This window comes from Athene noctua, chromosome 1 (assembly GCF_965140245.1).
Source record: "Athene noctua chromosome 1, bAthNoc1.hap1.1, whole genome shotgun sequence".
Lineage (NCBI taxonomy): Eukaryota > Metazoa > Chordata > Aves > Strigiformes > Strigidae > Athene > Athene noctua.
Window position 1 is genome coordinate 37485971 of NC_134037.1, and position 144179 is coordinate 37630149.

At 38.0% G+C, this 144179-nt stretch overlaps 1 protein-coding gene across 1 annotated transcript; it reads left to right on the top strand.

Annotated features, from left to right (window-relative positions):
• Positions 1-28359: 28359 nt before the first annotated feature.
• Positions 28360-113433, top strand: MEI4 (meiotic double-stranded break formation protein 4). Its single transcript, XM_074922597.1, has 5 exons — positions 28360-28390; positions 38003-38251; positions 51247-51806; positions 65649-65780; positions 113182-113433. The coding sequence occupies exons 1-5, from the start codon at positions 28360-28362 to the stop codon at positions 113431-113433; spliced, it is 1224 nt and encodes a 407-aa protein (XP_074778698.1).
• Positions 113434-144179: the final 30746 nt, after the last annotated feature.

The following is a 144179-nucleotide window of genomic DNA, read 5'->3' on the forward strand; positions in this document are numbered from 1 at the left end:
GTCATCTTGTAAAGGTGTTTTCATCTTGGGAATGGTCATGTCAGCTGTCTGCTCCCTTAACAATAATAATGTACATCAGTTTTCACAGTTTTCACAAAATGGAGGGTGGTATAAATCACTGCAGATTATATCATTATTATACAGTAAAAATACTGGGTTTATAGATGGTTTTATATAATTTTCTATGTGTTTTAACACCTGTATCTTTCAGGTGCTACAAATGTGGCTGTGCTTTCTCAAGATTTAATAATCATCAGGAATCCTTAGCATGTTCTTCATAATTTCTCTCCATTTTCTTGTTTCATAAGAATACACATTCTGTTACACAGGAACTGAAAATATGCACATGAAAGCCAAGGTCTGAAAAATGGTTATACTAAAACCAGTTGAATTTTCCAGCCCTCTTGGCTTTTCTAGACCCTGACAAAAATCTCTGGGCTTCTCAGGCTCCTTCTCAATCTCAGCAAACTTGTTTACAAATATCTACAAGGCCCATGTTTTCTTATAATTGAGACTGAGTGGCCAGAGATTCAGTAGTCTCTGCTATTCGGTGGTGAGTGGAATTTTCTATTCCTTTATCTAGAGACACAGTGGATCCTTTGTCTCTCAGCACATAAATTAAGGTTTTTTTCTTACGAAAAATTCCTTAGTGATTGCTGTTTTCTGTGCTACAAAGGAGGTTACAGGAGATCACTGCAGCCTGATCTATCTGCAAGAGCCAGTGAAAAGTTTACAACTGTTTTCAGTGATTATCCTGTCCATGGGATTGCTCCTCCCGCCCCCTTCTGAGAAGAAATTGAATGTGAAGTTATTTGTCCCCCTCTGGCAGACTCCCAAAGCCCTGTGTCCCGCATGCCTCAGCCTGTGGAGCCCTGAATAGCCTGGGTGACCGGTCCCTGTTGCACTTCTCCACGGGGATGGGTCTGATCTGAAGCAGCGGTAGGCACAAACAGGGTACTCCTTCTTTAGGGAGCAGCTGTCCAAAAGACACTTGGGGAGCTTCTACATCAGCGGTGTTAGTAGCTTTTTTTGCTTAAATCTTGTTTTAGTAGAGGAATAAATGAGAATGGATATGTGAAAGCTCGCCTGTTAAGCAGAATATTTTAGACTCTGTGTTTGAGCTGTGTTTTAGTCAAGGGTATCAAGAACACAGAGTTTGTCATACAGACTGAACATCAGAGAAAGAGTTGGGGTTGTAGGGGCCTTCCAGTACTTAAAGGGGACCTACCGGAAGATGGGGAGGGACTCTATCAGGAAGTGTAGTGATAGGATGATGAGTAACAGTTTTAAACTGAAAGAGGGTAGATTTAGATTAGATATAAGGAAGAAATTATTCCTTATTGGGTGGTGATGCACTGGAATAGGTTGCCCAGAGAAGCTGTGGCTGCCCCCTCCCTGGCAGTGTTCAAGGCCAGGCTGGACGGGGCTTTGAGCAACCTGGTCTAGAGGAAGGTGTCCCTGCCCATGGCAGGGGGTTGGAACTAGATGATCTTTAAGATCCCATCCAACCCAAACCATTCTATAATATTTTACCAGGCAGAAGGAAGGATCTGAGTGATAGTGCAAACTAATACAGGCCTGTAAAATAAGATTTGATGACGTTTTCATCACTGTCTTTCTCAGTATGTAGATAAATAATTCTCAGTATGTAGATAAAATAATTTATTTTCTCAGTGCTTCAATTTATTTCCATACACTATTTGAAATAAGAAAAGAAATATTAAATACTGGTAGTTTACAGGTTTCGATCAAAGGATCACATTAGTTATTTACTTTTTCCAATTAAATGCTATGTGTAGATACAGAATTTCAAAGTAAAATAGGTCATGAAATCCTGACATGGTAAGGCACTCTGCTCAGACTCTGGCTAGAGAGTACCAGAGGACCTCTGGTATTTTATGAGACAACTGTACCATGAGCTAAAAAAACAACTGGACATTAAAGAACCTTTGACAATCTTCAGAGGAAAAGATGAGTTACCACCTTTAAATCTGAAATTATAGATAATTACATTTTCCTCCCCTAATCTCCCTGAAGTTCCAATTAAGGATGCTATTTCTCACTTCCTCTCCCAAAGTGTGGTGTAATGCCACTATGCATTACTGAACAGCTGCCTTATTTGACCCCAGAGGTGCCTGCTTCTTGGCAGTAGCTGAAACGAGCCACACAGATTCCTTGACTACATCACAGAGATATTGTGACCAGATTAATTAGATAATGCTCAAGAAGTGTTGTGAGATACTTGGATTAAAAGCATTACGTAAGGCCAAATTAATTAAGAGCATTAATACAATCTTGATCTAAAGAATAATTTGAATAAGGGATAAAATAATAACAAGATCTTTGTGAGTCACGTACAGAGTGTTTTACTTCTCCATATAAAATATCTCCTACATCACTTAAAACGTTTCCGTGAAGCAGAGCAGAGCAGCGCCATTCAGAAATGACAGAAATATGTGCTGCCAGATGTGAGTCATCGCTGAACTCCAGCACTCATTTCTTTGTTCACATTTCAAGCACAAGAAATCCTGTTCCCTATGACAGAGTTGCCTACAGATGCCTTGATGGAGTGTGAATGATGAACCCGCCAGACAAGGGGGTTTGTTTTGTTTTGTTTTGAAGTTTGGGGGATTATCTTTATTCCTTGTGCAGATATGTGGTGCCATGGCACAACCATCCTTGTCCCTGGGTGAAATCCTGGAATTTCTGAAATCAAAGAAGCATTCCCTTTGACTTCAGTGGAACCTGTATTTCCATGATGTACATCTTTCAGTGCCATGTTCTTTCAGATAAGGAAACATGGAAATGCTGGAAATGCTATGAATTTGTGTAGCCATGTGGTTAATTTCCCTAGAAAAATAGAAAAATCAGTCTGAACCAAACTGATTGATCTCCAAATCTGTCTTGACAGTTGCGTGGCCAGCATGGGTTTCCACTGCAGCTTTTTGCTTGGCAAGCTTTATACATTTTGTGGATACCTAGAAAGTGTGGTAACAGATTTATTTTAATGAAATCTGAAATGCATGGAGATCAGATTTCTAAGTCTAAACTTTTTATATTGCTAGGGTAGATTCTTTTGATTAAATACTCTTATCTACAGTATATTTAAGACATCTGCTCTAGGATGAACTGAGTTGCTCCCTAGATCTGCACTGACTTTAAGAGAAGTCTACAGTAACTAACTACATTTAGTCACATGAATTTTATAATTTTATACTTACTTTTTTGTAAGTACTTTAGGTGGAATATTAAATTATTTAATGTTACTGAGCTAGTTAACACAGAAATGTGAGCTCAGAATTGTATTTTAACTTTAGAATCAGTGTGTTTCTGCAAACTTCTCGCTTTGATTACTACCTATTGAAATATTTGAACTGAATAACCTTTTTCTTTTCAGGTATTGGACAAATATCTCTAATGACTACTCATCACACAAAGTCCACTTATAAGGCCAGATTTCCATATTCAGACTTCCTCGTTACGTAAAACTTGAGCTGACTTACTAAAGCTGATCATATAAATGACGTTCTGAACATTTAATTCTAGTCCTTTTGTTTACTTCTGTGCATCATTATAAAGAGTGATACACATTTTTGTGTATTGGAGATTATAATTACTCATGTCCATAGAGCAGCTCACCAGAGAGTATAATTATTGCTCACATGCTGGCTCAAGGCAAGAATTAGACTAGAAGGTTTGACATGGTCATGATTCTTACATTTTAATTTGTCCACTTCCTGGTAGCACCTAACAGATCACCTGTGCCTCTCCTAATTTTTCAATACAAAAAGATTAAACTCCTGCCTCCATATGCTTTTTTGTGAGGAAGATACTTATTCCTGAGAATGAAGTTCACCTTACTCTCAAAGACACATTGCTGTCTGAATTGCTGCCTGGTGCAGGGACAGCGATGGCACACAGGGCAGGTGCATGTGCAGCACAGAAACGTCCAAGGCCACAGAGACATGACATACAGTGCTGGCTGCAAAGGGATGGAGGGTGTTCTCTTTTTTTGGACAATTCAAGCAACATCTTGGGGCAAGCTAAGTATCTACCACAGATGAGAGATTTATTCAGGATAGAGGTGACACATACATAACTCATGAGCCACATGTTGATCAAGAATCATTTTGATGTGGCCTCTCAGTTCTCCTTGAAGGCAGGGGATACAGTGGGGATGGCCAGAGGGCCTGTACAGCATGCTCTCTGTAGGCTGCCATGCATGCCCATCTATTTCCAGGTGGAACCTGGTCCAGAATTCAAAAGCACTTTTCATGCAGGAAAACACTGCACTGCCCCTTACTCACCCGAAGAGCAGGCACAGGGAGGGAGGGAGGGTGCTGCCCGGCAGAGGTACCCGCTCCTTTGCTATTACACTGGCCTGAGCACCACTGATGTTTCTAGTTTCTTCTATTTTCTGCCTGGTGCACACTAATTTCCTGGAAATTCTCATACTTCAGTACAACAAGTCTCCAAGCTTTAACATAGCATATCTCATAAGACATTATGGTTCATGCTATGTGTTGGGCTAAACCAAACAAGTTAAGTTCTGTCAAGCTATAAAAACTGGCAACATCCCTTCTTTGCCTATTACCAGTGACACCTGGTCGTCTAAATCACTGAAAAAATATTGGTTCTCAGACTGGGCTGCATTACTCTCGAGTTTGTGTGAAGATGTTCCTCCTCAGCAGGGAGTCCTGGCCATCTCCTCAGAGCTATACTGACAGCATGTATACATGAGCTTATTTTGGGAACTTCATCCCTAGCTATAATGCTGGCCATGATTTCTCCATGAGGCCTTGGTAAGGTATGTGAGCCCATGTAGAGATGGCCGTCCTGCTCTCCATGATACAGCCAAGTGTACCGAGCAGCCACTTTCCCCTCTATACACTTGGTTAAGATCTTCCCTTTCACTGCATCACCATTTACAGCTTTCTGCACTGACTCCATAAAAACTGCCTGAAAGGGCTGAAACCAATGAATTTCTGATTAAGACTAAACGGTGATGCATGAAAGTTTTGCTTGTATTTGTTTCCCAAGAACTCCTCACTGTTTTCACCAGGCCTCTTTGTCTAGACAAAAGTAAAACACTCCCTATATAACTCACTGATAGCAGACTCAAAGCCTTCAGTGGGCACTTGGGCAAACTAAGATAAGGGGAACTTGAAGAAAAGGACACAGAGATACAATCTAGGGAGGATGATCTCGATTTAGGAAGAAGATACCTGGACTTTACTTCACAGGGCATGCTCTGGAAAAAGCGTACACTATGAAAAAGACCACCTACTTCTTCCCTTGACCACCAAAGACCCTCAATCTTTTTACTACGCATGCTCAGACTATGTAAATGAGAAACTCATGATCATAAGATACCCCTTTCCAGGAAATCTAAGGAATATGTATGATCTGTGTGTATGTAAACTGATGTCCCTTGCTACTTCTTGGGAGCCCTTATGGTGGAGAATCCCCAGGGCGACCCCCACACTGCTAACAAAGAATACCTGCGTAACAGTTATATTGGATTCTGATCATTGAGTCAATTTCTTCATTTCAGGCCTGTCTTGAAGACAGGCTAAGGAAGAGCAGGATTTCTTACATGCCATTCTTCTTCCTGAGCATGATTTATATTTTATCACAACTGTTTTAGTATTAGAAGCCAGGTGCCACGCATGGCCATTAGGAGCTCTGCTGAATGTGACACCTCACTTCTTTATTGAAGTGAAACAGGGATTATAATTTTTTAATTCCACCAAGGACTGGAACCCTCATGAGAATTATACATGCTTGTAATTTTAGTGACTTAAAAGTGCCACTTCTCTCATGTCTGAATTTAGCCCAAATTGACTCATTATAAACCAATAATAATTTTTTTTTTAAATCTGTCTCCATTATAGAAATTCTGGAAGTAGTAAAGGAGAGGGAGTGAACTGTTTATAAATATTACTCCTGTTTTAACATCTCTTAGTAGTAAATATTCACAAACAAGCATAAATTAAGAAGTTCATTCTGCATATTTTAAATTCATTCTACCTGTTTCTTTTTCAAGATTTATGTCTCACTATGATTTTAAGTGGTTTTTCAAAACTGCTTCAAAAGAGATGATTCTGTAGAGCTTGCATACACTTGATATATATCTCTGGAACTATTTGTTCGTATGCATTCTTTTAGTTACAAAATAAAGACTGCTTAAATTTTTCTTGAGACTGCTCAAGTAATTTCCTTACAACAAATTGAATTAAAACCACAGCATTAAAAGAAGATTTAAACAGAAGAAAAAAGCCTTTTCATGAGAGCACAAGTCTTAAACAGTAACTTCAGCTCCAACAGTGAATTCTTAGTTATTTAATGAAATCCTAGTGAGCAGTACTTTATACCATATGTATCAGGATTTTTCAGTGTGAGAAAATGAACTTTGGTCCTAATGTGTGCTCTGGGAGCAAGACACTGGGAAAATATTATAGCACGGCATTTCAAACTTAATTTGCTGAGTTGTCTTTGAAGGTAGCTTGGGTGCTGATATCAGCGATTTGTGGTTCTCCGTCAGGCAGGGCATGTGTGCAGAAAAAAAAGCGTCACTGTCCTTTCCTTCCCCACCCAGCGGTTATGCTCATTCATACTGATACATAATCAGTCTCTGCAGCTCTCTCCCCAGCTGTGACTCAGCTGCATCTATTCACTCACCTGCTGTGTTCACCCCAAGCCCTTTTTTTGACATCACAGCAGCCCCATGCTCAGCCAGCAAGCTGGAGTCTGGACACACACTGCCAGCGGTGCATGCCAGCAGTACATGTCCTCCCACGCTCGAAAACCTTGACACAGGGGCTGGTGTCAGGACAGTCTGGGGCACCCATGGCTGCCGCAGTGCATGACAGTGAGCCACCCTCTCACTGAGCAGCACCTGCCCCCTCCATCCTAACACTCAAGTCAGTGCCTTTGGAGCTGCTGCTCCAAGATACCACCACACTGTTGGCCATACCCGTACCCGAGTGGGGCAAGATCTGCAGTAATGTGTTAAGCCGCTCAGGCTGCAATTCCTCTCACCTAACTCCAGATTTCTAAAGGTTAGAGATCTAGATACTGGTCTGTTCCCTTCCCAGCTAATAGAAGGAGACAGGAACAAATGTTCTCAGAGCCAAAGCTCCAGGTGGACCTTACTGCTCTCCAAAGGTGTCTGTCCTCCACCCACAGGGACATCAACTGGCTAACAGTAACTGCATGTGGCACTGCTGCCTCGAGAGTTCGCAGAGACAGAGCTTGACCTTAATGTGCACCAAATTCATTTCAGCATTAACAGAACCTTTCCTGGCAAGTAAGTTCCTCTACGTAAGGAAAGATCTGCATATGGTTCTCCCAGCATCTGGTCCTAATATTTCAGATTTCTTTTGCAGATTATAAGATGCAACAGCAATACAAACAAAAGGTGTTCTCAGTGATGAAGAAATATTGTCATTAGAAGCTAATGAAGTAACTTTCTAAACCATTTTACACCACTTTGCCAATAGCCCAAGCCCAGACTGAGCTAATTCAAAAGGACTATAAATACTGATTTTTGAAAAGTAATAAAATAAATAAAACCACACTAACATTATCTGAGCAAAATGAAAGGTAGAACCAAGAAAAGTAGAGTCAGATTATTTGCATTTCTCAAAGATTATTGCTGGAAGTATATTTATGTCTATAAGTACAAAGGGGAAATTTAAACTGATATTCATCAACAGCGCATTTAAAGTAATATTACATAAGCAATTTCACTGAGTATTGATTCACTTAAAAGCTATATAGCATAGAAGAACAGTGCTCTCATTACATGAAATGCTTCATAATAAATAAGTGAATGACTGAGAAAATCCATCTCATTCATAACCTGCACAGAAGAAGATAATCAGTGGGACAGAAAACATCAGCTAAATCTGTCAGTGTCCAATATGAAGTTCTTGTCTAGTGTCACATTAACCTTTCTCAAACTTTTTTTCTCATGTCACAACTCTTTGATTCTTTATGTTAAAGATGTATCTGAATAGGAAGCCAAAGTCGTATCTTTCATTTATAAATAAGAAATAATTTGAAATTTGATTAAATATAGTTCATTAAATGGCATGCCTGGTACAAGAATGTGATTTTGAAGCCCTTCCAGTATAGTGAATTACTTTTAAGCTCCTTTTTTTAAAGAAAAAAGTTACTCGCTTGCTTTCTAGCCCTAGCATTTACTTTTCACAAACACTTTTTTCTTTACCTTTTTTTTTTTTTTTTTTTTTTTGTGATGGAGCTGTTTTGACTGATCTCACTTTTAAAAGTCAATGACAAACGTCTGTTTCACTGAAGTGGAAGCCTTGATCAGGCATTGATTTTTCTTAAAGATGAAATAAATATAGAAGCATGTCTTTTAGCACGTTTAGATCAACCTTATCTTCTGGTCATGAACAAAGAACTCAGGAGTGGAGAGAGAAGATGAGGGCTTTCTCTGGGACAGGAGGGAAAGGCTGAGGAAAAAAATAATATAACCCCCCATAGTTTCTCCTTAAAATCCTCAGAAGACAAACTCTGACTCCCCCTTTGTATTTCGTGGTTGGAGGGTTTTGAGCTGATTGGTGACAGAGGTGGGTTAGCATAAGGACTATTTATTGAAATAAGGAAAAATACATCTTGAGGTCAAATACTTCCATATCTCTTGCCTTTTCCAGTAGTTAATTAATATTATCTTCTGAGGCAACATGACTATGTTGATTCCTGTTGCAAGAAGATTATTACTGTAAAAATGTTCAACTGACAAAGATTTCAGAGTATATATTATGAATTTGTATAATAGTCAAATCTTTGTGGCAAAATCCCACTGGGAGTTGCTTGATCCTGCAAAATGCCGTTTCCAGCTCCAGCTCAGCAAACTCGTACCTAACATACACAACTCTAAGCAGATCACCAGTCTCATGTACCAGAGTAAAGGTTTTCAGCATGATGCAGAACTCATCCCTAGTTGTTTCTGTTCCAGTAATTTTTCTGGTTATTTTATTGTAGAAAGTTTTTGTTAGTTGCTACAAAATTCCTTTCTTACACTGCATTTATCCCAGAAGATGCAAAAGTTGTCAGAAGAAGCAAAACAAATTGTCTGAGTGTGAATGCGTATCCACACACACACATACATATCCATACATGTGCTCTTATATGTACACAGTCAGACTCCTAATACCTACACCCAAAATTAAAGAGGCACTGTTTGGCACAAGAACATGTAAATGCCCATACTGAACCAAAAAGATGAGGATACATTTTTTTAAATCTTCCTCTTACTGCTACTACTGACATAAATGATAGCTCTCCTATCTATCATCAATTACTTTTTTTATTGCTGTAGGTGAAAACTAGATTTAAACCAAAGTCTTGAAGGCATAAAGTTCCATAGTTATGTACCACTTCAGCAAACAGACAGCTTCCTCAGTTCAGATTTCATTTACTCATAAGGAAAATATCAAAGAATGTGAACATTTTCTTTGATCTGCTTGTAAATATTTTAAGATCAGTGGCAAGAATCAAGGTACAGTAATATTACTGATTCATACAAACTAATTAGGCATCAGTGAAGAAAGTCATTGAAATGTCTGAAACAAAATTCTTAGAAGACTGGATTTCTAACAGAAGACTTTCTTCTCAATTAACTAACTTGGCAATGCTCAATAAAACTAAAAAGCTATTAAGCAAAGTTAATAATAAGCTAAGTGGATAAAGTTAATAACTATCAGAAACTATCTGCTTTTTTGTTAGTCAGCTTCTTGACAACCAGTTGTAACAAACAGCCCTGGTGTCTGACTGGGAAAACTGTCAGCTCTGGATAGATTTTTAAAGAAGATATTTTGACATCAGCATAACAGATGTAGCCTTAAATTTTCATTTTGTTTCCTTAAATTATATAAGGAGATGGAAATTTTTGTGGTTTAAGCCCAGAGGGCAATTGAACATCGAGCAGCCACTCACTCACTCCTTCCCCCTCAGGGATGGGGAGGACAAAATAAACAAAAGGCTTGAGGATCGAGACAAAAACAGGGAGGGATGACTCACCCATTATGGTCATGGACAAAAGACAGGCTTGATTTTGTAAGAAAAAGAACACCAATTTTATTTGACCACCACCACCTAACACTAATTTACCATCAAAGAGCGTTAAGACAGTGAGAAATACAACCACCACATCTTAAAAACACCTTCCTGCCACCCCTCCCTCCTTCTTCCCATGCTCAGCTTTGCTCCTGATTTCTCTGCCTCCTTCCCCCAGCACTGCAGGGGGCAGGGGATGGGTGTTGCAGTCAGTTCATCACATGTTGTCTCTGCTGCTCCTTCCTCCTCAGCGGGAAGGCTCCTCACACTCTTTCCCTCCTCTAATATGGGGTGCCTCTCACAGGAAACAGTCCTCCATGAAACTGAGTCCTTCCCACGGGCTGTGCCTCTCTCCAAACTGCTCCAGTGTGGGTCCCTGCCATGGGCTGCAGTTGTCCCAGCAAAAGACTGCTCCAGCGTGGGCTCCCCTCAGAGTCCCGGCCTTCTGCGGGCACAGCCACCTGCTCCAGCGTGGGGTTCTCCACGGGCTGCAGGTGGGCATCTGCTCCACCATGGACCTCCATGGGCTGCAGGGGCACAGCTGCCTCACCATGGGCTGCAGGGGAAACTCCGCTCCAGCACACCTCCCCTCCTCCTCCTCCTCTTTTTTTCCACCGACCTCGGTGTTTGCATAGGTATTTCCCTTAACCCCTCCTCCTCTCAGGTTCCCCTTCTGAAATATGTTATCACAGAGATGCACCCACCATTGCTAATTGGCTCGGTCTTGGCCAGAGACAGGTCCAACTTGGAGCCAGGGGAGCTTCAAGAAGCTTCTCACATGAGCCACCTCTGTAGTCCCCTCCTCCACTACCAAAAAACCTGCCGCACACAAACCCGACACAAATTTTATTCTCTCATATACCAACCAGGAGCAAGGAAAATTTAGCAGCAACAGCCTGAATAGAGGTTACATATAACATATTGAGTATTGCAATAGGGTGTGACATGCCACGTATTGCAAATGACATAAATCATTAAATACTTTAATGTTAAAGGCCCTTAAGTAATTTACGCAATTTACTGGCTAGTCCACAAGTCAGTGTTTCAAGATTAATATTACACTGTTATGGGCTGTTGAACAATGTCAGTGGTCAGCTCCCTTCTTTTTCCACTACCTTATTTTGTGGGTGTCATTAGCAATATCACTTAATGCTCTATTGAACCTCCATTTGCCTGTTTTCTTATATGTTGATGTATTTCTGTTCCCTGTAGCCAACTACCCACAGAATAATACGAATGCTATTCACTTTAAAATGTAGTGTCATTATGAATACTTGCTTAAGCACACAAAAATCGCTTGTTTTCAGAGGCCAGTAAACATAGAGCCAAGACAATCTCAGGTGTTATTGTCAAAGTCTTCTCATTTTTCTACTTATGTTTGTACATTCATTGAATTATACGATTGCATCGTTCGTAAGGAACACTGGGATCACATTCTGACTTCGTAATTTCTGCTGGTTTTGTAACAGTCTACACTCCATCACCTTAGAAAAATAAGAAGGGAAAAGAAAGAGAAATGTATTTTCTATTAAACATTGTTCAACATACAAACTGCTTCTCTGAGCTATTTGAAGCTCTACCTGAAAATTTTAGCACTAAACAGTTATTGAAATACACACAGAACACAAAGGAGAATTCTATTAACTCAATTAAAATGGAAAGACATATGTCAAGCACAAAAAAAATCCCACAAATTATTAAATATTCCTTTAACATCATCCTGTCCTATAAGGTAGCTGTGAAAATAGATTATGTCTTTGGTGGAGGAAATACCAAGCCAAATGCTATTACTGCACCCTCTCATTTTAGAAGAAGTTGCACAATGTCAAAATGTTTTATTCCTGTAACTTATCTGACATTGTATTTTTTAGTATGCCTCTTTGTATGTGTTACGAGATTTGTTTTCATGAAATGAATGGAAAGAAAGAGGACAGTAGGAATAAAAAATGGAAGTCAAGGCAAAAATAAACTATCTATAGTCATGTATGTCTCTGTAAAAATGCCAAATATCCTTGACACTGGAACAATTGGCTGCTTTGTGTGGCAAAGGGTATAGAGGAGGCATTAGCTCACTCAGAAACTGTACTGGCTTTCAGTGGTGATACCTAGGCATATGGGGCCCTTGTGGCAAGAAGCCCACCTGGAGATGAGCTACAGTTCTATCCACATCTCTGTGTCCCCTGACCTGGTCATTCTTGTCACATGAAATGTCTGAGGTTGTGACCAGCATGATGTGACTTGTCCTACGTAGGGCTGGTGCAAGCAGTGTTTGTCTCCTCTTTTATATCACAATTCCCTTGCATCACTCACTGATTCAAATAATGTAGCCAGACTCACCCTAAATGAGAAATCACTTTATATTACATCCGTAAGCAATATTACTGTAGTGCAGCTTACCGCCAGTGAACTGAGGATGTATAAACAGAGACATTTTTCTGGTGTGCATTCCCTTCATTAATAATACCAATCAGCAAAATCACTTGCCTTCTAAGGCAGGCTGGGGAACACAAGCAACTGTGGCTGTTCATTAGCTCATTTACACAAGCACGTTTTGCTAAATAGACACATATTCTTATATCCTCACCACAAGAACAAGACAAGACTGTTGAAGCTCAGAGGAAACAAAGACAAGCCCAGGGGGACAGCAAATATTTATTTAATCACAGGACCATTTACTTGATTTTTTAAGCTGTTTGCTCACTTGAATTCAAACTTATCCGTAACAAGAAATAAGCAATTCACCAGACTTGGAGACTTAGACATCAGAACAAGCCCGTTTTACCTGATTAAGTAAATTTAAAGAAAAATTTCTCAGTCTCTGGAACATTATCAGATAAAAAACCTCTCCTCCCTTGCCCCTCCCGCCCCTTATACCTTGTCTCCAGGTCACATGAGAAGGAAACTTGTTGATTATCAAAACATTTAACACTAAAACTGGGATTAGACAGAACACAGAAATGTTTCAAAATTAATGCAGTAAAGAAATACGACAGTAATAAAGGCAGCCTTATGCTTCATTTTAGTATTTCCTCATTTGGGTTATTGGTTTGCAATATCGGCATCTCATTAGAGTCTAAGCTACAAAGAAGGCTTCAGGATAATAGATCTTGCTTGAGGCACCAGCATTTGAAGGGAAAGGGACAATTTAATATTTTAAAGTCAGTGGAACTGTGTGTGGGCAGTAAGGAAGAGGGGCTTATCTGTAGATTTACTGTGAAACAATTACGCTCCTGCAGGCTCTAAATCCCTCTCCCACTCACAATTAAAGGCATAGATAACTTCTTAATGTACAGCAGCTGACAGTTCAGATGATGGAAAGCCAATATCTATCAGTCTCTGTTTACTTCTAACTCTGTATGGGGAAAATCAGCCATATGCAGAATCCATCTGGGACAAAAAGAGCTTGACTAGCAGTGTAGAGATCATTTCCAGTATGAAAGTGTTTCATCCATCAACTCTCTCCAGCAAGACACGACTGGATGTTTCATTTGCAGGGCAGAGGAGAAGATACCAGAGGAGAAAGCAAACAGTTCACTGAGAAAGGGAAAACTCCTTTCAGGCAGAATTTCAAGCTCAAATTGACTTCCTGAAAGACGCTGCATGGCTCGTTGATGGTTCTTTTGTTTGCTTGTGTTCTCAGAAAGGTAATTGCCAGAAAACTTGACTTCAACTTAGTTTTTTTCATAGGGAGAGCAGTCCAAGAGGAAAGGGTGTGGGATATTAAAAGGTACAATGAATCAAATCTTGAAGACCTTCTTCAGTTTGTGTTTACAGCTTATGCAAAACTCTAACTAAACCTGGCAGAAGCTTTAGCACTTCTGGAATCCCAGAATTTGTCCTGCTGTGTTTAGCTGTGAAGCTCTTACCTCCACCTATTAAACAGAGGTACAGTATTTATTTGTACATCTAAATTCAGTTTATTCCACTAGTACATCTTATCCAATCTGCCAACAAAGGTTGCCCTTAATCCACATTACTGCTCTCTCCTATCAGAGAAAGCTATGAAACAGATCTTGCTGGATCCAAAGCATCCTATGGCTCTCCTCAGGCTCTTTGGAGGCAGAGGCTTGCCCACTGCAGAAGCAAGGAGTTACTGCCTGGGGGACTCAACCGTATGACACTTGTACTGTTATCTTAAGCACTTTCATAACTGTTCTGTGTCCTTGTTTTTCCTATTAATATCTTATCTTACAGGATGTAAAAGGAAGACTGACAAACTCAACTGTGTAAATAGGAATACGAATGAGAAGTTTGGCTTGCCTCCAAAATATCAGTAAAAACATCCCACTTTTCACATTGCTTTTCAGATTTCTGTATCTTTCCTCCTCCCCTTCTCTGTTAATTTCACAGGAGATTCCTGGCTGATCTTTACTTACCATAAAGATTTTGCAAGGAATTTGTTTAAGGGGAGTTTAGTGACGATGGCTAGTAATATCTCACTCATGTTAACTATAGAGTGAGTAACTGAGGAGACCAGCAACTTGTCCTCCATCTGCCAGCATTTGTGGATCCAAACCCAGATTCCTGATGCTTGAGACTTGCTGTACATGCAAAACTGCACGAATCAGTTTGCACATGCAGTGTCCATTTGCCTAGGATGTCTGCTTGCCTGGCCCAGCAACTACATGGAAGCCTGGTAGATTGCTTCTAAAAGCTGAAAACCAGCAGGTCCATCTGTGGACTTCAGAAGGAAATGTACCAGATTCCTGGGCCCTGACTCAAAGGCTCACCACTCTAAGGGGTAAGTGGAGGGAGCTGAATGAAATCTATGAGCAATCTTTCTTGAAAAAAGAGCCTATTCTGCCCATCTACTGATACTACAAGAAACATCTTGACCTCCAAAACATATACCTGGAGAGAGACATAATCTATAATCTTCAGAAAATCAGGGTACCTTATACAGTGTTATATCTCAATGACAGAAATTAAGTCAAAACCACTGTGTCACTTGTGCTCCTTCAGGATTACATTTCAGTCTCGCAGAGACTGGCAGCAGACTAGGGGAAACAAGAAAAGATGGCAGGTACTGATCAACAGTGAAATTACTTACTTCCTTTTTATTCATTGACCCATGACTGAAGTGATTGAAGATCACTCTCCTAGAAAAGACTATCAAAAAAGCAGGTTCAGCTTTTTTTCACCTCACTGGTTACTTAGGTGTATGTCTCTGCAGCAGTACTTTATTTTTGGAAAGAAGAGACCCTTGCTGTGATCTTAAAAATTTATATAAATTTTTTTTATCAGTATAATCATACCTGAGTAGCATATTATCAATAAAAGGAACTGCAAAAATTCTTGATTCTTGTTTCCAGTTTCTATGCAGAAAGCTTCTACAGTTCATTCTATCCATTTTCTGAGTCTTTGTGTTAATTTCTGTTGTTATTAGTGACTATTTAAAAAAGAAGACACTTTGTTATGAGGCTTTGGGGCTTTTTTTCATGTTAGATATCAGAAGATGATGGCCTGTTTGAAAGATTTAAAAACATCCTTTAAAATGAGATGCTACCATATTGGGTCTGGGTAGGATGGAGTTAATTTTCCCCATAACAGCCCTCATAGTGCTGTGCTTTATATTGGTATCTAGAAAGCTATTGATAACACACCAGGTTTTGGCTACTGTTGACCAGTGCTGACACAGCATTAGGGATGTCTCTCAAACATTCACCACCACCACCACCAGTAGGCTGGGGGTGGGCAAGATCTTGTGAGGGGACATAGACAGGACAGCTGACCCCAAATGACCAAAGGGATATTCCATACTATATGTCTGCTCAGCAATAAAATCTAGGAGAAAGAAGGAGGTGGAGGGGGAATTTGTTATTACACTAGTCTTCCAGAACAACCACTAAATGCACTGAAGCCCTACTTCCCAGGAAGTGGCTGGACATTGCCTGGTGATAGGAATTAGAAAATAAATCTTTTGATTTTCCTTTGCTTCCACACATTGACTTTGCTTTTGCTTTGTTAAATTTCTTTTATCTTGACCCTTCGTCTTATTTTCTCCCCCCACCATCCTGCTGAAAAAGGGAGTGTTAGAGCGGCTTGATGGGCACCTGGTGTCCAGTCAAGGTCGACCCATCACAGCTACCAAATATTTTTATCATCTTTCAGAATCAAAGGTGTATTTACTGTTATAATTTTTGTAATAACGTAGTTTTTGTAGTATTTACAACTGGGGTATGGGAGAGTTGGCTACTTAAGTGGAAGACTGCTTATGTTTTTTCTCTCTCTGAAACTGTTAGGGATTTTTCAATGTACTCTCACCAAACAGCAACATCTAATCACTATGCAAGACATTTTAGCTTCTAAGTGATCCTAGAAATTAAAAATCGACACTGCCTTTATCATACAGGGAAAAATAATGAAGAAGATGGAAAAACTCACAATTCACAGATTTTCCCTGTGAGTTTTGTGGAGGCTCAAAACTATTTTCAGATCTTCTTATTTCATTGTTTTGCATTGAAAATACAAAACCACATTTTAATCATTTTTTCTTTATATCTTGAATTGGCTTAGTCACCTAACACGACATCATTGACAATTTTCTGATATTAATTACATTTCCTTTCAAGGATTTGCTTTGAAAACTCACCATCTAAGCCCTTGTAAAAGTCTGATTTGAGTTGCATTTATGATTTTGTAGTGAAGGACCTGACAGATTCTCAAGTTTTATTTTCAAGGCCATTTACATCCTCTTTGACTTATTTCAGGGACATTTGAATGATCCTTTTAGGGTTTCCCATATTGGACAGGATTTTGTAAGGTTTCTGTGGGCTACTCTAGATATTTCACATGGGCTTTCTTAGCCCTGTGATGCAAACTTATTGCAATATAACTCATGAAACTGTAAATTAAGCATAGAAAATCAGTATGGGATGATATTTGACACATACTCAATGGCAATTTTTTCATTTACAAACGGTGTAATATCTTTATTTGGGAGGTCTCTTAGAAAAATGTAAATACTGTGTCCTGCAAATGTGCAGAGAATTTAGGATTGTGGAACAGTGGTTTGGACACATGAGAAAACCTACTCTATTTGACTTATAATCAATTTATCTAAGCATGCAGTTTTTGAAAACTGAATTAACTTCTCTGTTGCATCAGTGTATTTGGAAAACATTAAATAGTGATGTTGTATATGGCCACAGCCTGACTTAAAGTTGTCATTTCACCAAAGAAGGAGTAAAAACCGCTGTAATTTCAACCCATTGAAATAAGTCCTCTAGGAAAAGAGTAAAGTACGGCTCTGTAAAATTTAGACTAGAGCTAAAGAGCTTTGAGGACAATATAAATGGAAAGCAGCCACTTTTGAGAGAGAAAGGAAAGTTAGTGGAAACCAACTTCCCGTTGATGCCTCCAAATTCTTTGTTGCTTCAAGTTCTCAGTTTTGCTAAACTCCTCCCTTAAGCTTTACTGAAGACAGTGTCTTCATCTTGCTATCTAAATTTAAAGGAGCTTGCTATCTTCTTCTATTGACCTATTTATTTCAACTGCTAATTGAGTGTCTAATGACTAACAGGTGACATATCTCCTATGGAAGATTAGCTAAGTCATCTTGAATATGGTCACGAACACTTGAAACAAGCTCCGGTTAAAAAACATTACCTAGAATAGTAAACACTATCTGTATAATTTGTATTTTTGCTTTGAACATAACAGATGAGAAAACCTCATGGATGATCTTGGAAACAAATACACACTGAAGAAGGCTAAACAAATGAGCATCTATGAGAGCAGCTAGGTTAAACAGAGTTGACAAGACTTCTGTCCAAGTTAGTTGCATATTTATATCTTTGTTAATCGCTTGGGCCAAATAGGATAACTGACCTCATTAGATACAATACTAGTAAAGAAGCTGGAGATGAAAGTTTAATTTCTCACCCTGTGTTTGATTCCCTGTGTCACTTGGTTCAATAAAATTTAAGCAATAGAACTTTCTTACCATGAAGATGCCAAGAAAAATAGAAGGATGCTCAGCTATGGCAGTGATGAAGGGTTCAACAATGTCAACAAGCTGAAACAACACACAATGAAGAAACAGATGCCAGCAAGAAATCTCTAAATAATACTCCTAACAGCATTTTCCACTGCCACTGTAGGAGAGAGAAAACAGCTATATGGACCCATGGTCCCACCCACTGCAGCATTTCTGATGTTTTCAACTGATGTGTATTACTTGCTACTGGATTTACCAGATAGGGAGACTCAGGTGAAATCATATTGATTGACAGTCTAAGGAATGATCTGTGGGACACTGGGATTATCTCTTTGGCTTGGTATCAACTTTAAAATTAACTAAACTCCCAGAGCATTCAGACAGTCTATCTGATCTGTTTTCCACAAATAAAATAAAAGCACTGAGGACAAGCTGGTCTTCATGAATATTGGCAGAACAATTTCTAGCCCCAAAGTATAGGAGTAATTACTTCTGAGGAAGAGAGGGTTGTTAGCATATGAAGAAATGACAGTGGCACCGTAGGTTTCTTTGAACTTTGACACTACTTCAAAAACTCTGAGCAGTCTGGAGCATTTAAAGTCTTATTCCATGAAGACATTTAATAGCAAGGAATAATGTTCTAAGGACTACCTAAATAAACATTTCAGATGAAGAAACAAGGAGAAAAACATATTTTACTTTTTATAGCATCTCACTTGCAATGGCCATAATTATGATTGAGAAGGTATTTCTATTATGACATTTAGAGGCTTAAGAACATGATCTGCTGTACTAATATTGTTCATGTTTGTTCACTACTCAAATATGAATTATTATCAAAGTGTAGTAAAAACCCAGTCTGGTTCTGAGTTATGGAATATGAGGAAACAGACCTGCATAATTTGAAAAATGTTTAGGTTGCCCTTTTACACTCCAATTCATGTAACTTTTAGATTGACATATACCTGCCTTTGGCATGTTTGAAGAAATTTGGTTTTGAAATAATCAAGTTATGCATCTTAAAACTGCCTACCTCAATCACAACTGTGTCACATTGCATATTTATTAAAAGCCATGTTTTCCCTTGAGAGAAATACATGCATATGTGCATGACTCTCAAAGCAGTTATGCACATATCTGTGTGCAGAATGTGGCGATAAAGCATAAATACAATAGTAGAGTCGAAAAAAGAATGAAAATTATAAAAGCTATTGGAAACTAACTCGCCTCCAAATGCAAGGTGCATGGGAATACAAGAGGATTATCTCTATAAATACATTTCCTTGTCTGACTTCACCTTAGGTTCTCACAGATCAGCACAGAGCAAAACTTCTGATTAAACTTCAGTTTAACTTTTTTACAGACCTTAAGGAAATTATATATATAGCACATACATCAAGTATCACATGTACTCTACAGAACTCAGATGTTTTTATTCTCAGATATGAATTATCCAAGTAACCTACATAAGAATTTCACTCTGATGACTTACTGCTTTTTCTTTCATTGTTCCTCAAATCCTCAAGACCTTGAGTTATAGAACCAGTTGAACTTATACTAAAGAACAACCAAATGTTACGTACGTGAAATGGAAACCTGTGCACTGATTTTACATATCATAACTGAAAAATCAAATAGTGAATTATTTCAACAAAAGTCTAGAATTTAGTTAGAACTGAACTGAGTTCATTTTATAAACTGTACTTATACAATAGTTTTCATGGATTTAAATGAAGCGTGATGTTTTAAGTCATAACAACTTGGTCTAATTCCAAAATTATACATATCATAAAATTTAGGTTCACCTTCATTGCAGCCAATTCCTTCTAATAATTTGTTTTCATAATAATAATTACACAGTTGGAAATCTTGTTTTGTTTTGTTTTTTAATTTCTTCTGATGTTTTCTAGTCATTCAGCAAAAACATGATTACAGATAGCACACACATTTTGGCAGATGCATGATTGCCTCTTAAATCCTCCTATGGAATGGATATTTGTGGAGACTTATGGGTACATGCAATTTTCTCCCCTTAAAATATGCACAGCCCAGCCTTTGTGGTTCTAATCTGTGGCCTGAGGCCCACATACGGACCTTCAGATTTCTGGACAGCTGCATCAGGACATAACTTGTACAGATTTTATTTGAATTTGAAATTGTGTCATTGAGTCATGTCATGCAAGTTTTAAATGCTATCTTCGTTTGTATCTCACTGACACAAATGCTGATGCTCACATTCGTATATCACCACCATTTTATTTCAGGCATGAAACATTGGTAATGTGACCCTCTCATGTTCTTCTTCTCTGCAGCAACAGACCAGTTGCTGGAAGAAAGGATTTATGTCAGGTCCACTGCCCTTTCCTGACGGGCTCCAGGAGCCCCAGGAAGCACAGGTTAAGAGTTTCAAAGCAGATACAGTATTGACTGCAGCACCCTTGATGTGTTAAAATTATGTTTAACCCTTCAGCTGTAAAGCTCAGTAGCAACTGAACTAGGACATGTGATGGGGTTTTTCTGAGGGAAAGAAAGTTGCATGTGGAGGAGACAAAGTGTTTTATCTTTGGAAGCCAGTTGTTATAGTTGAAACACATTAATCAGATAACAAAAAAATTACTTTCTCTATTTGTTTACCAGAGGTAAAGCCTGTTTCTTTAGCCTGTTTCACTTCATCATCTGTATTGTGCTATGTGTCTATCTATCTATCTATCTATCTATCTATCTATCCATCCATCCATCCATCCATCTAACTGTGTACATATACATTTGTGTGTGTATACCTCTATATATGACCTATTCTATTTATACTACATATTGCATTAGAAATTACTTTTACTAGTCTAAAATATTTAAGCTTTTATGAGGAGTGTTTCTTCTTTCTCCAATCTCTTTTCCGTAGTTCCTACATACAAGGAATTCTGGGCTCCAAGAATCTACCTTTTTAAAAATTTAACCTGAAGACTACATTTCACACCAAGAAAAATGAATGAATTAATGGTTTAAGCTTGCTAAACTCAGTGGGACACATTTACAATTAGAGCAATCTGATAAAAATTCCTTTTAAGTGAATGAAATGGTGACAATTTACAGGACTGAGCGCATGGCCCTCCCTCTCCTCACCTATGAGAGTAGTACAGTACAGTCATTTTGAGGGAAGAAGTTAACCTAATTTTGAAGACTAAACTGGACTGCTTAGTGTGTAAGAATAAATAGGTCTGTTAATCACCAGTTACTTGTGTGCTTGTGTGCTAGTGAGTGTGTGTAAACAATGTAAGCTTCCACAAAATGAGGAAATGTCTACATTGTTCTTTGTGAACAGAAGGAAGAAGAGTACTTTGGTGCCTAGTCAGGGCTTCCCTGTGCTTGACAGCAGCTGTGTGGTGCAGCCAGGCTGATACTGCACAGTGCATGACCTGGATCATGCCACAGTATAGCACAAATACGCTGTTAGGTCCAGAAAATGACTTCTGTGTTGCTACACAGTGCAAAGACTGTGGATATTTTTTAGTAGGAGACTTCTCAGCACTCCTATCAAGGATCGTAGTAAGAATGAGACTGACAAAGGTAGGTGCCGAGCGAGGAGCTTTTTGAAGGAGTCAAAATTCTAACCCATGTTAGACTGCCAGACCATATGCAATTTCCTCCAGTGTAGATCAGAGCATGTATGTTCACATACAGGTCACAGCCTCCAAAACCTCTCCTGATTTTAGGTCTGGAATAGTCAAATTTTTACAAAATACAGATAGCTACTTTAACCAGTTTCTGTCCAATAACTCAGTGGCCAGAGGGCTCATGCACAATATGGCACGTGCATACTCCACTCACTTCTGAGTCAGTGTTCAACCCCACCTCTCTCACCTTGCAGCCCAATTCACCAGATTACAGGCTATCTTCAGGTGGTTGTTATGGAGGCTCTCAAATGAACAACCAACCACCAAAATTAAAAAATTTATTATTAACACAATTATCTAGCTCTCTGTAAATCACAGGTTCAAATGTCTGTGAGAAGAGAACAGAACAACTTTCTAGGGTTTAACGTCAACCCAAAACGCAGAACAAAGCCCCACTCCCTAGGGTTTAACAGCAACACAAAACGCTTTATCACTCACCTAATAAGTGAGGACTCTCACCCTCGAGGACCTGCTCAGGGCAGCGTCCCGACCCAAAGCCCCTCGAGGAGTTTCCTTGGGCAGCGTCCTGATCCAAGGGGAGAGTTCTCAACCGCTGCTCCAGGGGACGAGCTCAAAATGGCTCCCCAGGGGACTCCATTGATACCCAGGCTGAATCTGACCTGGAGTCAATAGCGGGTCCCATTGGCCAAAGGCCCCAACTGCCGCGAGGCCCTGAGAGCAAAGGCAGCCAGGAGCTGCTACACTGCAGCAGCCAAGCAGCTCTGCTTTCATGGGTGGGTGCACCTGCCACAGTGGTCAGGGAGAAGGTAGGTGCAGAGGACTGTTTTGCATTTGGTTTGTTTTGCTTTGATTAGCTTTAGTTTGGTTTGGTTTGAAGGGAATTCTGGAGGTTGTCTAATCAGTCCCTTGTCCCACTTAAAGTAGGTCTATCACCAAGACCAACACTGCTATTATAGCTCTTTCATCAATGGAATGAATCCTTGACCAAGATGGCACAGTACATGGTATCATATATGACCCCTCACATAAAGGTAATTTGGTTTCTTACCTGAAAGTAGGGCAAATTCCAGTTCACTGCAGAAAAATACACATTCTCTGGAGTGGGGATAAAAACTAGAGCCAGTTCATCTTCCTGCCAGGTAATTGCTCTTTCACCATATTAAAGTTCCTGTAGCCTAAAGAGTATTTAATTCTATCCAAAGTGGAGCATTTTTGGCAAAAATAATTGAGACAAACCTCTTCCAGAACAACACTGTGATTGCTGGGTGTAATGTTCCTGCGGGAAACAAGGTGCAAATTCTCCACAGAAAAAGGAATTGACTATCCTTTGAGCTCTGAACAATAACCTACTGGTTAAACAGGTGAGATACTACCAGCACTAGCACAACCATTGTGTCTTAAGTGGGCTAGCATCTGGCAATTTTTTTAATGTAAGGTGTGATTAAGCGAATGTGTTCCAAGAGGTGAAACTTATTTCATCAAAACTTATGCCAGACTCAGTCAAGCCAATAGAAAGAAATGGATATTATAACTCATGATTCAGCTGACCTCCCAATAATTGACAGAGGAACATAAACCAAAATGTCTCAGGATTAAATCACAATAATGTGGATATTTTAATGCACTCAATTTTTTATATTATGAGGCACTTACGGAAAACTGGTCTTTGATTCTAGCCCTGTGTATAGAAGTGTAATTTGAATTTTATATATACTAGGATAGCAATCTGATAGCAATTACCTCTGTCTCTATCTGCTTTTTTATAAACTTCATAAGGAAAACCTTAAGCAATTACAATAAAAAGTACTAATTACGTGAAAACTTTTTATATATCCTTACTTCAATACAGGGATAATGGAAAAAAAAGCTCTCACAAAAGGGTTTTGCTAGTCTTAGATCAATGAAGAAATGCAAATGCAGAAAATTCATAGAATCATAGAATCGTTTGAGTTGGAAGGGACCTTTAAGGTCATCTATCTCCAAACCCCTGCCATAGGCAGGGACGCCTTCCATTAGACCAGGTTGCTCAAAGCCTCATTCAACCTGGCCTAGAACACTTCCAAGGAGGAGGTATCCACCACTTCTCTGGGCAACCTGTTCCAGAGCCTCACCACTCTCCCAGTAAAGAACTTCCTCCTTACATCCAATCTGAAACTACTCTCTTCCAGTTTAAAGCCATTGCCCCTTGTCCTATCACTATATCCCCTTATAAAAAGTCCCTCTCCAGCTTTCTTATAGGTACTGGAATACCGCTATAAGGTCTCCCCAGAGCTGTCTCTTCTCCAGGCTGAACAACCCCAGCTCTCTCAGCCTGACCTCATAGAGGAGGTGCTCCAGCCCCCTGATCATCTTCGTGGCCCTCTTCTGGACCCACTTCAACATGTCTATGTTCTTCTTCTGTTGGAGGCCCCAGAGATCAATGCATTACTGCGGGTGGGATCTCATGAGAGCAGAGGGGGAGAATCCCCTCCCTTGACCTGTTGGCCACACTTCTCTTGATGCAGCCCAGGATACAGTTGGCTTTCAGGGCTGTGAGCGTACATTGCCAGGTCATGCTGAGCTTCTCATTAACCAACACCACCAAGTCCTTCTCCTCAGGGCTGTTCTCAATCCGCTCATCACCCAGCCTGTGTTTGGGTTTGGGATTGCCTCAATTCATGTGTAGGACCTTGCACTTGGCCTTGTTGAACTTCATGAGGTTTGCACAGACCCACCTCTCAAGTCTGTCCAGGTCCCTGTGGTTGACATCCCTTCCCTCCAACATGTCAACTGCTCCACACAGCTTGGTGTTGTCGGTGAACTTGCTGAGGGTGTACTCAATCCCACTGTCCGTGTCACCAACCGATGTTAAACAGTGCTGGTCCCAATACCAAGCCCTGAGGAACAGCACTTGTCACTGCTCTCCACTCAAGACATCGAGCTGTTGCCTGTATCTCTTTGAGTGTGACCATACAGCCAGTTCCTTATCCACAGAGTGGTCCATCCATCACATTCATGCCTTTCCAATTTAGAGACAAGGATGTCATGTGGGACAGTAACAAACTGACTTGTTTTGCACAAGTCCAGATAAATTGTCTGCTACATTGTCACATTCATCTTTAAACACCTCTATGTTAAAGTATGACCATCATTCTGATTACTTACTAACACGCTTTTACACTTTTTCTTACCTGGTGGAGTGGGAATCTTTTAGTATTGATTTCCAGATAGTGAAATTCTTTGTGGGAAAGGTTTTATCTTTCTTTAGTAGACACTGTATAGAAAATAATGGAATCAGTTTTCATCATCTTGTGTGTACATCTAATTGTACAGTGTTATATAATGATAACATTTAAATAAAGCAAAGTATCTATTCAGAACAGAGCATACTGACATAAATATTGGTATGTTGCCTCTTAATGGTAGCAAGTTTTGTTTGTTTCCCCGTTCTTCTCACATTATGTCGAGCTTTTTATAGTGCTTTTGTAGAAGGTTTTCATTGCATAAGATCCTGAAGTGTTCTCTTTTTTCCCTGATGGTAATGCTTTATTGCTGAACAGTAACAAAGAAGTCATTGCATAACTCCTTGAATATCCTAAATCAGATGATTTATTTAGAATTGCAGATTATAATCGAAGAGACTACTTGAACCATATTTCTGGCATCAGAATTGCATACAGAATGGAGCCATCACAAACACAAACACAAACGAGCATGATTCTGAGTAATGAAGAAACATGATGCCAAGATTTTTATTTTTAATTAAATATAGTTCTGTAACACCAAGGAATAAAAGCTCAATGGAGAGGACACTGATGTTTCTGCCCATGATTTTCACACACTCTTCTCAAGATGATATATCTCTTGCCACCCTACATCACTTAAACAAAATAGCAAACTCCAACAGTTGAGACAGCATACTTCATACATATTTTCAGACACTTCCAGCACTTGGGTAAATTGAGATGCATTAAAATATAAAGGTATATTATGAATTCTGACAGATTGTAGTTCTTCAAACAAAAAGTTATTCTTTCATGCTTGCTCAAATTGCTATTGATACTGTAGGCATCCAGTAAGAGCAGGGCCTGCATGTTTGACAGTAATGTAATCCATTTACTTTAAGAATTGATTGAAAACTGTGGTTTTGGAGTTGTGAGTTGACCACTGACTTGTCTGTAATTATTCAGCATGTGGATTGTTTAAATACTGAGAATTCATGACCTCCAGTGTCACTAAACACCTGCACTGCTTTTATGTTTAATTATTAATAAAAGCAGCTAATTATTTTGTATGACCTTTTGCCATGATTATATCCTTTGACTGTTCTTGAGATCAAAAGGCATCTTCAGAAACAGAGATCAAAAGAATTTATCTGCAGCTAGTAGAAACAGCTTCCTTCATGATCTACGAACTGCTTATTTCAAATCAAAGCTTGATTTTACTGTTGGTTCACTTGAGATTACACACAATGCTAATCATCCCACATTTGGATATCAAAATGGGAATTGTATTTTTTTTTGTTTATTGGCTATAACATTAATTTGCATATGTGCACAAATCATGTGTGCACACTCATATTGTTCATTTATGAAAAAGTAATGTTAGGGTATGTAATCACTGGGAATATTCAGTGAATAAAGTTAACACAAGTTCTGTACATTATTTTTGAAAAGTGTTCTTCAATAGAACAGGATCACACATCTCAGTGAATCTGCGGTTGATTATGCCCAGATTTTGCTGCTTTCATATGAATAAAAAAGTCCTTAGACATGCTTTTTTAATGGGGGGAGGGCGAAATCAGCTCTTTTTCCCACCTTGAAAATACTGGGACGCTTCAATTTATTTTAAGGGCAAACCTAAAAACTGTAAAAAGGTGTACCTTGGTTGGTATTCGGAAAGTTGCATACAATAAGTTTATAAATTTAAGACACATTCCTTTTAACTACTACTAGTTCCAAATCCAAAAAGGGGGAGGCTCTGCATCTAAAACTAAATTTATACAGCTTTTAGATGTTTAAATACAAAATAATCAAGTGAAAAACATCCCCCCCCAGGCAGCTGTTTAATTGTAAAATGTCTCAGGATTGTTAGTTGCTTCTCAGTAAGTCTACAACTGAGAGTAGGACTGGCATTCTCAGAAAAAGCAGAGCCATTTTCTTTTTAGAACAGTAATAATGTTGCCTCTTCCTAATTCTGCTTTTTAGATTCGGCTCTCTGTATATAAACACCAGATTTGCAGGTAAAAGCACTGATATCTCCGAATCTTTTGTTTGAGTCACAGTTCAAAAGATTCTGTGAAAATGTGGACATTCTGATCTACATAATGACTGTCCACTTTGCAAAGCATCTGCATCACTGCCATGCACAAATATGCACAGAAAATGATAAACAAAGTGTAGCTGCTGATATGTCACTGTAATAAAAGGCTGGAGAATGTTTTGTTATTTTTTCCCCTGGGCTTCACTGAGAAATAAGTAGTGCTGTCAGAATGAAAATAGTCTTTACATTATTCTGTCTAATTTATTTTTATCATTTGAAGTCTAAAAGTTCCAATGTATTAACAGTTTTCTGTAGTTGGGATGGTACATTTACTTTTCAAATTAAAAAAAAAAAAGGTACATTAGCTCAGAAGTCTACCACTATGTGTCTTAATAAAAAAGTTAGTTTTTTGAATAATTTATCATGTTAAAAATAAAAGCTGTTTGAATTATCCTAGAACAAAAAATGGGAACGAGAATTTTAAAAGTATACAGTGTTTGTCACATCTTAATACTTGTGTATTTAGAAAGATCTATCCTCCTCTACTTAAGAACTTGCTATATTGTGATAAACCTAACTGCACCTAATGCATCAGACTTCATTACTAATTTCTGATTTCTACTTCTGTCCTCCCTCCTCACACTCTTCAACTCAAGAGACTCAATTTCTGGCCGAGAAGGTCTTAACACAACCTTTTCAGCACAGTTTGTGTAAAGAGTTTAATTTTACATAAAAAGTAATTTAACTGCTGAGCTTTGATCACAGTGTTTCAGCTAAAAGGCAGCTTCTATTTCCAAGGGGCTGGTAAAGAAATACTGTTCTCAAGTTTTATGATCTCATTTGCTCTTAGGATTTCCAAACATATGAAATGTTTATAGAGACCTAAATTAATCAACAAAATAGTTCAAGTGAACTTCCTGCAATTTACAGCAGTAAAAATGCCATGGATTTGAGCCCATATACAGATCAGAGGAAAAGCGTGGGGGGTCCTTTCAGGTGACCGATGTGAGCAGGAGCTCTTGTCACCTCGACCCTCGGGCAGCAGGCCGAGTGTGAAAACCAAGCGTTCCGCTGGGCGCCCAGGGTACCCTCCGTAGGGCCACGCTTGCCCAGCGCCTGCCCTCAGCTACGCTCCCCTCCCTCTCTGGGGAAGCACAAGGGGCCTTCAGACAGCTCCTACGGGGCTCCCCTGCTTCGCCCTTCCTTCACCTTACCGTCTAAGGCCGTCTTTGCCTTTGCACCAAGGTGGCCTCCATCCTTGCCTCACATCCCTCAACTCGTCCTGGCCCACGGCGTGAGCCAGCGGGCCCCGGCAGCACCCGTCGGAGACAGCCGTGTTCGCCCGAGATGAACACGAGTGGGAGGAGGGCGGCCTGTACCGAAGGGCTCCCACCGAAGTCCCTCGGGGCCGGGGCAAGGCCTACGTGCGGTGAAGGCGGCTGCCGGGCGCGGCCCCTCGCCATGGAGCCGGGGAGCCGCCCCGCCGCGGCAGGTGGGTTGGGGCCCGGGGCCGTTAAGGCTTCCCGGGGGGACCTCGGTAAGGGCGGCTGGGCAAGGGCTCACGGCGGCAGGTAGCGGCCTGAGGAGGTGCCGCCGCCGCGCCGCCGTCACGGGGTGTCGGCCGGCTGCCTCCTCCGGCCGCGGCTGTCGGTGCGTTTGGGGACATCCCTCGTGGTTGTAAAGGCCGTGCCCTTGCGTGGAGGGCCGGGGGCTGCCGGGGACAGCCCAGGGGGGTGCGGTGGGAGCAGCGGGCGCCTCGCCCGGGGGGGTCAGGCCTCCGGGGCGGGAGGTCCGGGCGGGCAGCGAGCGGAGGCCTCGCCTGGGCCGCCTCGGGCGTTTCAGGAGTGGTTTCCTGAAGGATCAGTTTACTTGGAAGGAAAGGGCAGCTTTTGCATGGAAGTTGCACCATTTTTTTCATTATTAACGAGGAAAAGAAGCTATGAATGACTTCTCTCTATTCAGATTCTTAGTTTTCTTTTCTCATACGTTACAAATGAAGTTTTTCCCCTGCTTATTTCACCCAAGTCACAAGCAAGAACGCCGTATTGTTGCTAGGTTGTGTTGGGTAGGTGCTGGAATTCCATTTATGTTGTTAGTGCTCTGCTTGTTAAAATAAAGTTGCATTAGATATACAGATACAATAGACAACAGTTGTCAAAGAGTTATTGGTATTTTTATCCAAAACTGGTTACTCCTAATGTCAGTGAATTGAAATGATTGTTTCTGATCACCCTGTCCTTAGGAATTTATAAATCATAGTGCTCAGTCTCCTACATTTTTCTCGATGATTGGTGGAAGAAAGTAATGATTAATTTTGTCTTATTTCCCAGGGTTGTTTTTTTTTTGGGGGGGGGGGGGGTTGTTGTTGTTTTGGTTTGGTTTTTTATAAACTAGTAGTTTTGCTGAATTAAAGTGTAAAAAATACTAGTCTACGGACTTGGCTGCAAATGCTTAGCAAGTCACTTCCATGGTTCACTGTCTTTTAAAACTTCCAGTTCTTCATAAACTAATATTCAGGGACTAGATATTTAAATGCAGTTATGTTAGTATTAAAGTACATATAAGACTTTTGTTCTTTACTGAATAATGTATGGTTTTTAGAGTATTGGATTCATAGCTTTCCTACTATTCTATTTTTTCCTTGTCTTGTATTACAAAGACAAGCTTTCTTTTGAACAATCTCACATTTCATTCGGCCAATATAAAATTGGTGTAAGAAAGCTAAGAACAAGGTTTTAAAAATATAATGGGTGCTTTCTGGTAACTAACCTGAAGGAAACTTGCAGATCTAAAAATTTATGGAAATGAACTATTCAAGTAAAGGCTGAAAGTGTGAAATTGGAAATTATGGTGATATGGTCAATATATTTTAACATGGGAAGAGGAAAGATGCAAAATAATGCCTGTATAATCCTCCAGACACTTCATGATTGCCTTTTTTTTCAACCTTGCTTTGAAATTCTGTGTTCAAGAGCTAATGCAGTCGTTGCAATAGGTAAAACTTAGGAGATGCGTCTGCTTTCTTGTTGTAACTTGACAATATATAAAGACTGGGAATGTTTTCCACAGTCCAAAATGCCAACTGTAAATTTACACTTTATGTAATTATTACTAGCACATATGAAACTTTGTGAATGAGAAAGACCATGAAATTCAGACCTTATCTCGTAAAACTGTAAATGAAAAGCATATCAATTGTTTTGGTAGGGGAAGAAGTCAACCTAAGAATAGATAAATTTACGTCATTGAGTTATACTTTAATTTCTGAACAGCAGGCTTTATAGCATAAATACCCCTTTGTGCAAATATATGCATGTCTTTAGTAGTGAAAATAGTAAAGGGAGACATAGTAGTGGTAATGGTACTGTGTGCCAGACTCAGTAGATATCATTGTAAGTGACACAGCAAAAAAAAAAAAACCAAAGCTGTTGGAGGAGAGAAAAGAGTGCAAAAGGAAAACTGTCATCTTATAGGGAGAACATATGCATAATTTAAACCAGCCAGAGATCTGAGGCTTACATTAGTGTTTTGTTACTTGGCCTGTTCTAATGGGAATAGAGCAGAAGTGAATCCTTTTATCTCTTTAAGGCTCTTGTGGTGCGTAAGCTGTCCTTGCTGTCAGTACTTTGTAATGTTTAAGAAGATTGACAGAGTTGAACTCTTGAGTGACTTGGGATTTTTGTATTTTAAATCTGATACAGTATTTCTCTTCTAGATATGTCACTACAACAACATGTTAGAAAAAGACAGTTAAAAAACATGTCACATGATTCTGTTCAGAAAGCAAAATGTCAGAGCAGTCCAAACCTGAAAAGGACTAATCTAAGCATATAGTTAATAGGAGTATCAGTGTACTTGTGGTTTCTTAAATTGACAGTTTAAACATTTTAAAATGGGAGGAAATAATTTCGTCACATAATCTCACAGAAGAATGGCACATGGAAGGTTAATGAGGGGCCAAACTGATTGTTTTATGGTCATTTAATTCTGGGCATGCTTCCCATGTGTTTTACTTTGTACCTGTATGCTATTTTTTTTTTTTTTTTTGTGCAGCAGCAATGTTTAAATGTTCACAAGGTTATTCTCACAAGATTTTTCCATGATTTCAGGGTTTTCTTCTAGAAAGCTTACTTTTTTTACAGAGAGATTCAAAAGATCTAGAATTACAAACTTCTTTTAAAAGGTGCTGATTTTAGCCTTGCAAAAATGTCTTTTGTTAGTTAGACACTTAGTTTTTGTAAGTCTCAGCTCTAGCTGCGTGTGGTGTAACATGTCACCGAAGTTAGCTGTCTACAATGTATGTACCTGCATCTGATCTAGTCATCTTGAATGTCTGTAAAGACATAGGGAGGGAAACAAATGTTTCTGCATCATGTCCTAACTTCATCACAAAGTAGGTGTACAAATCACTTCAATTATTTTTAACATTAGCAATCTCTGTTTCTGCCCATTGATCATAAAGGAAGCCTAGACAACTAGCTTGGGTGTAGCCTTCTAAGATGGAGACTTCTGTAGTTAAGAGGAGATAAATCCTACCTCTAAAATGTTACTGAAATCCTGAGGGATTATGCTTGTCTATGTTAAGTGCTATGAAATGGTTATAATTGGGGAATGTTAAAAAGCTCTAAAATAGTTTTTCAATTCATTCATGTTATCTGGTTTTGGAGAATTTATATGACTTGATTTTAGAAGCTAAAATTATTTAAAAGTTAAATTGTTTGAAGAAATAAATCATACTACATTTGTTTCCTTGTGCTTTTAACATAACATATTTTAAACATTATTTTTTATATAATTTTAGCATCTTAAGTCCATTTTAAAAAATGTGCTAGAGGTAATGTTTAGCCTTGTGGTAGTAAACCCAAGTTTTTTGCCTCAGTAAATGTGTCCACCTTACATATCCTTGTGTATTATGAGTGTAGACTGTTTTAAAAATGACACTGTAGCTTTGTTTTAATATACATTTTTACAATAGAAGCCGCTTAATTGGAACACAAGGCATACTTTAGTTCATCTTGATTACGCAGCTGTCCCATTAGCATTATTTATTATATACACAAAGGACAGTATTATGTTAGGCATACCAATTAAATCAAGTTTTATTTTATTGTTGCTTAATGTTATGGCTTTACGTGTCTGCAGCTCAGCCCAGTTCCACTAGAGCACTAGTATAATTTTGTGACCCATTTTGTGCTCCATTATAACAGGTTGATGTCTTGGTTGCTATTGTATGATGCAGAAATGAGGTTACAAAGATGGGGGTAATTTTTTCACCTTTATCTGCTGTAATTGACAGACTAGTTAAGGTAAAAATCAGGGCAACAAAACAGTTTTTCCTATTATGTTTGTGCCAGTAAAGACAGACCGTACAATGAAATTTAGAAGGAATACCATTTTTTTGTTACATACTATTATTTAGGACTGTCTGAAGATTTTTAGCTGTATCGCAGTGGTGAATGGCAATTTGTTTCTGTCCTGACAAATCCCTTTGTATGTCCCATCTATTTCAAATGTGAAGGAAACCGAGCCCTTGAATGGCCTGCAAGTTAAATGAGTTACAGTCTGTGTCTTACTCTATTAATTTTTAAAACGTTCAATCTTAGATGATAATGATCTGAATAACAAATGTCCTGTTGTAAGCAATAAGGTTTTCTCTGTGACATTTGAAGAAGTTTCTTTCATTGTTAGCCATAAATTTCATGGGTAAACTTAGAGAACATGCCTAAAGTATGCAATCCTGTGACATAAGTGAGTATTACTCAAATGCTGAATTACTTCAAACAAATTTAGGTTTTGGTTTTATTTTGAGGTGCCTTATAATTTTGAATCACAGTAGAACTTAAGCCCTCTTCCACCCATCACCCTGTGACTTTCCTGTTTTCCAGGTCAGTCAGAAAATTGTATGCAGTGTTCAGAAAGGTAAATTAACTAAAATTATTCACCTCCGTTATCCCAAAAACACCCAGAAGATTTCTTAAAACTTTAGAGCTGAGGATTCACCTGTGCAAACTGAATAGCTCGTACCTTGATGGCTGGGTGCAGCACTCGCTGCAGTTCCTCTGGGTAGAGGAACCCAGAGCTGGCAGAGAAATCAGTGGACCTGGGCCCAGGAACTGGGGGAGGCTTATCCCAAGATCACTGGATTTTTCCTGAGGGAGCAGTTCATTTTGATCTGACTGAAGACTTAACTGTACCCTTTTCTAGGTGAATGCTGTTTGGGAGGCTGACTCCTATAGTTCCCATGTATTAATGCAAACAATAATGGAGAGATCATCCCTGCACTTCTGTTAAAGACAGAAAATTATTGTTATCCCTGTCAGCCTGTTGACTCTAGTGCAATTCTGGCATGAGGTAGAAAAACCCAAATAGCATCTACAAGTATTTTTTTTTTCCCTTGAGACTTAATTTGGTGTTGCTTGCAACAGTGAAGGCAACTGCTGTGCATTCAGAGACCAGGCTGTTCAGTTGTCTGTTGTTAACAGTGAGAAGAGAAACAATGAAAAGCATCTTCTGACAGCTAAGAGAGTGCTAGGGGAGAAAGGGATGCTTTTTGTGCCAGTAATGGATTCAGGGAATTGTCTGGTTTTTGGAGATGTCACATGTTCAACCTCAATTTACAGACTTTGACCACATGTTATCAGTATGAAAGTAGGGACCACTACTAGCAAGGTGCATAAATACCCCTTCAGTGGGATTACAGGTTTTTGGAAATAGGAGATTTTGTAACTTGTTAAATTTATTTTAATAAATGGTTTAAGCTTAGATGCAAGTGTAATGGCTTTAATGGATGTCTTCAGTTTTTTAACAACAGTTAATGATTTGAACAGTTTGGGATTTTTAACCAATAATGTGAAATCTTTGGCATTTGTGATAGAGTTAAATATATGAAGTTTCTGACTGAGAAGAAAATGAACTAAAAAGATGATAATCTGAAAATAATGGAGTTTTTTTCTAATTAGTGGGAATTATTTCATCTTCACATGTTGCAGACAGTGTCAAAAACAAGGTGAGACTTAACCAGAAAGGTCTCTTGCTGTAGCTAATGGTGTAATATGAGCTGCTGCTTCAAATGAAAAAACATGCAAAACAGCAGGACTTGCAGGTTGGTGGAGTTAGGATAGTGTTTATGAATCGTATTTATCCTGGTTCTTTCTGTTATCCTGTTTCCTGTTTATATCTAAGGTCCTCAAAGGATCTTACACCACCTCTTAGTTCCCCTTGGTTATCGTAACACAGAGCTGTACATGGCAGTTCATTAATTTTTCTATAATTATTTCAGCAGCTGAATGATTACTCATCAGCCTTCCACGGCTAGGACCTCAGTGGGGCTGTGGGTCCTCAGTACCCTCTCCCTACATAAGAGTTAGAAGGCTGGTGAGAGGCAGGGGTGTGTCTGTTTCTGTGTCAGAAATCTAGAGACCCAATCCTGTTTAGGCAATCCTGTCCTCTGACTGCACTTCCAGTATCTGACTGTGGATTGAGAGGCTTGTGTAGGAAACTTCAGTGGCCAGTATCTGTTGTTAAGGTGCCGTGCCCAGCTTCTAGCAGGGCTCACAAGGGGTTACTGGTTCCCTTAACACTGAGTAAATGCAGAAATGGAGTTTTTTTAGTAAGTAGTTATTCTCACTGAGTGACTTGGTTACCAGATGTGTTTTGGTGGATAATTCTTGATCCTTCCACTTCCTGTCTGACATTGTTGTGACATTAGCAGCTAGGGTTAGACTGGTGACTTCTTTCTGCTTTTGTTCTGGTACTATTCCCAGTCATGGAAAATTTCTGGTTTGGTTCTAAACCCTTTTTCCTACCTAACCACTGGTGTAATTTCTGTGCTGCTATGAGCAAAATTATTATTGATAAAACTCTGTAGCTGCCAGTATGCTTTTAGTGGAGTGCATTCTCATTTGGTGGTCTCGGGTGCAGCACTTTCTGAGAGCAACAGATTGCTGTGCAGTTTTTGCTAATGCACAGTTGGCTAGCATTCCCATATTTCTAACTACATCATCAGGTATGTTATTTTCTAGGAGATTTTTTACAGTGGTTTCTGTGAGAGCAGTTGTCCTTTTAGGTAACTGTGAAAAACTTGAATCAGCTCTTACAACTCCCGGTTTTTGTTCCACAAACTTCTCTTTTCATGATCATAAAAGAAGAAATGAGAAGAGATGGTGATAGTGTCAGTAATAGAAAAGAGGTGAAAGAGCTGTATATTGTCTAGAAAATCTTTATGAAATCAAGTGTTTCTGGAAATACATGCGGGTATATCACCATTTGTCCTTAATTACCTTAATTAATTAAACACGAGATTTTGAGATTTCAACAGAATTCCTTCTCCAGAAACTGCTTTGATTGTGTCTTGTTCCTAAGGAGAACCAACTTTGTGATCTGTGATGCCTTTTTTTTTTCTTTAAAAAAAACACATCTCTACAAGTAATTATTCCAGAAAAGGAGTGATTCTTTTTCTCCAGAGTGAGAGTACCTCATTAAACTCATTCAGTGTAAAGCACTACTGCTGTAGAAGTGAGTCTGTACAAGATGTTAGAAAAGGACCTCCCTCGAAGTCCAAATTTTGTTACTTAACTGCATGTCCTAGGTGTTAAGGTGGAACGCTATTTAACATTTTGATGATTGTGATTTAAAGCAAAATTAGGTAAAATCCCATGATTTACATGATTTATTAGAGATACATCCCCTTTAGGAACTAGCGTTTCGGCATGTTGAGGGTGAAAGGACCTTTTGCTTGTCTGTGTTGTATTATTAGCATGTGCATTAAGGTTTTTTTCTTAAAATACAGTAGTCCCCTTCAACACAAAGTAGAAGAGTCACTCTTTTTAATTTGGTAATAAGTCATGTGAGTAGAAATAAGCAGAGCATGATAGAAAAGAAGGTATTGATGGTGACTAGTGATAAAAGGCACCTGAACGTTCACAGAATGCTGAAATTAAATGCTGTGCAGGTGTGTTGATCCTTCTGCAACTTCCCCAAATGTAATTTAAAGAAAAATGCTAATACTGACCAAGCATGTTATAAAGCACACAAAGCGAATCTTTATTTGTCCTTTTTGAAAAGGAGGTGAATCAGAAAGCTTTTTCAGAGTAGTCTCCGGAGATATCACAATTATAAACCAGCAGTGAAAGCCAGTTGTAAGATGCCTGCCTTAATTTGTGGCTCTGCTCTGCAAAGGAACTTTGTAAGAATGAACCTTGACAGACCCTGAGTGATAGCTGGGTGAAACTTCTATTAAGAAGACAATATAATCTGGGGAGCACCTTTCAGGTTCAAAGCCGAAGATTTTGGATACCTTACTACTTACTCTTCTTTCAGTGTGCCTCCATGTATTTCATTTTATTCACAGCTTTGAAGGCAGTTCAATTACTTGCATGGTTCTGTATTTGTAAAACATTTCTTCTGATATATAAGGGAAACGAGTTTTCCATCAGTTTGTTTTCCCACAGAACTGCTGGTCCTTTGGGGCTAAAAGAACTAACTTATGCTTTTTCACTGGAATTCTTAGATATGAATGGAAAAGTCATGTGGAATAGATTTTTTAAAAGTTAGCAATTTTGCAAAGAGTACCATTTATTTAATGTGTGGTTCAGTTTCTAAAAGCTTATTCTTTCATTAGCTTTAAGAGTGCACTGGTGGCTGAGACGAGGTGTTTTTGCCCTGACACAGGGCAGGAATGTAGTGTTTGAAGTGGAGAACAGGAGCTTAAGACATAGCTGTAGGTAGATAGATCCCAAGGAATTTTTGCCGTTTTATCCCTTGTGCTCTGTACATTTCAAAGTGTAACTGACTGGTGTGTCTGAATGGCAGTGTGCAAGGAATGTACAGGAATTATTTGTGCATTTCAGAAGTACTTGAAAGATGGAAAAAAATATTTAAAAGGCAGCTCTTTTTCCAAGTGCACCTGATGAATAAATAAGTAGGTGATGATTTGTGACTTACTGTCTGAAGTTGAGGAGAACCAAAGGAAGAAATCATCTTGGTGATAGCAGGTGATCTGGTAAAAGGATGACATAAAATGCCTTATTCAAACCTGTGCTGTGATGATTTCAGAGATACTCAATTTATTACAGCATTTAGCCTGCAGTGTTCTTGGATAACAAGACAAAATAATAATATGAATAATTTTTGGATGTCAAGGCCAGGACAAAAGCATAGGAAGTGATTTTTTTATTATTATTATGAAAATAATATTTTTTTCATGTAAAAAAATACAGTGAATTACTGAATGAAAATGGTGTGGAATTAAAAAAAAAAAAACAAAAAACAACATCTTTGCTAATTAGATATCCTGGATATTACTAGTGGGTTGGTTTTTTTTTTCATTTCTTCCTTTTCTGTTCCTAGATCCTGTGCTGTTGCCCGTGACATAATAATCTAGATAAATATTTTCTTTTTCTGACTCTTCTAATGCCTTTTGCCTCATCCTCACTGTTTGTAACAGAGTTGATAAAACTGTCGTCTTCACTTATTTTACTAGCCACTTGCATCACTTTGAAGCTGTCTGCTGTAGACCTTTCTTCAGGCTTGAGGCTTAATGTAGATTTAGAACTGCAAGTGCAGCAATACCAGGTGTCTGAAACCAGAAACTAACAACCACCTCCAGAATTTTTATCTTTTGAGTACTGTAACTTTTTTGTATACTTTCAAGAAGTTGGATGTATTGTGTTGAAGCTAAGTATAAATAACCCAATATCCATTCTTCAATCATGGGATTAGGATTTTTTTTTTTTTGGAGGGTGGTGTCAGGGTTTTTTTGAGGTTAGTATTTTTAGTGCTATCAGCATTATTTTAGGGAGATAACATTTGCATTTAAAATTTTGCTAGGATAAGCCTGTTTGAAGGCTTGCTATTTCCACAATTACTCTCAAACACTGCCTGAATTTTATTGTTATAGCTGGACTGCAGCTCATGTATGTTTTATTCTCACATTGTGCACAGTTGCTTATATTTCTATTCTTTGATGATTTAAGAAAGCACTCAAAATAAAATAATTGGTCTCACTGTTGAACAGTTTTCAAAGCCAAGAAAATACTGTGCATAATTTCCTTAATAAAGTCATAGTGAGGTTACTTTTTTGTTTTCTGTTTTTCTAATATAATAGAAATCAAAGGCAGAAGAGAAAATCAAGTTTGGTATTTGAAAATATCAAAACTAGCATTGGCTTTTGCAATTATCCGCTCAAAGCCACCAGGGAAGAGTTGCAAAGAATATACTGAACACCTTGCCAAAACTGTATCCGAGCAAGATTTTGGAAGGATATTGAAAGTTGAAGTACTGGAAGCTGAAGTTCTTCGCTTACGTCAGGAACTTCTTTTGAGCAAGATCTGTCCAAGATTCTGCTTGGAAAATGGTAAGTTTCTGCAATAATTTCTGACCCTGTTGTAGCAAGGAAGCAAACAGCTCTCATGTTGCCTGCACCATTTCTTGTACTTTGTTACAAGAGTCTTCAGTGTACAGCTTTCTATTTTTCCCAGAACTTCTAAGTAGCAGAACACTTAAGTAATTTGTAATGGGATTGATCTTGTGAATTTGGTGCTTATTCAGAACTTACATTTTTAGCCTTCAGAATCATATGGAATCATTTCAGACAAAATATTACTCTATAACCTTGGAGATTCTGTTTCGTAAGAATACTGATATACCCAGTTTACATTTGGAACATGTCTTAAAGACATAGTGCATATTTTTTTATCACTTTAAAGATGCTTAAAATCAGAATTTAAGGCTAATATGTTGAGAGCATGAATCCAGCATATGTATAATGGTAAGGTTGAGTGGACAAAAGACTGTCTGATGTTTCTGTTAATGTATTTAGACTGTGGATACTGTGGCTATGTGTTTATTATGACATATGATAAAATATTGTGAGTCTGATATTGCAGGATTCAGGAAAGCTGTTAGTTAAAGTAAATTTAAAAAAAAAAAAAAGAAAAAAAGAGAGCTTAAACAGCACTGTTTCTCTGACTTGTGCATGTGGAGTGAGTCATCCTCACACTGAGAGATCAGTTGCACAGGATGGACTTATAAATCAGGCAGTGGAGGATGTTTCCAGGCTCTGGGGAAATATTTTCTGAGGAGACGGAGGTCAAAACATTCTGGGCTGAAGGAGAGAGACAGCTGTTGAGAGGATCTCTAAAATCAAAATGTATAGCTAGTTGTTGAGATTTTTAGAAGGTTTCCTTATAGAGAACTGATGAGACTATACTGGAATGCTTTTGTACCGAAACAGTAGCTTCTTCATTCCCTTGTGAGAAGGTTTCTAGATTCTTTGACTGAGAGGGGGCATGTATTAGACTTTAGCTAGAAGCTCTAATGGTTTGTTGTTCATTTGGAATTTTTTTTGTAATAGACCTTTCTCTCAAGAAGTGATTTAATGACTATGCATACTTAGTTATTGTTTGTGTGTCTGTTCTCTGCAACCTGTTCCAAAGATGAAGTTTGTTTAAGAGTAAAAGTAACTTTCAAGCCACTGTTTGCCACAAGTGTCTTAATCTGTGATGAACTGATTGCATATGATGCATATGATCAGGAGAGATTTATTAACATCTAATGTCTGGAGAAGATTAAGCAGAACGTATCAAACACTAGAATTGAAATCAATTAATCTACAACTTCTGTGTTCCAAGTCTAACTTTTTAAAGATTCTGTACCCCAGGCTGTTGAACTGAGCAACACTGATACCTCATTTGCCAAAGTAAGCTCTTTTAGTTGCAAGATAGGCAGGGAAAAGCAACTGTCCCTGGATAATAACACCTTTTCCAAAGGATGTTAATTTTTGTTGCCTTAGTCACAATGACATTTGCTCACAGACCAAAGATGTGATGAAACTTACCTTATTTCAGATTTCTACAGCTGCACTAAATTTTCTGTGCTTTCTTCATTACCTGTACGGGGAAATAGCATGTTTACTCTAGAGTTTATGGTTCATTTGACCCATCACCATATTCACTAATATGGGTATGGTGAATTGTCCACAGAAGATATCGCACTCCATTCTGCTAACAGTAGGCTAACTGGCTTAGAAAAAGTTCCATGATTCCCAAATCACTTCAGTTAGCTGCTTTTCATAGGTAGCTCTCTTTATTTTTTTTTTATGGTCTCAGCAGCCTGTTCAAATATACCTTGGTTAGCTGACCAAGTCTCATTTTTCCATGAAGTCAAACTTTAATTTCAGTCTACCTTTAGCTAATGGAATCCTAAATAGTAGAGATGAGTATGTGGTGTCTATGATCCTTCTATATTCCTTCAGTTTCTCCAGGGTAGAAAACCACCAACCTACTAATTTGAAGGATTAGTGTGTAGTTGCTTTTCCTTTCAAATGTTTATTTGTATTTCTGATTACACTGTTGAAAACCTGTTAGACAGAAGACCTCTGGACATTTGAAATATCTATGGGAGTTCACTTTAGCCCCTCCCACATCACATGCTGTCCAAGAGGAGTAGGGCATAGTCTTCTCCTTCCGTTTCTTAACCACTTCGGTGTAAGAGAGCAAAAATATGTGGAAAATCTGAACTGTATCATAATTTCTATTTCTTCACACAGGTTTTTCTTAACATTGAAAGGACAGTTTGGAGCTCTTGGGGTCTAACTTTGAGGCAGCCATTTTTTGTGACATTTCTTTCTTTTGAATGAGTTTTTTTGTTGTGCTTTTTTTTTTTCCTTCTTACATCTTGGTATGACACGTGAAGTCTTCTGATAATGGATTTGAGCCATATGTTATTTTGGAAAAAAGATGTTCTTCATCAGACAGATGGAACTGCTGAGTGAGCATCCATGGTTACAGTTACATTGGAGACAAATGCTCAGTCTTCTGCTTTTGAGTAAAGAAAGATCCTTACTGATACCTGACAGGATATCTGTTGATGAGATTTATCCACTGTTCTGGTGATCAACAATGTATATTAATAACAGAATACCCATGGTTGACATATAAAGGAAGATGGTCATAGAAGCAAAGCCTACCCGAAATTGGGGCCACTCTGCCACTAACGACACCTACTCTGGGAAAAAAAGAATTTGTCTTGTGTGTTGTGCCAGTTTTGAGATTTTTCAAGCCCATGGAGATTAGAAGCTAAAGAGTGGCTACTGCTGAGATAAGGAGGCACAAGGAACTTGACTCTTAAGTTCAGAGGAAAAGTGGTATAAATGGTGTTCCATCCTGTTCACCTGAAGGCTCTTAGAGATCCATCAAGCCTTTGTAATGGTTTGCTGATGGTATATTGCCCAGGTTTGCTACCTAATAGCACACCAGAGAAATTCTCTTTAGGGCTGAGGGTAACTGGGCTTGTTCTCAGGGCCAGGTAATCTACAGATATCATGGATCCTTTTCCTCCTCCACTCGTTTCTCCAGCCTCATTTTTGGAGTTGGAGTTCTGCTTAAAACAATGAAATCTTTTAAAAGTATTAAAAGCCTCAGCTTTTATTTGGCTTTCTTGTATTCTGTTTAACAAGTCTATAGATGCAAAAATCCACCACCAGAAAAATCTCTTGCATTAAGGATCAGATACTGCATTTGGGTCTACTGCTGCCTATTGATAGCTGAGGAGTTTGAGTCCTTCAGCCAAGGTTTGCTTTGCAACTGTCTTTCCTGTTCTGTATTCTGAACGTGAGAGCTTTTCTCTCCCACCTGCTGTTGGTAATAATAATAGTAGGTCTTTCGGAGGATTCAGGAATGATTAGAGGCTGCTCATGGAGTTTTATTTCCCTGATGTGAGAAATTTGTAAGCCCTTTGAAGCTGTGATGCCTGTTTTCCTTATTCATATGAAGTTGCACACAGTGCAACAGGCTTGGGGAGGAGTGGCTGGAGAGCTGCCAGTCAGAGAGGGGCCTGGGGGTGTTGATTGGCAGCCAACTGAACAGGAGCCAGCAGTGTGCCCAGGGGGACAAGAAAAGGCCAATGGCATCCTGCCTTTTGTCAGCAATAGCGTGGCCAGCAGGGACAGGGAAGGGATCTGACCCCTGTACTCGGCACTGGTGAGGCCGCACCTCGATTGCTGTGTTCAGTTTTGGGCCCCTCACTACAAAAAGGACATTGAATGACTCGAGCGTGTCCAGAGAAGGGCAACGAAGCTGGTGCAGGGTCTGGAGCACAGGTCGTACGAGGAGCGGCTGAGGGAACTGGGGGTGTTGAGTCTGGAGAAGAGGAGGCTGAGGGGAGACCTCATCGCCCTCTACAGCTCCCTGAAAGGAGGTTGCAGAGAGCTGGGGGTGAGTCTTTTTAATAAGCAATAGGTCAAGAGGGAATGGCCTCCAGTTGCACCAGGGAAGGTTTAGACTAGATGTCAGGAAGTATTTCTTTCCAGAATGGGTTGTTAGGTGTTGGAATGGACTGCCCAGGGCAGTGGTGGAGTCCCCATCCCTGGAGGTGTTTTAAGAGTAGGGTTGACATAGCGCTGAAGGATATGGTGTAGTTGGGAACTGTCAGTGCTAGGTTAACGGTTGGACTGGATGATCTTCGAGGTCCTTTCCAACTTAGATGATTCTGTGATTCTGTGGATGCACAGGCACATGAAAGAGAAAGAACAAAGTATCCATTTTTAAAGATATGTTGTCTAAATTATTTTTGTCCCTCCTGGCTAGTTCTTTGTCCTCAGAGACCCTAAGAAAGTTTGGGGTTCCTTGCTGAAGGGGAAGAGCATGCACTGCTACAGGTAGTATGGGTTATTACAGTTTAATGTGTTATTTATAAAATTGCCATGGTATATATTCACTGACTGCTGTGTCTGGAAGTTCTTTATTTGACTTAATGAGCAGCTGTCTTTCTGAATACAAAGACACTGGTATTCCTTTCACATGGTGGTGCTTTTGGTTGTATGTCAGCCATCCAAGGAGAAGCAAATCTTTCTGTAATTGCCTGTTTGTTGTTTTTCACGTTGACGGTATTGTCCTGAGAACTATGCTCATGGGTAGAAAAAAGTCAGATTTCATATTAATCAAAGTTTCTTGCCCTTCTTTGATTCAGATTGAAATTTCACAGAAAGGAGAAGAAAAACTCCTTGGTGTTATTCCAAGAATAAGAATATAAAATATTTGAGCATTCTGTTGTCCCTTTGCTTTGGAGCTACATGTAAAGACAAAGCGTATTACAAAGCATTGATGAATTGATAAATTCATGGATTGAAGCACCTGTCCTCCAAAATAAATTCCTTAGCTGTTACCAGCTTGTCAAATCAACAATTATATTGTTGCTTGGCAGCCTCTGTTAAAGAGATCTGAAAAGCCTGCAGCTGTTACCCCAAGCTAAAAAGGCATAAATGTGATATTCTACACTTTTTTGCAAACATGTATTTTAGGAATGACGATTTAGAGGATAGATGTTTATTGCCTTGGTTGCTTTAGGCTGATACTCTTGAAGGGTTCCAAATCAGTTATCCAGATTATTTTTACAAAACTTGTATCGAGTATGTATTCTGTCTTCCTTAGCTTCACCTTCAATCTTGGTTCACTTTCTTCCCTTCTTATGCAGTGGATAAGAATTTACTGAACTGCTTGTCTTTCTAAGTAAAAAAAACCAAACAAACACCAGATTCTCTTCCCCTCCTCCCCTTTTTCAGAATTAGTTTATTCTTCCTTTTATAGATCATTTACAGTAGAACTTCATCTGCCATGCCCTGAAGTCCCCTCCTGCGTTCTTAGCCTCCATAGTAGCATATGGCTGCCAGCCCACCCTACCACAGTGTGTCAGTGTGTTTAGGGAGATGCTGAACTCTGAGTCAAAATGTAATTAATGTGAATGTCTGATTTTTTTAAACTGTCCTGAGGCTGTGTTTGACTTTTCAGGATACTGTCCCCTAAATTCTGCTTCCTATGTCAAGACATTTCAAGCAACCCGTATCTCTGTAGGGACTAAGAGCCAGAGACAAAAAGGTTATTCTATCTCTTGCATCACTCCTTAACTTGGTGTGTTTCTTGACACATATAGTTGTACATGTGGAAAAAGGGAGCAGTTTCCTTTGTAGATTAGCGTGAATGAAGACATTCAGTCTCCTTTCTTCTTGCTGGAAGCTCAGATTTGCTGCAAAAGCAGAAGCATATAGAATTGGAATCAATCAGCTCATCAGCTGAAGTGAAACTGATTCTAAATGATACACAACTCCAGTTTACCATCGGCCTTGTTTTGGGCTGCAGAATTCAGCCACCTCTTCCCTTTCCACTTCCCTGTAAGTCATGGCTTGGGTGTTTCTTCCTCAGCAGTGAGAGGCAGAAACTCTGGGTGCTCAGCTTAAAGCCCCAGCAATTCCTTGGTAGGCAGAGAAGGGATAAGTCCTGCTTTGATGAGAGCAGGAAGAGTGATAACCAGTCAAAACCCTTTCTGAATAATTTGATTTCAAACCTCTGAAAGGGCAAAACTCTCCACTGTGACTTAAATGATGTTTCCTCTGTTTGCTTACATTAAAAGTAGTGGTGGGAGAACGTAATTGATAATAGGGTTTTTTTAAGCTCATTTTCAAAGAGAAACCAGTCAGATGAATTCAGAAACATACACAGATTCCCTAGTGAATATGTTATCTGCAGCCTCATAAAGGAATCTTCCTTGTTAGTGGAGGGAGCAGCAGTCCAGATCAGACTGAATAATAATGATAAAAATGTATTAGTCTATTAGGAGAAATTACTTCCCTCCCCAGAAAGAAGACACAATGGTCTGAAATGTTTACAGCTGCCCTGAATAGTACTTAGCAAAGATTTTAGTTCCTATGGCATGGTAGTAAGATAGAGGAATATAGACTAGAATTTCCAAGTTACCACGAGGTAAAGGCTGTTTCCTCAGGTCAGTATATTTGAATAAGCTGCTGTTACAGATTACTATATCCTGTCACTGCTTTTTCCCCCCTGGTATTTGGCAGGATGCAAGGAATTAAAAGAACAACAGTTGGAGAGGAATTGTCAGCCTCTGAGGAGTATTTCTAGTGGCTTTCTTTTTCTAGCTTCCTTTTTCCAAGGTGAGAGGGTTCTCCACTGGGCAGCAGTCAATGCTTAGTTTGATATCGCCATGGAAAACAGATCTTAGTTATTTTGTCTGGTGCTTAGGGATGTGATGTTTCTGTGTAAAGAGATTCTTCCTCCCTCTCTCTGTGTCCTGTGTTGTGCCCTACCCAAAAAGGTGTCCTTCTCGCCATACATCCATAAGGGCAGCCCAGTCTATCTGTGTCATCTTGGCATTTTCTCTAAGGCATGATGGTGTCAGACAGACAGTACTCCAAAAATGAACTATCATTTGACATCTTAAGTGTGTTAGTGTACTCCCATGTTTCTACTGGTGGTCCTAATGCAAGTAGGCAGTGTTACAAGTGATGTCTTACAACCTAAAAGTTAGTTTGTTTTCTAGGAGGGGAGCAGGAAGTTGAAGACAGATACGTGAGATGACAAAAATTAAGTTGAAATGTGTTTAGCACAGATTTATGGGAATATGACTCTTGGAATAATATGATGAGATAAATCTATTCCCCATAATTGTAGTGACACAACGGGGAACTTTATGAAAGCTGAGCCCTTTCAGGATAATTAAATAAGTTAATTTGCAATCTGGAAGAAGCACCAGCTGGAGTGTAATGATTCATTGAAATCTCAGAGTACTTCTCCTCACATGGATAACAGGTCTGTTTTGGTTGTGGAAACTTTCTCCCTTTGAAAGCAGATGCTGTCTATCTTATCAGATGGCACTGCTACAGCTGTTCTAAGCACATACTTGGGTCAAAGAAACCCAAGAAACATCCTTTTCTTTCCAGATTTCTGTATAAGGAACCCATTCAGAGGCAAGAACAACCCAATTGTCCCACCAAGAGAAAGGGTTTGTTGTTATTTTATAAATTCCCTTTATAGATCAAGTTCCTGATAAGATGCATAGTGATCATAAAAGCAAATGAAATTCATAGTTTAGTGTAGATTCATTTCCTTTCTTCCGGGTAACAGAATGATAGTTTTGGGGAAAACTGAATGTATATGGTAACAGGATGTGTGGTCATGGCAATAAGGATTCGCTTGCTGGTACGTCTCCTGTGGGAAGCTAAGGATCAGTCATTTTTTTTCTCTCGAAACAAAGAATCACAGAATGGCAGGTTGGAAGGGATCACTGGAGGTCATCTTGCCTAACTCCCTTATCAAGCGGAGCCACCATGGACCATGTCCAGACAGCCTTTGAGTATCTCTGAGAATGGAGACTGCACTACCTCTTTGGGCAGCCTTAACCTAGATCTTTGTGGGTTTCTGGATATATAATCAAAAAAGCAATATTTATACCATGTTGTAATCAAAAAAAAGAGATGTTTTTAGGAATGCACACTCTAGCTGATTTCTTAGGGAATCCACCTCATTTTAGCCTTCAGCTCATTACAGTTGCACCCAGATCGTTGCTGTCTGCACTGGCTGGTATGTCTTGTCTCTTAGTGAAGCTCAGTTTGTTTACTGATGCAAAGCTTTTTCAATAAGACATAGTACTTCCAGTTCAGTACTACCAGTGCACACAGGTAGTCTTCATAGGTAATGTTAATTCATTTAATATCTTCAAATGTCCCCTATCTAGCTTAGAACTCAAATGTCAGTCATCTCATTGAGACGGCAAATATTGCAAAGCATGTGTTAGATTTTTTTTGTCTTGCTTGATGAGCATTAACTGACCCAAATCTGTATGTTCATCACTTGATTATTGATCTTTCCGTATCTTTACTGCAAGTATTTATTTGACTTGAACTAAAAAAGATTTGTGCTGTCTTCTGCAGAAGTCTCCTAAGAATGAATGTTTATATCCTCAAAATCTTTCTTGGTTCTTACTGAATTCCAAACGTTTATATACTTTATGTAAGCAAAATCCCTATCAAATTGAAGTATATGCTTCTAAACCTTTCAAGAAGCATTTAAATCCTGGCATTGAACAAAATTTGAGAGTTTTAGGTACTCAGTCCTATATTCATTTCTGTGAAATTACTGCTAAATGAGACAAAGCATGTCAGCATGAAACACCTTATCTTTAAATAGAAGATATTTCTTTTCCAAGCTGGTTATAAAAGAAGAATGGAAATGCAGAAGCAAAGTGTGGGTTACATGGCTTCTAAAATGTCTTCATTTGAAGAATCCTGGAAGCTTTTCATTGTTTTTTCATTATTATTTCAAAATGTTCAAATATGTGAGACAATATTTCTTTGCTTTGATATATACAGAAGTTTGGCTTACTTCCAGATCAGGACAGAACGGTGTGCTAAAGACATAGCAGTTCATGAGGGAGAAGAGTGAGTTGATTTTTTTTCAAGCAACCAGCTTGGTTATTAATGAAAACAGCAGAATAGAGAGAGGCTTACACGTGAAGAAAAGGTTAAAAAAAGCAGTTAATATGTGTGAGGAAATTTATTTTTTTTAAGAAGAGAATAAACTTGATTAATCGTTCATGGGAAGTGAACGTCTGACAAACAAATCAATAAAGATTAAATGAAGAATAACAGAGTCCTGAAAAATGCATAAGTGGAGAAGTGAACACAGTAGGAAAAATTATGAATAATTTCACATATGTTTTCATTTCCTTTTAGTAGTTATTGACTGAACACCTACTTGGAAAGCAGAATGCAGCATCTTCTAAGATTGCCTCATTTTTAATTTTCTTTTTTTCTTTTGGAAGTGGAACTGAACCTATCAATTGTAACTGAGTTTTAAGAGAGCTTTACATGTCTGACATCACTGGTTTTGATTTTCAGGTGATAATCCGTGCGTGTACTCGCAAAGTGAGAGAATCTAAACAATGCCTTATGCTTGAAAATGAAGTAAATTTTTCCTTGCAGAATTCAAATAATCTCTTCACATTGTTTCTTACATCTGCCACTTTCAAGCCCATTTTCTGTTCTACAATCCCTGTTGGTGGTGTAGCTGCAAGTATATCAAGTTTTTCAGAAGACTTGAAGGTCATTTTATGATTCCACAACAATTTCATCAGTTGGGGACCCTTGTTGGGGACCCTTTTTAAATTTTGAACTACATATAGCATGTGGCCTTCTCCATTCAAACACTGTCTGGTCTGTGGCAGCTAGTAGTGCAGGTGTCTGAGAAAGCATCTTCCACTACCCCTGCTCCCACTACATGGATATTACAGATGCTGCCTCTCTTAGGCTGTGTTGGGTAGGACCAGGAGCTGGGTCATTCCCGTGTCTCTTCACAGCTCTGAGAATCCTTATGACCATACTGCTTGCAACAGGCACTTGGGAGACAAAAGGTTTTTTCCTGTCCTGATGAAGAAACTGGATCTTCCTCCTCCCTTTCTTGTCCCTGAACTGAGTCTGTATTAAGGTAGCTATTCAGAAGTGACAGAATTCATCTGGGAGATGGGGTGTTTTGAGACTGGTGTTTGCCAGAGCTCTGCTTCCTCAGGACTAGCTGAAGACTCCACACTCTCTAATCATAAGACTGATTGGCATCTCACTCCCCTGATAAAAGCCTCTGTGTTCTGTGGTCCCACAGCAGTATCTGCATTTGAGTTCTGCTTCACCGAAGTGCCTACAAACCTTGCTTCCATACTATACACAGTATGCAAGTCTCTCCCTTATGCCGTGAATGACTGCTGCTTTTCAGGTCAGACACTTTCCACGGTGATGGGTGTGTGCAGAGGGATGCAGATTCTTCAGCCTTTGCACCACAAGGCTGTTCTTGTGACTATCTTGCTTTGTTTGGGGAGCACACAATTCTGATTTTCAGCTCAGGATCTTAATGTAGTACGGAACTAAAGTCCTAAATAGGAATTAAGAGTTTAAATATTTCCTGAATCTGATGTGACATATTTAGGAAGGCTGTAAAATTGCTGATGACCAGATATTTCATTACCTATATAAAGGCATTGTAAAATTTTGTGGTTAGTTTATCATGCACACTAAATTTTCGTATTTCTAGTTCCAGAATATTTACAGTCAAATGTTCCTGAAATTACTGTTTAAAGACTACTGTTAGTGTGAGATAGGCTTAATGCTGTTCCTTTTTTTTTTTTTTTTTGTACTTGATAACCACATGGTGTGAGCATCAAGATTGCTTTCTCACTTAAATAGGTAAGTACAAAGTGATTAGTTTACCTTCTTTCAAGAAATAAATGTTAAGTTGTTTCTAGACATTTTGAGGGAAATAATGACGATTTCCTGATAGGCAATTTATTTATTTTTTTAAAAGATAAATTCCACTTTCTCCCCACATACATAGAACATACAAATGACTGAACATTTTTAAAGCATTTTGTATTATTTGCTGAACTGGAAATACGCTGATATTGGGGACTTAGTATTACAGGGTTTTCGGGAAGCTCATCATGGGACAGGAGATTGATATCCTCGTAAGTAGGAACCTAAGCATAAATGCAACATTTTCTCCTACTGGTAGGAGATTTTCATTAAATATGCTACCTCTTTTATTTGGGGGCAGTCTTAAGTTTGGTTCCTATTGTTATTTGTGTATTATTTCTCCATTTTTCTTCTCTTTCCTTCTCCTTTCTTTCACCTCTGATATTTTTTTTTCTTTCAACAAGAGAATCAGTGAAGATACATATGTTTTATTGCATGTAGTTCTTGCTTTGCTTCTTTTGACTCCTGGCAATACATACTCATGAGCAATTTTCATGTTGCCCCATGGGATTAAGAACAGGAACAAAATATCCACATAGTGAAACTCACAGTAGATGAATTCCCTTAGAAGGGCTTATTTTCCAAACAGCACCAAAACCAGCTTTCAATTTTTTTCTTCTGGAATCTCTTTTGCTCAGAACCCGAGGGAGAGAAGACATGAAAGATTCATGCCTACTTTTGTTAGTCAGACCATGGGAAGTGTGCTTTGCTTCTTTGCTTGCTTTCCAAGTTTGGGTATGCAGGGCATTTGGGAACAGTGTTAATATATAAAATGCTAGGCTGGTCTTGCAAGCCCTGCTTCTCAAATGTTGGTTGATTTCCCTACAGTTCGCCCTTTCATTGTGAGTCAGTTAGTACCAATCTTGTTCAATTCTGAGTATGTCTGAATGTTAAAGGCATGAAACTCAACAATTAATAAATTTATTTGTTTATTACTACCAGTTTAGATCTTGGTAGTAGTACACTCATTGGATAATCTGGTATCTTTTCAGAGACTGAAGTAATGGTCAGAATTCAATTTGAAATTGTGTATTTAATGAAGTCTATATAGACTTTTTTGACTAGTGTTTTGTTAGTGTACAGAATAATGTAGATTGCTGCCTAGTGATGTTTTCTGTGTTAAAAATGCTTTTTTTTAACTTGCTATGAAGTACAACATTTATGTCCCATCAGACCAAACCATCTATAAAATCTTCTTATTCATTTAAGAATACAAACACAGAGGAGTGTTTTGGATCCTTGTGGAAAATATGAACAGTATATGCATGTTTTTTAAGAGTGAGAAGCAGTTTGTGGCTGTGCCCCAGGAAGCAGGGTACCACTAGGAGTTGATCAGATGGGGTTCTAGCCTTACTTCAAGGCACTGCAATACTTACCTGTGTTCATCTTGCACTTCACTGCAATAATTTCTTGCTTGTTTTGACTGTAAACTTTTGGCATAGGTAGAGTGTAGCACAGAAGGAGTCTGCTGTCACCTAGTACTGAGTTTATACCCAGAGGCGCTGACTTAAATGTATCTAATGTGTGAAATAGGATGAAGGGATTCTATAGTGGTGTCCAAAAATAATTTAATACAGAAGGCATACATTGCATTCACATTAATGTAGTTTGCGTGTCTTTGAAGCAGATGGTATGAGATAGATGGTCACTGGAGAAATTTTTGATTCAGAATGTTTTTCTTTCTTAAATAATAAAAAACTCATGTGTAATGTTCTGTTCAACTTTGACTCTGTTAGAATTCCTTACCAGACCTGGGCAGAAAGAGTACACGTAAAGGAGATGATCTTATTTGATGCAGTTATAGTAACAGACCTTCACTGTCTTTAAAAAGCACTCTTGAGTTATTGAGAAGCAAAGTAGTGAAAATTTTGGGGGAGGAAAAAATTTACATGCATTTCCTTTCCTAGGAATTAATGGGTGTATAGATGTACACTTAATTTTTCAAGTGATGTCCACTTAGATTATATATGTGAAAATTTAAGACTATCAGGAATTTTAAACTCAAAATTACTGTTCATGCTCCCATGAGCATAAAACATCTTGTTCACAAATTGACACTACCTTCTGAAAGTTTTTACTTCAATTAAAAATGTCATCTTCTCCCACAGCTGAATTCTAATCATGGGAAGTTCTTGGAGAGCAAACATACATGTGTATTATGTGATTTTTGTGTGGAAGCAGAAGGACAAAGGATATATGACACGCTCCATAAGCATGTATTTAAGTATTACACAAATATAACTTTCACATTTGTGTTTCAGGAAAACCAGATGCCTCTGCTGAAACTCTTCTGGATCAGGAGTGTATAAACCCTGTGAGTTACTCAAGCCAGCTAGAAGACTCTGGATGTGATGTCTCTAATGACTGTGCATTCAGTTCTTTAGGCATAGACTCCGATTTTCACCAATCTGAGCATAATATTGACCCTTCTAAACATTGGTTGGAAACAATTTCCCCATTGAATCTTTGCTGTACTAGCAAGGAGGAATCCCTGACTGCTCCAGTGCAGTTTTTGCAACATCTGCTTGAAATAAGAAAACTATCAGAAGGAGGAATTCTTCAAGCAGACTTCACAGAGCTTGAGAACGATCCTTTCACCATATGTAATTCAGTGTCTCAGTTGCTTGATGGACTGACTGTTTTTTACAAGAGTCCTAAATTTCCAGTTTCAAATGTTCTTACTGAAGCAGTTTGTGTTTTGATCAGTTTAATAACTGATACTAAATTATCTAATCATGTTTTGAAGAAGTGTTTCAAGAAGCTGGAAGAATTTAAGAAAAATCTAATTCAGATTATTTTAAGAAACAGCAGTGTCAACAGGGTAAGTTTAAAACATATTCCATCTTCCCTATATCATTTCAGTATACTGTAATGCTCTTGTGATTCTATGTTTTTATTGTTAGTTTGTCTTGTTATATTTTTAAGAATACTTTCAGAGATACTTGTGCTTGTTCTTTTTTTGTGATATGGACAATAAATGTTCTAAAACATTTGAAAAAGTTCTTTCTCATGAATGCAAGTTCTTCTAGTCTATTCCTGATTATAGGACTTTTTAAAGCTATAAAAATGTAGATTGAAACAACTCTATAGAAAATATGAGAGAAAATCATATTGTTTCTCTTGCTATATGAAGATATACTGTACATATTCACAAAGTAATGACTATAAATTTTTTTATTCTTTCTTGTGCACCTAGATTAAATAGGTTGATTTGCTTCAGAAGATCTCTGTCACTCTAGACATTTACAAATTTTGTGTTGAAAGTAAATTGGCAAATGAGTGAAAAATTCAGAAATAGCATGTCCCCAGCACAAACAGCAAATAGGACTGAATTGCGTTTTGTTTGTATTCATCATTCTTCATTGTTCCATGCATCATCTTGTTAGTTTCCTCATTCAGCTGAAATATCTAGTCTGTCTTTACAAGACTTCCTGTAAGTAATAAATTCCATTGTCTGTCTTAGGATTTTTCGTTTTCCTTCTGTCTTTTAGAGTAACTTGGAACGGACATGATGGTGGAATTGTTTGATGCTTAGATGTACCAATTTAGTGTCCACATGTATGTAGTTACACTGTCATGATAGTAAATGAAGATTGTATCGCTATAATCCAGGGAACCTAAAGAATGCTGACCAGGTACTAGGTCCCTATTTTAGAATGCGCTCTAAAGCTGCCTTTAGGAAAATGAGAGCATAGACATCTGCTACGCCTGTGGACAGATGTATCCATTTGTCTTAATTTAAAATTAATCCCAGTGTGTATTAAATATTTACCTCAGAATGTAAATCTCAAATAAATATATTACCAAACTGGGGGGTGGGAAGCGGATGTGCCTGTATTTTGGTTAGAAAGCATTCAGAATGAAATCGCATATGGAAGCTTTCTCCCAGGACTAGGGCTTTGTGTCTCTCATACCAGGGTGCTTTCTATTTCAGTGTTGCCATGGTGTGATACTTAGTTTTTAATTAGAGGTGCCACTGAGCAGTGTTTTGAAAGGGTGTGGACATACATATAATTTGTGTAGTATCAGGGATAGTCATGCAGGTGTAACTCCGTTTATTTTTTTGAGTGATTATAGGATACAGAACAAAGAAAACTTGAGCAGGCATTCATTAAGGACTTCTTCATAGCTGCTGATGTCCAGTGTTTCCACCTGTTCCCCTCCTCTACCCAAATAGAAAGTTAATAAGTAATTAAAACAATTGTAATTGTAGGAGAGCAACCAAGAGGTTATCCAGAGAAGGATTACTTGCTGATTGTAGGAACCTGGTGAAACATAAGTGAGAGGTGTGGCATCTTAAATGGGAGAAAATATCCTGATAGAACAGGGGCATTTCAAGTCTGCAAAGGGCTTTTTTAAATCATTCAGGAAGGGTGGAGTATGTCCACATAATTTGCAAGTGGCATGTTTTCTCTGAATAGCTTCACTGAAACAGATGACTTTTTATGAGAGGTTTTATATCTGCTGCCACCAAAATATTGATTTAACAGTTGTTCCTCTTGGCAGCCATTACTTCAATCAAACAGATTCAAATAGTTTAAAAATTGTATAAATCAATTATTAAGGGATATTCGTGATAGTTTCCAGATTCTAGGGGAAAAGGGAAAAATGCTGTGTGTACTAATAGCAATGTTTATAAAGACTTATTGAAGAACCCTTTTTAGAGATTTGGTTTTCTTTAAACTGAACTGAATATGGAAATAAATATGTAGCATTCCGAATTAGTAGTGGAAATTGTATAACTAATTCTTCATGTGCTGTGTACCAGATATCTCCCAGGGACTTTATGCTTCAGTTTTAATCATCACTGTTTACTCAAGTGGTGATTGAAATATCAAGATTATAGGTTTAAAATAAAATTACCATTAATTACAAGGCTGTCATCTGGAAAGAGTGGCAAACTACGAATTTTGGTTCCAGGAGGATGCTTAAATCCCTCCAGTATAAAAACATTAGGAATTTTGTTGTATCTAACCTTACTAACTGTCAGAAAGCATTTGTACAGACAGTCACCAGTGCAGCTATAGTATTTGACACAACTTTCCCTCTGCCATCCTCACCTATAAAACTGTCAGGAGTTGTCAAGGAGGACAAAGGGCTGTGAGAAACACCTTCAAAAAGTGAACAAAGAGAGAAATGACTGTGGATTGCACTTAACGCCTCATCTTCAAAAGCAATCTTAGCGCTTTGCTGCAGAGCAAATTAAATAACTTAAAAAACCATTGAGAATTGGAAAAGAGATAATTATCTCTACCTTAGATGTAAAGGAAGAAAAACAGCAGCAGAATTACTTGCTGTAACTGTTGAGTCCTATTGTTTGAGATGTTTCTAATTATAAAGCACTGAAAGCTGTAGGAACCAGCGAAGACATGTACTCAGAGCTTTTCCGCCTGGATTCAGTTGCTTAAAGCTGTGCACTTTTGATAGAATTTTTGACCTGAAACTCCAAATTGACACGAGTATCAAAAAGAAAAAAAAAATCTATAAGATACTAAAGATAAAAGGAAATATTACTATAAAACCGTTTAAATCAAAGAACTACAAATAAAAGTAGCCTCTTGAATTTCCCTTTTAAAATTTTCTCTTCTTCCTTCATGCTTGGAGAGCAGCTCAGAACTCTGCACACAGCTGTCAGAAACATAGTCTTTTGGAAGAAGCCTTCTGGAAATATCTAGAAGGAGTCTCAAGTCATGGCTGCTAAAGGTGAAGCATGAATGCTCTGAGGTTGAATCATCTACTTAATGGCCTGCCTCCGCACCTTCTACTGGCACGGTCTTGCATCCCTGTATGGCTGCTACAGAAAAGCTTATGAGGATTCTGTGTCTAATTCTGGTACAGATGAGTTGTTGCTCTCATGTTGCAAAATCTATGGTTAGTTGCTGCTGATCTATGGAGCAAGCACGTTGCTTGTCACCAGTTTTTGAGTCCTCAGCACCGAGACTCTTGGACTTCTGTATGGATATGTTGCTGTCGGTGCATTGCCTTTTGATGTGCAAATTGTTATTCATGTTGAGTAACTGCTGTCAGCAGAACCACTTGTCCTATTTATGCAGGTTCTTTGCAAGTCCTGCTTTCAAGCAAACAGAAGCTATTACAAGAAAACTCGGCGAGAATGTATTCAGTTTGAGGAGCCACTGGCTCTACTTTTCAAATGGACTATTCTACAAAACATGGGAAAACATTTCCCATGGAAAACTTCCAGAGGAGCTATGGTATATAATTACAGCGCCGGTGGAGTAGAAGCTTTGTCCCTTCTTCAGAAAGGAAGCACAGGAACATTTTCTTTTTCCTTAATCTACCCGTTTGGGATTTTGTAACGGCTAGCTCCATCCACCTCCATAGGGACATAGCAAACGTGCATCTCTCCTGCTCCTAGATGCATCGCTTACTGGACTGAGATGTGCCTTTTCTGTTGAGATTTATCTCTTGTTGTCCAGCATGTATTGGAACAACGGATCATTTCTCCTCTATTAGAAAAATGCAACAGTCAGAGGCACTAGGGATTCCCAACTCCCTGTGCTGTTCAGAATATCATGTGTGGTTTATGTTTCTGGTGAAGGTTTTGCACAGCTCATTGCATTAGGGCAATTCAGAGAGGACACTAAAATCCTTTTACTTGGACAGCATCCTGGAGCCTTCCTGGAAGCCTGGCGTGGTGAACCTGAGCTGGCTGTATTTTCACAGTATATGGAATTAGCTTCAGAAGTCAAATCCCTAGAACAGAAATTTAGATAATTCATACTTGTCTTATTTACATCTCTCATATATACAGCTGTGTAAAACCTCAAGACAGTTATTATTAAGGAATTCAGAGTCTTGTTTCCTACTTTGGAGACAGAAGAAAAATACTTTTATATCTGGCTTCTTTCAGTGCAGTTTAACTGTATTCAAATGTTTCATGGCAAAATAGAGTTACAGGGTGCTGCGTTACATAGGATTTATGTGATGTGATCCCTAGTGGTGTCGCACTAGTTTAGCAGCATTGTTAACAGAAGTTCAGCTCACTGGTTGTACTTCTTCTGGGTGCAGCTGATACTGTAATTTGGAGCATGGCTAATGCATCAGTTATGTGCCAGAAGATCCTGACCTTCACCCTGGGTTCTGTGCAGAGATCTGTGTCTGTTTCTTGGACCTCTTCTTTTAATCAAAACACTAAAATAGAAGACAGTGGTACATTGCCTTCAATATTGTAGAGTAGAATTGTGCTGTGTAGGGCTCTTAGAAGAGACTGCTTTCTGGTGCCTTGTTCCTGTTCAACAAATACCTCATCCTTCTGTCCCACCTCACTCATAAATCTTTTTAAAAGAAGACCCAGAAGGAAAAGAGATGTGTTTCAGTGACCTGTGGCTGTTTGCTGCTTCTCATGCTATATTTAAAACATCAGTATTGACTTTGAAGATGCTGTCAAGAGTCATGAATTACCTGCACTGTTCAAACTAAGCAAAAAAAAAAAAAAAAAAAAAAAAAAAAAAGTTAAGGGCTATTTCCTTCGGTTCTTTTAACCCTTGTCCACTTTGGAAATTACTTTACAATCACAATTACTCTACTTTAGGGTAATTGTTTAGAAGTTGTTTTGTGTTAACAGTATCCAAATGGATGCTGAGACATAAGCATCTTCTCTAGGAACTTTTTGTATCCTGTTTGGGACTTTACTGTCTGGTTTTTTTCTCTCTCTTACGTTCCATCTAAAAGTCTTTATGTAGAATTTTGCAAATGCTCAGCTATTACTGTTGATATGTTTAGCAGAAAAGCAAACGCAAGAGTTCTGACTACTAGTTAAATGCCTTTACCCGATGTTTGGGAGAGAAAGGATTCGCAATTCCTCATGAAAATGACAAGTTGAAATGTAGTACAGTGAAAAGCAGAAAGAGAGAAATGTTTGAATCTAATTGGCAATTATATAAAGAAATGTATGGAAGTGTGCTTATGCAATTGAAAAACTACACATTAATCAAAACCATGGTTTTGAATCTTTTCTTATCTAGGATACAGTTTGTATGTTTCATTAGTGACTGAAATTGCCTGGAAGAGAGTAATCATAAACTGATGGTTTTAATACATGTGACAGTATGTATTTAATAGATGCGCCAACTAATTGTGGGTGACGATAAATTCCCCTGGCCGTGTATAGTTTGCAGTATCTTTTGTTGGCAACTGCCAGAACAGTACTTAACTCAGCAGTTTTTACAAGAGTCTTTCCTGCTCAGGGACAATTAAGATTTAAAAATAGTTCTTCATGTCAACGGTGGTTCCCAAATATAAAACTAGTAGGCTTCAGTTTTCCTAAATTAACTGAGTCCCAAGGGGAATATCATTGCTCTTGAGACTTGGTGCGTTTTCATTGACCAAAGAAACAATTTTGTTTATGTAGTGGCAGAGCAGTTCATTTGTATGAATGTTAAAATGTGTTGCCGGGATTTTATGGTCTAGTAAGAGTCAATGTTTGAATCTCTTGATTGTTGAATTAAATTTTCCAGCAATCTGTTGTTCTATGTAGAGCTATTTAAGTGAAATGGTAATCAAAATCCATTGTTTTGTAAATCACTATGGTCTAAAGCAATCACCAAACTGACTGACTCTCATTTGCTTCAGTAAAGTGGATCATAGGAGTAACTAGACAGGAATGAATGAAAGAAAATCTTGTCTGCCTCTTAGACTTTTGTCCAGCTTCCCTCCTCAGCCAGCCTCAGCTGATATGTATCATGCACAAAAGCTACAATTATTGAAGCGTTACAGGATGAAATTAGCAGGATTTTTTTTACCATTAAGGCAAAAAAGTTTTATTCATGGTTTCCAGCCTGCCTGTAATGCCGTTTTGTCAGGACCATCTCTTTTCCTAATAACGTCATTACCTGTTTTTATCCAAGTAATTAGCCTAGTATTCAGGGTATTACAGATTATTTCCGCTAGGAGGAGAAAAAAAGAATGGAATAGGCCTTTACTGTTCTTTTGATTTACAAATTAAGTATGGGGGGCCCTTGCCAGAATACAGGAAGTTCTTGATTTTGTTGAATTTTTGTTGAATGTGGCAGGAAATATATATCAAAAGTTGTTTGTTTCTTTCCTCTGCCCTCAGTCTCTCTCCAGTGAATGCTTTCTGTCAAAGATCTCTTAACTTTCTGTAGTATTGCATTAGCACTGTCATTTTGCTGCTTTGTCATCTCAGCAATATTTGCAGCAGAGACCATGTTGAACAGCAACATCAAAGCCCATCCTTCAGTCCTTCACTTATCATGCCTGTGTAAAAGCATTTGGATTCTATCTAGGCCTTGTTTTCTGTTACGCTAGCCATGCTGTTGAACAAAAGGACCTAAAATTGTTCTATTTTTTGATCTCAGGTACCATAGTAGGTGGTTATTCAAAGGGAGGATATGACCATCTTAGCTCTTTCGTTCCATTCTGGTTACTTCCAGATGGAGATCCAGGGCTGTTCCTGCTGTCAGCATTGTCTTTCTCTTCACAGAAACAATCAGTTTGTTGCTTTTAACAGAGGTCGTGCCTTTTTTTAGTATTGTGGGAAAATAACCTCTTATATCCTCTAGTTTTTGAAGATGGCTTTTTGGTAGTAGTCCTCAACCTTTGCTTAAAATGTGTGCATACTTTAATAATGAAAATCTTAGGGTTTCCCTGTTCTATTTTCTGTTTACTAATGAACCTTTTCTCAGCTTAATTTTATCATGCTTCTCTAGGAAATATTTTTGTGTGCCCAAATAGGGTGTGTGGTTGTGTTATGGTGATAGGAGAGAAATTAAAAGTAAGCCTGTAGAGCCTGTTACCTGCAGCCAGTTGCAAAGACAGTTGAGTATTCCTTGCCTGCTTTTTAATGCTCAGCTCCTCCAGTGAAATCTGTAACCCTAAGCAAGGTACCCCTATTCTTCCTAGGTATGCAAGCCAGATACTTAGCATCTTTAAGTGGTATTTAAAGTAGCTCACACATTGTGGGCAGAGGGAAGAAGAGTAAAGAACTGGGAAATAAAGATCTGAAATCCATTTTCATTTGCAAGGACTGTCTGTAAATCTTAGATACATTGATTTACATCCCTGAATTTCTTTAAAGATGACCAGCTCACTCTCAAGTTTAAAAAACTAAAATATACCTGTTTTCTGTAATTTATCCAGTGACTTTTCCTAAGTAGTCCTCAGATTAAAAATCTGAATCCATAACTCTTCTGCTGTGAGTGAGCTCATGTTTGTTGCTTAGTGTCTTCTGCATCCATTAGCATGGCTTGGCAACTCAGCATCACCAGGCAGACACTGACTAGGACTAGTTAAGGACGAATCAAGAATAATACAAATGTTAATCTTTCAGGCTGGGAAGGCATTGTATCTAGAGCTGTTTCTTCATAATCAACGGAATATTTACACTAGATATTAAAAAATCGGGCAGCAGTAACATCAGAGTTGTCTGAGTGGCAGCTGTTGTGAATGCTCTTTGTTTAACTGGGATTGATACTGGATCCAGCCTCTTGGATGGATTAGATATTTAGATGCCTAATTCATGAATCCCAAGAAGATGCAACATTCTTGATCTCTGACAAGTTAGCATTGCTTAAAGTAAATTTATTGGTGAAAACTCTGATGCCAGCAGGATCCCAGTTGTCTTCAGTAGTTAGCTGGATTTCTCTATAGATCAGTTTCTTGTACTTAGTCTTCAGATGAACTGATGACTGTGTGTTTGGGTGCCTCAAGGAAAGTGTTGCCTTTTCTGTAAAGGTGATTGGGGTGAGGCAATGTAAGCAAGGCACTTGGTTTTAGTGTATGGAAATAGATACTATCATTTTGAGGTAAACACTAAATTAAGCATAATGGTGATTTGCAGCCCTGAATTCCTCTAAGGACATCCAGGTTGTGCTTTAGTTTTGGGTTAGGGTTTTTTGTTTGATTGGGTTGCTTTTTTTGGTGTTTCTTAAAAAAATCAAACTCGCAACAGGGTCTGTTATGTGTATTTTATCCCATGAACTAAGTGTCATTGTTTTATGTATATTATCCAGCTCAAGAGAATGTAAAGTGCTCAAAATGGGAAAGACAAGTAAACTATGAAACTGAAAAAAAAAAAAGTTAAATAAGTTTAGAATGAAAGATTTAGAGACGGTATTATTATAACTGTAGAATTTCTAATATAGCATGTTTTACGCTTGAAAGTGAAGATTAAGAGGAAGCTACCAGTGTAGCAGTTTATCTCAATAACATACAAAGCTTTGTAACAAAGTTTAAAGAATAATTAAAGATCTAGTGATAAATGATAGAAAATACAACATGAGTTTACCAGAGATAAATGGTGGAAGAACAACCTAAGAGCATTCTTTGTAAAATAAACCATGTTTACTGATGAAAGATTGGGGAGCTTTTATCTGGTTTTCAGTAAAGCATTTATTACGGAACCCATACTAGCAAATGTTAATGAAACTGAAAAATATGTTCTTTAATGCTTTCATATTTTGTAATTGGATAAGAAAGCAGCTAGAGAAGTAGCAACAAGTTGTGCTGTGCACTGAGTACTTGACAGGACAAGGAGGGGAGGGGAAAGGTTTGTGTATGTCAGTCAAATAGAGAACAGGCTACTTAAGGGTAGTCCAGTCAGTTGGTGTGCTGGGCCTGGTCTGAATCTGTCCTCATTACTTCAGCAGTAACAGCTTTCCCTAATGCAGGAAAGGAGAGGGTAAACACCTAGGAAGTAGCCTGGGAAATTTATTTCTGCCAGAGAGCTTGGTAGTGTGAAGAAGCAGTAAGGGTCACAGGAAGGTGACTGCAAGTGCATCTCCTTCATAGCAGTTTCTATGGTCTCTCATCTCTCCTTCTCACTGATGTGGCAGCAGCAGTCGATTTAGCTTAGTTTAGCCTGTGGACAGGAGTAAGCAGATGCACTAGTTACTGCTTGTTTTGCTAGGGAACTGGTATTGGGTATAAGCATATATGGAGCCAGGAGGACCCTGCTGATCAGTGCATCAGAGTGACTTTTAGGCAGCCATAAAGAAATAAACCTAAGAAAGAGACTTTCAATCTGTGAACAGAAGAAATTGCAGTTTCACACTCCCAGTCTGACATACAAGCTTCATGGTCAGGAGCAGTGACCGGGAGGAGTTAATACACTTCTTGGAGATCTTTCCTCCTCACTCCACAAATTCAACAAAGCTTTACTTAAGCCAGTAGGTTTCACATTTCTTTCAGTGAATACCATGATATCTCTTGCTTTTATTTCTGGCTTTTCCAGCACCATTCACCAAAGTGTTCTGGGTTTTAGAATATTTAGCAGGCTGGCTGCAGGTTGTTTGTTTCCCCATGTCCATCCTCTGTACCTCATGCCAGTGCTGTATTACAATAATTCTTTTCCAGATACTGAAATATTTTGGTTTAATTTTCTTTTTTTTTGCCTTTTCTGAATTTTTTTATTAAAAAATTGTTCATGCCATTTGCATTTTAGCTTGTTTTTTTGTAAACATTTTTGGTGCATGCTGTCAAGCATGCTGCAAACAGACCTGCCTCTGTTGTACATGACACTGTCATAACATTTTTCAGCTAAAGCTCTGGAAAAAAAGTACCAGAATACTGTGATATAAAACGCAACTTGCAGCAGTGAGGCGAACTGGTGGTCCTAGCAGAGAACATCAGGTTTAGAAGAGTGGAGAGAAGTGTGAACAAGATTATGAAGGGGAAAGGGCAGAGCAAAGCTTGAGAGGAGGCTTACAGAGCAAAAAACTGGAATAATATGTATCAGATCCCAAGACTTGAAGATAGGAGAAATAGTGCAGCATAAACAGGAGGAGAGATAAATCACAACCATCAAATTACAAAGGAAGCAACGTGACAGTAAGATATGAAAAGGGGTATTAATGCCCTCTGTATAAAAGTAAAACTTTTCAATTGGTATTGATGAGTTAGGAGTGGAAGTCAGTCTGGACTAAATGGGCAGAGGGGCAGGGGTGATAAGAATTTAAAGGCAAAAATGCTGTTTTGGTTTTAACACCTCACAGTTTGAGGATACTTGTAATAAGCATTTGCCTAAGTCCTGTGTTGCCAAATATGTCAAGTCACTTGGGGAAAAGAGGTGTTACTTGGAGTGAAACAGAAACTAAGGTACAGTTTTCATAGTTGCAGGGTCTAGTGAATTGTGCAATTTGTGAAGGAATTACAAGTTTTCGATAACCATTATTAAAGAAAAGTCTAACACATTCTGATAAATTAATTCTAAACAGATAATTCCTAAGTGGCTATTTTTATGCTGGTTTCCTGGGGAAACAAGGCTCGTAGGTGTGTGCTGTTTTGCTTGTCAGTCTTTTCCTCTACTAGTAACTTTTGAACCTGATAGCCAGTTTTAAGTCACTTGGAAAGAAGTGGAAGGTCAAACATACCTTCCAATAGGCTTTAAAATCAGTGGCAGGGTGGAGGAGCAACCAAATTAGCATGTTTGAGGCAAGCAGGACATTGACATTATATTGACAATCCACACATCCTTCCCAACTACTGGCATAGCATTGCTCTCTCTTGCTCTGCATCCTGAGGAACATGGGAAGAGAGCAGAGACCAGCGTGTGGGAGGAGGGTTAGGGACAGAAGATGCAGCTCCTGAACAGTGAACGAGGCTCCATTATTTTCTTGTTTCTGATTGTATGTTTTTTACAATTTAATTTTCTAACTGCTTTTACCTGGGAGTCCCTGAAGAGCATAGGTTTTATTTCATCTATACCATTAAGCAAGCTCAAGGGATTAAAATGTTTCTGCTGCTTCTTAAATGTTTGATAGATTTGAGGTCGGAAGATAGTTTTATCTTTAATGAAACGGCATACTATTTGAACTATTATCAGTTTGAATGCTGCCAGAGTTTAATTATCAATCCATGAGCATTGCTGTGAAACAGTCTTACTTCTGTTCCCTAATTACAGATTAATTGCTTGTATGCTATGTTTGTTCCATATGCATATAATGTATATAGTCTGTGAGAGTTACTTTAACCTTCTTTGCTGTTTCCTTATTTTCTTAAAATATATTAAGAGATTCACCAAAATACAATATTAAATCCATACTCTTTAATAAATCAGTTAGCAGGTGGGATTTTTCAATGGCATCGGTAGCCATATCTCAAGTACCCTAAAATCCCTATTTATTTCCCTTAGTAGAGGCTCAGGCTTTAAATTTGAAAATCCCCTGTTACCTAGTCCTACAGAATTCCAACCAGAAAAATGTTACTCTTGCCAAACCAGAAAAGATATTTGGAATTCTGTGAAAGATCCTATTTTAGTTAAATCTCAGCTGCTAGCATTGATATCTACCAAAAAAAAAAAAAAAAGTTTCACTATAAGTCCAAAAATCTTGTAGGCAAATAGAAGAGAGCTTAAAAGAGAACAATCATGATCATGTTTGTGTGTAAATATATACATTTAGTGTGTTCTTTGGGAGAGGTAGCGTTGAAAAACTACTCTGGATTGTCTATTTCACTTGCCAAAGGCAAATTAGTAAGTATACTCAACGTTACACTGAAAATACGTAACTACAATATGTATCCATCCATAATTTATAAAAAGATGTAAAAATGAGTGGGAACTTCAATGAAAAATATGCTATTTTTTGCTTTATTTAAACCTCTAGTAATGATTTGAAGCAGTTGTACCCTTTTGGAATGTGAGTGCTCCAAGGCAGAACTATCCAGGTTATGCAAACTTTGTTTCTGTCATACAATTTTAATAGATAGTATGGAAGATCTTTCAAAACAGTAAATATCTAGATTATTTTTAGGAGGAGGAGTCATTGTTTTTCTTGGAAGGGTATATGGAAGTCTGATTTTAATTCATATATCCTCAAAATTACATGTAGGCACATACATTATGTTATCCTTTCATATTGTTTTATTCAGAAACCTATTTTAGCTCGCCTTCATTCACATTTTGTCTTTATAGAATCCTTCGTGTATACATCTATGAATGATTTTAATATCACAGATTTTCAAAGCTATATACGTACAATTAATGAATTCTCTTTAATATGAGTTTACTTTGTTTCCCTGCATGTTTAATTCTGAACATGAGACTTGTCTGTCTTTTATAGTTTTCTTTTTATATTTGTTTTAGGATTATGTGCTAAAGTGAGGTGATTAACAGCAAAGATTTATTAAAATTTGATTGTTATGACTGTGAATAGGAGGTTGTCTCATTTTGGGCAGATGATAACCAAGCTGATCAAACTCCTCAGCTCTCAGAGGCTGGTAAATAGGTGTTGCATCAACTGACAGGGCAGTTCGGCCATCTGATCAGGCAGACAAGCAGTAACTGTGAATGTGAAGCTGCTGATTAACCTGTTTTTACAGCAGAAGTTTTCAGTCCACCTCACTGTCTGCTTACCTAGCCCGAAATTTTCTCAGTAACAATTTTATGGGAGACAGTGTTGAAAACCACGGTAAAGTCAAGGTAAATGTTACTGCTTTTCCCTAATCCACTCAGCTGGTCATCTCACTGTAGAAAGCTATCAGGTTGGTTAAGTACAGTTTCCCCTTAATAAATCCATGCTGGATTGCATTCTTGCCTTTAGTGTGTTTGGAAGTGATTTCCAGGAGGATTCATCCTATGCAAACTTGTAAATGGTGGGCAAGTATTTTTATTCTCATATATATATATATATATGCATGTGTCTGCATGTGTTTATACATACGTGAGCTGGCTAGTGGAATAAACTAGATTGTTAAAAGGATGCGGTGGTCTGCTTTTGAGTGTTTAAGACATGGTAGTTATTCTTAGACATACGAATTTGGGTCAGAGTATCCTTTTGTCAGTCAAAAATACTCATTTACAAAGAGATACTAAGTATTGATATTTTAGGGGTATATGTTTATCTAAAAATGTTATAGTCATATTTAATGTGTATTACTTTTTTCTTTGAAAGAACTCCAGTACATTTATATATAGAAATTATAATTTCTTCTATTAGTGTTTTACAAAATAATGTCGTGTTTACTTTGTAGAGCAGTATGTTTCGTTACATAATAGCTATATGTTTCCACGTCAGGGAACAAGAAAACAGCTTTTATTGTTTTTAATAGAAAAATCTGTGGCCAAAAAAACCCCACTACTAATATAATTCTCATGTAAGTTCACATTACTCCTCATGTGGTTCAGGAGAAATGCCTTGGTTACAGCTTGTTAAACAACAATATGGAAGTGAATTGTTTGAATTTGAAAATACAGTGTATCTTCTATCTCTTAGCATTTAATAAACTTTATTTGTGATAACTCTATTGACAGAAAACTCTACTATAGCTCTTAGCTTGCCCATGTGTTTGAATTTCAAAGAATTTGTTTGTTCATTTGTCTATCTGTGACAAACAGAATTACTGTATGTGCAGGGTAGTCACCCATCTTCTATGACAGCAGATGGGCATGATGACAGCTAATGCTGAAAAGCTGCCTCCTAGGGAATTCACAGGTTTGGAGAAGTTTGTTCATATGACAGTTTCCTGTGGTGCTAATCTTTTGAGAAACAAAAGTTTCTAGGTAGTGGGTATGGGTTTCTCATAGTTACCATATGTATTTAATTAGTAAACTGTCTAAAAAGTTGATTTTTTACCTGTTTTCTTAAAAATTTTAGTATGTAAATCCCATTTCTATTTAAGAAAACCTGGAGTATAAAAGCTGGAGACGTCTTTTTGAAAATTTAAATTTACTGTTCTCTCTTTTTAGTTTCAGGCACTGCATGCTGTATCACACACACTGGCTTTGCTAGGAAGAAACAACATACTAAGAAATTCTTTAATATCTCTTCTACTATCAGAAGTACGTCAGTTTGCTGAGCACCTATTGCAAGCTCACCAGGTACTGTCATGTTTTCTTTTGGAGAAGGGCCAGAGTGTGGTGTTGGGTAGTGTTTTGTCTGTATCTGTTTCATAAAATGTAGTAAGTGGATCATTCTATAGAATATGCAGGTTTAAGAATCCACAAAATGCTAACACCTAACTTTAACAGCAGATTTAAAAAAAAGAAATATAAAGTAAAAGAAAATTTCCTTATGGACAAAAGTAAAATTATCAGAGTTAATAACTAGACTGTATTTATTTTTTTGTTTTAAGATCACGCTATATAGTTTGGAAAATATTTGAAATATTTAGTTAAAACAATTACTGCAACATGTAAACTGTTGGCTATGCAGGCAATACAATTTAGTGATCCAGGTGGACCTCCAAAGAATTATGTCTATCTAGCTCATGTAAAACTGGAAAGAAAGTTGCAATATTTTATTTCAGAATTCGATTTCATTTTTCACATTATAATACTGATTTTCATGATGCAAAAGTTATCCAACAATTAAATTTGTGTTTAGTTTTTTGCAGTGAGAAGCAGAATCAGAAAAGCAGAATAAAATGGAAATAATCTTTTTGGTAAAATTTATTCTTAGGTTAAATTTTTGCAGTAAACCATAGAGTTTAAAAAAGAGTAAATGGATGTTCCTTTAACATTTGGAGAAGAGATGTATGAAATAAATTGGATTTTCATGGATTTTTTTGTGTATTTGTGTGTGGTGGTATGTATTTAATGCAGACTGTTCAGTTTCGCTTGGGATTATGACTTTGATTGTACACCGTCCTAGGAGGGTCAGTAAAAAGCGTGCAGCATTTTGGTGACAGATAAAGTTATTGATAGATATAGAAAACATTCATCATAGGTGTATCTAGTGGTGGTACAGTTAAAACAATGTTTTAAGTGTTGCTCAAGCAGTCTTAACTTTATTCTTTTTCTCTCTAGGGTATTGGAGTAAATTCTGACTGCTGGAGAGGGGACATGTAATTTCCAACCCAAATTTCTAGTATGTTTGAATTACATCTGAAAAGGCTCCAGAAAGGCCAGTTTTGAAAGAACTGGACAATGAGCTGTGTCTCATTAAATCACCAGTAGCATACCAGAGTTATTGATGGCAGCCAAAAGCAAACAGACTTTAAACAAATGTAAGGATAAGGAAGTGTGCAATTAGGAAAAAGTTTTGGTTTTTAAGTTTAAACAAGTTGCTCATTTTTAACATTATTAAATCTCACCTGTTTAACAGAATTAGTCACCTTTCCTTTCAGCAGAGTTTTTGCCAGAACTCTTCAGTACTCCACACTGATGGAAAGTTTACATTGTGCATTGCACATTGCTGAGTTAGGTACTATGGTACTACTTAACTTTGCCATACAGAAATTGTTTTAAGTATTGGTATCCTATTTGGTACATAACATTTATTTCTAAAACGTTCTAAAAGCAGTTTGACTCCTCTTTGGCTTCGCTTTATGTTGGAAAGAACCATATATTTGGTTTTAAGATCATAATAAGAGAGATTACAAAACTGTGTAATTTGCAGTTAAGAAAATGGAAGTGGATTGGTATCATATGGTTTTAACTGTAAAAGATTCTCTTTAGCAACACAAGTGATTTTGATTTTTCTAATGGCAAACTATTTTATTATTGGCAGTGCAATTTCTTTATCTCTGGGAAGGTAGTTGAAGATCTGATTCCTATATAATTGTGCAGAAGTTGGTAATTTAATCCCTGAACAATTCTTATAACACAACTGGTATAATAAATTGCTTAATTTAGTCTCACTAGAGTGGTTTGATACCCCTAGTTGATGGTACAGCATGTTTGGTGTTTTTTTTATAGCTTGGAAAGCTATCACTCTGCTTGATTTGTATTTTAATCCCCCCCCACCCTGCCCTGTCAAAAACCAGAAACCTTCAACTGTACTTTCTGGAGCAACTGAAGAAAGTTTTATCTAGCACTGAAGGGAAAGTGTCTGTAGAGTGGGAGGCAATTTCCAGGGAGGCAGACAGAAACTTGTACTCACGTACTGAAAAGAAAAAAAAAAGATCTTTCTGATCTTGTTAATTTATTCTGTTTCTTCATATTTAGTATATGTTGACTGAAATTTGGGATGGTAAAATGCATTTGTTAAACGACCTTTGCAGCTTCAGGACCCACCAAATGCTTTTCCAGGTTAAGTCTTTGCTACCTGTTACCTGCAGATATCATGTTGAATTACAAACCTTTATACATTCTCTATGTGATAATTATTTCTGGAAATACTCTTTAACAAAAACCTTTCTATTTAACGGAATAGGACACTAAACTCTAGTATTTCTGACATCCTGATTTACAGACCTGCTTCAGAGTGTTTCAGACTTTGTGTATCGCTTGTTTTGGTAAGCATGATTCTAGATAGGATTAAAATATTTCTTGTTTTATAATCAAAACTACCAATACGGTATCAGTTTTAAATATACTAAATGACAGCTTTAAAAAGATTCTTCATAAATACTTAAATTAGAATTTCCAAAAGGATAATACTTCAAATAATCAAACTATATTAGACAACAGGTATTCTAATCATGTATTGTTACTTAAGCAAAACTGCTGTTAATTGCAAAGGCGTTTCATGTCTTTCACTTAAAACAATCAAATTAGGGAGTCTGAACTTTAGTTATGATTAAAGATGTGCAAATACCTGTTTTCTTTTTGGTTTGTTTTGTTGTTTGATTTTTTTGGTTATTGTTGGCAGATAGGAGAAATAAAGAAATCATCTGAGGCAGGGTTAGACTGCAGTTGCCGTTTTTAACATTTGGTGAAAAACAGAACTCAAAAACATACCTTATTTATCCAAGCAAATTTCTGTGTTTTATTTCTGTATAATTTTTATAAAAATCTGAATATATTTTCCAACACTAACTTGGATTGGAAAAAAAATTCCTTTTACTTTTTCTAAATGAATCATCTAGATATGAGTCATTTAGGATCACCTTCTCCAAATTTGGAAGGGATGCCTCCTGACAAAGATAGGACAAGACAGGTAAGACCACCAGGAGGGCTGCATGGATAAACAAGGAGCTCCTGGACAAGCTCAAACACAAAAAGGAAGCCTAGAGAGGGTGAAAGCAAGGACAGGTAGCATGGGAGGAATATAGAGAAATTGTCCAAGCAGCCAGGGATCAGGTTAGGAAGGCCAGAGTCCTGATAGAATTAAATCTCTCCAGGAATGTCAAGGACAACAAGAAAAACTTCTGTAGTACATCAGTGAGAAAAGTAAGACTAGGGAAAATGTGAGCCTTCTCTGGAAGGAAATGGAAGACCTGGTTACCCACGATATGGAGAAGGCCAAGATACTCAGTGACTTTGTTGCCTCATCAGAAAGTGCTCTAGCCATACCACCCAAGACGCAGAAAGCAAAGACAGATTCTGGGAGAATGGAAAACCACCTACTGTAGGAGAAGATAAGGTTCAAGACCATCTAAGGAACCTGAAGGTGCACAAGTCCATGGGACCTGATGAGATGCATCCACAGGTCCTGATGGAACTGGTGTTTGAATTGACTAAGCCACTATCCATCATACCTGAGAAGTCATGGCACTCAGGTGAAGTTCCTGCTGACTGGACAAGGGGAAACATTACCCCATTTAAAAAAGGGTTAAAAGAAGACCTGGAGAATTACAGGCCAGTCAGTCTCATCTCTGTGCCTGGCAAGATCCTGGAGCAGATGCCTCTGGAAATTATCCTAGGGCACGTGGAGAATAAGGAGGTGATTGGTGACAGCCACCAAGGCAAATGATGCCTGACAAATTTGGTGGCCTTCTACAGTGGGGTTACAGCGTTGGTGGATAAGGGAACAGCAACTGACATCATCTACCTGGGACTTGTGCAAAGCGTTTGACACTGTCCTGCACGACATCCTTGTCTCTAAATTGGAGAGACATGGATCTGATGGGTGGACCACTTGGTGGATAAGCTATTAGCTGGATGGTCACACTCAGAAAGTCGTGGTCAAGAGCTCAATGTCCAAGTGGACAGCAGTGACAAGTGCCATTCCTTGGGGACCGGTGCTATTTAACATCTTTTTTGGAGACATGGACAGTGGGATTGAGTGCACCCTCAGCAAGTTTGCTGATGACACCAAGCTGTGTGGTACGGTCAACACGCTGGAGGGAAGGGATGTCGTCCAGAGGGACCTGGACAGGCTGGAGAGGTGGGTCTGTGCAAACCTCATGAAGTTCACCAAGGCCAAGTGAAAGGTCCTTCACATGGGTCGGGGCAGTCCCAAAATAAATACAGGCTGGGTGATGAGTAGATTGAAAGCAGATCTGCAGGGAAGGACTTGGGGGTATTAGTGGATGGAATATCTTAATGGCTCAGGGGCAGGCTGTCCCCAGGTGCTGTAAGAGAAGCCAGGTGCCAGAGAAGACCACCTTGGCTAAATAGGGAGCTTCAGCTGCAGTTCAGCGAGAAAAGGTGAATTTATGGCCTTCGGAAGAAGGGGCTAGCCACACACAGTGATTACAAAGATGCTGTGAAGCTATGCAGGACAGAAATCAGGAGGTTTAAAGCCCAGCTAGAAATTAGTCTGGCTTCAGCAATCAAGAATAACAAGAAATGTTTCTATGTCAACAGTAAACGAAAGGCCAGGGAGAGCCTCCATCCCCTGCTAGAAGCAGGAGGAAACATGGTAACAAGTGATGAGGAAAAAGCTGAGGTCCTTAACGCCTTTTTTGCCTCAGTCTGTAATAACAAGACCAGTTGTATTGAGGGAATCCAGCCTCCTCAGCCAGAAGACAGAGACTGGGAGAATGACTCCCCCGCAATCCAGGAGGAGACAGTCAGTGACCTGCTGCATCACACAGACACACACAAGTCTATGGGACCGGATGGGATACACCCGAGGGTGCTGAAGGAGCTGGCTGGGGTGCTCGCCAGGCCACTTTCCATCATTTACCAGCAGTCCTGGCTGATTGGGGAGGTCCTGACAGATTGGAAGTTGGCCAGTGTAATGCCCATATATAAGAAGGGTCAGAAGGATGATGCGGGAAATTACAGGCCTGTCAGCTTGACTTCAGTGCCCAGGAAGCTGATGGAGCAGCTTATCCTGAGTACCATCACGCAACACATGTGGGACAACCAGAAGATCAGGCCCAATCAGCATGGGTTTATGAAAGGCAGGTCCTGCTTGACAAACCTGATCTCCTTCTATGACAGGGCGACTTCCTTATAAGATGAGGGAAAAGCTGTAGATGTTGTTTACCTTGACTTTAGGAAGGCCTTTGACACCGTTTCCCACAGCATTCTCCTGACAAAACTGGCTGCTCATGGCTTGGATGGGCACACGCTTTGCTGGGTAAAAAACTGGCTGGATGGCCAGGCCCAAAGAGTTGTGGTGAACGGAGTTAAATCCGGTTGGTGGCCGGTCACGAGTGGTGTCCCCCAGGGCTCGGTGTTGGGGCCACTCCTGTTTAACATCTTTACTGATGATCGAGACGAGGGGATCGAGTGCACCCTCAGTCAGTTTGCAGATGACACCAAGTTGGGTGGGAGTGTTGATCTGCTCGAGGGTAGGGAGGCTCTGCAGAGAGACCTGGACAGGCTGGAGCCATGGGCTGAGGCCAACTGGAGGAGTTTCCATAAGGCCAAATGCCGGGGGCTGCCCTTGGGCCACAACAACCCCCAGCAGTGCTACAGGCTTGGGGAGGAGTGGCTGGAGAGCTGCCAGTCAGAGAGGGACCTGGGGGTGTTGATTGACAGCCAGCTGAACAGGAGCCAGCAGTGTGCCCAGGTGGCCAAGAAGGCCAATGGCATCCTGGCTTGTGTCAGCAATAGCGTGGCCAGCAGGGACAGGGAAGGGATCTGACCCCTGTACTCAGCACTGGTGAGGCCGCACCTCGATTCCTGTGTTCGGTTTTGGGCCCCTCACTCCAAAAAGGACATTGAATGACTCGAGCGTGTCCAGAGAAGGGCAACGAAGCTGGTGCAGGGTCTGGAGCACAGGTCGTACGGGGAGCGGCTGAGGGAACTGGGGGTGTTTAGTCTGGAGAAGAGGAGGCTGAGGGGAGACCTCATCGCCCTCTACAGCTCCCTGAAAGGAGGTTGCAGAGAGCTGGGGATGAGTCTCTTTAACCAAGTAACAAGCAATAGGACAAGAGGGAATGGTTTCAAGTTTCACTTGGGACAACTTGGACATTAGACTGGAATTAGGATGTATTTCTTTACAGAATGGGTTGTTGGGCATTGGAATGGACTGGCCAGGGCAGTGGTGGAGCCCCCATCCCCGGAGATGTTTAAAAGTCGCGTTGACATAGTTCTTAAGGATATGGTGTAGTTGGGAACTGTCAGTGTTAGGTTAATGGTTGGACTGGATGATCTTCAAGGTCTTTTCCAACCTAGAAGATTCTTTGATTCTGTGAATGTGCACTTACAGCCCAGAAAGCCAACTGTATCCTGGGCTGTGTCAAGAGAAGTGTGACTGGCAGGTTTAGGGAGGTGATTCTTCCCCTCTATTCCGCCCTCATGAGATCCCACCTGGAGTAATGCATTGATCTGCGGGGCTCCCAACACAAAAAGGACATAGACCTGTTGGACTGAGTCCAGAGGAGGCCATGAAGATGATCAGGGGGCTGGAGCACCTCCCCTATGAGGACAGGCTGAGAGAGTTGGGGTTGTTCAGCCTGGAGAAGAGAAGGCTCCAGGAAGACCTTAGAGTTGCCTTCCAGTATGTAAAGTGGGCCTACAGGAAAGCTTGGGAGGGACTCTTTATCAGGGACTGATAGGACGAGGCATAATGGTTTTAAACTGAAAGAGGATAGATTTAGGTTAGATGTAAGGATGAAATTCTTTACTGTGAGGGTGGTGAGACAGTGGAACACATTTTCCAGAGAAGCTGTGGCTGCCCCCTCCCTGGCAGTGTGCAAGGCCAGGTTGGACGGGGCTTTGAGCAACCTGGGCTAGCAAAGGTCTTCCTGCCCATGGCAGGGGGGTTGGAACTAGATGATCTGTAAGATTCCTTGAACCCAAACCATTCTATGATTCTATGATATCTCACTATTTTTAACTTCCTCATTAAGACTTGAGCTAAGCTACAAATAGTTTGTAAAGTGTTTGCATTCCAGAGTATGGAAGAAATGCTCTGGTTGTGTAGGTTTGTGGATATGTCCTTTGATAAATACTGAAAATTTTTTACTTCAAAATTCTGACTGATTTTAGTGAGTTTCTATCTGTGTCATCTTGGAACAGGCTTATCTGTCTATGACTCAGTTTTAAAGAGCTATCTATGTATGCCCCTAGCTTTACAAATTTAAAAAAAAAAAGGTGGACTCTAGGAGAATGTATCTAATGAACTACACCAGAAAAATACAGATTACACTGCATATTTTTATATTCCCTAATTGGCTAAGTTAATTAATCTTGGAATATGACAAATTAATGTGAAATAGATTAATAGTAGAATTTTGTTCAATATTTTCGACCAATATTCCCACATGTTAATATAGAAAATAAAATTAAGGAGCAGTGTGGTTATCCTTTTCACCCAGTTAAGATTAATTTTATGGTAGTAAACTTTCAAGCAAGTTAGTAGGTTGCTTTAATTCTTTTAAGTACTTCATCATGTACTTAAGTGAAGCTTACACTTCAGCATTTCACTGACACCAGGACACTGTCTTCTAGGGAAGAGCATATTAACATAAACTCAGTTGTATCCCTTAGTTTTTACTGATGTTGGATATGTACTTTTAATTTTTATCCATAATAGGAATGTTTCATGCTTCATAAATATGGTTTATAAGAATACAGTATCTGAAACTTACCTTACTATGGAATAGAAATCTTATGATCCCCAACTGGATTTCTACTGCAGAGCAGACACAATTTTAAGATACTGAGATTTCAGAATGGTATTGTGGAATATGGATTATTTTTTCAAATGTTGAACTCACCATGATAGCAGATCTTTCTTTATGATAACTGTTTCAAAAATGGAGGAACAGAAATGGAAAGCGCTTGTTGGTTCAGTGCCCATTTCTAACCCCCCAGGTGCTAATTCCAAGAACTCTGAAAAAAACAGAAAATAGATTTGAAAATAGACAAAGGGAGACATACTGTGAGGTTTTGGAAAGCCCTGTTACTCAGTAGTTGCTGATACATAGCTTATTTAGCATTGCATTTTTATATCACATTACTTTCTCTACACTATTTTTTCATTTTTAAAACTTATAAAATTATGTTTCTATCACAAAAACTGTACATTGTATAGTTTGGGTTTATTTAAATCAAAACACCAAATTATATATAATTTTTAATGTTATATGTAAGCATTAAGTCCAAATCCAAATGTGGGATGCTAGCTTTTCTCTTGAAATGAATGGCACAGTTAGACTGACACAGGATACATGATGGGATTCGTCCTATTTAGTTTAGAGGTATGGAGTAGACACCGCTGTCTACTTTTCATAGAAGTCAACCAAGCAGCTAAGGTTAACTAAAAAATTACCCAACGTGAAGATAGATAGTTGTGCAAGGCTTTGTTGAATATTACATAAATTCTTGAGAATCAGGCTCATTATGACAGAATAGCTTTGACTCAAATGAGCTAAAGGAGTTAGACACATGGTGGGGTTTGTCTCACTTAACTTCAGATTTCTATGATGTTTTCATCTAATTTGCTTACTTCAGTTTTCTCTTATAACCAGTGGAGGGAAAGAGGCATTTCTTGTCCAACCTATTTTGAATGTAAATAATATGATAAATGGCCCTCAAGTTGTCTGCTTCTCTCTTCTGGATATGAGGAAGAAAACTTAAACTGATCAGCTGAAATGTAGATATTTCTAGACATCTAAAGTTAAGGGAGGAAAATCCTGTCATATCTCTCTGAAGATCTCTTCTGGATGATCTAGGCTAGAGCTGTTACGCCAGTAAGGGCATGATCCTACAGAACAGTTGTAATAGGTAGTCATGCAAAGTGTACTTCTGTCTGAATACTGAAAAATTAATGTAAGTAATCTCACTAGGTGTTTGTAACAAGTTATATTTCAGTTAGGATAACTAATGAGTTAACTTAGTTCCTAGATATTAAAATTCTTTTTGTACACATTGTTGGGAGAGATTGATGATGACCCAGGGTGCGGGATACATGTATTAGAGCTTCTTGTAATGTTCATTCAGCTATGGTGTATCTGATGCTTATGGCTCTAAATAGGAAGCTCTGGCAAAGTAACAGTCTGTGCAGGCAATGTATTTAGGAAGAAAAAGAACAAGGAGGAGCATGGATGCAGAATGGTTTTTAGCATTTTCCAAGATTTTTGTTGCCATTCAGCACTGCATAGCAAACAGTTGGGTCACTTAAATGAAGAACTACATGGGCAGCAGCTCTCTGTGGAAGCAGATGACGGGCTGAAATATTCCTGTGGCTGGAGAGCCCTTTTTTTTTTAGCAGTCCTGCAAATTAGAGACATTGCAAATGTCAAGATGAACTAGCTCAGTTGGTAATCAATCTATTGGGGAAAATTGAGTTTGCCTGGAGCCGTGTTCAGCTGGATAACAGAAAGGTTTGAAGTGCTAAGAGCTGAGCTATTAATGTCAGGGCTTGTCTTCATAGACCTTTCTCCATGCAGCTGTTCTGTATCTAGTGAATGCTGTAGGCAGGTATGGTGCCCACCACATGCTTTATGCCAAATGCAAATGTGTCTGATGTGATGTAGAGAATTCTTCAGATAAGCTTTCCTTCCCAAGAAGTCTTCTTCATTTATGCAATATATCTAATCTCTTCAGCCATAAATTTATATATGTTGTAATAGAGCTTTTTTATGGGTTAGGAAAAAAGCAATACTATTTTTCCCAAATATGGTATAAAATAGCTAAAATCATTAATTAGAATAAAATATCTGAGAATATTATGCAACTAGAAAAGTTAAATGCATTTTGCAGTCCACTGTTGTTCAAGGTACTAAAATGTCTGTCTGACATATTTGGCTTTTTCTAGTTTCTGTTGTTGACTTTTACTAACACGTCAGATTACTAATACTTCACTCGGGTAAAAGAAAGATTGATGCCATCTAGACCTCATGAAGAGAATTAAACTTGCATCTCAACATCTGTTCATCCTTTTTAAGATGTCATTTCTTTCCTTATTATGCTTGTAGGCACAAATTGTAACATTTTTGAAGTTGTGAATGGTTAAATACACTGCAAAATGTGCTCTGGGTAAATGTAGGATTATTTTTTATTTCATGTGACTGCTGATGCTACGCAGAACAAAGGAAGTAATGGCTGTGTAGAATAATCAGTGGATCTGCATTTTGTCTCAAAGATGTATACCTAGTTTGGAGATACGGACTTGTGAACACATAAATCTCTCCCTTGGAAGACAGGAGTGAAAGAATCAGTTGAGACTCGGTGTATGTCAGAAGAGTGCCATACACCTTTGAGGTGTATACCCGCTTTTGCTGCATATGTCATCCCCTATTACAGATTAGATTTTAAGATGCGTGTTTATCAGACAGATCTGGAAAATGACAAATGGTTCATGCGGTTTATCTTCTCTCATACTATCATAAAATGATAGCACTAAGGAGAAAGGAGTTTAGAAGTATCCTGACAGAGCTAAAAGGTAGTAGGACTTTTACTGCACTTAGGTGCTTGGCAAAATTGAGGATGACATGTAATCAGAAAACCTTAGGTGTGTTTGGGAATAGAAGCAGCAAATATCGATTACATGAGGAGAACTCTGTGTTATTGTCAACTAAAGAATTATTACTCTTGGTATTGTTGAATCATCTCATTCATGAAAACATATACTGGAAATGGAAAAATGCTTAATTACAGAAATCGGAATATATCATACCTCAACCAGTAAACAAGTAATGTTCCTGGAAGTCGTTTCAAATTATGCACAAAATCCAGGCTTAAAAAAAAACAACCAAAAATAAGATGGTTATATATTAAAATGACCTATTAGAGTTCTTGATACAGTAAAAAAAGTTCAATGAAAGCTTATCTGGGTTGATGCTGCTTTTACTTCCTTATTCTCAGTGCTAATTACTGTCCTCTTCCTATTGCTTTCTTTACATCCTAGTTAATCCTTTTGCATGCTTGAAATGAGAATGTGAATAAAAAAGAAGCATCTTATTTTTGTGGCATATATGGTATACCTCTTAGTCTGGAAGACCATTTGATTATTACTTAACCTGTGTCTCCAAATAGGTAGTTTTAATGCTCCTTTTAACCTTTCCTCACAGTGTATTCTTGCTTACTGACAGTGATTTTTAAAACAGAATGATGCTACAGAAAATTAATCACCACTTCCTTAATGCTTTTGGATATTGGAGGTGTCTGTGTGAATTAGCATATATACCATATGTACTCTTAAAAATTCAAATAACATTTTGTTACAGATCTACCCTCTGATTTTCTTTTTTGTTTTGGAGAATCATTTGAAGTCTTCATTACAATGTACTGTTAACACAGCTTTACTAAATGCCTTTCAGGATACAGTATAAATGCACAGTTCCTGTGTCAATGGCTTTGAAGTTTATTTGCTGCTTTAGTATTTCATAACGTCATAAAACAGAAAAGGAAAGAATTGTAGCACTAGAATTTCTAACTAGAAGTTACTGTTATAATGGATTTTTGCTTGGAAGGATAATTACAGTTTATAATTAAAACTATCTTTAAATAAGAGCCTAGCTAAATATAGTAAAATGTAAATGGAAACCATAGAAAAGATAGGGGACACTAGTGAAGTCATCACTTCATCTTTTCTTTCAAACCATTGTTTTCATTTTACAAGACACATCAATATTTTTGGATTTTTTAGCTTCACACACACTTGTTTCTAGACATGTGGGACAGTGCTGTACATCATGACTTCGAACATCAGCTTGCCCTGCTGGGACCTCATTCATTGGTTTGGATTTTTTGCTAAAAATACCTTTGAAGCTGTGTTTATCTACCTGTAGATCTTATGCATAACCATCACTAGTTTAAATCACAATACTAGGAAGATTAGCTGATGTTTGTTCAGTGCTTTCTAAAATGTTAAAGTGCTTTTAAAAACTCATTATGTAGCTCACTGTGAGACATTATAACCATTAAGCACGTGCACAGTGGCATATCTATATACCTACAGCAGTATGCTGTGGTATGCCATCAAGCATAGAAAAACTGCCTCTGTTCTTTGACATTTTTCTTTGATAAGCAACGTTTATGTTTTAAGTTTTGTTTGTGCTTCGATTGAAATCCAGATTTTCAAGGGACCATACGGTTTAGCTTATATTGTTAGTTGAGAAGAATGGCTGTACTGCATTTAGAATTAGGTTTAGGGTTGGAAAGGGATTTAGATTTAGCGTGGCAAAATAAGATACTCACCACAGAGGTAAATGCTTGAAAGACTGTGCTTAGGAATGTTTGTCACAACCAACCAGACTACACTTGTTCTGCTAGTTTGTTGTTAATCAGGTTAGAGTTAGAACAAACTGCCTGGTTAAGTCCCCATTTGAAACTATCATAGGCTACAGTTGTGATGGTGGTGTGGATTTGAGTGCATATGCTTATGAGCTGCATTGAATGCTACCACATCTAGAAAGAACTGCTGTCCCGAGTTGCTCCAAAACAAGCAGAGTTTGTCTTGCTAGGATTTAACTGATGTACAAGTCATTAATAGAGTATGTTTATGTCTGGGATGAAAGAGATTGGCTACCTGGAATTTGTTTTGTAGCTAAGGCTGGAATTATGGTTTGCATGGCTGAGGTGTGTAGAAGGTTAAATCTGGCTCTGTAGCTTATCTTAAACTTAGTCTAGATTTTGGGTGACAGCACTCTACCTGGCTGGTTAAGGCTTGTTCTGGCAGGGCAGAAAACTAGTATTAATGCTGTGCCCAAATGGGGAAGTAAATTTTAGGACTGGTGTCAGCAGCAGCTCCTGTTCATTGTTAGATTTACAGGATTTCTGGTATAGATTTAATTTAGGGAGATAGGATGTGATGAGCTAAAGCTGAACGTATTTACAGAAGGTATCACAGAGATAGATTGAGGGTTTAGGAGTCTGGGGTTTCAGTTTTAAGTATGCACTGATGATGTAACCTTCTCAATCCACAAGGAATTCAATGAAGGTAATGTATTGGTGAGTTTGGGTAAGTGTAAGAATGACAAGTGATCTTATTAATACCTTTGAGATTCATAGGGGCTTTGGAGATACAGGAGTAGGATGCTGGGCTGAGTTTGTGGTGAAGGAGAAAGGGAGCAGCAGCTGAGTATGTTTAGATGTGGGTGTTAGTGACATGAGTTGCTGGATTGGTATTAAGGTAGAGAACAATGCTTGGATGTCCAGGATTTGTGCGGCAGAGAATCGTTTGATAAACTTGGAGGTGTTCCAGAAAGAGAAGCTGAAGTATGCTTGGACAGTATATGATTTATATGGCTTGATTAGATTTAGGATTAAGACATTGTTGATTGCAGTCTTAGACTTGGATGGAATACAAGTAGCCTTTGCTGACCTGAACCACAATTGTAAATACACACATGTGCACATACACAGTCACAGAATAATTTCTGGCGTCACAATCTGTATTACCTATAATCTAGAATGATTTCTTTCCTGCTGAAGTATACATTTGAAATGCATGTAGCACTAACATTACAGAATTTAAACTAGTTTTAGGAAATAGTGTTCTTGAATCCACTCCAGTTTAACTTCCTGTTATATAAGAATGGATTGTTTTCACTTGATTCCAGTAACAATTCAGGAGAAATAAATCAAGACAAATGCATAGAGCAAGAAAATGAAGAAAATAGAAGAAAAAATATGGGTGTTTATATTTCTCCTTTTTTGTAAATGGTGGCATCCCAGGTTGCATAGTTACAGTGCAGCCTTTGAAGATTTAGCTTGCATGTTTTGAATTTCCTGGCATCTGTCAATCCCTGAATTGAGTTGGCAAAGCACAGTTAAACCTCTAGGTGTATTGTCTTGAAACAGGATAGTTTTGGCTCTATTTCATCATTATAATTAATTCTTTCATTAAAAGTTACTCCTAGTTTCTCTGAGTTTTCAGACTACTAAACTTCTAGCTGAAGTTGCTGTTTTAAAGTTTAAGTTCCCTTGTTTCATATAGCCTTATCATTTAATCAAAGCTCTTTTACTAAGCCTAGCTACTACATTTAATGCAGAATATGATAAGGAATTGTGTATGATAAATATGAGAGAGAATGGTAACAGACAGAGATAAAAATCTGAGTAGCAGTTCTGCCTATGGGAATAAATTATAAGCAGAGCTTAGTTTAGGTTAAGTTATTCAGTTATTAATTTTTACTTCTTCCTACACAGTTTGATTATGTGAACTATAATTAAATCCTGTTGCTTAACTTAAACAGTGAACTTATTGAATGATCATAGAATTACAGAATGGATAAGGTTGAAAATGACCTCTGGAGATGATCTAGTACAACCACCCAGCTCAAAACAGGCTCTGCTAGGGCAGGTTGCTCAGAGCTGTGTCTAACCCAGTTCTGAATGTTTCCAAGGATGGAGACTACACAGACTCTCTGGACAGCCTGTTCCAGTGTTGATCACCTTTATCAAAGAAAAAACTATTTCCTGTATTTCAGTTTTTGCCTGTTGACTGGCTTTTGTCCTGTCACTGGAGACCACTGAGTAGAGTGGCTCTGTCTTCATTATCCCCCACCCCACCAGTATTTATACACATTGATGAGATCCCCCCTGAGCTGCCTTTTCTCCAAGTGGAACAGTTCTAGTTCTCTCAGCCTGTCCTTGTATGTTCTTGTCCCTTCATCATTTTTGTGACTTTTCACTGGTCCCACCCCAGTATATCCAGGTCTCCTTTGTGCTGAGGAGCCCAGAACTGGACACAGCACTCCAGGTACGTCTCACCAGTGCTGAGCAGGTGGGAGGAATCACCTCCCTCAACTTTCAACACTCCCCCTCATGCAGCCCAGGACGCATTTGGCCACCTTTGCCACAAGGACTCAGTGTCGGTTCATGTTCAACTTGTTGTCTTCCAGGGCCTCCAAGTCCTTCTCTGCCAAGCTGCTCTACAGCAGTCAGTCACCAGTCTGTACTGTGCATGGGGCTATTCCTCCCCAGGGTTAAGATTTTGCACTTCCCTTTGTAGCAACTCGAGATCCCTTTTGGCCATTTTCTTCAGCCTGTCAAGTTCCCTCTGAATGGAAGCACAACCCTCTGTGTCCATCACAGCTCCTGCTTTCGCATAATCTTCAAACTCGGCAAGTTTGGAGGTGATACAGAAGTCCTATTGTCCACATTGCTCATCAGGATGTTAAACGGTACTGATGCTAGTGTCAGACCCTGGAGTACACCACTAGTGAGTGGCCTCCTGCTGGAATTTATGCCTCTGATCACAACCCTCTGAGAATGGCAGTTCAGGCAGATTTCAGTTTATCTCACTGTCCACTTACCAAGCCTGTAAATCTCTGCTGACTACTCTCAGTCACCATTTTGTCCATAATATGCCTGCCTGGAAGTGGTTTCAAGGATTAGTTGCTCTATCAGCTGCCCAGGAATCAAGGTGAGACTGACTGGCCTGTATTTCCCTATATGCTCCTTCTTGGAGACAGAAGTGACATTTGCTTTCTTCTAGTCCTCAGATACCTTCCCTGATTGCTGTGACTGTCCGAAGATAATTAATTGGCCCATCTGTGACATTGACCAATTCCCTCAGCCATCACAGGTGCATGCTGCCAGGTCCCATGGGCTTAGGTATATCCAGTTTCTTTAAAAGTTATCTAGCCTGATTCTTCTCCACTGCAGGCAAGTGTTCCTTGCTCCAGACGTGCCCACTGGTCTCAGGGATGTGGGATTTCTCAAGACTGGTTTTACCAGTCAAAGACAGCACTGTGCCCTTTGTCACCACTTCCCTTGCCACATTTTTCCTTGTCTTCATTTTGCTGCTGGTGTACCTGTAGAAATCTTTCATGATGCACTTCAACTTCTTTTCCAGATTCAATATGATATAGCTTTGGTTTTCCTAGCCATCTCCCTGCACATTCAGACAGTCTTTGTATTCCTCCCAATTTGCCTGACTCTTTTGTATGTTGCTTCTTTATTTTTGTGAGGAGATTCTTGTTCATCCATGCAGCCTTCTGTCACCACTGTTTTCCTGTACATCAGGTAAAGCCATACTTGAGCTTGAGGGAAGTGATCCTTGAAAATCAACTAGCTCTCCCAGATCCCTCTTCTCTTGAGTATTGGATTTTCCCAGATTCCTGAAGAGGTCAAAGTCTGCTCTCCTGATGCCCAGGGTGATGATCCAGCTTTTTGTTTTTAATAAAATGTCAAGCAATAAGTGAGATTGTAGTTGGAAATTAGTTGAGTTTCTAAGAGAACTCTTTGAGTCATACAGAGGCAGGTCACTTTTCTACCTATCAAGAAGTAATCCTCTTCAGGAAAGTTTATAGGAGCTTAAGTAACACTCTCAGAGTTACGAACTAGTGAAGATAATAATTATTATATGAAGGTAATAATTCATAATGAAGCTCACTGAGTTTGTGGGAACATAAGGTGAGTACTGAGACATGTTCTGAAACTCCTTCTTCTTGAACACCTTTCAGAAACTCTTTTCATATACCTAAGAAGGTGAAACAGAGGCTGGGAACTGTTCTGGAGGATAGTACATTACCCACTAAGTTAGCCTCTGGTCTTTCAGGGCTAAAAGATATTTCAGAGGGACCTTGAAGAAGAACTAGAACAAAGTATATTCAAGCATCTTCCATGTCTTTGCTGTTGTTCTGGGATTTTTAAAATTACTTTAATGAAGGAAACAGAGAAGCTAATATGTTGCTTTCCCAAAAGCTATTTGTTATAACTTAGAATTTGTCTGATTTTTGAGAAGGATCTTGACGAACTTGAGCAGCAAGAAAGCAAAATAATTTCTCTGGAAACCTTAGTGCTTTGGTCTTTTAGGAGCTGTTTTGTTTTTTATCAGGATGTGTAGATTAGTTTGGATACCTAGAGCTTAAATTGTAAGCTTGACAAACCTTTGTGTCCACTCATATCAGACAGCATACATTCTTTCTGGGGAGATATAGTACTGCTGTTTTAGCACTGCACACAGAATGGGGAAACCACCAAGAATTACTGGGAACTCATATTACATGTAGGAGTGCACGTCGCTAGCAAGTGTGTCATCAATGTGGTGGTTCCTTCACTGTGATTAGATGTGATTCTTTGTCTACCCGGATATCTTGACTTCTCATTGTCTAGTCATTTCTGCTTGGTGCCATTGTATTACTGCTAGATCATTGATGTTATCACACCTTCCTTCCAGTCATTTAGACCACATCACAATTATCTTCCTTCTACATCTGTCAGCCCTGATTGCCTATCAATCCTTGTCTGTCTTCTATAGACTCTTATGTAACCAGGAGGAGGTAGCACCAGAACTCTAGGGTAAAGAGGGCAAGGAGCTTTTAAGCTTGAAAGCTCTTTCTCATTAAAAATAAGAAATAATTCTAGATATTCAGTAAGTTTTTTCTCAGAAGTAAATGGCATATGATTCCATGTGATATTTCAAAAATGGGTAGCAGAATTAGAGTAGTGAGTTGTGCTTGTCACATAAATGCTATATGGGTGAAAGATGTTATTGTACCATCTGCTGAAAACAGAATAAATTTTCAGGTATAATATGAAAAAAATACTTTTCTCTCTCAGTAACAAGACAAAAGAAACAACTCACACAACAAAATTCACCCACTCTGTAGATCGGGTAAATGATAGTGTTTTCTATCATAAGGGCTTATTTTCATTTTGTAAATTTTGGCAAATATTAACCATTCAGGCTGAAACTTTCTTCTATAGATGTCTACCTCAGGCCATTTTTTTAATGTGCTTTTTACTTTAGTGAGTGTGTGAGTATGAGTTTATAGAGGAATGCAGAAGTGTCCATAGCTTTCACAGAAGCTAGTAGGAGCTTTGCTTTGAATTCATGCAGTTCTGTGTAACAGCAGGCATTGTAACATCATGTCCTAGTCATCCAAGATTGGAATTAGTGGCTACTTTGGGTATTTAAAAGATTGTTTTGTAAAAGGACAAAAGCATTACCTCTCTAAAAGCAGTTGTGAAGTTAAAGTAAAATTTGTGGTATGCATGGAATTATAGCAATGATTGTCATTTAAAACAAAAAATTCTGTATTCAGAGCAGAGACTGAACGCTACGCATTTTATGCCCATGAGTATAACAAGGACAGAAAAAGTACTGAATAGTATTTCTTCTAATTGAGCATCATCCATCCTCTATAGTAACAGAAGCAAGTATGCTTTCAAAAAAGTGAAAAAACCCCAGAACCAAAGAGTAAATGATCACATAATTAAAACTAGGCATAAGAGTGTCAAATTAGGCTTGTAGTGCCATTGTATTGATTTAAAATTGCCATTCCTAATAAAAAGCAGGTAGCTAGTAGTACTGTAAGAAACTATATAAAATAAATGGGATCATTAATTTGCAATATTAAAGAACACAGTCTAAATCATAGATCTTAATTTCCTCAATGTTTCATGATTCTGCTAATGAATCATTTGACCAGTCTTTGGAATATGTCCTGCTAGTTCGTTATATGTGGTGGTTGGTCAAGAATCATTCAGCACTACTTAGCTTAGATTTTGATTTTGATTTTGGTGAGTGTCTTGAGTTTAATGTATCAGCAGTTTATACTTACATTTTCTGTCTGTAACGTAGAAACCAACTTGTTTGTGGTTTCAGAATCTTTTAAGATATACTTTTCCATGGTCACAGATTCTTAAAATTAAATAATTATCCTGTGAAAGACAGCTCCTTCTAAACTATGACTGTCTGTTTTTCTGAGTGTAGATACCACTGTAGAAAAAGTGGAGAAAATTAACTGTCAGGGAAAGTATAAAGCTTCCAAGACTTTCCTTATGCACAGTTTAAGATTAATGAAAAGGAAGAGGATTTCTACTCTTATAATGGGTTTAGAAGAGGCACATGGAGATAAAACTGATTATAGATTTATCTTTTTTATGTAATACTGTTATGTTATTTGCTATAAGGCATTACTAGTCACTTCTAAAGTGTAACTTTTGAAATGGTAGAGGACTTACTAACATTTTGCTCAAAATTCATTTATTTTCCATAGATAGTGTTGCTAAATAGGCCAGACTGCAAAAGGTGCTTTATCATGGGAAGTGTGGAATGTTGCTCAATATTCATTACAGTTGTGCTAGTATGTAACTAGGTAAGTTGTGATATAAAGGACCAGTTGATCGAAATGTCAAGAATATATTCTGTTTAATAATAATAATTAAAAAAATATTAGTATTTTGTGGTTTGGTTTTAAAGTTTTTGATCTATTTAAAAATACAGTAAATCATAGAATAGGGCATTTTCATGTTTGATAGGGAATTTGCATGAGGTTTTAATTGTGTGGATGTTTAATGTATTTTAAGATATTGTTGACAAAATTTGAATTTCCATAAAATAACCTAGAAAAGAGAGGACTGAAGGGGGAAGAGCGATTGTAATAGTCTTCCAGAACATGAAAAGTTGCTACACAAAGAGTAGTCCTTTTGGCTTCTGGAGTGAACAAGAAGAAACGTACTTGATGGTTAAGGTTAGGTATCAAACTTCTGTTACTGAAGGTCTTCAAGTACATTCATGATGAGCATCTTTTGGGGGTGACCTAAAGTATACTTGAACCTGTCTCAGGCAGAGAGTTGTGAAAAGAACACTTGAGGACCCTTTCAGCCATAAATCTGAACTCTGCACTCCTATTTATATAATATTTTAACATTGATAATTATGCTGAAAATTTGATTCAGTTGCAAGGGAGAGGAAGGTGGAAGGAGGGAAGACTCCACTGCAGATTTTCTCTGCTCCTAAGTTCTGGAAGAAATTGAAGTCCTACTATAATTAAAAGCGTGGATGCTAGTTTTGGGAAGATTGGTATAATGAAGATTTAATAATTAATGCTAGTAGGCCAGGAAAGAGTTTTTACAGAAAATTTACAAAATTTGACTCATTTTAGAACATTACTAACATGTCCCACAATCAGGATTTCAGAGTTTGGGAGGTTAAAACTCTTCTTCAGGCAATAATAAAAATTCAGGATGTAAATTAGATGTGTCCTGCCAGGGATTTTAGCACAGAAATGACTGGTTTGCATCAGAGGAAGCCTAGGAAGCCTGTTAGGGTTTTCATATTTGGAGTCCTGTGAATTCTGTATTGCTCAGGCAGATTAATTTTGATGTCTCTGCTTATATTCAGTGTTCACTGTAACACTCATATATAATATGTTTTATCTATGAAGAAGGAGAAAACGGTAATTTTAAGAGAGAACTTGGAAACTGGGAGAAAACTGCAGCTGAGGACTGGACTGCACCATTGATCAAGACCTTGAAAAGTTGTGCTCACTTACAGTGGTGCTATACATACATATAAAGATCTAAATAATGAGTAGCTTACAGCTGTGTTCGCTTGAATAGCATTTCAAATAATATGTACTGTTCTGGGTTGTTTTATGCTAATGACAAAATTAATAATATTCAAGAGCCTTTTTGCTCATTTTAAAATATTTCTATTTATCATAAGAGCTGTTCTTCAGAATGTATGTTAGCATTCATCTCTTTCAGAACATACATCTTAACTTCCTTGCAAACAATCTTAAGTGCATTTGAAAGTTAAATTATACTACTGATTCATAGATTCTGAGGTCAGAAGGAGTCCAAACTCCTTTCTATACAAGCAATGGTTTTTTCCAGAAGCTCTGAAATCTGTTATTGATTGTAATAATTTTTAAAAACTATTGTCCTCCTTCTTTAATAATGATTTTGTGGGTTTTAGCTTCCTTTATCTGAATTTTATTGCCTAGAATTAAGTAATAGTTTAAGAAAAAAAAAAAAAAAGTCCTGATCAAGACTGACGGAATATGCTGAAATAGTAGTACAGCTGCATAAAGCTGTATAGTGCTGTATGTAGAGTTATAGTAAGCTAGGTAAATTATGAATGAAGAGTAAGCTATTGTCTAAGTAATTAGTTTTATGTTGAATCAACTTGAATCAGTAGTATTAGCTAAATATTGATTTGTTTTGTTATTTGTTATGTTATTTGTCAAAATATTTATTTGAGGAAGAAATTCAGCTGATGGAAACAAAATTTTTATGAGAATTAATTTGAAAGAAGCATTACGAATACTTAGAATACTCCAGAATTTTCAGTATCAGTTAAGATAGTTGGGAATTATCCTGTCCTGGCTGTGTTGTGGTCTAATAGCATTCTGTATGCTGCTAGTCCCATTTTAACTCAAAAGTTAAAACCCAGAGACTGTTAGAGTCACTGGGGAATTCAATTTTTCAGTCAAATTGCATTAAACATTTGGATTTATAATATAATAGTATAATACAGTTGCTGAGTTCAGGTACTTCTAAAATAATGAAGTATTTAAAATAGGAATTGAGAATTTGTTTACATGAGTTTCCTTTTATCTAGGGATTTATAATTTTTTCTTCTGTTTCACGTAACCCTTACTTTGTATCAGTAATTTTTATTATGACTCTATGTAAGGGTCATCATTTTTTGTTGTTTATGAAACATAAACCTTTAAATAATGATACCTGTCATGTATCAGTGATGGTTGTCTCTCCTACCTGATGCTCTGAAACAAGATTCTCTATATAATGTCTCGTTCACAGAATATACCACATTTAGCAAACCTGAAGTGCTCTTATTTGCATTTTCAGACTTCTTATTGGCCACTTCTGTTATGATTCCTGTAAGAAAGCAACAGTTATGGTAATACATATTCAGTAACAAATGCAAATGTCTGGTTTAAAGAGGGAAGAACAAACCTTAGTAGTGTAAGTTGTCTCTACTCTTTTGTGATCATTTTCATGTCATCCATGTTCTCTTTCTCTTAATCCTCTTGTTTGAACAGTTTTAAATTGCAGCATAAGATAGTCAAAGGAGAAATTGAGTGGAGATACGGAGGGGTTATCAGGATACAAAAAATAAGGTATTTGAGATTGCTCTGGAAATTCAGTCTTACTCCTTCTTAACAGTGTTGGAATGGGGAAGAAATTTTTTTAACGCAAACCCTCAAAAGATAGAACCAAAAAAAGCTGTACTAAACATAGCAAAGATGAGAAATACTTAGCATAGTTTCTATGGCAAAGCTTTTCTTTTTTCTGGTGACACGCGAAGCAACTGGGGGAGGGCTCTTGCTTTTCCATATGACCTTGGTACCCCATCAGTCTCAGGTCCTGTGGCACAGCACTCCGACAGCTTGCTGTCAAGCTTGCAAGCAGTAGTTCTCCCTTTAGAGTCAAAGGACCGTTTGCTGACTTAGCACCTTGGCACATCTTTTGTCATCCTGAGGTGCTTCCTGATAGATTCTGCTGCCTGAAAAGTGAGGGCAGAGGAACCAAAGCATAGCAGGGCATTTTAAATACTCTTGCTGGCAGCCTTAAGGACACTTTACTGTCACTGTTGCAGGTACGAGAAATTCTGTCAGAAGAGCAGATAGCATACAACATTGCTTTTAACTCTACATACACCACCACCACCCCTCCACCCAGAAGATCTTAATTTTTCGTTGTTGCATTGTCTTTAAAGATGCATTCCTCATACCTACTTCTAATAAGCGGTGCAGTATTAGGAAAGAAGATTATTTCTTTTTCTCCTCAATCAGTATACAGATCTGAATTCACTGTGAGCAGCTGAGGTTTATATGTGCAGAAGTGATGGCTCCCAGTGAATTTCTGCACATGCATGAACTGTTACAACATAAACATGGCAAATTTTATTATAATCTGTGCACGAGGCACTGATTTTTTTTTAATTGCATTTGACTCAACAGGAGACATATTTCTAGAATTTCACTCACAAAGATGAGATGCCTATAGCCATTTGATCGGTAATATCTTAATTGTAAAATATCACCCTGTCCTAAGTTTCAAATTCCAAAGAAGACCTAAAAAACCCCCCAAAAAATAGGAGTCTGAAACACCAACTTATTTCTAAGGAACCTGTTTCCTTCAGTAGGAAGTTTAAGGAAAGTCAGAATTTGCAGTCAAATGCAACATGTGGAATAGCAAGATTTTCAGGAAGTTTTAGCTATCAAAGTAGTTACAAGACTAGGTTGACAGTGCAGTCTCTAGATTTTTTTAATAATTATGTTGAAATCAAGACATATTGATTTAATTGCCCTTTTGCCCTTGTGGTATAGTAAGGTTCTGCAGGAGCAGCAATGAAGAATTTTTTTATCAGATTATAACTATTTCTATCACTTTTTTTTTTTCCAGAAGCCTGAATAGTTAAACATAAAACTGTTGCATCTGAAAAAGAAACTCAGATATAGGCAACCAGTTGCAGTTGGCATATTTCTAACAAGAACTTCAAGGGCTTCATTGCTGTAGGGAAATACAATTAATGTGAAACCTAGTAAGTGCACGTCTGTCTGCTATAGTAAATAAAACATAGGCAGGTTTTATTAGTTGCCAGTTGTGTCCAGGAACACAAGCAGTGAACTGATACTTAAAATAAATTGGCATCTTACAAATCCTATTTGAGAAATAATTATACTCCCTGAAATGATTAGCCAGAAGAATAATTTTATTACTTTTTCATGCTATTTTTAAATTAATTAACTATATGTAAGTAGACTATGATTTTGTGATTTAATCAAATATCTGTTAGTGCCAAGATCTTTTCGGGGTAGAATAAAGATCTGCTTACTTTGATACTCCTTATTTGCAGTCCAAACCATGAAAAACTGTGTTTGTATTGAACATAACACTTTTTGCACAGGAAACTTTATATTTTTGTAATATTCAGCGTGAACATAAGGGACAAAACTCTGCTCCAGTTAATGCATTACTGTACTAGCATAAAGGAAATTAATTTAGCATACAGGCCTCACCACCTTTTTGGCAAATGCATTATCCTGTTGAAACAGATCTTCCAAGCAGTGATCTAGGGCTTAATATACACATACGTTTGGTGTTTTAGTGTGGGTCTTAACATATATTCACTGTGAGAAATAATACAAAGATGCTCTGGAAAGAACTTGAGGGCATATCTTAATAAAGAGTAAGTCTGTTGCAGATAGTGTCTCATATCTCTGCTTTTTCATTTCTGTGCACAATATCACATGGAATAGAAATAGCCTTTTCTTTTTCCACTTCAGAGTTGGAGGAGAAACCACTCTTGACCATTTCTGGGGTTTTTGTATAACTACATATAGTTTTCCTACTTGTATTTAGTCAGATATCTTAGGTTTTTATCTGTGGTTTTAGTTTTATTCCTAACACACTTTAAAGTTCTTACTTTTGGGGTTTGTTTGGGTTTTGTGGGGTTTTTTTTAGCTCTACTCCATACTGATATTCTATGATCCCTTTAGCTTCTCTCATCAGTTACTTACATTTTAAATTTTTACCTTACCTTCAATGGCATTAATTTCCTCCTCTTCTATTTCCAATGTATAGATTATTGAATGTTTCATCAGTTTGCTTTTGGTTTAGGTTTAGGTTTGGTCTAGGTTTGCTTTTACATTAGTGTACATTTCTATTTGTAATGTTGATATTTGGAAAATTCAGCTGACATACTGATAGCTTACAAGGAAAAATAGTGACTTCTGTATTTTATCACCTTTAAGATAAAGTATATCTTTCTGAAAGATGATTAAATTAATTTTCTTGGAAAAAAGTAGTGATTTTTTTCCTTGAACTTTCAGATCAAGCAGTGTGGTCTTTGTGGTCCCTTCTAAATTTAAAATTGAAGGCTATGTGAAAACACCATAATACATTATTTAATACTTTCAGATACATGATCACTAAGAACTTGGAATTCTTTTGAAAAAGAGGCAGAATTACTACTCTGGTTTCTTTATGTTGTAGTTTAACCCCAGTCAGCAAGTGAGCAGCACACAGACATTCACTCCTTCGCCCCACTCAGGAGGTTGTGGAAGAGAATCAGGGAAAAAAGGTAAACCTTGTGGGTTGAGATAAAGACAGTTTAATAGGCAGCAAAGGAATAGAGAAGAATAATAACAATGATAAAATAATATACAAAACAAGTGATGCACAATGCAATTGCTCACCACATGACTGATGCTCATCTCATCCCTGAGCAGCAGTTCGTGCCCCCTGGCCAACTCACCCCAGTTTACTGAGCATGACATCATATGGTATGTAATATGCTTTTGGCCAGTTTGGGTCAACTGTGCTGGCTGTGCCCCCTTCCAGCTTCTTGTGCACCTTCAGCCTTCTCACTGGCAGGGCGTCAAAAGCTGAAAATTACTTGACTTAGTGTAAGCACTACTTATCAACAATTATACATCAGTGTGTTATCAACATTATTCTCACCCTAGAACCAAAACACAGCACTGTACCAGCTACTAGGAAGAAAAATTAACTCTATTCTGGCTGAAACCAGGGCACTGTAAGAATTTTAAGTCAAAATATTCTGAAAAATATGATCTTGTTTATTTAGTTTGTTTTTACATGCTCTTCCCCTCAAGGGCAGTTGTGCTGTAGCAATGCCACTGAATGACTATGAATTTGGAATTAGGAAGGGTAAAATAACTGACTGCAGAGACCGTCAAAAGGTGGAGTTCAAGATCCTTAGGGCCGCGAGGAGGGTGCACAGCAAGCTCCCTACTGTGGACTTCAGGAGAGCAGATTTGAACTCTTCAGGGATCTACTTGGCAGAGAAGGATGGGGTAAAGTCCTGAAGGGAAGAGAGGCCCAAGAAAGCTGATTAATATTCAAGAATCACCTCTTCCAAGCTCAGGAGCGATGCATCCCAACAAAGGAAGTCAGGTAAGACAACCAGGAGGACTGCATGGATAAACAAGATGCTCCTAGACAAGTTCAGACACAAAAAGGAAGCCTACAGAGGGTGGAAGAAAGGACAGATAGACTGGAAGGAAGGTAAGAGAAACTGTACTAGCAGTCAGGGATCAGGTCAGGAAGGCCAAAGTCCTAACAGAATTAAATCTGGCCAGGAAAGTCAAGGACAACATGAAAAACTTCTATAGCTATTTCTATTATAAAGGAAGACTAGGGAAAATGTGGGCCCTCTCTGGAAGGACACAGGAGACTTGGTCACCCGGGGTATGGAGAAGGCTGAGATACTCAGCGATTTGTTGTCTCAGTCTTCATGGGAAAGCGCTCTAGCCACACCACCCAAGACGCAGAAGGCAAAGCTGGGGACTGGGAGAAAGAAGAACCACCTACTGTAGAAGAAGCTCGGTTCCAAAACCATGTAAACCTGAAGGTGTTCAAGTCCATGGGACCTGATGAGATGCATCCACGGGTCCTGATGGCATATGAATTGACTAAGCCACTATCCATCATACCTGAGAAGTCATGGCACTCAGGTGAAGTTCCTGCTGACTGGACAAGGGGAAACATTACCCCCATTTGAAAAAGGGTTAAAAGAAGACCTGGAGAACTACAGGCCAGTCAGTCTCATCTTTGTGCCTGGCAAGATCCTGGAGCAGATGCCTCTGGAAATTATCCTAGGGCACGTGGAGAATAAGGAGGTGATTGGTGACAGCCACCATGGCTTCACTAAAGGCAAATGATGCCTGACAAATTTGGTGGCCTTCTACAGTGGGGTTACAGCGTTGGTGGATAAGGGAACAGCAGCTGACATCATCTACCTGGGACTTGTGCAAAGCATTTGACACTGTCCTGCACAACATCCTTGTCTCTAAATTGGAGAGACATGGATCTGATGGGTGGACCACTTGGTGGATAAGGAATTAGCTGGATGGTCACACTCAGAAAGTCGTGGTCAGGAGCTCAATGTCCAAGTGGACAGCAGTGACAAGTGCCATTCCTTGGGGACCGGTGCTATTTAACATCTTTTTTGGAGACATGGACAGTGGGATTGAGTGCACCCTCAGCAAGTTTGCTGATGACACCAAGCTGTGTGGTGAGGTCAGCATGCTGGAGGGAAGGGATGTTGTCCAGAGGGACCTGGACAGGCTGGAGAGGTGGGCCTGTGCAAACCTCATGAAGTTCACCAAGGCCAATTGCAAGGTCCTGCACATGGGTCGGGGCAATCTCAAGAACAAATACAGGCTGGGTGATGAGTGGATTGGGAGCAGCCCTGAAGAGAAGGACTTGGGGGTGTTAGTGGATGGAAAACTGAATGTGAGCCAGCAATGTGTGCTCGCAGCCCACAAAGCCAACTGTATCCTGGGCTGCAACAAGAGAAGTGTGGCCAGCAGGTCAAGGGAGGTGATTCTTCCCATCTAATCCGCTCTTGTGAGACCCCACCTGGAGTCCTGTGTCCAGCTCTGGGACCCCCAACATAAGAAGGACATGGACCTGTTGGAGTGGGTCCAGAGGAGGCCATGAAGATGATCAGGGGGCTGGAGCACCTCCCCTGTGAGGACAGGCTGAGAGAGTTGGGGTTGTTCAGCCTGGAGAAGAGAAGGCTCTGGGGAGACCTTATAGCAGCCTTCAGTACTTAAAAGGGGGCTACAGGAATGATGGGGTGGGACTTTTTATGAGGGAGTGTAGTCAAGGGTTAACAGTTTTAAACTGAAAGAGGTTTGGTTTAGATTAGATATAGGGAAGAAATTCTTCACTGTGAGGGTGGTGAGACTCTGGAACAGGTTGCCCAGAGAAGCTGTGGCTGCCCCCTCCCTGGAAGTGTTCAAGGCCAGGTTGGACCTGGTCTAGAGGAAAATGACCCTGCCCATGGCAAAGAGATTGGAACTAGATGATCTTTAAGGTCCCTTCCAACCCAACCATTCTGTGATTCTCACATCTCTTTGCTACTCTGCCAACTTTGCATTTTTAATAATTGTTCCCTGTGATTTCACTACACAGTTTGCTCTAAGGCTGTTGATTTTCCTAGTTTCAGAACTTCTTAGTTTTGGTTGACCATGTTTAGAAGCTAAACTGCTATTCATCTTATTTTCAGTAAATATTAATATTTTTGTCCTGCATGTTGTTTGATTTTAAAAAAACTACAGATGTTCTTTGTACTGTGAGACTTAAATGTTAGATCAGAGGGACATAACTGAAAAAATATCACAGTGCTTCCACTTTTATGTGCATAGTTTCCAGTGTGAAATCTTTCAGTAAGCTCCTGGTACAGTGCTGGGAAAGAGATTAATATTTTAGGATAGACTTGACAGCAGTAGTTATGAATGAGAGACAGCTATTCTAAGAAGCAGGAAAAATTAAAAAAATAGGTGTTTCTTAAATTTTGTTCTTCTATGACAGATACCTGTAATATTGCAGTTTACAAACCTAAGTTGTTTCCTTAGTTGAAGCACCTGAATCTTTTATTTCAAGTTGGAAATGGGAAGGAGGAGATTTGCATATGTCCTCTTAAATGAAGTTGGTATGTAATGGTGCTTCTGATGTCCCATTTCCTTACAGAGAATTACTTTCTTAAGAAGAGATAGATTTGTACAGCCTAATCAGTGATATAGACTAACAGATTGCACTGTGCTTTGCAGATTACTAAATTCTCTACCATACCACTTGAAATACCACTTTTGTTTAATAAGCACAGCAAAAACAGACTGGGACAAAACAGGGAAGGTAATTCATAGAAAAGACTTGTTTCTTTCTAGAACACTTGGTCAACATAGAAGGGTTAGCAGCACAGGATATTTTGTCAGTCACATTACATTTTTCCACATTACATTTTGCTACCTCATGGTTTCACATCCCATCAAATCCTTAGGTATTGTGCTATGCTAATTTTCTTATAGATCATTCATATTTGTATTGCATTTACTCCTCTTTCCTTGTATTTACTTACCCTGTTAGCATGTGATGTTAACATCCACAGTTTGTTCTTAAAAGAGATTATCAAATTTACATCAGTCTTTTAAGCATCTGTGTCAGTATGCTCTAATAGTGTTACTATTGTACTGTGTCTTTCTAAAGCACTTCAGAACTTGTCTCTGTAATGAATACTGTAGCAACTGGAGTAATCATTGTACTTGAATTACTTAACTTTTTTAAAAAAACAAAGACCTAAGAAATACTTTTGGACTTGCACAAAGTCAAAATAAACCTAAAAAAATGTACTTATGTTCCTGCAAAATTATTCCCACCAGTCAGCGATTGTCTTCTCAAAGCTTTTAGTATAAATGCAAGGGGAGCATTCCAAAAGAACAAGTCATTGACTGCTATTCAAAACTGCTTACAAACATGAATATTATAAAAACAATAGAACGAAAATTACCGTCTGTGTAGAATATTAATGTGCTGCTTTGCATGAAGTAGGCCTTTGTTATGAGTTCATTTTACAGGTGAGCCAATGTCGATTGTTTTCAGTATGAAATATGACAGGCAATGGTATTAAAATCTTGTTGCACATACTGCTATCTCTTAATATGCAACTAAGCACAGTTTTAAATCTTAAGATAAATCATACTGCATGCAAGAGCAGCAAATTAAAAACTACTGCAAGTATTTTGTCATTATTCTTTCATGAGCTAGTGTAGCAAGGCGGTGCTAGCTGGTGCAGATTTAAATTCTGAAGATTGCGCTTAGTGTAATTTTTACTGATAACTGTAATGAATGAGTATTTTGTTTAACCCTCAAGAGTGAGTTCTTTAAATTGAATGTTGTTTACTAAGTACAGAAAATATGCTCTTAGCTATTATTTCTATGCAGAGCGACTGTTCTAAAATATTAGGATTATGAGGTAAACTGATAAAGATATAGATGAGGAGTTGTAGAAAACTTAGTGATATGGTAATGTCTTCTTAGAAAATTTGTAACAGACTAGAAAGGGTTTGCATAAAACCAACAGATTTAGAGACTTGTGAAGTCATCTATTCAGAGGGAACAAAAGATTGTGATTTAAAGAGGAAACAATTGAGCATTACAGTAGATGTATGTAAACCAGTGTATGATGTAAAGAAGATAAACTGAGTATTTTTCTGCCCTTTATTATGATGGAAGAACTAATTGGCATTGAAATTTGAAGGTTAAAAAAAGCCTTGCATCTGAGAAAGACACACCTTTGTTCAGAGGTAATATCTAGTATATTTTCCTTCCTGATCTTCAGATCCCGCACAAGAACTTCCTAGCTACTTCTGCTGTGTGAATATTCCATGAAAATTCTCGTCATATGAAATAATTTTTTGTAATCTTTTTTTCATCCCTACTTTACCTTTTATCTGTGGACTATTGATATCGCTGCAGATGTGTGTCTTTCTAAGGCAGTAATTTTCAGCCAATATGTGCTTCTCTGAGGATCCACATCTAATTGATCCTAAAGGGTAAGAAGAGTAGATCCAGGAAGAACTCTGATTCTAACATTTATCTTGTTCTTGGGAAATGTCATTAGAAGATACTGCAAATTATACAAGGAGTCTTAAATGTGCTAAAGGATTCAAAATAATGCAATTTTTCTTTGAAAACCCTCACTCTGTTTCTGAATGTTTCCAAAGCTGCTTCAGTTTTTGAGGAGGAAAATGGGGCATCTGGTGGCAAGGATGAGAAGATGAGATGTTAGTGGAATAACTATTTCCTTGTCTCAGTAGTCTCCCACCTTCAAATGGTCATTGCTTTTAGGAACAATGCATGTGTATTACTTCCATGAAAATATTTTAAGTGATACCCACCTGATCTGTTAAACTTTTTTTCTGGTACAAATGTGGTGAGAAAGAGCATCAGTTCAGGAAGAATGTTCTATTGACTATCTCACTCTTCCTATTACTATAGTCCTGCTAATACTTGAATATATTTCTCCTTTTTTGCCGTTGTGTACTGTTACTTGACAATAAGGCTGTCTTAAGTCAGGCAGTATGAAGTTAGTGTTCAAATAGAGTTGTGACATGAAAGATGTTTGTCCCAAATAATGATGATTTCCAACTGATAAGTGAAGAAGGCAGAAATCTGACTTTTCAGGTTCTCTACCTTTTTTTCAGCTTTAATAATTTCTCAAAGCTTTGTACAGTAACTGCTGTTAGTAACTTTGTCAGTTAACTCTAATAAAGCCAAAGAGAAGCAGCAAAAAACATTTACTTTATCCAAAAGGAAGTCTTCAGTCTTCTGTTTCAGTACCAGCAGAAGATGCATATACTGTGTCTGACATCACTTCACAGAATCATTCAGGTTGGAAAAGACCCTTGGGATCATCTAGTCCAACCATCAGCCCTACTCTACATAAAGTTCTCCCCTACACCATATCCCCCAACATCTCATCTAAACGACCCTTAAACACATCCAGGGATGGTAACTCCACCACCTCCCTGGGCAGCCTATTCCACTGTCTGACCACTCTTTCTGTGAAAATTTTTTTCCTAATGTCCAGACTGAACCTCCCCTGTTGCAGTTTAAAGCCATTCCCTCTTCTTCTGTCACTAATTACCTCTGCACCAACCTCTCTACAATGTCCTTTCACACAGCTGTAGAGAGTGATGAGGTCTCTCTCCCCTTAGCCTTCTCCTCCTCAAACTTAACAGTTCCAGCTCCTTTTGCTCCTCATAGGATTTGTTCTCCAGGCCCATCACCAGCTTCATTCTCTGTGCTCGCTCCAACACTTTGAGATCTCTCTCGTATTGAGGTGCCCCAAACTAGACACAATACTCCAGGTGTGGCCTCACCAGTGCAGAGTACAGGGGGACTATCGCCTCCCTACTTCTGCTGCTCACACTATTTCTGATACAAGCCAGGATGCCGTTGGCTTTCTTGGCCACTTGGGCACACTGCTGGATCATGTTCAGCTGCTTGTCAGTTAGAACCCCCAGATCCTTCTCTTCCAGACAGCTCTCCAGCCACACCTCCCCAAGCCCGTAGCAATGCATGGGGTTGTTGTGGCCCAAGTGCAGGACCTGGCACTTGGCCTTGTCGAAGCTCATCCTGTTAACGTTGGCCCATCAATCCAATCTATCAAATCTCTCTGTAGAGCCTCCCCATCTTCATGCAGATCGACACTCCCGCTTAACTTGGTGTCATCTGTGAACTTACTGATGATGCACTCTTATGTCCTTATCAAGATCATCAATAAAGATGTTGAACAGAAATGGTCCCAACACAGCCCTGAGGAACACCACTTGTGACCGGCCACCAGGTGGATTTAGTTCCATTGACCACCACTCTCTGGGACCGTCCATCAGCCAGTGGATGACCCAGCAGACTGTTCCCTCATCCAGGCCATGAGCAGCCAGTTTTTCTATGAGACTTCTATGGGGAACTGTGTTGAATACTTTTCGAAAATCCAGGTAGGCAATATCCCTCATCCAATAGTCGTGTCATCTTGTCATAGAAGGAGATCAGGTTTGTCAGGCAGGACCTGCCTTTCATAAACCCATGCTGACTGGGTCTGATCCCCTGGTTGTCTATTATATGACTTTTAATGACACTCAAGATGACCTGCTCCATGACCTTCCCTGGCACCGAGGTCAGACTGACAGATCTATAGATTCCTGGATCCTCCTTTCTACTTTTCTTGTAGATGGGTGTCACATTTGCCACCCTCCAGTCCAGTGGGATCTCCCCAGTTAGCCATGACTTCAGGTAAGTCATGGACAGCGGCTTGGTGAGCACATCTGCCAACTCCCTCAGCACCCTTGGGTGTAACCCATCCAGTCCCACAGACTTGTGTGCATCCAAGTAGTGTAGCAGGTCTCTGACCACCTCCTCTTCAGTTGTGATGACCTCAATTGCTTCCCCTCCCCATCTCCCAGCTCCTGAGGCTGGGTGTCCAGTGAACAGCCACTTCCACTGCTAAAGACTGAGGCAAAGTAGGCATTGAGCACCTCAGCCTTTTCTTCATTCTTTGTTACTGTTTCCTTCTGCATCCAGTAAATGAGGGAGATTTTCCCTAATCCTCCTCTTGCTGTTAATGAATTTATAGAAACATTTTTTTTTATCTTTAACAGTTGTAGTCAGGTTGAGCTCTAGCTGCACTTTGACTCTCCTAAGGTCATGTTATATCAGGAGAATTATCCGTGGAATTCCTTGAATTCTTTTAGAAGAACCTCAGTTTAGACTTAATTGGCTTGGGGATTTGACAGTACTTAGGATCTTCTTTGTTTTCAGACTTGTGATGCTCCTCATGGTGCCACAACTGACTCTTTTGTTGATGGGTGTGAATATAAAACAGTTAATTTCCAGACATAATACCCAGAAGTGTGACAGTGGAATTGGGAAGAAGTTACACTTACTTGCATCATCAGCTTCTCCAGCTAATTATCAAGCTGTCTATACAAATTCAAACTGCCCTCCCTCACCAGTGTTTTTGTACTGACTTGAAGAAGAATTTTTCTTCCAAGGCTTATTAATTCATCACAAGGTTGTTATGGGCAGCAATGGTTGTGCTGATATTCCCTGTCAAGTTTTCATGAGGAACACCTCCTAGTTTGAGTCTGTATGCTTATCTAGAGAAATGCCTTTCTCTGTGGTCATTGATGTATTGGTAACTTCATTCTTCCTAGTGACAGAGTGGATGAGGTCTTTCTTTTCACTGAACATTTTTAGAACCATATGAAAATCCCTTGGCTTCATGACAGTCATTTTTTAGAGGAATCCAGTTTTTTGGATTATACCTAGAGAGGTCATGATTCTTGGCTGAAGTACAGCCAAAGTTCAATCCACTGAATTAATGGCATTAGCATCACCCAGATGAGGGCCTAGTTAGAGAAAAGTTTGACAAGATACCTACACTGACATTGTAGAAATACCCAAGAGGCCTGATACATTCCTCTTCCTATTTATTACTTTTTCCAGTTTTGGCTATGATCTCTTCTTTAAGAAGTGCATTTACTCTATGTGTGTGCATGCATTTGTATTACCACAGCCAGAAGCTGTTACATTTAATTTTCCTTACTGTCATCTTGAAATGCTGTTAACTCTGCCCCTTTTCAAGGATGATGCTCATGAAGACCTTTCACAACAGGTTAAGTTTTATTCGGATCCTGAAAATAAGAGCAGTTTCCTGTAAAACAAAAGAAGGCTCTGCAGCTCATAGGTTCTTGCATTTTTTACCAAGAAGGAGTGGAATTAAAATCAGTGTAGAACCCAGACATTAAGTTCCTTCATCTGCACATGAGCGTTTGAGTTGCTAACTCCAATATAATCTTCAGACATTTGAGTTGGGGTGAAAAAAAAGTATATATATAAACTAATTTCCTGCTTGTTGCTAAATCCCTGTGTCCCTGTGTTTGGAACAAATCATAGGGCATATTTTATTCTGGAAAGAGATTATAGCTGTCAAGAAAGTTTCATGGAAAGGTAAAGGCTGAACTTGTACAGTTCTGAACCCTTTAGGATCAAGGAAGTAAAATTCTTTCTATTTTTATTGGCCAAAGGATTGAGAACTAAAAAGAACATTAAATGAACCATAGTTCTACATGGTGATAATCCTATCTCCTACATCTCCAGTAAGGAATATAAAATAGACAGTATCAAGGAAGTGAGATGGACCTGTGACAAAACCAAATGAGAAGTTTGTGAGAGTTTGCAGACTGGAAAGTTCAAAAACTTCTCTAAATCAATGGCTGTGATAGTACAGTATAGGAGAACCTGAATTCAATTTAAATGAGTTAAGTTCGGTAGCAGAAACAGTCGCAGCATGAGTTCCTTATAGGCTAACTTGCTGTCATCATGGAAACTTGAAGGAAATGTATTGTGTGGCTACCTTAGAACCATTAAAATGTAGCACTAGCCTGTTTCTTATTTGTTCACAGTCTTCAAATCGCTGTGTTATCCCAGAAGTTTTCCTTCTACTATAGCATACATATTCTCTACAAGAGCACTGATAGCAATGGAACGAATAAAAGTTCAGATTTAGGATAGTGACTTCTAATAAAGTAAGTTTGAGCATTAAAGTAAGTTTTCTTTATATTGCAGCTGATGTAATTTACTCATTAGTACTGTTATGATTACTATGCCAGGTAGGCTAGACCTTCTAATAACAAGAAATTTGCTAGGAGTCAGTTACAGCATAACAAAGATAATCTATGCACCTTAATTTTGATATAATTTGATTTTGTTTTTTCTCTTCTCTTTAAAGAGTCAATCTGTAATGATTTTCTGTTGTATTTTTGTTAATGTATTTCCTGCAGTCATCTGAAATAATTTTGAAGAGCTAGGTGGCCTCTGTATATAGTATGATGTTAATATGATCTTTTAATATCTTCACAGTGGTTTTAATCCTGCCTAATAAATTAAGCAATTGTGTTAAATTGTATTAAATTTACAGCATTATATCTGTTTAAAATAGCAAAGAGAAAAGAGGAATGCTAATGCATTACTAAAGGCACTTAAAGAAACATTGCTGCGTTCTTGTATGTACTGTCTACTGGTAATTATTAAATCAAATTAGCTGATTGTAAATACTTTGTGCATAAAGTGAAGTAGCAGGTATTTTGAATTATTGCATCTGGCCCGGTTAGGAAGATACTTTATTTCTTTTTCCAGACCATTTAATTTTTAAAAACGCTGTCTCAAACTGAAGCTTAGCTATCCTTTTGAAAGGCCAGTCATCCTCTGAAATGTTGGAATTTTTGTTATCTTCTCAGGTCAAATTTTTAATAAATATCGTGCTATATCTAACATTGCATTCTGATTGCACAGTAAATCTGACATTAGCATTGCATTTTGCCTACTGTGTCATCAGTTAGTAATTGGAAAGTACTCTGACACCTACAGAGAGAACAGAAACATCTCTGAGAAACTGTTTTGGATGTCAGTGACCTTAATTCTGCTAGTACGATGCTGTTTGTTGTTTTACACAAAAGGTCATGTGCTGTGTTAATAGTGGTGAGGATTAGGAACTGTTTTCTGTAACCATCTAGAAACTGTATTAAGCTCTGAAATTGTTCGGGTAAATATCATATTTTAACTATATTTTTAAACTCTACTTTCTATAGAAACAGCATGTAGTGTTTTAAATAGTGCTAATTATTCTGCTAGTCCAGACCCCTTTCAAACATCTGTAGTTTGGAAGTGAATGTAGAGAGATTTGTATCTTGTTCTTCAGTTTGCGGATTTGCTTATTTTCTACTAAGGTATAGGAAACTCTTGAACTTGGATTGGCATGTATGATCGAGTATATTTCACTAAATAATAATAATAACAACACCACCACTCAGACCACAGATCTTTCTTCAATAATTCTTCCATTATTTGTTTCAGATGATACCATAACTTTTAGAATTATAAGCATTTTCCTGTACATAATCCTTCCTGTATATTTCCTACATTCTTTCCTGCTTCAAAAATTGAAAAAAAAATAGTTGACTTCTGATGGTCAGTTTATAGTTTAATCCCTTTCAAGTTTACTTTGCTTTTTTGTGTCCTGTCAGGATGCTGCAATTTTCACACAAGCTGCAGAAGATTTTTGGTTTCAAAAGGATCTTTCTAAATGTTAACTGTCTTTAGAGTTACTCCTGGCATGCTGAGTTTTAGAGAGCCAGTCTTGAAGTGCATATAACTGATTTCCAGCACCAGTTCCACTGTGACACTCACAAGTCCTAAAATGCTGTTCTGAAGCTCTTAAAAACCTGTCTTTTTACACTAGTGTGCTGCTGTAGCATTTGAAAAAAAACCAAACAAACAAGAATGTGAAAATGTCTAGAAAAGTACTGGTTTGGGGTTTTCCAGAAGAGCACCATGGAAAATTAATGGAAAAGTAAAATTTGAAAGAGAAACCATATTTGTTCACAGTCATACCCATTTAGTTTCTATAAAGCCTAAAAAGATTGTAGGAAACAATCTGTTCCATTTTCTGTTTTGTCATGTTTTAGTCAAAGGAGTAATTGCTTCTAAAATTAAGCTTTACAGCATGGATATAAACTTTTAGATACACTGTGGTGTACTCATGATTTCATGATATTTTTATATTTTGTATGATTTTCAAATATTTTGCTTCTGTAATTTCTCACATATTTAAGTTGAATAAGCAACATCATTTTTGTATTGTTTATATACTTGTATTGTTTATATTGTTTATGTTCATATATTTGTATTGATTTATTCTACATACATATTCCACATACTTTTAAACACATTAAATAAGAAAGTAGTGCTGCTTGTCTATCTTGTCTAATTTTCATGAAACTATGATATCCGACCATGCCTATTCAGTCTTCCAATTAAAATTTGGAAGACTCTCATGGTATTCACTGAAAATTGGGAGGAGGCTATGGGATTTGGTGACATAATTGTAGTGGAAGGCTGGTGTTTTAGGCAGATGCTGGAATCATTGAAACACCATATTTTGTTGTCTAGTTTCATAGTCATGTCTAAGGGAAATACTCATCCATTTTAGGCAACTAGTTTTTGAAAATGTTATATGAAATATAAATATTTTCCTAAAGAATTTTTTCTGTATAATAAAATTAAGTTTTTTGACAGAACAACAGGAAGGGTAAGTAGATAAATAAAACACTTCTTCCTAAACCAGGGACAATGTTTGGTTTAGTTGAACATTACCTTGAATTACAACATTCAGCCTCTGTAAGAGGAAAACTAACTGCATAATTAGAAGGAAATCTTTCTTCTTTAGCATTATCCTTTTTTATTATGAAAAGTATTCTGAGACTTTGATTCACTGGATGAAAGTGATTCAGAAAGCAGATGTCACTTTTTTTCTTACAAATCTTAATGTTGTGTTCCAATCAACTTTGTCCTTTTCCTCATATAGGGCAGTGCCTAGAATCACTCCTGTTTGTTTTGTCTTGTTTTTCATGGCTTTTCTGTTTTCTTTCGCAGCAGATAAGTACAAGCTTTGAGTACATATTGCATTTTCAGTTAGTTCAAAAAACCCTAGGTTTGCTTCTGTTCAGGGTTTTCTTTCTGTGTGATTTGAACCTGGAGAGGTGTATCCTGTCTCTGGCTTTGGAGGAAGGACTGAACTCACTGAAACTGAAAAGAAGTCTGTGGTGCATATAGAGCCACTGGTTGCGGGCTTCCTGAGCTGAAAACAAGCTTTACTTTGCCTGGAAAAGGAAGGCGGATTTTCTTCTCTGAAGTAACTTAATGTTGGTAGTGGGTAGGGCAGCAAAGTAAACTGGAAGACAGGAGAGCACAAGAATGGCCATGCTCAAGAATGTCCTCAGATCAGAGGTCAAATATTCTGCTGCTGACAGTGGTTATAGTAGACATCCAGGGAAGAGTTTGGAGATGTTTCCAGGAACATTCCCCCAGTATCCATCAATTTGGGCTATCTGAGGTGGAGGGTAACTGTTTTCACATATGTATCAGTAGATTTCACAATCATACAACTGTTTACTTTCCTTTCACCCTATGCAAGCTTTCAGCTTTCACAGTATCCTGTGGCAGGCAGTTTAAATGCACGTTGTATGATAACCTACTACTTTGATTTGTTTTCAGTTTAGTTTTATTTGATACTTTCCACCCCTATTATTGGAACAGATAATGTTAGTAAGTCAAGCTGAATATGAGGCAAGGTTATCATACTTTTAAAAAACAAAAAATGCCTTACAAAAGGAAAAGCACTTTTCAAAGCTTTTCAAAAATGAATGAATTATGATGAAGTACTAATGAGCATGTATCTTGAGTTACTGGTAAGACTGTGTTAGAGCCACTGAAGCGAAGTGATTGCTCTCTATTTTCAGTACTTCTGTGCATTTTCTAAAAATATGTAAACTTATGTCAGTAAATCTTTTGAAACCAGTATAGTTCTATTTTTCAGCAATCCATTGTTTTGTGATGCGATTTTAATTGAGGACTTTTTATTGTTGTTGTTATTCAAAACTTAGTTTTATTACCTTAGTGTCATTCTTTACCTATAAAAATACTATATGTATGATGTTTATTTTCAAGACTTGCTTAATTACTATCATTACTGTATACTTTATGACATTTCCTGTAGGATAAGAATATAATTTCTTATGTCAACAAACAACATTTATTATTTTAATGATATGGTTATTGCATATGGTACTCCTACACTTGCTTGTGCTAAATGTACATCAGGCAATGAAGTGATGTTATGAATGTGTTATCTCTCACCTTTTTGCTAAAAATAGAAGCTTGATCTGTGTAAGGCTGACCCAGGGAATTGAGGGGAAGTGTTGAAGGACAGACAAGTCTGTCTGTGAACAGAACACAGTTCTGTCTGGGAAGGCCCATTCAAACACTAGCTGCAATCAAAGCACTGTAGGTTTTCTGGTCAGGAGGAGCTTTCTTGTAACTTTTAAGAACACTTGAAAAGAAGAGTATGAGAGCTCATTTCTGGCCTACTCCTTGCTTTTCTTATGGGCAGTAGCTACTATGGGAAAAGTGATGGGCTGACAACTTACATTCTTCCTGCTTTTTTAGGTTGTTTTTCTGATATGTTGGAATAAGTTTGATATACTTGACCTTCTAGTTACAAAATCTGAATGTTTATTTACTAAGGCCTCCATCTTTGTTATTCTCTCAGTTTCCATGAGCAATTAGCAGCTTGCTTATAACCACATCTAAATTATCATCTGTCTTCCATCCTTTGACTCCCTGAAAGGTAAACAAAACATGGATAAAGAAACCAAAGTCCCAAACAGTACTTTGAAGGTGGAGTGGAAGGTGAGGCAGAACAAAGTATGTGGTACAGTCTGTTGTCAGTTTTTTATGACTGATTGGAGTTGAAAGTGAATATAAACTGTATTAAGGCTCCTTTTTGGAGGGAAGCATATATCTGAGGGAGCTAAAACCAGGATTTTTTTGCTTTATAGTTGAATTGACGAGCCTCTTTCCTCCACTTTCCCATAGTTATGTTTTCTTGTGAGTTTACAGGAATGGAGGCAATTCCTCCTCCTCCTCAACCAGGACAAAAACCACAACAAAAACCTTTCTCTAATACAGAAGTGTTCATAGCTGAGACATTTAATGAAATTGTTATTGTTGGTTTCTTTCTCCTTTTTTCTTGATAGTGACTAGTCTGGTCTAGAACTTTTACCTTTTTTTTAATTAGAAATATGCTTAAGTAGTCCGTTTGATTTGGAAGGACCCATATTATGATAGATAGTTTCACAGTCATTATTTTAGATTATTTTCTGAAAAAAAGTAATAAAAATCCAACATATTTCATGCTTCAGCTTGTGAAGAATTGAGATTTTTTATTCTAGAATATATTTCAAAAGTAACATATATGACAGAAGTGACAGTTGAAGTTTATGACTTGCAGATTGGAGTAAAATAGGTTTATAAATTCCCATTATCCCAAGAAGGTTCATAAATTCATTTTTTTGGTTGTTCTCTCTAAATGAGTTTTCTTAGTGGCTCATATTCTAGCTTTCTTTAACAGGGTAAGAGGGATTAGAATTTACTTTTTAAAGCTTTCTGTGTCTTTGTTATGTTACTTGCAAGGGAATTGTTATGATTCTTACTCCAGAATGAAAGCTTGAATGCTCTACTGCTGTTATATTTAATTCCTTACAATATGTTGTGGAAATTATATTACTAGATAAGAATAATATTGCTTAAGGTGGCTGGGGAATTTCTTGTAATTCAGTGTGTCATATTAAGGGCTAGTAACAGATGACCCTGCTAAATGATATGTAGAAGAGGCGTGATACATAGATGTCTCAGGGATAAGCATCTTCCTCTTGAGTAATAGAATTTAAAATGCTTGTTCTCTTTGCTGTCAAAAGTATTTTCCAGGGTATGCCATCTGGGCAAACATCATTTCTGCAAGTTTCTTACTGTTCCTTCTGAAAACTCTCTTCTGTGAGGCTATCTGGGACATCTGAAATGGTGTTGACAATATGTTGCTCAGGACTGTAGTCACTGCACATGCTGTAGATTCATTTGTTCCAATAATTTAGATGATGGTCCCTCCTCCGAAATTTAGCTTTCACAGTTGTTAGTAATTCCTTGACCCTTTCTGCCAGACACGTTTGGTCTTGATTTGAAAGTAGATTTATTGAATCTTAGGGAGCTACTTGAGAAGAAAGTAATAGCAAGGATAAAGACGACACAACTAAAATTTCAGATCCCATTGAATAAAATATCAAAATACTTTGAAAGTTTGGGTGGGATGGGTTGGTAAAAATTTAAATAAGGAATTGTAGGTGATGTGAATTTTGCTTTGGATCCTAAAAGAGGGTGTAAAACAGTTTGAACATTCTTGGCAGGTGAATACTGACTGGTTAATGAGAATTATGATTACTGAGAGGGATGTTAGGGAAATATGCATTTCAAATCACAAAACAAAAAGCAATTAAAGACAAATGCCAGCAATTAAAGACAAATGCTAATCAACTAAAAACTTAATCCTGAGTCATGGCAATTTGTAAGGTAATTACCTTTTAAGCAAATACAATAGTATTAAAATCAGAACAGAAAGATTTCCAGTAAAGTTTTTCATGCATGCCTGCCTTAAATATTTTAGAGATGCTTATCAGCATGTTATTTAAGCACTAAACAGCAATTAGAGATAACCTCTTTTATCCTACTGTGTGCTTGCTTATACCATGGATATCGTTGTTTTGTAAATCTTAATGATCCATGTAGAGGTTATTTACATGTGTGTGGAACATCCAGTTAAAAGTCTTTCCTTGTGATTTTGAAGTAAAATGCCTATTATCCAAACCTGCGGGCTGCACTCTGAAAAATGTTCAAGTCGTAAACACAGCAATAAGTAGCCTGGATAGGGATTTCTCAAAGGAAAAATGAAGGGTCAAGAACAGAATTCCCTGTGTGAACTGATCTTATTTATTCATAAAATGTGATTGTATTGCCACTTGAGGAAACAATTTAGTCATTCTTGAAATACATTCCCATTAACCTCTTACTCAGACTGGACAGCTGGAGTAAAACTGTTGATTTTACTGAAAACTTAGGCTTGTCAGCATTATTTTAATAGACACAAAATTTACTCAGTGCTGATCACTTGTTGATAGCATTTCTAGTCAGTCAGTTTCTTATTTTCCATTAAGATGATTTAGAAACTTTTTTCCTAAAAAGGGATGCTCTCAATATCTCTCTGTTTAGGGACTTGTTTTTATAATGATATACTTGTTAAGACAACTGTAGTGTTTAAATACTGAAAACAGTTTTAGAGAAGCATCCCTCCTGTACACAGGCATAGTGAACACAGAAATAATGTTTTCATTCCTGTGGACATCAATGGCTATATTTAACTTCTCACTGACTTGTTTAGTCTCACATCCACCTTCCTCTTAGCTCTTAGATGGAGCAACCCCTTTTACTTCCAGAAAGTCAAGGCAGCAAATAACTGGCATGCTCCACTTCAAAGTTTGAAGAAGTTTGGGTAAATCCTGTGTTCTGTGTTAGATGGGACATCAGCTTACACTTGCTCTGTGGCCTCCTAGCCTAGAATCTTCATTTTCTTGAAAAGAATTCAGACTGCACGTGTACCTGCCTGTACCAGCAGCCTTCTGCAAGGAAGGGGTACTGAGACTATTTGCTGATTGGTTGGTGATACTTGCTCTGAAGAATTTCTAGGAGCTTTGGCTCCATTTGCTTCCCTGAGGAGGGGATGGGCCATGGGGGATTTTTGCTGGAATTAGCTAAATGGCAGATACTGTTCTGTTCTGTCCTACTCCTCCTTAACTATCGAAGTGATCACAGCTCAGCAGCTTGCAGTGCTGCTTCTGCTTCTGTAGAAAGGCAATATTAGCCAGGCTTTAGCAGTTCCCATTGTTTATTTTGGTCTACCCTTTATGCTTCTCTGAAAAATATGCATGTAAAAGAAGAGAAATGCTAACTTTTAACACTTGATATTTCAGTATATCTCTGCTGATTAGTAAAAGTTTGACAGGAAATGGAAGTGGCAAAATGCACAAGAAAAAATTTATAAGAAGCAATACTTAGAATATGATGTATTGAGGAGATTTGGGTGGAAGAGTTTTCTGCTAATATCTTCCTAAACAGCAGAGGTGTATAAACACTCATCTTTCCAGTTTGATTCAAATCTGTATCAGTATGTCAGTATTTTGTATAGCATTGTGTTGTGTGTAATTATTTGTTGCAATATACATTTAAACTTGGTATCTTCATAGGACTAAAAAAGCTTAAAAAGGTGTTAACTAAGTTACAGAGATGGAAAAAGAGGAAGGCTTTTTGTCATTAATTAAACATAATTGTGCTTCTAGATTAATTCTAATTGTTTTAAATTTGTCAGAAATTATAGCATTTCAACATTTCATTCTAAACGAAAAAGAAGTTCTTCTGAGTTAGAGCTGTTTCTGGCTTATTCCAGAAAGCATACAAGTGTTGACACTTTGTCCGTAGCCTACATAAGCATGGAAACAAATATTAGTTGCTATGAAGATAATCTCTTTCTTTTCATATAATTTGTATTTGCACTGGTTAAGTATTATCTCTATTCTGTAGGTCCTTTGAGACAGAAAAGAACAAAAGTTATTTGCCTATACTCAGAAGGTAGCATCAGTCATCTGTGAGAATTCCAGCCTCAACAGACTTCATCACTAGAAATATGAGTTGCTGGTAATTGGCTTCAGTAATATAGAGAATTTCTTCAAAGCTAGTATTTGTTCTTCTGTTCTTGTTTTATATTGCTGTTATTGAGAGCATTTGAATAAATGATACAAATGTCATGAACCACTACGACATGAAAACAAAAATATTCTAAATGCAAAAATTGCACATAGAATGTCACTTGGGATTTTTTCTGAATATGGTTGAATAATCTTCAGAAATTACATCCACCATCCTGTGAAGGTTACTTCAATTAATTCTGTGCTTTCAGATCCTTACTTTCTGTCCAAAATTTTGCTGAAGACCCCAACTTAAAATCTGTCCAGTAAGAGAGTTGGCCTGGAATTTGGTCCCCGGCCATCTGATCGATTGCTTTGCAAAGAGGAAGTATAATAAAATCCCAGGAACCTGGAACACAGATGACTCTTCAGCATTCTGACTGTCATTGCTACCTACATTTTTGAGCAGTTTCCTTTAACATGTTAGTACTGGTTTTTATGACAGCATTGTAAAGAAGACAGATTAGAGAACTTCTTCCCTGCTTTCAGATTTACATGTGTGCTATTCCTAGTGGGCACCCCGTAACATAGGAGAAGCTTAGAGAATTCATTTCAGCCAGAAACTTTGACACTTCCTGCATTTTGAACTTGGTGATGTAAATATATGAATTCTAATTAGCAGATCATCAAATCCAGCCAGAAAATACTTGTACCACTTGTTCCCATCTCATGTAAGGTTCAATGTTATATAATTAATAATTTAAAGAAAAAAATTTTTTAACTTCAAAAAGTTTGTTTGGATTGAGAAATAATAAGAAAATAGTTTAAAAAGTTAAATTGAAAACTGAGGTGCATGAAAAATACATTTTAGTGATAAGAAACATATTTCCAAATACTTGGTGGGGAAAAATCAGCAAGGACTATCTCACAAAAAAATAGTGTCGAGAACCCATATTGGACACCCATCTGATCTGTAAAAATAGTGATCATCTTAAAATTCTTTCTGAAAAACAGAGTTAGTGGTGAAGTTATTTAAAAATTGGTGTTAATATATTCTGGAATTGTAGCCTGTAGATAAGGTTTTCTTTACAGACATGCCTTCTGAACTTTCTGGATAGACTAGCTCTGTGTGTGTACACATACATATGCTGCTGTGCACTTAAAAACACACTGGTGAGCAAGATGAATAGGTCTGTTATCTGACTGTGCACCATTATGTCACAGTAAAGGTATTCCTCTACAAATTCTGTGGCATAAATTTGCATTGGTCATAATTGCATCAGTTAGTGCTACAAAAGACATCTAACAAAAGAAATGGAGACATGTTTTGTTCAGAATATGAAATGAGTTGGAAAGGTTAATCAGCCTTGAGCCAGAAAATGTTCTAGACATTTTTCCCCCCCCCCCCCCCCTGGTTTTATACAACAAATATTTAAAAGTGCATTTGTCCCCTGGAAAACATCTACCTCAAAAAAATGCTTTTTCCTTTTCATCAGACTTACCCTTTCTGTTCAAAGTCAGTTCTGTGTGGCTAAAATAATTTTCCTTTAATGCAGTAGTATTTGCAGAGGAAAGGGACTTAGTTACCTTGTGGTTTCTGTTATCCATAATCAATTAGATAGTTTACTAATCTGCAATTAGTTGCACTTTTCAAGACCCACTGAAAGTAACACAGTTGCTTAACTGCTTGGAAGAGCCTGAGGTTACAGGGATAAGTGAAGTGACATAATTTGCCTTTCTAAAACATTTTCTATTGATTCCTCATGAGAAAGGAAGATCTGAGAAAATTTACAAGGCCAACACTTAAGTCAAACAAAGGTTATTGCTTGTAACATTGTACTTCCAATATCCAAATTACAGCAACTAAAAGCACAGAACTTCATTTTTTGTCTCTATGTAGTCATTTTTCTGAGCACAACCATACTTTATCCCTGTAAAGAGTTTCAGGACATGGTACATCTGAGGGTCTAGTTTAGAATGGGATGAATTACCTCCTGGAAGACCCTGAGAACTACTCAGTTGCCAAAACTCAGACATGTAATAGCACACTGCATGCTCTGAGCTGGTATTCCTGATTTATAGCTGCTGACTCTTATGTAAAGCTCTATTCATGAACATGCCTTGGATACCCTTGGACATCCAAAATGACAATAGATATCTGCATTCAAGCAGCTGAGTCCCACCCCCTGCTTCTCTCTGACTAAAACAGGAACCAAGGATAACTATCTTGGCCTATTGATGCCTGTGTTTGGTCAGATGACTCCTACACTGACAGTCTTCAGAGCAGACTTTGTAGGCCTTTACAGTCATCTATATCCTAGAAATTCAGGAAATCATTAATACCAGTTATTTTCTCAATTTAGAAAGCTGTAATATAATCTAATAAGCAAAACAAATACATTTATCTCACTAGTATTAGATAATAGTCAAAACAATCAGTGTATAGGCATGGTTGTCCTAGATTCAGATGCTTGGTATTTGAAGAAACAGACTGTCTTGTTACCTCTGCCTTAGAAGGAGCTTTTCTCTAATTATACAGTTTTATTTAATTGGACTCTAGAAGTATGCAAATACTTAATATTGTCCTTTTCTGGGTTTTGCTGTCTGTTGTGATAAGAATGTCAATATCAAATTCTTGGCAGCAGCTTTCGAACTGCAGATTTTTGTTCTCAGGTTCCAGAGAGACAGAACTGGAGCATGGCAGGCTAGGGATAGTATTTTTCAGTAATTAACCTAATTTTCAAGATGTCTCAATGTAGCAAAATGCCTTTGCTACATTGAGGCTTTGCAGTGGGATGGCTGTGGTGTCTTAGTGTGGCTCCTGAGGTGGGAGGTTACCTGAAAAACATTACCCTAGGAAGCTTCAACACAGATTTTAGGTTTAAGAACACTAGCTCAGAAAGACAAAGTGAGCAATCCCTGGGCCACTGACTATAGCAGAGGTAGATAGCAGGTAGCCTTACCCGAGGAGGGTAAAGTGCTGTCTTTTTGTTAGATTCTAGTGGAATAAAAAATTACTTACATTGTAAAACCAACTACTATGTAATAAATGTCACACTATGGAAAGTCTAGCAGTATGCAGTTTAGGGTGGGTAAAATGATGCAGTACTGATTCATAAACCCATGTTGAAGCCTAGATCCATCTGGCTTTGTACCACAGGCCTAAACAGTTGTACAGGCTCACTAGAGCTGTTGGTCCATTTTCTAAAATATCTAATTAGTTTTCTAGCAGCTATTATTTTACATTTCAGTTCTGATTATCTAGCTACTGTAAGCCTTTTTTTCAGGACAAGGTCATCTCATATTATTGGTAGATTTTGCTGTTAAGGAGGATGCAGAATTTCATTTTCCAGAGGGACAACTTCCCAAGGTTTAAGGTTTTTTTCTTACCAGTTATTCCTTATGTATGGCAGAGGTTCTAAAAGCTTTAGTTTGAAATTGCAGTTTCCAAATACAGGATAGATAAATATATATTAGATATAGCTGTAAGGCTTTTACTGACCAAACTACGAGTTCATTGAGCTTATTTGACAAACTGACTCTTCCACTTTGTAACTGACTCAGATATCTAGTACTGGCTTGTGTATTTTCTATTGAGATTGAGAATTTGGACTTTTTATTTTCTTTCTAGAGGTGTCACTTGAATAGATTGTCTATATTTGAGAGTAAAAAAAATCTTTTTTTACTTTTGTTTCTCAGAAAACAGAAATCCACCAATTATATGCCTAAAACAAACAAAGCTTTTATTGTTGTTGTTTATCTGTAGATCATTACTGTATGTCACAGGCTGTGGATAATTAGGTAGAGAAAATCCTCTTTGACTCATGAACAGGATGTTATATTGACTTTTCACTTGGTAGGATGATGGAGAGTTAGTTGTTTGGATGTTGTCACAAAAAGGAAAATATTTCTAAGAAGTAATCATACTGAGCGTATAGCTATTCTGATTACATAAATACTGCTGCAAATTTTAACATTATTCCTTAAACTCTCATCTGAGATGGTGGGCTTCAGAAACATTTTCACACTGTGCTTATGTATTGATTTTTCTTTATTCACAGATCCAGGCCATGTATGACATTACCCAGTATGAGAATATTTTTCCTTTGTGCATGATTCTGGAACAACTTCTTCAAAATGAGACAGAAGAAAGTAATGTTTCAAGCTCAGACTATGATGGAGAAGAAAAAATCAAATTTCTGAAGAACCTTGATCAAATTATTCTTCATCTCTCAGATGAATTCCCTTTGTTTTCTTTGTATTTATGGAGAGTGAATGTTCTTTTGAACTCAGCTCAAATACAAATTGATTAAAACAAGCAGCCTACTTTTTAACAGTGCAATTGTTGTGGGATTGCATTGGAAAACCAGACAGGAAAATTGTTGTTATTGGAAAACATTTATTTTAAACTACTATACTATACAGCATAATATCATTTCAGAGATAATGCAATTTATTTCCAATTTTAAATATAGGAAAAAATGTCATAATCCAGGTGTCATTTTGAATAAATTATTGTAAAGGAAAACAGTATGTTGGCATTTGCATACACAATGAAAACAGAAACAAAGGAAGTTGTTTCAGGTGGTGTTTAAAATAAGTGCTATGAATTTTAAAGTCAAGGCATAACATATGTGTAGAGCTACCAAGTTAAGAAACTAATGCTTGTCTTAGTTTTGTGGTTTAGAGACAATGGTTGGTTGACAGAAATAAAAGTGTCTGTTTTGGTAACTTATCACTACAAATTCTTATAGGACAGAGTTAGTTTCTAATTTAATTAGAAGAGTCACTAACTGAGCAAAACACAATCTGGTGCTCAGTTTTATGACTTTCTTACATTCATTGTACACTGCTTGGCTTTACTTGTGTGTGCACAAGTTTAGGCACAGTAGGCCTAATTCACTCAGTTGGCTAATGATTTCAAAGTTTTAATCAATAAATTTTAACTCCTTTAATGATTACTTTAAACCTTTCTGCTCAAAATTAGTGAATATTGATAAAATCCCCTTTGTATATTTATGTATTATCTGATTTCTAATTTTTTATTTGTGTGATGGAATTATATTCATAGTAATAATTAAAGCAATCTATTTTAACAGAAATCATCTTAAACATAAAAGACCTTTAAAATATGAGTTCAACAATACCTTAACTGATCCAGAGTCTTTTATAAATTTAGAGGATAACTGTTATATCTCCTAGTAGTGCCTATTCACAGTAAATACAAAACTTTTTTAGCATTAGTCCTTATCCTTCACCTTGCACTTGTCCTGTCAATTTTTGTCAGAAAAATTCTCTGAAACACCAACTTTTTTTAATACTGTAAATACTTTTTCTTGTTAATTTGAATGCATTTATTCCAGATAATATTTGTTTTCTATACATGTAAAATATATTAATAGTGCAAAACAAGTTACTTTGATGTTGAATTGGCTCCCCAAAGAGTGATTCTGGAGTTGTTTAGACACAGCTACCGTTCTGTTTCTTAAACTTCACATTTGGTGTGTCATATGGTAACGTTTGTTTAATGCTTTGTTTTAGCAAACTGTCTTTCAACAGAAATGTTTGATTTGCAAAGGATTCCTGTATATTCATATTAGAAAATCAGATAAGTTTAGCCAAATTAAAGAAAATAAGTAACTATGTAAATCTGGTAGCCACTCAGGGACTACTGTGCCCTTTTTGTTACAGCTTTACTTTTTTGTTTGTTTGTTTGATTAAGGTAGAGGATCAATTCTTCCACCTCCTTCCACAATGCTGAAAGAATGATTACAAAAAGGGCAAGGAAAGGAATAAACAAAAGGAACTGGTATCTAATTCATATAATAATTTTCATTTTCATTTTTTAAAAAGCTCTGTTCAAAAGTATTTTGTAAAGAAAAGACACAAAATACAGGAGGATACTGGAATCTGTGTAATAGCAAGAACAGTTTCAACACTAGATTGCATACCACTGCATATTTGCTGATCTATTAGCAAAAAGTACTTCTGTTATTAGTAAAGCAACTCAGGTGGAAAGGGATACATATTTTTTTCTTTGCAGATTTCAGCATTTTCTCATTGGCAAGCTCTCTAGGCCACCAGAAGAGCAATGGATATTTTGGGAAACACATGCATCCTTAATAAGTTTTGAAGTAACTGCCAACTTGAGATTTCCTAAATCCTTTTCACAGGGTGCAGAGAGAGGGGGTTTTGTGTCCAGAGATGGAATAACTACATGGCACTTACGCTTTGACAAGGATTTGAAACAGTTTGTTGTGCAACTTTGAAAGTGTTGGGGAAGAGTGAGAGTTCACCATTACAGGAACTTAGACACACACTAACCTCTGCAACAGTGCTATTAACTGGTCACCTGGGCTCTCCTTATCTGTTTCAGTGGGAGCAATAACCTCTGCAGCCAGAATAGTTCTGAGACAGATTGTTGTCTCATGTTTCTTGAAGAGATTTTTCACCAAGATGGGACTCGCTTCAAGATGAAGATGCACAAAGGTAGATATGTGCATTTAGATGTCTCCATGTGGTTGGGATGATTGAACTGTGAAATACGAATTACCCTAATGTTTTGGGCTGGGTCTCCAGCTGCCGCCCCAAAGGACTGCAGATCTTCTGTAAGTCCTGTGTCACATTTTCTCTCTTTATGTAGATGTCTCTGATATCCTGGAGCATCTTAGTGGCACTGTCACTAAATAATATCTGCTTAGGCAACTGAATCAAGCATATAGGCATCTTATTATGTGAACTAAATCCCACCCGTGTGATACCTTATCTGTTTTTAGGAACAGGGAGTCATAGGTTTAAGTCCATGCTCTTCAGACAAATTCTGTTCTTGTCCAATAACTGTTAGATGAAACTTAAGTAAACAGTCTTCAGTTTTCAAATAAGCTAGTCCCTGGAGTTAGCTGTTACAGGTGAGGATTTGCAACCTGGTTGGAAGAAACCTTCCTGCAGCTTGGACTTATAACTAAGTCTTAAAGTACTTACTAAATAAGTGTGACAGCCAACTTTTACGTATCTTGTCTCCAGAGAGGAATCCCAAATCCAGAGAAAGCACCTATGGTCTTTGCTGAGTGGAGACTATTAGGTGTCTCAAAAGAACAATCTTAAAGTCCCATGTGCTGAGTATAACATGTCATAGACCTAAAGAATATGAAACAGTAAAAAGAACTTGGTCTCACCTGTCATTGTTACCTGGAGTGTTTCACCTGAGTTACCCTTACAGGTTTAGAATTAACAGTTCAAGGATATTTCTTTTGTCTTGCTGATTTTCATTTACTTTAGAATTTCACAAAATGCTAATGTTCTGCAATGCAAATTGTTCAGACTTATATATATATGTATATACACACACATATTGCTGAATTATATACTTATATGGTTGAATTAGCATGGCTTATTAATTAGTAGCCTAATAGCGGTTTATGATTTTGTAATTTGTTACTCTGCCACATACTTAGCTTCCCAGGTGACTGTTTTGTACCTGTCTCCATCTGTTTTAAAAATAATTTTGTGGTAGAATGTCTCCTATGCAAGTAGAAAAATTATGAGACAAAGAAAATAAATTTTTATTCTAGTGCTGCTCCATTGACTGTTCTGTTAGCTGAAGAATTTTACATGCCTACTAATGACAGCAGTGGGTGGGATTTTGAAGTGAACTGTCTCAGGATATTTTTGTAAACTTTATTTGGAATATTTTTATAATCTGTGATTTATTGATTATTTTTTATAAGGTAGTTATTGCTTGCATATGTTGGTAATAGCGGGAATGAAATTGCACCTTATTTTAATCCTGTAATGATTTTTTTTTTTCTTTCAGTTTTCTGTGCATTACTAGCTGATACAGTAACACTTTATTGTTCACTGTGGCACAACATTCAGCTGATGTTCGCATGATCATAGGAGAATTCGGGTTGGAGGGGACCTCAAAGGTCTCCGGTTCAACCTCCTGCTCAAAGCAATGTTAGCTGTGGGGTCAAACCAAGTTTTCTGTTGCTGTTTCAACATTCAGTCAGGTATTGAAAGCTTTCAAGGACAGAGACTGCACTTCTCTGAATAACCTGGTCTTCTGCTTGACTGTCTTCCTAGTGAATTTTTTTTTCCTTACTGTTGTTTCATTTTATGCTCAGTTTCTAGTCTTCCCACCACCCAGAGCCTGGATCTGTCCCCTTGATACCTTCCCACAGGCACTGGAGGCTGCTGATAGGTCCCCCTGAAACTATCTCTTTCCCAGGCTGAACAACCCCAGCTCCCTTAACCCACCTCACAGTGCAGATGCTCCAACCCCAGCCATCTTGGTCGCCCGCCATTGAACACACTTCAGTTTATCAACATCTTTTTACTGGGGGCCCAAAATGGGCAGTAGTAGTCCAGATGCAGAATAACAAGTGCTGAGTAGAAGCAGGTAATCCCTTCACTTGTTCTGTGCTCCTGCTGACACAGCCCAGGATGCTGTGGGCCCTTGTTGTTGCCAGGGCCACTGCAGGCTCATGGTCCGCTCACTGCCCACCAGGGCCCCCAAGGGCTTTACCTGCAGAGCTCCTCCCCAGCCAGGCACTCCCAGCCTGCATCACTGCACAGGGCTCCTCCTTCCCAGGTTGGACACTTTGTACTTGTCCTTCCTGAACTTCATAGTCCAATTCTTCCAACCAACATCGGTCCTTCTAAAGACAGACCTGCCCTTGTCAAGCATGTTAACTGGGACTCCCATTACAGTGTCATCCACAAATTTGGTAAAGGTGCACCATGACCTCTTCCAGGTCACTGATAAAGATGTTAAACAGGACACATTCCAGGATAGCTCCCTGTGACACTCCACTTTTGTCAGGCATCCAGGTAAAGTATGGGTAAACCCATTAACAACTACACTGCAGGCTTGATCATCGACTAAGTTTTTACTGACCTGTTTTTTAACCTATCCAGACACATCTGATCCTTGCGTTGCAAGGACACACAATTCTGTCAGCAACCATGAATGTAGACCACCAGATCCCTTGGACATATATGGGCTGAAATCTCACACAGAAAAACCCAAATGTGATCTTTGGCTAATTCCAATTGTTCCTCTCTTTGAACACTTTCACTAAGCGGAAGTGCCTAGGAGACCCTGTTGAAGACTGAAGCAAAGACGACATCAAATTCCTTAGCCTTATCTGTGTCTCCTGTCACTGAAAGTTTTATCCTTTGTAAATCCTTAATTTGATTGAAAGCCATCTGTGAAATACCATGATGTAAATCACTTTGAAAGTCATCAGTAATGTAGTTGTTTATCTTTGCATTTCCAAGAGATCCAGCTTTGAAATTTCAGAATTAACATCAGATTTGTATAAAATTATTTAATCTGAAATTCAGTTTAGTTTAGCCTGCTTTAAAAAGCTATGGGTTTGGGGGTGATTAATATATGTTCATATTTTATTGATCTAGAAAAGGGATTTTAGTCTTTAGATCTTGCTGGTATGGGAACAGAGGACTCAGAATGACTGTTTCATCAAACCAAAAAAATATTACAGCTTCTGCTTTTTTATTAGTTGCACAACCCTTGAGCATGTCTGGCCTGCAGGGACAACTGAGTGGACCAAAACAACATTTACTTCTCAGAGGTGGAAAGCCCTACTCATAACTTGTTTTACACCGCAGAAGTACAGGTCATTCTCCAAAACTCACAACTTCAAGGGAACACTGCAGTGCTCCTTGTCTGTGAGGTAAAATAGCAGTGACTTCTGAGGAAGGGTATTAAAAACACAGTATTACAGGCAGAACCTCTTGTAGCTCTTGCACAATAAGTGATTCCTTTATCTGTCCTCAGCATCCTGCAACAAGGAGAAAAGCAGCTCAACCCAAAAAATAGACTGAGGAGAAGATTAAGAAGGAGGTACAGATGGGCAGGGCTCCTTGACACTGCTGGGGGTGCTAGGTAAGATGAGGAGTATGGGAATGTCACGTGGCTGGGTGCCAAAATGAGACACAGTGTGCAGAGAGATCAGTACTATAAAAAAACCATCATTTAACATCTTCACAGATGAGGGAAAAGACGAAGACAAAATTATATTGGTTTTAGGATAAGGCATTGTCACCTCACTCCCTCACAGCCACAAATCTGACTACAGGTTCTTCAATACCAACCCCTTAAAAAACTCTCTTCTGTACTTGAGTCTCCCTGTGCAGATGTTGGTGATCATCTTGAGAGAGTAGTTAAGAACTACAGTCAGATAATAACCAAAAGACTACCTTAACATTATCATTATACTTTGTTTCAGTTTAATAGTGAAAAAAGGGCAAGTTTTTAAATATTTGTAATTATTCATAATGCTAAGCACAAAACCAAGAAAAGCAAAGGATGAAGTTTTAGATGTTTTCCTTCAGTGTTTGTTTTTTCTTTCTCTGAGCAGCTGTCCATATATGTATGTTTCCCTTTAGAGCTCAGAGAAGTTTTGCCCAGCTATATGCTTGTAGCTTTCCTGGTTTGTTCTTTTTCATCTGTCATGTGCCAGAAAGGGCCTTTTTCTGTTCTGCAGTTCTTAATTGCCTTGAATTGAGGTAGAGTTTCCGCAACTTCATCCAGATGGTGTGCTTTACTTAGACCTTCTTGAAATCACTTCCCCCTTATATAAACTATTTCACCATCCTTAACTTTGTTTCCTTTTAGTTTTCACTTTTTTCTTATAAGTAAATTCACTTAGTCTGCACCTGCTTCTTAAATTAACAAGCAAACTTAGTTTCATCCTTGCTTTAATTAAGCTGTTCCCTAAACATGGTTTCTTCTGAACTTACTGATTTCATATTCATCCCAAATTCTTCAGGGTTATGTCACTATTAAAATAGTTATACTAAAGAGAGGTTCATCCTTGAGAAGAGCACTGTTTGCATATCACCTGCTCTCCAGGCTTGAGTTCGTGCTTAAGACAACTCTTTCAAATTATACTTGAGGGAGCAGCCTCTGCCAGCCAGGAAGATCCTTCAGCGAACAGAAATAGTTCCAAGACAAGGTCTTTCTTTAGGGTTGTTCAAAAGGGCGTTCTTCTTTCTTTTCTTATACTTGCCCCAGATACATGTGACCTGATGAAAGCCCATCCTGGCACCTTACACAATACAACTCTTCAGCAGATGTTTGAAAAACAGCACACATGTATTCATCAGCATTTTCTCCAACACAACAGCATGAGAAAATGTACACTGCAGATTTCAGCACTGATGTTGGTTACCCTTCCAAGAAGTTTTGGTGATTTCCTGTCAGTTGCTGTTTCTGATGTTTCTTCTGTGAAAGCATAGCTTTTTACAGTTAGCATTATTGAATTTAGTTATGTTCTTTGAAGACCTTTTTTCCAGCATATGGAGATTGAAATTCGTCTCTGTTCTCCAGAGTAACTGTCCTCGCCTGACACTGGCATGATGACACCTACAAATTTCATAATTGCACTTTCTGATACATTCAGCCAAGTCTGTATAGCCAGAGGAATATTATGAAGTAAAAACTCTGGAGAAAACAACAGAAATTGAAACTCCTGTAAATTGCTGTTACATAGTGAAAGAAGATAAAACATTGGAAGGAAAGGTATTATTACAAAGGAAATACAGAGCCTAATCCGTTTTAATTTAACATAAATGAGCTCCATTGATTTAGTGAAGCATTTACTTCATGTTTCTGCTGAACGCAGGTAAAAACTGTGTCAGCGTAATTACCTACTATCTTTTTGACATACAGAATTAACAACATTTTACATTCACAGAAGGCTTTGAACACACTTATATACTACTCCTTTTCTTCCTTCAGGAAGATACTGGAGCATCTCTGACCTTCACAGTCCTTCACTGTGTGTTTCTCTGGGAAGTTGTTACTTTTGGCCATTGGGTATTCTGGGCTTTGTCTTTCTTACCAGGCATGAGGAAATGGGTCTCGAGCCAGGAAAATAAAGAATGAAAGACTAATCTTGTAGCTTGCTATTTTTCTTAGTGACTGACTCCTTTGAACTCCTTTCTTTTTGAGGGGGGGGGAAGTGGAGGGAAGAGGGCTAACCCTTTCTACAGGAGGACTCTCAGTAGCTGTTTTCAGGACTCTGAATTTTATAGGATATCAGGATGCCTCACTGGTACTCGTTACTCACACGGTAATGAGTCCTATCAAGACCAGGGTTCTTCAGGCCTTAGGGATAACAGAGTGTTTCTCAGCTAATCTTTCAATTTATTTTAGTAGCCATCCATAATAATGGTTCTAAGGGCTGAGATAATTCCACATTGACCTTACTCTGAGACTGCCTTGTCCTCACAATACAAGGAAAAATAAAAGATAGATGAGAAAAACAACAACAACAGCAACAAAAAAAACGAGAGAGATAAACCCTGATGAGACCTCCTGGAAAGTGCAAACTCCAGTGAAATTTTCTAAAAGCCTTTAGCAGTATGTTATCCTGTTAAGGGTCCAAGCAGCATGACCAGATCATGCTTTGCAGTGTCCTTGCCATTAGGCTGGAGCTAAGGCAGGCAGTAGGAACAATGTTCCCACAACCTAGTACAGTGTCCTCAGCACCATGTACCTCTGGGTACTTACTGGTTTGGGTCACCAGGGCAGACACTTGGACACTTAGCAGAGCAGTTCACTAGACGTCTTCTTAAAAAACCTAAGCATAGTCTGCTCCCTAAATACAGAGCCAGTTGCAGTTTTTCATATGTTTTTATTAAAAAAAATAAAGGAACTCCTAATCACTGGGCAATGAAAATTGCTAAAATCCCGTTCAGTGTTAGTTTTTCCTGTTAATTATCACTTTTTAAGGAAAACAATCCCTTTATTGCAAAGGAGACCTTGTTATCTTTTTTATTATTATTGTTATTTTTTTATAAAGGGCTCTTTTGAGTAGAGACAGTTTCTAAGAAATTATGCAACACTTCAAATGTTAGTCTGCCACTATTAGAATATAACAGAATAGATTCTGGTTTAGGTTTTTGGTGCAGCAATTTGTTCTACTATTCAGAAAACAGATTGTACTATTTGATCCTTTAAAAGTCTACTCATATATTAGAAACTAATAGAAGCACAAAGGAAGCCTGTTCCACTTGGCTACCACCTGACTCCAAATTCCTTGTTGCGCTAAGGTATTGTTGCAAGCATTTCTGTATAATATTAATATATGATTTTGAGCAGCATAGTCTCCTTCACTTTTTTCCTTGTAATGATTATATAAACCAAAATTGACATCCAAAACCATAAGAAATAAATGGACTATAAACTCAAATGAGAATGCTTGAAATAATTTATGCTGTAGTATGAAAATCACTTAAGGCAGTAATTGAAACAAATAAGTTAAAGAAATACATGCCAGTCATATATATCACTGGAATTATTTTTGACACTTTCTGCTTTTTCACTCATTAGTTTCTAGTAAAGTTGAAAAGGGTACTAGAGGCAGGTTACACTCAAGTCATTTCACTGCTAAGTTAATGATCCTGTTCCACACAAAGGGCCCTTATGGTTATTCTGAAATAAACTAAGGGTTTTAATTTTTAACAGGGGAAAATGTCGATGGCTGAAAGGCTTTCTTGCATTCTGTAACCAGACTGCACGCAGATATCACATCTACCCTTGCTGTTAACACCTTTCCTCATGTCTTCAGCTTTGGTTAGGCAGACCATAGAGAGTTTATCTGCACCTGTGTGACAATTAACAAGAAGGGTGAAGTACTGAAATTGTAATGAAACATTCCCAGGGTTTTCTTACCTATTTTATTTTTGCAAGATATTTCACCTTTATTTCAGTTGCTACAAGCACATAGACATAACTAAGGGTTAGATTTTGCATTCCTTACTCAGGGTAACAGGGTGGGGGGTTTTTGTTCATATTTCTGGTTTACTAGTTTATTTTCATTTCAGGATGTACACATAGTGCAGCAATTAACAGAAAAGCAGAGGCATGAGTCCTAAGCTCCCATAGCACTCCTGCCCCAAAGAGCAGAAAAGACAAAAACCTTATAGATGACAGTGATGAAGAAGCCTGTGTAGTTTTTCTATTTCTTCTGGATGAATTTTCAAAAGCATTTTGAGGAAAAGTACTTATCATAACCAAACCATCAAATCCACTTTTAGGCTCAGTGATAGAATTCATGTCAACATGCTTTAAAGGAAGATTAGAAATTATAAGTGAACAAATATCTTACTAATTTCCAGACTGATGAACAGCAGATCATTTTACATGTTGTCTTGGTAATGTGCTACCAAGTGTTGATAAACAGGAATAAATACATTTAATATTCTGTGTCCCTGGTCAGATCTTATATTCTTCATTTGCTTTTATTTAACTCTCTTGACTGTCCTGTAAGATCCAGCCTTTCCAGGCAGCATTATTTGTGTTGATATCCTGTGAGCTGATTTGATAATAACTTTCTGATAACATTATTATGCTTGGAGAGTAGTAATTCTAGCTGTGACTGTACCTGTTCTGCTTTGTATGATTGCAGCCTTCCTTGTGCATGTTGCAGCTGCTTGTACAAAACCACCATACACTCTGCTGAATACATTAGGCACTTAAGTCCACTACCACTATTGATATTTTTGGTGCATTAAGATTTAGATGTGCACCCTTTTTTTTTTTTTTTTCAGTGTAAATGGCTAAACTTTTCTAACTGGTCTCTGATCACACTGAAATAGGTGTTTCAGCTAAAATGGGTCAGTCTAACACGTGTGCTCTTTATGGTAGCCCATTTCAACTGAGATGGGTTTTGGGTGTGAACAAGAGTTCAGTAAGCCATCATGAGCAGCTGGAAATAATTTCAAGAAACGACCTTTTCGGTCAGTTCAGCTACAGTCAGGAAAAAGTAAGTGTGTCTGCAACCTTATAGATTCCTGGGTTCTCCTTTCCTCTTTGTGCACTTAACTCCTTTCTCTCTTTACCCCTTCCCATCCCTCATTTTCTTCTTGTGTTAGATACCTGTATTATTTGCACTGCTTACCACATAAGTGCAAAGAATTATCTTAAGCCAATATGATCTGTAGGGCTTCTCACAAAATGCATATGTGGGTACCTTGTTTTGAAAGGTGGCCTGAGAGGCAGTAGTAAGGACATTCATTCTTTCTTCTTACATAGTATCCAGGAGGGACATCTTCCAAGTGTAGAAAATCAGTGATCCCTGCTCAGTCTTTCAAAGAAAGGTTTCTGGACAAATATTTTCAGAGAAGATAGGATCTGTGGCTTCCAAGTACTTTCCTATCATTTCACATAAAAGGTTACATTTAAGACACATTCTTCCCATTACTCCCCCAGTGACTAACACTGAGCAGGACCTTGCTAAGCGTGTTGGCTGTAGAGGACTCCCTGCCGGCTGTGCTGCCTGCTGCAATTCCTGTTCTGAGGTGTGCAAGATGTGTGCCAGCCTGGTGAGGCCCAAGATGCAAAGGCTTCTTCCATACTAGTCACGTCCCCAGTGCCAAGGCCTTCCTTCGGCTATCAAGCCAACTTAAATTCTCATAGTCAGGGTTCCCATGTTCAAAGCAGCTGTTGAGGGACAGTCCTTAGCCCGTGCCAGCACCCAGGCTGAGTTGTGGGGAATCACGTGGCCAAGGGCTAGATGACCAGTGCCAGAAGGGTACCAGGGACTGTTCTGGCGTTTCAGCAACAGGTGATTTAACTTCTCTGCCCCACAGGCAAAGTCCTCAGGTTTCTGAGGTCATACAGAGATTGAAATATGTTTTTGCACAGATATTCCTGTTGCCAGAAATTTGTGTATTTGTGTTGGGCTTTGCCTAACATCTAGTTATGTGTGGGTTTAAAAATTCCATCACAAGGTTTGTGCCCTGTGCTTTAAACATCGTCTTACCCATAAGGAAATGTCACCAAACAGTCTCAGAAAGTCTGGAGAGGGTGTCAGGGGAAGTGCTAGAGGAAGCAGGAGAGCTTTAGATGGGTGACAAGCCACAAGGCCTGAACTCCCAGGAAAGAGAATAAAGGAAACTCAAATAAAAGGATTCCTGAAAAGTGGAGATAGTCTCTGTGCTTCCAGAGTACATGGCATGTGAGAGCTAGATCACAAATCAGCAGCTGAAGGCAGGAAGTCATCCTGGGCTCAAACCTCAAGTATGTTCATGATTATTTTCTTCCTGGAGGCATTAATTTTATTTTTTGCATTAACTGAAAAATTCTGTTTTATTTATTCCTCTGATTAATCTTTCCTGTTGATTTCTTTGCCTTGTTTGTGATTTTTAAGTTCTTTCCTTATGCCCTGCATATGTTTGAATGTGTCATTAATACAATCTTTACTCCTTCTTGCAGATCCCTTGTGACAGTATCAAACATTGTCAATCTTAACACTATCTTCTGTGGTACATACCAGAATAGCTGTCTGCAGTCATTGCATCAACATTTATCATTACTTCTTGCTAATGCTGCTTTTGTCATCCTTTTATTTACTTAAGTTGTAGCAGGTATGAGTCTAGGGGAGACTTCCAAGGGAAAATTTAAATGACTGTGAGCACAAAGTCCCTGAGGCAGAGAAGAATAAGCCAGGCTTGGAGAAGGAATCGTCAAGGCTAGGGGTTCTGTTACATATTCAGATTCCATCTCCAGCACCTGTTTAAACCTTTGATAACACCACTGATCTTATCCTTGCATCAACTCTGGGGTTTATCATTCTGAAGCAAATAGTAACTGTAAGTGGGAACAGCTGACAGTAAAGGAATTAAGACTCGGGAGAGGGGGAATCACTCAGAAAAATGAGAGAATCTTGACCTTCAAAAGGACAGCTTTAGGGGGGGAATAGGATATCAATGTATACTATGGAAAAAAAAAACTTTTCTAAAAATTTGTGATAATTAAAAAGCTATAATAGAAGATACCTGTTTTTCAGCAAAGACTGTCTCCTGAAATAGCTGCAGTGGAAACACTAAAGAAGGGAGACGCTGAAAGTGAAAAGTGTGCTAGAAATCCAGAAGGTAAATAAACATAATACAAAATGTGCATGTAATACAAGTAATATTGATTTATTCAGCTTTAATAAGATGATTAGCAATTATGTTAAAACTGTGATTATTGTAAATTTTATGCTATTGGAAATTTCTGTTCACAGAACTTTAAAGATTAATCTTTACAGTGCTGATAGCATGAAATCAGGATAGGGAAATTCTCATTTAAAGGTGTTGACAGCAAGGTTTATACATTAGACTTAGTAGTCTATATTTCTTGTAATTAAGCTATTATAATCTGTACTTTTATTAGAATTCCATTATCAGTCATTCAATTTCTATTTTTATCTGTTTTTTATAAAACTTTTGTCAAAACTCAGTAAGATTCTTAAAGAAGTAAGCGGACTTTGTATCTTATATTCTAATTTCTAAAAATTAAGACCAGGTCTATCCAGTACCAACTCTTACACATTGAAGGCTTCAGGTTGCTCAGACATTTAGGGACAATCCTTCTCTAGCACAGAAACTATAATTTATCAGAAAAAAAGTTTGAATATACTAACTTCTGAATAATTTCAAAGAAAATATGTAAAACATAAGATGAATATGGAGTGTTTTGCAAGTGCTGGCATATCAAAATTTACTTTAATTCAGAGTTGTAATGAAATTCTGATAATACTTATTTTGCATGAAATATAATCCCCACAATTTTGCTGTTTCTCTTTTTTTTTTTTTCCTATTGGAATCTTAACTCAGTTTTATATATGTTTTATTTATGTTTTGAAATATATATTTATACATATACTTTATATTTTATTTATATTTTACTTGTATATTTATTTTAGACTTATTTCTTTTACATGCCCTGATTTGATACGTAAGTTATGCAAACATACTTTGCTATTGGTATGCCATAGAAACTTAAACTTCTGTTATTTGAATTGTTACTTGTTTAAAAACTTATAAGCAGCTGTTGTTCAGTTCTGCTTGAAGTGTATTGTCATTTTGTCTTTGGTGCCCCCAGTTAGAAATTGGAGGAGTTTCTAAAGTCACTGTCTCCTAAGCAAGGTCTGTGGCATAGAACAACAAAAAAGTATCTATCTCTACGTGACTTTTTGAGTAATACTTACTACTGATCTGATGTCCATAAATTTTATTCTCACATATAGCTTATACTCACAAAGTTTGCATAGCTTACTTAAATTACTAGACTTCCTATTACCTAGTATCTCTCAGGTCTGCTTTGTTTTAGTATTTGTATATATTTCCAGCTTAAACTGTGTAGATGTTTTTTACATCCCAGTCAACTTGTCTCATTCAGAAAATAATTATATCCAGCTTAAATATAGAGGAAGGCTGTTTCAGTACTTTGTATTCAAAAAAAGCTTTGGACTACAAGTTGGTTAATAAAGTACTAATAATTATGGATTTCGTTCAGATTCCATTAAGTACAGCTCAAAGTCGTTTAGACACATCAACAATTAATTCTATAGAAACAAAGGTTATTCATTAATGAGTTGGAACCTATTAATATACAACTCTTTGAATAAATAAACTGTAATTATATTGGAATATAATCCTCTGATGGAACAGCTACAAAGTTTGTCTTTTTCTAAAAGCTTTTCCTAATGCCTCACTGATTTGTATTTCCTACACAGTAAGTTATGGCCTAATTAGTGTAAAGCTTTGTTGTAGAGAAACAGCTTTCACTTTCTAAAATGTTAATCTTTCTTTTCATATTTCTACTTTCAGCAGTAGTCTATCTAAAAATTGTGCTGTTCTGCATCAAAGTTGCCACTTCATTTACTGTTATAAAATGCTGAGGTGATGAAGGGTGTAGAAATTGCTGTAATTATGCAAGTATATGTGTTTACTTATTGTCTCACAGCTGCCTAAATATTATCTAAAGATAGGGCTCATCAGCAAGCAAAAATTTCATTTACTGCAGTTTTTAAGTCTTTTACATTAAATTTCTTACAGTACAGTAGAAAAGATAAAGCTTCAACCAAGATAGATCTCTTACCTAGACCCAAGTTCAAGCTTTTTTGCTCTTCTGCAAGATCTTGATCCTGTTTCTGTCACCTTGTCTGCCTTTGCTTATAAATTGGCTGTCTCTCACAACTCAGGTATTCTTGCTGTGATTAAGACCTAATTAACGTGGTATTTTAAATCTGAATAAAACTTCTACCCAAATTTAAGAAATCTTTTCTATCAATTTTTTTAAAAATTAAACTTCCCTGAAAAAAGTCTTGTCTTTCAGGTGGATATTTTTCTACAAAACAAAATGTTTTCTTGAAAGTTCTCAGTCAGCTCTATTCACCTGCTGGAGGGGGGAACGGTTTGCTATTATAAATCATGCACAGCACTTAAAGATAATTTGTGGAGCAATTAAAATAGCTACTAAGATTTTATGGTGTGCAATTATGTTTCCTCCATCAGAACATCATTAGGAGGAAACTTGTTTGCCCTTGCAAGCAGAGCTTGTTAAACATAAAGAAAAATGCATCTGGCAAGCAATAAAGGGCAGATTAAGGGACAAATAAGATGTCCAAGGAGTTCTTTATGAGCAGGGGGTTTTTTGTGTGCTCAGCTTTTGATTTTTCCAGCCTTCCCTGGGATAAGATGAAGAGATCAGAAAACCTATTGAAGCCTATATAATTGGCTGATGGTTTTTAATGCAACTTCATGCATAAATAGTAAATATATTAGGTTATGGTTAAGTAAAAAATATGTGCTGAATTTGTGTAGTCAATACTATGTTGTGACATTCCCCTGTTTTTTCAGAGTTTTAGTCAGTCTCCAAAATGTGTCTGTATGGTTTTTAGTACTGTGGGAAAATTCAGGTTGGAAAGGACCTCAAAAGGTCTGGCCCAACCTTCTTCAAACAAGCATCAACTAGAAGGACAGACCAGGCTGCTCAGTGATTTTTGTAGTTGAATTTTGAAAACTTGCAAGGATGGAGAACGCATGACCTTTCTAGGCAGTATGTTTTGCTGTTTGGTTGGCCTCATGGTGAAAATGTTTCTCCTTACCCAGTCTTAATCTCTTTTGTTTCCACTTATCCTTGTTATCTCCTTCTTTCCATGCCTCACTATGAAGAGCCTGGCTCTGGCCCCTGAATATTCTCCCTGTAGGCACTGTGGGATGCTGTTAGGTCCCCCCACAAAGCCATCTCTTCTCCAGACTGAACAACTCCTCCCTCACAAGGCAGGTGATCCAGCCCTGACTGTCCTGGTGGCCTCCACAACTCACTCCAGTTTATCAATGTTTTTCTTGCACTGGGGGTGCCTGTTATGGGCTGCAGGGGCTTTGATGCAGTCTAGTGAGTACAGGGCAGAGGCTAATAACCCCTTCCCTTGATCAGCCATCCTTGCTCCTGCTGACATGCTCAGGAGGCTGTTGGTGCTTCTTGCTGCCAGGGCCACTGCGGGCTTATGCTCAGCTCATCTGCCAGGCACTCCCAGCCTGTACTGCTGCAATGGGTGCTTCCTTCCCAGGTGGGGCACGTTGTCTTTCCCCTTGCTGCATTTCATGAAGTCTCTGTTAGCCTGTTCTTCCAGTCTGTCTAGGTCCATCTGAACAGTGGACCCTTCACGTGATCAACTGTCACAAGAGGATGTAATTCTTAAACATCTTATTTCTTAAGTGATATTATGTTTTGAGAGGTGCATCAGGGAACTGCCTGAATAAATGCATGTGTAACATTAAGCATATATGCCTGAATAATTCTATCCCAATTCAACAGTAATCCTTGTTTAAAAAGTGTAAGTATACTCAAATATGCGTACTAAAACACCAAATCTGAATTCATTGGCAGCTTCAGTACTTTTTCATAAAAATGAACTGAACATAATACTACACTATTGCTGAGTTGATAAACACTGGACTAGAATACATAAGAGGAGTGAGCTTTCAAAACATGAAATAATAATTCTGTACATCCTGATACTGATAAGGCCACAAAAAGAATAAGGACCAATAGCAGAGAAGTAGTGGTGGGGTTGTTTGTATTTTTAAACTTCTTCATGATTAGACATCTAACCATGAGTTTTGGGGGAACACTGGAAAACTGGAATTCTTTAGGCTAATAAAGAGAAGACTCAGAGAAGTCATAGCAGCTTTCAAATACATAAAAGGTATATTTAAATATTGTATCCGATTCTGAATTTCTGGTTCATATGTAATACTTTGAAGTTTACAGTGTTACTTTCATGAATCAACATGGCAGAAGAGTTTTCAGATAAAGCATCCTCTAGCTGAAACACTGCTCAAAAAGGACAAGTCAAAATATAGACAGAATTAAGTCATACTTTGCTTTCTGTCAGAAACTTGAGCTTTCAGCTGAAATAAAAAAGAAGAAAGCACAGATGAGTTTGAAGTATTTGTTCTGTTTAGCTGTTCTCATACTAATGGGTTAAAAATTGAATAAAGTCTGTTTAGCGAAGAGAAAATGTCTGAAAAATTTATTCATATAATGCATCCTCATGTTTTCCGGAAAAAGTGAAGGAAGAGGAGGCCTCTGTGTTTACTTGGTAGGCTGTTCAAAAATGGTAGGGGTTTTTTTTTTTTTTTCTGTTCTTGACAGCACTCCTGGAGAGAAACAGAAGTAATTCATCTCTGCAGCAGTGTACTGGATTCCCCAGTGTCCACATTGAAGGTGTACTTAGTGTCTCATTTCAGGCTTCAACTGAAAAATCTGCTATTTTGCCTGATACTGTTTTCCTTTTGGGGTGAAACAAGCCACTTCCTCCTTTAACCTCTGCAGATAAAAATAGAAGTAGAAGAGAAGAAAATAGGTCAGTAGATACTTAAGAACTTGAGTAATAGACTCCTACACAACTTTACTCAGAATGTCCATTCATTCCCCTCAATTGTATTGTCATCTCTTACTAGACTACACTATAGGTGAACATGGAATTTACAATAATAAAAAGATAAGCTTCTGCCTAAATAATTCTGAACTTAAATTTAACACAGCAGTAAGCCAGAGTTAGAAGACCAGTTGTAACAGCAGCTGTCAGAATAATAAAATAGTTTTGCAGATTTTTAAACTTAAAAATGCTTTGATTTTAGGACTTAATGTCCAGAGGGAAAATACGGTGGATTAATCCATGTTCAGGACAGAAAATCCAGGAGTTTTCTGATGTTAAAATTATATAAAGTGGCATTTAAAGTTCTTTGGGGTGAACCTGAATTTCTGAATATGTGTGTGCAAAACTGTTCCAAACTGGATGCTTTTTTTTATTCGTGGTATCTGTAAGTTATTTCTCAAACATTCATGTCTTTAATGATCTGTGGAAGAACATGATGCAAAAATGTATGGTGAGTCTCATTTCCTTTCGTCAGCAGTGGCTCAACACAGATGGAACGTTTTCTATCTAGCACTTCTGTTCTTGTCGATGTAGCTTCCCTTTCATCACTGTACTGGGTCTGGCTGAGCTGGAATTGTTTTTCCCCTGTAGCAGCCCTCACAGTGGGAGCTGGCAGGGTGTTGATAGCACCCTGGTGTTGTGGCTACTGCTGAGCAGTGCTTACACAGCACCAAGGCTCTTTCCAACATTTTCCCCCCCCAGTGGGACGGGGTGGGCAAGATCTTGGGAGGGGACACAGCCAGGACAGCTGACCCAAACCGACCAAAGGGATATTCCAGACCATATGACGTCTGCTCAGTATAAAGCTGGGAGAAAGGAGGAAGGGGATGGGGTCACCCTTGGTCCTCCGAGGCAACCGCTACAGGTATGGGAGCCCTGCTCCTGAGAAGGCCCGACAGCGCCTCTTCATGGGAAGGGGAGAATAAAACTGTTTTCTTTTTGCTTCTGTGCATGAACCTTTGCTTATATTAGAACTTTTGTTTTACCCACAAGGTTTGGTTGGTTTTTTTCCTATCTTATTTTCTTTCACTTCTTTGTCCTGTTGAGAAAAAAGGGGGAAGTGGGGGGAAGTGTTAGAGTGACTTGGTGGGTACCTGACATTTAGCCAAGGTCAAACCACCACAATCACTTACTGGTTTGCTTTGGCCATGAAAGTTGCACTGATTTTTTTTTCTTTTTTTTTCTTGTGTCATATTGTCCATCAGCATGTTGTCATCAACCACCTATCTCCATCTACAGTGGCTGAACATAGTCACCATGTTAGGTGTCTGTTTTGCTAAAGAACATCTCAGGAAAATGAGATTAAACTCAAAACATCGCTGCACAAGCAGATTCTGGAGTTGTCTTCTGACTGGGTAGTGCTAGAGTCTGGAAGTCTTCAACTCCTTGTCTGGAATGTGTCATACCTTTAGGCACCAACGAAGTTCCAAGTGCTGAAAGCCCCTGAGAGGTCATTCCCTTAATGACCTCATACTAGGAGATCCCAGCCCCTTCAGTTTCTATGGGTCCAGTAGCAAGGGCTTCTTTGACATGCTCCCATCAATTCATGAATCCCATGGCCTGAGGCTGCATTATATATGTTTTGCTTTTGCTGTCTTGCAGCCTTTCCCTTTCTGGGGATATTTTTCAAGAGAGAAGGGAGTCTAAGAGCCTATTTTTCAAGCCCATAGCATGTCAACATTGCATCTAGATTTTGTCTTTCTACTTTTTATAGTATCACTAGGAAGGGAAAAAAGATTTGAGTCCTACTGTTCACGCTCTATATGCAGAGACACTGTATGTATTGGTTTCCTGAAGTTCCTGAGATTTATCTAATTCAAAGAACTAGTCTAACTGTGTTCTACCAAGAACTTCATATCCCAAAAGTGGACTCATTCTTGAACACTTTTCTTGTCAAAAGGATATTGTTTTTCACCACAGGAAACTGTTCCCAAGGTTTTTTCCACAGGTAACTGGAAAAGCTAAATGTGTGATTATCTCCTTCTAGAGACTCTTAAACTGGATAAATTAGTTGTGTCAAGGTCAAGTATGAGACTACCAAGATGGACACTATACTCAGCACTCCCTGGAATTTGGTAAAATCTCTGTCTCCATCAAGAGATAGTTATAGGTTGTTATGATACAGATGATGTCAGTAGTGTTTCCATTACTGACACATCCCAAGCTGCTGCCTCCACCCAAGTGCAATTTAATATCAGGTATTATAATACCTCAGTACCTTTGGTGACCAGTAAGCACTGGCCAATTTGTGCCTGTTCTTTCTGGGATTCTTTTGGTTTAATTCTGAGCCCTATATGACAAGGTTTGAGTCATCCACAGTATATGTGTTCCTACAGGCAATGATGCAAAAGTATAACAGAAAGATTATTCAGCACACTCATGCTCACGTGCACTTCTGTGCTCTTCAGAACAGATAGTATAAAATTAAAAACCATATTGCTTTTCAGCATTAGTGCACTCATAGTGGGGCCACAGGCACATGCATCCCTATGGATTGCTACACTAGTAACATATTTCTTGAATCTGATTTTAAGAGAGCAACAGTTTTGATAGACTGACAGAACACAGTCTAAATGAGGTTATATTTTGCCATGCCAACCCCTGAGCAATAATCACAGTAAACTTCTGAGGAAATTTACCACCCACATCTATGAAGGTCTCTGATGCTATTTTAGACAGTCTATCCCTGGATCCTCTTCCAGAGTCATGTCTATTTTTTGGCCTAGTCTCTTTCCTAGTGGCATGTAGACTGGTAGAAAGTTGTCCAGTCTTCATCTCAGCCTGTGAATCCTCTCTTGTTTTGGTCTTCAGGCTAGCACCACCTTTTTTCACTTTCTCATCCTTGGCTTGTGCTTTACCATGCAACTCCTGTGTTCTCTGCCTCTTCTGGCTCCACTCGTGTCTTAGATTCAAAGTCTTCTTCCCATTTGTGCCTAACAACCCCCATCAAGAACAACAGTGCTCAGACCTTAAACATATATTTGTCCTGAACTACTACTCTGGTTTTGTTTTTTAATTTGGACTATTATCTAAATAAGTTTAGTTAAAATGAAAGAAAAGTTGCTGGAGTTGTTAATTTTTCAATAGTTGCCTCTGTTTTAAGTCATCTGTTACTTTCTGTGAGAGAAGCAGGAGGAAAAACTTGGTTTAGCTGCAGTGAGATTTTAGGATTTGAATGAAGGGAAACTACTTCTATCTCATTATTTCTCTGCAGTTAGCAAAATTTATCTCACTGCCCTTTTGGGTGAACTCCCAAAGAGTGAAAGATCTTCATTAAGAATGGACATTCAGATTTTTCAGTGGTTAAGTCAAGGCCATATTGGCAGACAGGGCATTAGTTATTAGGTGGGAAGGAGACAGATGGACAGGTTTTTGGCTTTTATATTTTCTGAAGTAGTGGATGTAATATATCTTCCAGAAGTATCTCTAGGCATGAGTTGTTTGGTTTTTTTTTTAAAAAAATACTTTTTTTTTTTTTTTTCTGTCAGACTTATGATTTATTCTCTGTATTAATTCAGTAACTTGATAATTTCAAAATTCAGGAGCAAATTATTTTTGATTCATTGGTTGATTTACTAAGTTTTTGATTTGATATCTTCATTGTTTTTAATTAGCGGAACAATTTACAGTAATTTAGCCCCAGTCATTGTTATTGTTATTCACTTCTTCCTTTAATCATAATCCCTACACAGAGAATTGATTTTTCAAATTTTATCATTAACTCCAAGACTGTCAATAACTTAGCAAATAACGTCAGTTATTTAAGCCATTTTTCTAAAGTACTACTTTTGTCCCCTCAAAATGAACTATAAAGTCAGTAATGAAAAACAAATAAGAAAGTCATGTTTTGAGGGGCACTTATACCATGGTTAAATACAAAGCAGAGAGCATAACTCTGGGTCAATCTGAGTCTTCCAGTGCCCTGTGAGGGGCATTGGATAATATGTGGGGTGTCTTGAGGAAGCTGTGTAAGTAAGATACTCAAAATCTGGGCTGTCATCCAAATTTATCATGAAAGCCATCACCTATGAATGTCCTGGGCTCTAAACATCATTCTGAGTCTCTGAGCAACCCCATGACTTAGCTTGGGCAGTAAGGAACTCTCTGTGAGCCAGAAACAGAGCTTTCTCAAGAGGTCGATCCAAGATCAATTCACTCAGCAGAGCTAGTGACTGTCGGAAAACATCACTACCCTTTGATCCAAGTGCAAAATGTGCCTTTTTTAAAAAAATATATGTATCTTAAGCCTAGAATAGTATAGACATTGAGCTCTTGCAGGAAGTCTCTCTTCTCTCCTGTCACAGTAACAGCCTTTTCACTTGAGTTGCTGGCGTTCACCTTCTTGAATACATGGTCCAGTATGTACACAGGACTTCAAATACAGTTTCACCAGGTTCTTAGAAATTTATACTGCTATATTCTATTAACAATATTTTCCCTGATGCATGTTTGCTTTTTCATAACATTGTCCCATTGGTGATTCATTTGTCCTGTGATGGGTTCAAACTCCTTTAACATACCCCTTCTCAGTGGTTTTCAGCTGGTTAGCTGCATTTTTCACACATTATTCCCAAGTGCGTAGCCTCTTCTGTTCCGCTAATTTTGTTGCATTCTTCTGTTTTGACAATGCTTCCCAACTTTGTGCCTCTTGTCTACTGATTTCATTGTCATCTCCCATTATCTGTGGAAAATACTTACATTCATAAATAATCATAGAATAGTTTGGGTTGGAAGGAACCTTTAAAGGTCATCTAGACCAACCCCCAAATAAGAATGGTCCAGAAAGCAAGCTTCAGTGGAAATCCTCCTCTTTTTAATCCAGTTTGATATAATTTTCATCTACCCAGCTGTTGATGTCTTATTTGGAATGCACATAACTATGCTTCTTTTACTATACATGATTCAAAAAAGATAATGTTGTCCCTAATTACCACTTTGCAACAGTGCTAATTTGTAAAGGGTCACTGTCAATAGATGTAGTTTTATTTTAAAGAAATGTCATGGGAGCCTAAATTGATTAATACACTAACTACATTCTTATTATTATGCAAGAACATTTGCTTGTTTATGCTTTTTGAGAAACCCTGAATCACGTATATTTTTTGCTCTGAGAAAATAAATAACTCTGGAGACATGGCCTGAAAAAAAAAAATCAAGCATTGAAACAATTCTGTGATGTTCTCTAGGGATATTATTCTTGACTAGTTTATTGGAAACATTCAGGTAAAATTTTCTGATTTATTGCCTTTCCATGGTAAATTTACTGAATGCATAAAAGTGCAGTGAGATTAAATAGGATTTTAATGAAATTATGCATGCAGTAGCGTTTTGGTATGAGATCACAATTGTCATTTTATTTTAATGTGTGCTTTGATCCTTTACTCTTGTATCAACTGTATAGTTTTTTTCAGTCCTGGTATTTTCTTGTTAATATTTCAATCATACTCCAATGTATTTATGAAAAAACACGGGGATTTAAAATGCTGGGACTTTCTATAGGTATTACATTTGGTGGGTTGTAAACCTGTTACAGGAGGGCATACCAATAAAAATATATTAACAATGTATTTTGTGTTCTATGTGTAACAAGAAATGAGAAGTACATCTTGTCTCTTAACATCATCTGATGATGACATATTTTAAGCGGAGCCAGGAAGGGGAGGACACCAGGAAGGGCCAACCTCCCAGTCATTGGCATGTACATACAGAGAAAATGTAGTGTTGCAATTCCTCAGGAGCCTCAGAAAATAAAAAATAATATTAACAGTAAAGACTACAAATGCTTGTCTGATTGATGACAAAGTTCTCCAGTAGGCTGAGACTAAAAATCATGCCCTGGAAAAGGAAGGAGTGTTCTGGTACAGGGTATTCTGTAAGAATAAATATGGTTATTTACCTGAAGGCAATAATTAAGTGTTCCCTGGACACATTGTAAGGCATTAAGTTTCTCTTATAGTGTGATAGTTGAGGGATTTGGAATAATTTTTACATGAAAATACAATATTGCTTCAAAAGCTTGCAATAGATTATATGGTTTAAGCTGTATTTAAGTTGGTAAATTTGCTCCTACTAATCTGGGTTTTAAATAAAGTTATGTGGTTAAACTCAAAAAACAAGGATAACTTGATTTTATTTTTTTTTCCCCTTCAGGTTCCCAAACTAACATCTGAATTTAAAAATAGGATCTAAATGTGAAATTTGAAGATTATTGATGTGGCAATGGTAATCAACCCATGTGTTCATTTCTAAACTCTAAGACTCCCCTTTTGTCGTTGTTGGGGAATGGATCCTGCACTGGCTAAGCAGTGGGCATTTTTTTTTCTTGATTATACTGAAATAGGTTCAGAAAATTCAGTCTGAAGTAAGAAAAATCTATTTTTCTCAAAAGCTTTTTTCTTCATAGTCTTAGAAAATACACCCATCAACAACATCTTGCTTCTTAATCTTTCATGCAGTAAACTTTGGGGAAAATAGTAATCTTCTAAAGGTTTGGGTAAGTTTTGGTTTCAAACATTTCCAACCTGTGCCACCTGGGATGTGTTTTGATTATTGGAGCAAAACTCATTCACATTGAAAGACTGACATATTTTATTTAACAGACTTTGATAGAAGAAAGTTTAATGACAGAAATCACAAAAGCTTAACCAATTTGCCTTCTTTCTGCAGTAAAAAGGTTTGTTGTAGAACAAATAGGCTTTTCTAATTGTTCTATACAAAGTTATACATGAAGTGCTTTAGAACTGTTGCCAAACTGTTGTTAGCATTTTACAGGGAAACCATTCTGTTGGTGAATACATTGAAATGAGAGACAAAAAGCACAAAACCCTTAAATTACACTTCATGTAAATGTGAATGTTAGGAAACATTGCAAAACAAGACTATTGGTAAAGCTTTTATTCATGTTCCCTGTAAAGGCCAGGTGGATTTTGTGACTGATGTCATAAACTGCAGTAACCCAGGAGTTCAGCATTGGACAGACTCATATCTGACTAGTAGCTTAATAAGTTTTATTACTTCAGAAACGAGTTCACAACTAATGACAATACAATCTACACTCTTACAGTAACTGTATACCTAGTACACCTGGAAAATGGTCTTGATGTTGGGTAAATATGTTGAATATCATGGGAAGAGGGGAAAGTATTACAAACAAACAAACAAAACCAACAAAAAAACCCCAATCCCAAATTCTTCTGTACAATAGAGAATCTCAGCATTACTCCTATGTATCTCTACTTTTGTTACATTCCAACAGTGTGCTATAATTGAAAAAAAAAAATCCATTTATTTAATTATTTTCATTAAGTTAATTATAGGATGTTCATTAGGGAAACTCACTCATTTAATTTCATTTACCCTTTCTGCCTCATCACAGGAAGCTGTATCAGTTTGCCTTTTTGATGTAAGATGTCTAATATAAAATGGTGAAGGTAAAATATGATCAGCCTTGGAAAGCAAATAAGTATTATGTCTGTTTCAAAGCTTTTAGTAGGATTCTTTGAAAATTCGTAATTATTGAAACCCTACTTCAGTAGTTGTAGTTTTCTACTGACTGTGTTCTCACGTGTTAAATATTTCCTTTACTCTGTTTATAATTAATGCTTCTGTAGAAGTTGTGGTTTAAAAATTAAGGGAAAAGGATGATTCTGGAAGTAGTGGAGATGGTAGTGCCGCAGCAAATTTGTGGGAAAACAAAAATGGACGTGGCTGTGGTTTATACTGAACCTGAGGAGACAGTGGCTCTCACATCTGACTGCAAACTCCTCTTCCACACCTTGTCAAGCACCAGAAGCTGCAGCAAATCACCACAGCTAGTTAACATCTTCTGAGTCAAGAAAAAGATAAAAACCCATCTGTGTATTGATGGTAGAGGAAAAAGAGGTCACAGATTTTTGTGTGCTAATTTGACGGACCACACACACCCCCCTTCTGCTGCTCCTGCTATGAGCTGAGTTGCCTCTGGCAGAGGAGGGCAGCGGGCAGCTCAGGCTGCCAGCTTTGTCTTGAACCCCTGCTGCTAAGTCAGCAAGGGCTTGTCTGCCAGTGCCCCTTGAATTCAGCCGCCCTGTCCTACATGGCATCTGCTGTTACTGGCAAGAAAGGTGATGCTGATTTTTCTAATCTATGATTATACAGGCTTTGCAATAGCTCCGAATAGACTGTTCTGGAAAGCATCTCCAAAGCCCTCTAGTTAGTGCAGGAGGTAATTCAATTGTACATGGCCTAAATGAGTTCAGTGTTTCTCTGAGCTGGGACATTTTGTCCCTATGTGACACATTAGTGGATCAACACCAGAGAGAGAAATGCAATCAGATAATAATTTCACGAAAGCAGAGCCATTGGTCAGTAATCCTCTCTCACAATTCCTATTTTATACTTAAAATCGAAGAAACAAACCCCCCCAATACTTTCCCAGAGGATAAACAATTGTATTCTTAAAATGCTACTAAAATCTATTTGTCCTTTTAAAACGCAAATTTTAAAACTGGAATGCTTTCCCTAACAGGATTAATTCACAACTCTGTTTCCTTGGATAATATTTTCTCTCCTTTTTATTCTAATTTCGTCTGCACAGAAGTCAATAAATACATAAGCAATGCTTATTTTGTATTCTAAATCATAAAAAGACATAGTTCAATAACAGAAATGTGTCCTATGTGGTAATGAATACTGATATTCAATAACAAAGCATGAATGCAAGTTACAGTCAAATGTACATGCACAAGAGCTCACCTAATTACTTTTAAGAGTTCACTGTCAGATTTTTAAAGTGCAAAATCACTCTGCTATAAAAGACCCACTTTATGGTTTATTGCCTATCCCAAACTCTCACTAAAACTCTCAGTAAAGGGGGAAATGCATTAAAAAATAACCGTTGGACCCAAAGGACTTCTGCATTCGCTCTCTGGTGAGTTTTAATATAATACTGGGTACACCATGTAGTGTATCATGGAAGTCTAATAAAGCAATCAGAGATTGCATTTCTGTAAAATTGAAGGGTTTCTGCAGAGAAATACATTTTTCTTGGTCTGAAAACAGTGTAGTTTTTTTCCCTGAAGAAGTATGTAGAATTCATAAAGGTTTGCTATGTGAATGTCACCTGTTCCAGCATGATGATTTATTCACACTGTTCTGGTAGCCATAGTAGAGTAGAGGATTTACTATACTACGCAATGATTTTCACTCTGGCTAATGAGGAAGAGAAAAATCAGACAAAATTATCAGAGCAATAAGAAAACACATGTTTTGGTGTGGACATATTTTACATCATGCCCTTGTGTATATATACAGCAAAATATATTAGTGCATGTTTCAGAGAAGTTCTGGCAGTATATGGATACAGCAAGGAGCAGAATAGTAGGATGAAATTTAACAGTTTCTGAGTTAGTAATGGAAACTTTCAGGGACAAGCTAGTAAGAAGGAACTTGAATGATGAGAGACAAAAGGGAAAGTAAAATGTCTTTCAGTGTCAAAGGCTAAATTGTAAAGCAGGTTTCCTATATAAACCAGAGGTTTGGATAAGGAGAAAGTCTTTGGGATATACAATATTGTGAAAATGGAGGAGACCGAGGGGAGAGCAAGATCAGAGGTGTAGAATAAGCATGGAGGACAGTGTAGAAGAGAGGTCAGAGTGTCTACTGGGGATCCTTAAGAGATGGAGGAAAAGTTTTAATTTGATTTGAAAATACCACAAAAGCTAAGGAAAGTGATTGATAAGGGGTAGCTTCTCGATTATAGAATATATGCTACTTGACATGAGGTGTACTTACTGGAAAGGCTTTAAGAGAGGATGAGCAACAGTTGAGAGGAATTTCAAGTCAGAAAGTGTTCAAGGTAAGAGGATGAGCAACAGTCGAGATGAGAGGGACTTCAAGTCAGAAAGTGTTCAAGGAGACAGTTAAAAGAGACAATGGGAATGCAGCAATGAAATGTAGTAAGGTTTCAGGGGTGGGGATAGGCTTCCTCACAGTAAAAGTGATACAAAGGAAAAGCATTTGTTAGCTATGAAAACCTCTCAAGGTTTTTCTGATAATTGGGCTCTAAGAACAAAGTCAATGTTTGAGATTCAGAGCCTGAGATTCAAAGCCTAATCAATGTGCTCAGTAGAAAATAATAGTATCCTGTGATTGACTAGCTGTCTAGTTTATCTGGCTGAGATGCTAAGAGCAAAGCTTAGTGGGGAAGGAGATACAACAGAATACATCAGTGTATAAAAGATAAAATTAAAACACTTGTTTCTGTAAGTTCTCCCCACTCAAAATAGACCTAGTTTTAGATAGCTAGATCCCATATGCAGAGCAAGAGGAATGTCGTCTTAAAATTGATGCATGTGGGGTGTTGCCAAGAGTTGGAAGAGAGCACATCTTTGTAAAAAAAACAAACAGGGAAATGGTGTAGATAAAACTCTGAAAGCCCAGCCCTCCTGATGCATTGTCTTGGGATCTGCGGCTTGAACACTGTCTTGAACCTATATTCCCATTTTTAAAGAACTGAGAAGGGACCCCTCAGGCATATGGCAGCTGTTCTACTTGCAAGACACCAAGCAACCTTTTGCCATACTAGATAACTCTGTCTTGACTGACTTTAGAGTTTGAAGGTTCCTTTTTCTTCTCTTTGAGGTTTCAAGCAGAACAATTGGAATGGAACAGGAATCCAGATTTTCCACCAGGATGTTTAATTTGTCCAACCCCTTTTACCACCACTAGTGTACTAGTCGCTAAGAGTTTTTGCAGCCTCAGTAGCATTTGTATCATCTTTTGGCTTGAATGTTAAGGGGAGTGTTTTCTCCACATGCCTGGAGTAGGTGCTGAACACAAAGGCACACAGCTATCGCAGCTGTTTCTTCATTCACCAACATCTGAGATGAGATGACAAAAGGATCTAGGAATTAGATAGCTATTTAGGAAAAAATTGGAGATGACTGGAATAAAATGGAACAGCTGCTCTCTATGGAAGCCAATAGCATTATACCAGAAGCAGAATCAGCTCCCTCTAAGCCAGATGTCTCTAAATTAGGAACAGACCCAATAAAGGACTTAAATATTGATGTGCTATATTGAGATACTGTAATGCTGTAATTTGGATTTTATTCCTGGGAAAGGAACCCAAAGCACAGTTAGGTACACAATTGTAATAATCACTGTGTGAGGACTGTCTGGCATGCCAGAATGAGATCCAAATGGTTAAGACACTGAGCAAGGGGCTGTTTAAAACCAGCTATCCAGAAGGGCTGGGAAGAGGGCTGTGTGTTCAAGTCCTGCCTTGATGTTCTAGAGTAGGCTCCTTACAAATACCTATGTGGAGGCCCTTCTCTCTCGTCTGTTTACCCTATGTGTAATCATCTCCTCAGGGCATGTGTATATGATTATTCATTAACAGTGGGGCAAGGCTAAGCCATTTTTTAAAGAAGATAGCTATTTGGTGCTATTTCCTAATTCTTATGTACATTCAAAAAGTTAAATAATCAGTGAAAGATGCCTTGGGTTCAATATTCTTCTTAGCCCTCATATTCTTGGCTGTAGTCTTTCAGATTATTTTAACCACCAATTTAGATGTTACAGTAGACAGGACAGAGGGGCACCTTTTAAACTTTTTAAAACTGAAAAGAGTAGGAAATTCATTGCCTGACACCACAACGGTTATGATGGTAACCAAGGCAGTCACCCTTTTCTGGGAGAAGCACCATTCTGTGGGGTCCATCAGGTGCAATCACAGCTGAGCAGCTCTGCTGACCCAATCCCATTTGCTGGGAATGAATAATATTAAAAGGTTAAGACAAAATGGTGAATATAGATTGATGATAAAAGGTAATTTATGAGAAGTTAATTCGCATATGGTGTACATCAAAAATTGCATTACAGAATAGGAGGAATACCAGCTGTGTGTGTTAATACTGATGATACCAAACAAGCAGCATCTGACCATGTAACAGTCACAGCTGGGTTACTCTAAAGGAGCACCTGCACTGTGCTGCTACAAGGATTCCAAGCAAATAAAATACAATCTGTGTTTCCTGTACTGAGTATAATCAGTTGCCATTGGTTATTCACATTAGGAGAGATGGGTGGCAGAAGAAAATTAATATATTCTTTGTACAATATCATTTCTCTAAAAAATATGATCAGCTGAGTCAATATTTATATGGCATGAATGGACACTAACAAAAAGACTAATTTACTTGATGAATTCCAAATGATCATATTGTGAATACTGGTATAGGTGTTACATAGTGCTAATTAAAAATGCAAGTGCTTCAGTTTTTTGAGATGTAAGCCTTTGCTTTTGAAATGGAGTAAGCACCTCCTTGATTAAAGTGATCAAACACCAGCTATACCATGTCTCTGACAGTTCAATCTCTAACATACAAATCAACACTTTCAGACAACACATTATAATCAAGCTAGAATAATATCAGAAGTTAAAAATGTTTTTAAAAGGAATGAAAGAATATTTAATAAAAAGGAGACATGGTTAGAAGTAGGAACTTCTGGGTAGCAGAGCTATAGATTACTTTTTTTTAATCATTAAACCTAATTTTCCCTGTAACCTAGCATGTATATTATCAAGAGGAAAAAGAAAATAATATAGCAGCAAGGAATGTGTTTAATATTGAAAGCCAGTCTTTGTCCTAGATACATACAAGAGTATTAAAGTGCTTTCTCATTGTTAGTGTTTTCAGCTGGAGTGACCCAGGAAAAAAGGATGCAGCTTTTAAAAAATAGCACATTAATAAGTTAGTTGTGTACACTTTATATGCACATGTGCACTGTTTGTTTATATTTGTGCATTATATTCTAGAGCTTGTTACCTATCCATGGACCAGATGGTACTGTGACTTGCATCAGGTGAGGAGCCAATTCAGCATCCTTTTAAATGAAACAATCAATGTGACATTGAAATGAATCATTTGGTAGTGTTTGTCATCCAAATTCAAAGGACCTCTGATTCAAAGTGCAGATTGGACTGTCTGTTTGTAAGGAAGAAGATGAGCAGCAGGTAGACTCCAGTTCCCACTAGTGCTGGTGTTATCAGGACTGCTAGATCTTTCTCGCACACATATTTCATACAGGCTACAGGATTCTGTGAACCAAAAATCATCTAACAAAACTTGAAAAACTGGGACTTACAAATATTTAGTGGTCTAACATGAAGAGGAGTGAAGTAATGCTTAGGGAGATGTAAGGCTAATTGGCCTTACAGATGGCAGAGAGCATCCCAGAGGGTCTTGATCAAACCAGCTAGTGTTTATGTGAAGGACTGTCACTGAGACATGTTTCCACTTTCCCTCCCTCATAATCTTTTTCTGACAGCT

Coding starts and splice junctions, on each gene's coding strand:
- MEI4 (XM_074922597.1), top strand. CDS start 28,360: ATGGAGCCGGGGAGCCGCCCCGCCGCGGCAG. Junction 28,391..38,002: donor GAGCCGCCCCGCCGCGGCAG/GTGGGTTGGGGC, acceptor CTAATATAATAG/AAATCAAAGGCAGAAGAGAA. Junction 38,252..51,246: donor AAGATTCTGCTTGGAAAATG/GTAAGTTTCTGC, acceptor TTTGTGTTTCAG/GAAAACCAGATGCCTCTGCT.